Below are 144,179 nucleotides of genomic sequence, written 5' to 3' on the forward strand. Positions count from 1 at the left end.
CGACGCTGGTATACCTCATTTTACGAGGCATAACACCTTCTGTCGACAGAACTCTGTCGACAGAAGGTGTTATTGCCTGTAACACTGCGTCCAGACTACGGAGTTCTGTCGACAAAGCAGCTTGCTTTGTCGACAGAACTCAATGTGTCTGGAAGCTCTTTGTCAACAGAAGTTTTGTCGACAGTATCTGTCGACAAAACTTCCGTCGACAAAATGCGGTAGTCTAGACGTACCCTTAGATAGCGAGGGATTCCTTTCCAGCCCCATAGATGGACACACACTACTTCTTAAGCAGGCTATGGCGACTGGGAATTGTACTAATGCCATAGCTGCACACTCTGTTCACATTTTCAAGGCTATTTTTGTAAGGAAAAGGGCTAGAAATTTATCTTTATGTATGATCTGAGATTCTCAGCTCTGTTTTTAGATCTCCCAAATTAGGAGAGACAGAGGCCACATTCTCTGTGGACATCAGGCCATAGATGCACATCAACATTTACTGAGTGATACTCTGTGTTCTCCAAGCTAATTATAAATTTAAAAGAGAGGTTATCTCAACCTAAAAGAGAGGTTATCTCAACTTCTATGCTTATATGTTTGAACTCCCACCTGCTTTTCTATTGTAAGGGGATTCTGATCTCCTCCAGATGTGTAGACAATTGTATCAGGGTCTGATGAGGTGTCAGTCTTTGTCAACCCAGACATACGGTGGTTCTTGACACTGGGATTTTCTCACTGATTAAATTGTCATAGAATGTTCGCAGCCTAAATGCTGCCTTTTGGACACTGTTCTTTCCTTCTGTGGAAAGTGACCTTTGTGAATAATTGCATGCCCCAGATATGTCAAAATAAGGAGAAAGGAGCAATTCCAAGCAATAACACTTTAAGAACTATTTGTCTCTTATGTAGACTTCATGAAAATAAAAATGTCTGCAATATTTTTGCCAATTTATCCTTAAAATGAATTTAAGGAGCATTATTTCATAGGCACTTTGTATTCCGCCTCAGAATATTTTATTGGGTATCTTGAACTACTCCAGCTCATTGCAGGAATAAATAGAGATTGAGGTCCAGATTTTCAGTTAATCTACACTCCCACTTGCTACTGATAGAGAGTTGGTTTTCAGCTACTTTTGCACTCCTACCCCTGAGGTTGTCAGGGGTTAGATCATTTGCAGTAACTCAGAAGAGCCTTGGCACCATTCTGAAATTTACCAACTTGGAAAGGAACCCTAGAAGCAATTATAGTGGCTGGGGATTGCCATAGTGCATCATGCTCTGACTATAGCCTGTCACTCTGCACCCCTGATGTCTCCCTATGCTTGTGGGATATTAGAGGTGATGACATTAAACCAATTCTTCCTTAAGCTGATGGAATTTTCAGCTGCCTGCTTAGGGATTCTTTGTATTCCCTTTGCATTGTGGGAGAAACACAAAATTGTTGAAGCAACTATCTGCCAGTATCCAAAACTTCAATTGGTATTAAAATCTAAGTTTGGGTTTATACCTGTCTCAATGTACGTATATAGTATGTCACCATGTGGGACATATCTTGTGCTGTTAGTCTATAAAGAATTGTGTCAATGCATATAAAACATCTTCCCGTCCACACACACTTTAATCCTAGAGTAGAACTTGTCAAAAAATTTCTAATACATTAGTTTTTCCAGTTGTGAAACAAATTGAAACATTTCACAAGAATGTGCTGAACAGAACCAGGTAGGCAAGCATGGGCAGCAGGTGAAGCTTTCCCTGGGGATGGTTAGCTTCCTGTCCTGCCTCTTCCAACTAAAGCCAGGCTTCTCAGCCTCTCCTATGGCTTCTCAGCCACACTCCACCTGGCTGGGGGCCACAGCAGCAGAGCTCCAAATCCCTTCCCCATTCCTCTCCTTTCCCTGTGGCCCTGCCCCTATTCTGCCCACAGTCCCACCTCTTTCCCCAAAGTCTCTCCCATTCACTTTCTCTCTCCCCTCCCACCCCCCACCCTGAGACCAAAAATCTCTGTGTCTGCAGTGGGGAGCAAAAGTTCCTCCAGCTGAGCCTCCCCTGGCCTCTATTATATGCCATCCATATAGGCAGACAGACTGTCCTGCCAGCCAGCCTGCCTGATAGCTGTCAGTGACTGGAATGTGGGCAGTTGTTCCTAGTGTTTAGCATTGGGAGTCAGGCCTAATAATTGGAGCTGGAGTCAGAAGTCAGGAATCGGAGCTCAGGGTCAGGTTTGGGTAACCTGGAGTTAGATAAGGTAAGGTCAAGGCTGAGTCCAAAGCAGAAGCAGGGTTGTAAACAAGCAGCAGCTCTTACAGCCCTGGGCAAATATTTTGAGCGGCCCCCAAATGGCAGTTGCCGCAGCTGTGTTTAAGAGACGATCTTCTGATTTTTCTAGCCAATCAGCTGATCAACACAACGGGATAATCTACTAGAGCCCAGCTGCACTCATTAGAGTGCCCAGAAATTTATCATGCTGTTGCTCACCTAATTGGCTGCTGGGTTACCCAAACTTCCCGAGAACCCTAGCTTCCCCACAGCACACCAGGAGCTAAAGCTCCTGAGACTGGCTGATGCTTTGTTCTCGAGAGAATCTGCTCCACCGTCGGTTGGCAGCTTGCTCAGCTCCCCCTCTCACTGAACCAGCAGTCATTTTCCCCCCAAAAATGTCTGTTCTTCAGAAAAAAATATATCATCTCTGTTTTGTTCATGAGGAAAAAAGTATTGTGCAATGCAGGATTGTCCGCAGGTCAAAAATTCTGGTTCTCACACATTTTAAAAGATTCACATGCACCCTTCAAACATAAAAGCCTCACGTTAGCCACCATGACAATGCAGCCACCTTTGGGATGAAATGTATTACCTATTTGAAGTGCATATCATCCAATATTCTAATTTTTCCCTCCATATGCAAGAATACATTTTGTGATGTGCACTAAGGCATGTGTGGAAGTGCACCATGAGTAGAAATACACGCTGCCAACTGTAGGCACACTCCTAATCAGCTGGGAGGCATTTGAATCATTCCTGAGTGGCTGCCCAAGACCACAGCTTATGGGAAACACTGATACCAATGCTTCACAAAAGGGCAAGAGGAGAAGAAACAGCCCATGAAAGTGTAGAAGTTTTAATAAACAGACCACAGCTACTCACATGGGATTTTTGACCAGAACATTACATCTAATACCCTTATTAGTGGGGGGTAAAAGTGCTATGGGATCCCTAATAAGACACAAGTGCTCAAAGCATCCACTTTATGTGTCACCCAAAAGACACATCCAGAATTATTCAGCACCATGCCAGGACATTCATGAAGTAAATACTAAACGTTACAGACTAAATCTTATCCCCACTTCTTAGAGTCCCTCTATGTCCTTGAATGCATCATAGCCAAGAGATAGGTGAGATCTGACTTCTAGACTACCCAGACCAAAGTTGTATGACTGCAGGCTTGGTGATCATAGAATAATAGAAAACTAGAACTGGAAGGGACCGCAAGAGGTCTTCGAGTCCAGTCCCCTGCCCTCATGGTAGAACCCAGAACCATCTAGATCATCCCTGATAGATGTATATATAATCTGCTCTTAATTATCTCCAGATATGGATATTCTACAACTTCCCTAGGCAACTTATTCCAGTGTTTAACCACCCTGACAGTTAGGAAGTTTTTTCCTAATGTCCAACCTAAACCTCCCTTGCTGCAATTTAAGCCCATTGCTTCTTGACCTAAATGTATGTAGCAGCAGTTGTATATAGTTCTGGAACCTTCACTGTCCTGTCTTTTAGGGCAATGTCTGTTATTCAGGATGAAGTCACTGAGTAACATTAAGGTCTTTTCTTTTCTGAAGGACAAGTAGAATTTTAAGACTCCATCCCTGTATGTATTGATCAAGAAGAGTAAAGCCATTTCAACTTTTATATACAGCATTCTCACTCCTTAGATATATTGTTGCTCCTTTGCTGCTCAGTAGGAGATGTTCAGAGCCTTGCAGCTCGACTTTCAAGGAGGAGAAATCAGTGGCATGGTATCTGGGTGTATTCTTAGCATACATTATTTTATTTACACACATGAACTAGTCATGGGACAGAAATGGATAAACAACATTCCAAGCAATCCATTCTTCCAGACATCTCAGCCAAATATGAAAGCTCTCAGGGTATGTCTACACTACAGTGTTATTTCGAAATAGCTTATTTCAAAATAACGTGTCTACACGCAAAATGCATTTTAAAATAGCATTTTGCTATTTTGAAATAGCGCATCCATACTGAGTGGACTCTGAATCGCATTTAAGGCTGGCCGGAACCAGGTCCAGCAGGGCACCAGGTCAGGACTTACTGCGTGGGGCTGCTGTCTGAGGCTATCTGAGGTCTGTCCTTAAAGGGACCCCCCTGGACAGCCTGTTCTCAGGTTTCCCTGCTTGCATGTCTACCTCAACGAGGGACAGCAAAGCATTTTGTCTCGGCGTGTTCTGGTTGCCCTCACTTGGGACCCTACAGCACTCTGCAACATGGAGCCAGAGCTTCCCCTGGGCACTCTGGTGCTTCTTGTGGACATGTTGCTGCGAGCCTGGCTGCACTTTCTGCAGGCTGCCATCCAGGATGTCCATTGGGGGGCTGTCAGTATCCGGGAGGCCCTGCAGGAGAAATTCCACCCTGAGGAGCACTAAGAAACCTCCCAGGTCAGCGCCACTGGGGGCTTGTGCCTCATTCCTCCCTCACGTCCTTCCACTTACTCCACCCTAATCCCCCATCCTGATGTCAAACAAAATACACTTACTTTCATGAACACAAACTGTCTTTATTTAACAAAACTGGGGTAAGGGAATGAAACTCTGGTGAGACTGAGGAAAGGAGGCAGGAGAGGGGAGAAGAGAGGATGGGAGAGGGGAGGGGGAAACCTGGGAGGAGGGAGGTGGAAGGGGGAAGCAAGGGGAAGAAGAGGTAGGGGAAGCTCAGCTTGGTGGCCAGGCTGGCAGCTATTCTACCATAGACAACCACGTTCCTCCATCTAGTGCAGAGATCATAGATGTTGGGGGCATCCCCCCCAAACCTGAATAAGGTCCATGATCTCCACCCTGGACCAGGAAGGCACTCACCTTCTCTGGGCCCTGGCAGGCTCCTGGGAGCTGGCAGACTGCTACTGGTATAACAAACATAGTTGAGTGTGAAACTGTTTTTCTGTTTTGTGAGATTTTTAAGATTGACCCATCTCAAAAAAATTTTAAAAAGGGGAAAAAAAGGTTGAAATCTCACACATTTTCATGAGTCAATAATATCAAAAAATGTTTTGGTTAAAGTGATTCAAAATGTTTTATTTCAACCTTGACCTTTAATTAAATAAAATTACTAAACAAAAAGGAGTTTAAACTGGAAAATCAAACTTGTTATTTAAAAATGCTTTAAAATGGTCATTTTAACAGTGTCAAACATTCCCCCACCCCCCAAAAAAAAATCTAATTGGGAGATTTGTCAAATCAACTCATTTCCAACAATGATTTAAGAATTGACAAATCAGCATCTTCCTACCAAAAATAAAAATAATAATTTGATTTGTAATGTTATTGTCCATAGAAAACTGTTCATGCTATAAAAAATCCCACTTACGTATATTTAATGGAGAAGACAGACAAAATAAATCAAGTAGGAAACATGATTGCAAGCCCACTTGTTAGTCTGAATAGAGATATTTTTTTCATATTTTTGACATAGAACTTCATTCTGAAAAATTTCAAATAAACTAGCTAAAAAACCCTTAGTTTAGAAAGCATAATGAAAAATTGCTAAGCAGCATATTCTGCCTGAATTATTGGGAGATTTCTGAGAAGGTCAAGTTAAATCTAAACTATGAAAATCTTGGTAATCAAATTGCACTCCTTGCCCTGCATTGGGATTCAGGTTGCACATTGTTATTAAAGTATTATTAAATGAAATGGTAGTTTGCAGATTGCAGGGAAAAGCTGTGTAAATATTATTTTGTATTAGGTTTATGCTGCATGGATTTAATGCATGCTACATCTTCTTTGTCAATTGTACATTAGAGCTTAAAATACTGAAGTCAGCTAACATTTCCTCAGTAGTAAATGATGTTGGATGACTGAATTTTTAGCTCTAACTCCTCATTTATTACTTAGTGCTCACAGGAAATGTAAAATTATTAAATCCCATACTCCAAACCTCGGAAAATTAAATGCAACTTTCGTACCAGCCATTTGGTGCTAGAAGTCATTTATGGGAGTCTTAAAAGACTAAAAGCTTTTCTTACTGATTATCTATGTATGCTGCAAATAGAATATTTATACATGAAACAGTACTTCAAATACATTTGATGATGTTCTTGCAGAAAAAAATATTATATTGACATTCTGTTTCTGTGGAAGGCTCAAAAATCTTTGTCCTTCGTTAGTGCTGCTGTAGTTTGGCAGTTGCTGCAGCAGTAACGCTTTGAAAATTACATACAACTAATTCATTGCTTCCTCTTCCTGTGCACCAACTTTAATATATTTTGCAGGTTCTAATTCATCTTCATGCATAGTAATAAATATTTCACTAGAAGCCAGTCCTGCATTGGTAAGAGTGTAGTGTTACTTCATCTGCACACTGAGTACAGAGGAGCTGAACAGTTTTGATGAAATTCAGTTTGGGCGCTGGATGTGTGCTGTTTGAGAGCTGGGCATCAGACATTTCCTGCTTTACAGGGAGTCCATTTTATTTTTAATCACTGAAACATCTGCTTGTGTGCTAATCTCTCTTTATTTTAATGTTAACTCATCCCCCTGATTTCTGCAGTTAGAGACAACACATAGGCTTAAATCTAAGCAGAAATGGACTCTCAGAACATAAACTCCATGAGGCAAACTGTCTTCTTGCTTTTGTTTATAACATTCCTAGCACTACGGCATTCAAAGGCATAATAATAGTGATTATTATTGGGGATGCTGGAACAATTTGTCTAACAGAGATGCTGAGAGACACTAAATCAAACTGAAAACCTTGTATATGATGGAAACCAGTTCAATGAGCGGGAGCAGCAGCATCACCAGCACTCCTAGTTTCAGAACATAAGATGATGCTGATTATTTAAAGACATAGCTCCTTTCTTGTTAAGGAGATGCTCAATCTTCTGAAAGGAACAACCTGAAAAGGAAAGAAAGGAAGACGTAAGAATAGCCATAGTGGGTCAGATCAAAGAGTCATCTACCTCAGTATCCTGTCTTCTATCAGTGGCCAGTGTCAGATGCCCTAGAGGGAGTGAACAGGTAATTATCAAATGATTCCTCCCCTGTCATCCATTTCCAGACTTTGACAAATGGATACTAGGGACATCATTCCCAAGTCTTCATATGCACTTATCCTGGCTAATAGGTATTGATGGACCTAACTTCCATTAATTTATCTAGTTCTTTTTTGAACCCTGTTAAAGTCCTGATCTTCACAACATCCTCTGGCAAGGAGTTCCACAGGTTGACTGTGCGTTTATATAAACAATATTTTAAAAAGAGAGACTACATAGTACTGCTTTGGGGGAAACATCTTGAACTGAAGCTAAAATCCTTCCAGGGATTTGGTCTAACATAGACCAACATGGAAAAAATAAAGTATCCTTCCTAAAGGAAGGAAAGAATCTTGATTTGATCTAGGAACTACTCCTTTTCAGAGCTGATAGATGGAATTGCTAATGAAAAGGTCTCTGGTATTGTCTGGGAAGATTTCATGCTTTGCAGAGAGAGTGGCTTGTGAAGGAAGTCTAGATAGTAAAGTCATGTGGTTTTTGTTTTGTTTTTCCTCTTTATTTTAATGTTAACTCATCCCCCTGATTTCTGAAGGTATGAGACAACAGAGGACACCATCCCCCTTGAGCAGTGAAAATCTTTCAGATCACCCTAGGAATGAGAGAACCTTCTGAGATCAGGAAGACAGGTTGTGATTTGCTTGTAAGACTAACTTCAGGTGACAAGCTTAGTCACAACAAATGGTATAAGTCCTTTCCTTGTGTTACTTTTGAGTTTTCTTGCTTGTGGGGCTATACTATTCCCACTACAACAGGCAGCTTTTGTGACATGTGTTCCCTCTTCTTATCACCAGGCTGACAGTTATCATTGCTGAAAGTCATGTACTGCAGTATCTGGTTCTAAGAAAAAGCTGATAACACAGGAAACACTAAGGAAAAGAAAGTGTTTTCTCACTGTACAGGAAAAGCAGGAGTGTTTAGCTGAAATGACAGTTATAGTTTTCATCTAACGCAATACCTCAAGAGGCTCAACAAGGTACTAAAAAGTAGCACAACATTGTTTTGCATGTCCATGAAAAATAACTCTCTGCTTCCACGGTGTAATTGTTTAATAAAGTCATTTAATAAACTCAGGCAAATGTTTTAAAAAAGCCATAGGAGTAGATGGAGCAATTACTGACAAATGAGGATTTTCTAAAAATAAAAATTAGGACTGGCTGAGATGGAAAATGAGAATGCCATGCTGTGTTAACAGTTTTCAAAGGCAGAAAGGAAATCTGTAGTGGCTAAGCTATGAGCCCTCTGGCTTCTAACTGGGACTGTTAAAAGAGAAGAGGTGAACCTTCCGTTATCACTGTCAGGCATTGGCACAAAAGTAAGAATGGCTGATTTTAAGGCTCTGCTGGATGTTCAACAATTCGCACCACTGATAATATCCTAGAGGCAAGATCTTTGGAACAACTTAGTGCAACTCATAAAACATCAGTGCATGGCATATCTGGAAGGCATAGTCCTGTAAGCTGCAGTGCAGAGGGATATTTATTGATCCCTAATTTGTTTTACTCTTTGTAATTACTTTAGTTGTTCTATTATACCATTCAATCTTAAGAGACAAGTTCTAGGGCCTGATTCCCATTTACACTGAGCTCTCTTTGCACCACTCTGACTGCAGAAAGTGATCTCAGACAGGGAGCAAATGTTATTTAGTGTAAAGGAGAATCATGCCCTTAACATCTGAAACACAGAGCAACAGTGATATCATATTTCTGGAAGGACTAATACAGTGAGATATAATAGTGCAGGCTGTATTTGCTTGTTTCTCACAATAAGATGAGATGTCAGACTTCAGTGGACTGAGGTCTTGTGCGAATGATGTACTATTTGGAATGGCAATAGTGGCTTGGTAGATTGTGGCTTATCCCTATATAATTTATAACTTGTTTTATTCACAGTAAGCTATAATTTGTGAACAAAACACTTATACAAAGCTGGTTGATTGATATTCATGATATATACTGTAACAATGTAAAATATTCATAAGTGGCAAATAGCTCGCTTCTGCCATAACATGCATCAAAACTATGTAATTAACAGTGTTATACAATATTTAATAGAAGCATTATGTTTAAAGGATAGCTCATGAGAACAGAAAAACCATTAATCTTTCATTCTGACTCATCAAGGATGAAAGCTAATGTCTATTTTTATAGCACAAGATTAAAAAAAGCAATTAAAAGTAAAGTAAAGATCTCTTAGAAAGGTTTTGATTATCATACGTATTGGATTGCATAATTAACAGAATAACTTGAAACCATAAAATTGAAAAATGATCAATAAAGCATAATTTTTTTTTCCATTGGCCATCTCCCCTTAATTTTAAATTCAGTGTTGCCCTTGTGTTTGGGACATATTCAATTAATAACTGCACATTTTGAGCCTACTGTAAAACTATACCATATTAAAGAAAAGCTCTCTTTCTCTCTCTCTCTCTCTTGCCTGAGCACCTAAGATCTGACAATACAACTCAACTTTGTAATCTAAAAAATTGGAAAAGATATATATTCCAACATCAACATTTTAAAAGATAGTTTGAACTCAGCTGTTTACAGTTTTTCAGGTAAATTCTGATCAGATAAGTAGGATGAGTCTTCTTTGGTTTTACTAAGCTGTGCAAATATTTATAAACTGTTTGTGGCATTTAAATGACCTGTGGGTATCAAAAATTAAAATATAACCTGTAAATAACAGATAAAACATCAAAACACCCCAAATTCTTATGTTCTAGCCTAATGGCAGATAGTGCTAGGTAAGTTCACACAAATGAAGATAAGACAGAATGAAATGAATATAAATTAATTTTATGATGCTGAAAAGCTGCTTGATTACTAGAATTGTGAAACTCATTTTTGTCCAGAAGCTATGTAATGAAGATTAATAAAAGTGGCAGCCCTGACTCCTGCTTTTTGAAGTTTAAAACACAAGGCGACACTTGACAGCTGAACTGCAAAAAATTAATTTGGAGCAAGAAGAAATACAATTTAAATCTGCTGTTTCATATTCAAGATTTCAGAATAGAATCTGAGAAATTGCTGCTTATGCGACATTAAAGAATTATTTTATGCCTCTTTTTTTATCTGATGGGAACTACTGGCAAGAATCCTGGGCACATGACTTGTACGATGATCAGAACACTAAATCATCTCTGTGGACTGTGTGGTTTAGATTGAGAGATTGAGCATTCATAGTGCTGCGATTACACATGGCACCAAATCAAGTTCAGCAAAGGCTTGGGGGCAGATCAGATCAGTAAGACCATAATGCTGAAGGCATCTGATGGTATTTGCAGATGTTTCTTGAGTGACTTGATATGTCCTGATAATTTGAATGGAGGGTTTGTTGTCAATGGGGAAGTTTATAGTTGCCTATGGCTAAATGCTACAATGTGGCTTCTTTTTATGAAATTAAAGTGGTTGGTTTAAAATGTCAGGTCTTTTGCAGACTGGCAGGAAGAAAATCTCTATATTGTTGTAGCACCCCCTCTCCACCTGGTTACCTTCTTTAAGGCCAATCTGCTTTCAGGTTTTGACGGATAGGTTTGGGTTCTTCTGGATCCCGCCACCCACTCAACTTTATTTTTTTCCAATGGATTTATTTGGCAGTGCCTCCACCCCCCTCACTCCATCCTGGCAGGGTCACCAGGGCAGCATGGGAGGAAAATTCTAGCCCAGGGGAATCCCCACTTATTGCCAGATAGTTGGGAGACTCCCAGAAAATAACACAAACACATACACTATATTAAGCACAATTATATTAACCCGGAGACAAATATAACATAACAGGGTAAAACACTATTTTTAGGTTCACCGGTGCCCAGCAACTGTAAGATTAGTGTCCCGTTGGTACGCATACTTTGTTGGGGCCCTTGATGACTTATGACCACAGAATTCTTCTCTGCAGTGGTTTAGCAGTGGGGCTGACTGGGTCCAGTACAGTCCGAAGGACTCACAAGTGGGAGAAGGTGGTCTCTGCTAGCAGGGATCCTCTTCAGGCAGGAATCAGGCTGCTTGGGTCCCAGAATTTCCCCTCACCACAAAGGGGTGCAAGGTTCAAGGTGCAGGATACACAACTGCACTAAAATTCAAACTGTAATCTCCTACCCTTGCATTCAGACACACACACACAGCAGGCAGCAGCCCTGAACTAGCAGACAGAGTAGAGCTGACCATGTGGTGGCTGGTCTCACCCAGGGAGCCAAAGAGCCAACTCAGTCTGGCTGGGGAATTTCCCAGCAAACTCTACAAACTGGGAATCAACAGTGGAGACATAAAACCCAGCTGAGGGATCCTGCTTTCAGGTCCCTAGAGGCTAGTTCTAAGGGGGAACCCTGCATGCAGGCCTGGGGCTTACTAGCTCCCACACAGCCAGCCCTGCCCTTGCCCTGGCTGGCTCCAGACTCCTCAAACAATGGCTTCTCCTCCCCCTCCTGAACTCCCTAGGTGGGGCATCTCACTCCCTATGGGTTGCCAGGCAGACTCTGACCCTGGTAGGGAGGGGGAGCAAAGGCAAACTCAGTGTGCCTGTCCCTGAGCTGCCAGCAGATAGAGCCCTGGGAATCTAGGTAATCTCCTTGGGGGGTTACATTGTGATGCCTTTAACATATCAAGAGGATAAGATGAAAACAACCTAATGTGAGTTTTATAGAAACCAAGGAGAATACTTTTGGTCAATTTCTGCTTTCACTTGCATTGATGTAAATTTGGAGTGACTCTGTGGAAATTGATGATGATTAATAAAATCAGTGACAATGAAGACAGGATATGACCCTTCTTCATTAGCATTACAAAGCAAGTATTCGGCACAAGATTTTCTTATTCTCAGTTCTCTTATAAATAATGGATGTGGCCCAGAGCACCCTCTACGGTGGAAATACCTAGTAATCTGCACTGGGCTAATGCAAAGGAAGATGAGTCCCCCTTCTTTCCCCTTCTCCCATCTAACCATCACCCATCACTGTGATGTTCTGTCCCTCTGATTGGTTGGGCTCTGACACCTCACTTGCCTTTGTTCCTGTTTGTTGCCAAAACAATAAAGTTACCACAGGAGACAGCAGTGTTTTAAATCAACTCTCCTTGGGTCTCTTTTCTTCACTCTTGGGTCCAGATACAATATTGGTGACAAGAAGCATTTCTCCTATATGTGTCTGGTGCTCCCTTTGCCCTACGGAGAAGAAACAGTAAGCAAATTAAAATTAAAATAGAAAGGAAGTTCGCCAAGTTATAGGGGCAGTGTGGACCAGCTGACCAGAAGAGGGTAAAGTAGGCAAATATAAATAAAGCAAAGTAGAAGGCATCTGCAGTTGCTGCCAGAGCTGCTGCAAACAGAGCAATGGGAGGTTGGGGGAGGAGCAGCCATCTTGATCTAATATACCCAGGAACTGACAGCCTATAGTCAGCAGCAGGAGCCCAGGTACAGCCAAAGGATAAAGTCTGCAGCTTGCTGACGAAGATTAACCTCAGAAAGTGTGCAATGTAAAAAAAGGAGGAAGGAGCGTAATCTTCAGATAAAAGCTACGATAACCCACAGAAGAAAAAATAAATTTTCCAGGTGGAAGAGAGATGTCCAGGAACACATGAAGTTCAACAGGAGAGAAGTGACATAGCAACTTATGTGGTGATGTTGGAGAATTCACAACAAACCCATGAATCCTGGGAGGTGTACATGGAGCATTTTGAGCAATCTGTAACCTGCAACTCCCTTGCAGATGGACAATGTGTTTCAACCTTGCTGATTGCGCTAAAGGCATACAGACTGCTGCATAACTTGCTGCCTCCAATTGTGCCTGGAATTGTCATTTATGAAGTTAGCGCAGTACTGAAATTACATTTCTCTTCTACCCCATCAAAAATAGCAGAATGATATTGATTCCTTCAGCAATGCCATGCAAGTGGAGAGTCAGAAGCAGTTTGTTGCTGCTCTGAGAAAGTTGTCAATTCATTGTCACTTTGGACACATGTCGAGTGATGTCCTACATGATCCATTTGGCTCTGGGTTCCACAGTGACTAGATTTGAAAGAAGTCACAGGATGTATGAGCCCTCGTATTCAAGAACATAAGAACATAAGAATGGCCGTACTGGGTCAGACCAGAGGTCCATTTAGCCCAGTAGCCTGTCTGCCAACAGTGGCCAGCACCAGGTGCCCCAGAGAGGGTGGAGCAAAGACAATGATCAAGCGATTTGTCTCCTGCCATCCTTCTTCAGCCTCTGACAAACAGAGGCTAGGGACACCAAGAAGGCTTCTTGGAAACCACAGAGAAGGATTCACTTGAATTAGTGTGAACTGAGATGTTCACTTCTTAAATTGGCGACACTAAGAACCACAGGAACATAAAGAATTTCTGTGTGGCTATTCTGCACAAGCTGTGCACACTGAGGAGGATTACTGGGTATGCCAGAAAGTGCCAGAAGAAGGGATGCATTGACATGACTTACCACATATTTCAACAACCAGCAACACAAATTAACACATTTTTTTCTTAATCTCTAAGGTGCTGCAGGACTATTTTCTGGTTTTAAAGTTACAGACTAACATGGCTACTCCTCTGAAACACTTATAAAGACTGAACCTAAGAATGAATGGAAAACAGGAATTCATCATGTGGAAAAAGAATTTCAGTGATACTGATGAAGATCTAGTACTGAACATGTTATCAGAAGCTGGAGTAAGAGATAGAATCTGGGTAACCCCCTTGATTGAAGGAGTTCCTAGAAGAATTATATCTGATACTGAAGCTGCCATCTCACTGATTCCTGCATCTGTCTATAACCAGACTTTGTCACAAGTTCCTCTGGAAGAAAATTGTGTAATTTTGAAGACATATATATATATAAGAGGAGTAACATGTCAGTGAGGCTTCTTGTTAAGTCTAACAGCCAGCCAAAATATTGCAAACCAAGAATTTTGCCTCATGTTCTGGAAATTCTTGAGAAGTATACCGATGAAGACCATTTCCTGGACTCATGTCTGGTGGCTGGGAATTGACAATTCATAGGAACGCAAAGTGTTTTCCTAGTAGCTAGAAAATTCAGCATGATTCTGGACCAGCTCATCTACACCCTTAGGATACGTCTGTACAGCAGTGTTATTTTGCAATAATGCCTGTTATTCTGGTATAAGAATGCAAGCATCTACACAGCAAGTCTGTTATTTTGAAATAAATTTCGAAATAATGGACAGCTTATTCCGACTTCTGTAAACCTAATTCCACGAGGAATAATGCCAATTCCAAAATAGCTATTTTGAAATAGATGTACTGTGGATGCTCTACTGCTGCTATTTCAAAATAGTTCCCCCCCCCCAGGGCCATTCAAACTAATTATTCCCCAGTGCCTCCAGGTGCTCTAAGTTGAGGTAGCACATCCACATTAGGGAAGCCTGCCTTGGACTAATTTTGAGGCTTCCCAATAGTGTAGATGTGCTATTTTGAAATAAGCCATTTTGGAGTATTTTTCCCAGAATAGCTTATTTTGAAATAAGCATGCAGTGTAGATGTACCCTTAGTTGTAGCCTGAGATTCCTCAGACAGGGTATGTCTACACTACCACCCTAGTTCGAACTAGGGTGGTAATGTAGGCAACCGGAGTTGCAAATGAAGCCCGGGATTTGAATTTCCCGGGCTTCATTTGCATAAAGCCGGGCGCCGCCATTTTTAAATGTCCGCTAGTGCGGACTCCGTGCCACGCGGCTATACGCGGCACGGACTAGGTAGTTTGGACTAGGCTTCCTAGTCTGAACTACCGTTACTCCTCATGAACTACCTAGTCCATGTCGCGTGTAGCCGCGCGGCACGGAGTCCGCACTAGCAGACATTTAAAAATGGCGGCGCCCGGCTTTATGCAAATGAAGCCTGGGAAATTCAAATCCCGGGCTTCATTTGCAACTCCAGTTGCCTACATTACCACCCTAGTTCGAACGAGGGTGGTAGTGTAGACATACCCACAGCTATTTACATGGGCTTTACTGGACTATTACAAAGTAACAGAATGGTTTTTGTCAGAATCAGCATCCATTCAAAGTCAGTTGAAATTTTTACAATAACTTCTACAGAAGCTACCAAGGATATTTCACATCTTTATACCTTAATTAGCCAATTTGGTCTACCATTACAGTTGGAAAGAGACAATGGACTTCAATTCTATTCAGAAGAATTTTAGAGGTTCCTACCTGCAAATAGAATTCAGCATATATATTTTCTGCCTACCATTCCGCTACAAACAAAGCAGCAGAATGCATTGTACAGACACTTAAACATGGCTGAAGAACTAACAAGTCTATCTGGAGTCCTCAACAGAAATTTCATTCTTTTCTACAGGAAGTATTCACATGATACTTCCCAAGTCACCTGCAACTTTTGTTTGGAAGTGATCTTTGCATACCTCTCTGAACCTGCTGTGTCTTGATATTGCATCACATATAGCGAAATACCAAGCTACTTAAATCATAGCTTGGTATTTAGCTACATGTGAGGAAATATGTGAAATTGTGAGACTTGTCACCATCCTCTTTAAGTATGAGCCTTAATATGGACATGAAACTGTGGTTGTAAAGTGAAATGGATACCTGGAGAACTTGTGAAAAGCACAGGCTGTGTGTCATTCATGTTAAAACTATTTAATTTTACTTTATTGAATGACATATGGACCAGCTGTAATCACAACAAGTATCAGCATCTGGGAATGTTCCAGAATGGTTTTCGGTTCCTTCAGTCAAATTTCCTCCTTGTACAACTCCTAATCTTAAAGACTTGTTGGCAGTGCTTAGGATTTGTATCATATCCGCAGGAGTCCACAACAAATCCAGTTGATTTCTTAGTACTGACTGTTCCTGTTGTGCAGGATAATGCCACACCACCATCACCACATTATCCAAAGAGAATGAGAAAACAAGTGGGCTACGTCTACACTGGCCCCTTTTTCGAAAGGGGCATGCTAATTTTAAACTTTGGAATAGGGAAATCCGCGGGGGATTTAAATATCCCCCGCGGGATTTAAATAAAGATGTCCGCCGCTTTTTTCCAGCTTGGGGAAAAGCCGGAAAAAAGCGTCTAGACTGGCCCGATCCTCCGGAATAAAGCCCTATTCTGGAGGATCTCTTATTCCTACTGCAAAGTAGGAATAGGGCTTTATTCCGGAGGATCGGGCCAGTCTAGACGCTTTTTTCCGGCTTTTCCCCAAGCCGGAAAAAACGGCGGACATCTTTATTTAAATCCCACGGGGGATATTTAAATCCCCCGTGGATTTCCCTGTTCCGAAGTTTAAAATTAGCATGCCCCTTTCAAAAAAGGGGCCAGTGTAGACGTAGCCATGGTGTGCCTGAATTTATTAATTGTTCAGCTAGTGAGTTACTGGGGGAGACCACACACAAGTGAGAAGCAAAACGACACCTGACTCCTCAATTATTTGGCCACCAAGAAGAAAAAGAAAGCAAACCTTTCACATGTTTCCCCCAACTGAGAAACAGGGAAAATTGACATTCCCCTCAAGTTCCAATGCCATGGGGGCAGAGGAAGGTGACGAGGGTCAGGACTGACTCCCAGGGCCAGATTAACTCTTCTGGCCCAGGACTAGTAGATTTTGTTGCCTCCCCCCAGCTCTGGGATGGAGTTAAAAAATGAGGGATTCAGAATACAGCCAGGGACTTCCAGGAAGTGGGCCTGGGGTTAGGGGTACAGAGTCTGGGCAGGAGGCAGGGTACAGGAACAGGCTGGAAATGAGGCTGCAGCATGCAGAGCCAGTCCCTCCACCCTCCAGGCAGAGACCACACAACTTGCGTTGATTTGGCCAGCAAGGCTCAGGGCTCCACCTCCTCTCTCCCTCCCCCCCCTCAGTGGGGAGCAGGTATTGACACTCCAGGCATGGCATCCCCCACATGTTTGGAGTGCCATTGCTGGCTAATGCCCTGAGCCTTGTTGGCTGGATCAATGCCAGGCACAGGCTGGATTAACCCAAGCGTGGCCTGTAGTTCCCCACCCCTGCATGGTTGGGCATGCTGTACTCACAGCAGAGCCTCACTTCCATTTGTTCTTGATCGAGGCCAGAAATATACAGTAACAGATAAACACAGGACGAGGAGATTTATACACAGCTATCTCCTTCACTGCTGAGCCCAAATAACATGGCCACCCACACTTCAATCCTATGGATTGCTCTTTGTGAGCTCTTAAGAAGGGAATAATTGCTACTGGACAGTGCTGCAGTTAGCTGAAACACTCCCTGTCCCCAGGCTGGGTGTCTTTTCTCTGTGGATTTATAGAAAAGGCATGGTCTTACTGTTGTTTTTACCCTATTCATACAATTCTCAAAGAATACTAACCACTTTTCAGAATACATAAAAACCACAATCTCTTTCCCAAGCAGCATGCAATCTCATTTTAGATAGTATACAATAAGATGAAGAATAAAAAGTAATGTGAAAAACAGGGCATTGGGAAAAATTGGGAAAAGAGAGGTTACGCTAATAAGAGTACATAGTTAGTCAGAGCTCTATATGGAAGTCAGTTCAATAGTGGTTAAGCTAATTCTACTGGGTTAGTCAGGGTAGCTTCTAATATCTTATAATGAGATAATTTAAAAGATTCCTGCCTGGCCAAGAGATTGTGGATGCACATTAAGGGACACAAAAGGAGACTACAGCAGGATACCAATGAGAAATACAACTTGTCAGCACTATTAGATCACTTTAATTGCTGTATAAGACATGATACAGCTGCAATTTTAGCTGCATTGCATTAGGGTGATCTCTAATTTAAGAGACACAGCAAAATATCTGAAAAGGCTTTCCAAGTCAATACTATGCAATGAATAGAGTGACATTAAAGCTGAGTTGTTGGGGGTCAGTGGGAATTTTTATAGGTTGCACAGAGATGCTTCATATAATGGCCACTGTTGACTGGCAGAATTGCAGTGAGCATAATTTTTTGATAAAGAAAGAGAAATAGAACTATGCTTCAGATAGTTTACTTAGAAACTAATAAAGCTAACTAGGGCCAGTAAGTAAAAAGTTTTAATTAATATAAAGCACCATGTAAGTGCTGCTAAGAATTAATACAGTGCACTCCACACGAATGACATGTGCCAAGACCTTGATTTTTCAATCTGACTGAGGAGTGCTCTTCACAAGTCTCCAAGGCAAAGTCACCTTTGTGGCCAACTGATTCTGGGGCTATCTGGACATTGGTTTGGACTCCTGTTATTATAGCACCTTCAGGGCCAACAACATTCAAAAGGTGATATAGCAGTAGAGAGCAAAGAGGCCCTGACCATACCATCATTCTCCCATTCACTTCATCTACATAGACAGCCTGGAATGGACTAGGATGTCCATCATGGCTCTGTGCTATTGATGGATTCCTCTACACTTGAGACACTTAAGATTTGGAATTTTGTGAAGTTTCATTAATGTACCAGTGCATTAGACTCAGAACTGGGAAATCTTGTTATTAATTATGCCTATTTCAAACAACCTAGAATAGGAACAATTTCAGTCATCTTTAAAACAAAACAAAAAGTATTTTTTCAGGCATTCTCCTTCTCCTTTTCCTGTAAAGCTGAAAAAGAAAATGTTTTAGAATAGTTTTTTTTTAAAGGGCTCAAATAAAAAAATTCCCCTCACAATGTTTAGTCATCATAATGACGAGGGTGATAAACTATAGTTTTTTACTATTTAGGAAACATCCTGGATTTTTTGCAGAGCAGATGCTGCAGCTTAGAAAGGGCATGACGATACTAGGAAATTAGTTCAAAATAATTTATTTTGAAATAAGTGTAATTCCTCATGGAAAGCAGGACATACTATTTCAAAATAACCAACCCGTTATTTTGAAATAATGGGCTTGATGGTGTGGATGCTCTGCTTGTTGTTTTGAAATAAGGTGAGTTATTTCAAAATAAATTCCTGTGTAGACCAGGGCAAAGAGCCCTGATTGATCTGCTTCTTGGTTTGTCCTTCCTTTTCAATGGATTGATCCATTCCCTTGTCACCATTGCTACTGGATCCCACCTACAAAGTCTCTGGTTCCCAGCCTTGGAAAGAGGGTCCCACAGGGAGGTCACTGGGTCCTGGGCTTGTGCTAGCCATCTTATTACCATGACATTGCTTCCCACCTCCAGTGAATGACCTCACCTGTCCCCTCTCCAGTCCTTGTCCCCAGGGAGGCTGACAGACTTTCCAGGTCCCTGGGCAAGGTTGGGGAGGGAGGCTGACTATGTGGTCCTGGAAGGGGCAGGGCCTCAGGCGACATGGGCAGGACTGAAGGACAAATATGTGGGGCTAGCCTCTGAGGGGCTCTTATGGCATTTTAAAATGCCTGGGGCTCCAGCTGCCATCATTGCTGCAGTAGTAGCTGAGGTAGATGGAAATCTCTGGGCCATGGAGCAGTTCCCTCTTTTCCATATTGCCAGGCCTACCTGTCCTCCCTCTCCCAGTTTCTCAATGTTTTTGTCAGGGTCCTTTTTTAGAGAACCTGAAATTTGGTAACTCTTTCATTTGGATCTCATAAAGCGAATCCTCAGACTTGATTCAAACATGCCCCTCATTTGTGAACCGTTGTGTCTGAATTAGATGATGCATATGGAAATCTGAAGCTAAATCTAAATTAAAGTTGTAAAAACTTAATTTTCTGAAATCTCTGTGAACTTTAATTTGAGTTTTAGGTAGTACATAAATAGCTCTAACTAGCTGCACTTCAGCAGGATAACTACTTATTTATTTATCAGTCTTTCATTTCTGTTGAACTGTTTTTCTAGCATTGGATTTTAAACTACTGTCAACTAGAACAAACAATTATGCAAATGAAAAATTAGATCTTTCAACACTTCAGAAAAGCTGCCACACATTTAATTGATACGAGTAACCACAAAGAATCAGTTAATTCTGGAATAGTTCAGCATCTGCTAACAAATTTAGAGAAGATGTTGAATATATTGTAAATCTGTAAATACTCTAACTTGGCAGGTGGTATTTTTAAGGAGCAGAGAATAAAATATAAATTTTTCATGGGCATTGACATTGTTTTGCAATATGTATTGGAAATCTTATAACCTTCCTGGTTTTATATTTTTGCTTCAGGATTTATCATTTCCTTGGAGCTTATTCAGTTTGATGCTACACAAGGAATCATCCATGCTGCATTTTGTATCACTATGATTCAGAGATCGTATTTTCTGCATATTGTGGGAAACATCAGACAATTTATTTCCAAGGGATATTTTCAAGATGTCACAGCTTTAGAAGAGCCTTAGCAAGGGGGCAAAGTATCTTAGTCAAGATCACTGATCTCTGCAAAGTTCAGGTTGTGTTATAAGGAATAACATGTACAATCTTTGCTAGGAAGTATCTGTATTTGCACAGTTGTCACATGTGATGATGTTGCACAGTGGAAAGTATGCAAATGGTTCAGAGAAGTGACTGTAGAAAGGAATTTTCAGGATCAGCAGATAGCTACTGAGCCAATTTCTAAGAATTTATAAGGTTTAATTTACGGATTCCCAATTTGTGTTCATATTTGATGAAGGGTATTCTATTCTGAATAGGAACCACTATATCTTCCAGTTTCAGATCACATTTCAAAACCTTTGAATATTAATAAAAGTTCCACATTATTAGAATAGCTTTTGAAACAAATATAATCTACCGGATTTTCCAAAGCAATGAAATGTGTATAAACTTAAGCACTTGAATAAACGTATTGGAACTGTGGTGGAACATAATTGCTTTTCAAAATAATATTAATTCATTATGAAATTAGTAACCATAGATAGATGCTTAGCACAAACTCTATGATTAGCAAAAATCATTCAATTGTTATATCCTACAGTGCTGCAGGCACGGGTTGGATTCCCAAATTCAAACCTGTCTCCCTACTCCTCCTATTACTTACTTACTCCACAAGGATGCTCTGTCTTTCTACAGAAATAACTATAGGCTGGTTTCAGTGGGGAGCTGAAGAGATCTGAATAGAGTTAAAGCTATTCCTCCATATTCATATTCAGATTCGTCTATGGAAAGCTTTTAGAAGGAAAACATTTTGGATTTATTCAAGATCCCATAAAAAGTGTTAGCCAGAAAACATGAAGATGCACCTCACTGAAGACAGTCACATACTGGACACTAAACTATTAACTAGTTATCTTGTTACCTTAGTCAGTTCACAGCTTTGGTCTTCCCTTGGCTGTGGCACTTCTTGCATTCACTCCTCATAGCCACTATACTACAAAAAATTGCAAGCCTCTGGCTTTCTTTTGCTAATTAATGCTTTGAGTACATTCATAACTTATTAGATCTCTGCCTATTTAAACACCGATATCAGTGGAAAATGCAGGACTATGTAGCACTTTAAAGACTAACAAGATGGTTTTTTAGATGATGAGCTTTCGTGGGCCAGACCCACTTCCTCAGATCAATTATTTGATCTGAGGAAGTGGGTCTGGCCCACGAAAGCTCATCATCTAATAAACCATCTTGTTAGTCTTTAAAGTGCTACATAGTCCTGCATTTTGCTTCAGCTACACCAGACTAACACAGCTACATTTCTATTAGTAAAATGGAAAGTATCATTAAATAACAATTATTACTGGACAAAGCTCTGTGATTCAACACTTGCTGTACCTTTTCCACACCTCTGGATTCATTTATTATGATGTGTGTGTGTGTGTGTGTGTGCTGAATAATTAATTGTATTCAGTTTTGTCCCCTGTTGAATGTGACAGCATGTATCAAGTGATGGAGCTCAATTTGCATTAGGTATTGAGTGCTGAGGAAACTTCCTAAGAGCAATTGATAGTACTACATTCCATAAAATTATCCTGATGGAAAAGGTATTTGACACCTCTTCAAAGGACTATCCCTGAGAGCCATCTGAGCCTGTGGAAGCCATTTGAGTTAATGGCTACACTGCAATTTTATCAGTAAAATGGTTGTCCCTGGATGGTGTGAAAAAAAAACACCTCCTGACTGACTAAAGTTTTACTGATGAAAAGCACCCTTGAAAGAAACTCCCACTGACAAGGCTACCGCCCCATTGGGAATGGTTTTTGGGTTTTTTTTTTTTTGGTAGATCTCTCTCCCACAGAAAAAAAGCTTTGTCTATATCAGGGCTACTCAACATTGGAAGCCCTGGGGGCCACAATGATACAGCACATGCAGAGGGCTGCAACTTAAGTGTGGTTGCATATACATGCAAATATATATGCAAATATATGCAAAACGCTTCTTTCACACTGATTGGCATGAATACAAAGCACTTCCCACAATGCTCCTAGCACCTCCTCCCTGGGGAGTTGAAATGCCAATACCCTGTGTCCATCTGTTCCAGCCAGCCTGTCTGCTTTTGTCTTTCAGTGCTCACCCTGCTGGGTAGATGCCTCACTGTTGTGGAGCATATTCCCAGTGGAGGCCATGTTCAAAGGATCTCATCCATGGGCCCCACATAAACCCAAAGCTCACTTCAGGCCACAAACAAGCAGGCTGTGGGCTGCATGTGGCCCACAGACCGCGTGTTGAGTAGCCCTGGTCTTCATATTATGCAACTTTTAGTGACACTACTGTGCTGCTACAGCCATATTGCTAAAAGTTGACAAAATAGCCACTGTTTGTCAGCTCTTTAGCTTGAAAAATACTTCCATCCCCAAGGAGCAGGAATAACTTTATGGGCAGCAGGGAGCTCCTGCGGATAACAACCTGTTCACAGTGGCACTTGTCATGGCAAAACTGTTGTCTTTTGAGTGAGAGGGAGATGGCTAATGCCTCTGAAAGACACACTTTTGATCATTCAATTGCATACCTTATAGGGATATGAGAGGTTAACCTTAATGAGTGATGTTTATTTGTTCCAATTAACTGGTAGGGGTTGGAGCAGCTCCCTTACTGTTGTGGAGAAAGTGGTGTCCTCCCTCTACTCTTATCCATAGAACGCTCAGGTAGGACATCAAAGACGTGGGTTCAATCTTTACTCTGATTTAGAGCAGGGACTTGAGCTAAATTTTCATTTCACAGGAGTGTGCCTCAGTCACTTGACTGTAAGGTATTGTGGAATGTTATCAAAAACGCATTTTGAAGTTTTTCCATTTTTCATAAATATCTGAATATTCAGTGGGCTAGAGAAAATGACTGCAGTCTAGAGTCTCATGGTTAATGCAGTTACATGTAATGCAGGGCACCAAAGTTCAAATCCATGCCTGGGCTGAACCAAATAGAATGGGGACAAGAACCTGGGACTCCCATATCCCACCTGAGTGCTGTAGCCATTGATGAGAGAGGGTCTAAGTAAGGAGGCATGCCCTCTTGTAGTGGTTTTATTAATTAACTAAGATCCCTTGCGAATCTACTCTATTAAATCTTTTTATCCAAAACTTACAAGTTGAATTTGTAGCAATTGTTGTTGTTGACCTGATGTGACAGAACCCCTGGAACTGTGGGACCACTGTGACCCCTTATGTCTCTGTCCCAGAGTAGATCTCACAATGCTTTGCCAGTGACAAGGAGCAAACCCCTCCAGGTGGATTCTAACACCAGCATACATCGGAACACCCAGCTAAATTGTATATATACTCTACAAGTCACTTTTCAATCAAAATATACTGTATTGCACAGCTCACAACCTGCTCTTGAACAGTGCAAACTTAATTAATTCATAGAATCCAGTGCAAGAACCAGAATATGCACTCATGCATATGCACACACATACAGACCAGTGCAGTTAATGTTGGATTGGCTGGAGTTACCAATCCGTAACTCCAGTCAACCCAATGATCAGTTAGTTTGGGCATGAGTGGAGGAGCTGGGTACTGTCAGTCACAATCTGATGCTTGAAGACAGTGTAGGATGATTCCAGAGTCGCATGGAAGAGCAACCCATCTTTATAATAGTTCTTTCCCATTTGAGTCAATGGATTTTGCTTCGTTATGTTGTAATCAGTTACTCCTTAATGAGTATTTATCCTAAGATTGCTTACATCATCATCCTTCATTAGCACTTTAGACGTCTTGGGGTATTTCACAGGGAAATTACCCCTTTCTGGTTTTCTTTGGATCTGTCATTTTGTCTTTACAGATGCATGCCTCAGTCTGCTCTTTGTCAGGCAATGATACAATGGATGTATTTTGAAAACCTATCTTGAATCCTTAAGTCTCATATTCTTCCTTCGACTATCTGGGTCTAGCAATGACCATCGTGTGTCTGCTTGCATTCCTCAGACTACACTGCAAAATTCCTTAAAATCCCCATGACTATTTATGCTAAAAGACACATTATTATGCAATTACTAAAAGAACATAACCCAATGATTTGTAAAAGGAAAAAAAACCCACCAGAATATCCTAGAAAGTAATATAGAGTGGCCATAGTACATGGGTCGCCATTACATTTCAAAAGGGTTGCCAATTGTCTCCCCAGGTGGCTCTGTCCTCTCTCCTCCCCCCATTTTTGAATTGCCCTGGGTCACCAAGTATTCCTGAATTGTCAAAATGGGTCCTCATCTGGAAAAGGTTGGAAACCACTGCCATAGTAAGACACGAGGATTTTTCAGCTGTGTCTAGATTACATGCCTCTGTCGGCAGAGGCATGTAGATTAGACATATAGGCAAAGTCAAATGAAGCCGCGATTCAAATGATCGCAGCTTCATTTAAATTTACATGGTTGCCGCGCTGAGCCGACAAACAGCTGATCAGCTGTTTGTCGGCTCAGCACGCTAGTCTGGACGCTCCCCTGCCGACATCAAAGCCCTTTGTTGGCAGCCCTGTTATTCCTCGTGGGATGAGGTTTACCGGGGCTGCCGACAAAGGGCTTTGATGTTGGCAGGGGAGCGTCCAGACTAGCGCGCTGAGCAGACAAACAGCTGATCAGCTGTTTGTTGGCTCAGCGCGGCAGCCATGTAAATTTAAATGAAGCCGTGATCATTTAAATCGTGGCTTCATTTGACTTTGCCAAACAAACAAATCTACATGGCTCCATCGATGGAGCTATGTAGTTTAGACGTACCCTTCTAGTCTTTTCCTGCCTCAACAACAGGGGAAGCACCAACAACTTTTCTGTTGCATTGCACGAGGCCATTGTTCTCTGGTGATCTGAAAGGGTGGCTGGCAGGGTACAGCACAGCACACCATATTATCCTAAACATTTCTATATTATACCTATTATATTGTAATGCAATTATATTATGCAAATGCTATATTTTGGCTATCCTACCCTTACCCTTTGGGGAGCACAAGGGAGTCTGTGTAAATGACTGACAGATTCAAGTGTTCTCAGACACTGATTTGATGGGCCACGCAAAAGTGTCAGACAAGATATCTGAGTTTGGGAATGTACTTTCTAGACCCAGAACTAGAAGTAGTAACCAGACTATGTCAAGGCCCATATGACTTGGAAACATATGAGAATCAACACCTAGATCCATTTACCGCTAGTTACCATACAGCCTGGATTTTAAAACTGAGCTGCTAGCAATTGCTAATGTCGCTAATATAATACTAAGTATAGCCATGCATTTGTGTGTCAAATAAAATTACCTTAATAGAAAAACACAGAGAACAAAAGTAAGAATCCAACATTAAAATGGCCTTAAATTAATCAAAACACTTTTTAATGAGACACTTTTAAAATTAATAATGAAACCATAACCAGGGGGAAAAAAACATTTTCTAGGTCACTGCTCTTAATGCCACACTGTATAACAGGTTACAAGCAAAAGTCATATAAAGATATTGCTCTTTAGTAACCACAACTGAACATGTATACTAGGGTTCACTTCATAATGAAATAGATGTAGAGCTTATGCCCAGAGGTGCTGGGTCTATGAACTGCCAATCCTAGATGTGCTGGGGATCAGTCCCCACAAGCATCAGCACAAATTAAGCATTCATGCATACTAATGTTAGAATCTTCACAGAAAACAAAGCCTTTCAGTTCAGAGACGTGTGTTCTGTTGAAACAAAAGTGTGCTAATCATAGACATTTTAAATCCGCAAGCACGTTGGTCAACTCTGCAAATTTGAGTTGGCAAAATAAATGTTAGTTATAAACCAGCTTGGTTTGATATCAGTGGTAAAATTTTAATTGACATCAGTGAGAGCAGGTCAGAGCCCTGCTTGGAACTACATCTCAGATTCTTACATGAGCTTTCTTAGTCTCAAGGCCACAGGCCAAAATATGGATGTGGGCAACTAATGCCACTGTCTGAGGAAATATGGGTTGAAGTTCCCTGTTGAGAAAATAAATGTGGCTTGGGCAAAGCATCCTTGAGGCAAGTGGATGTAGCTGCTGCCCTTCATTTAAGATGGAGGTGAAAGAAAGTTCAACATCTGCCACCTAAACAAAAGCATATGTGAGTCCACTCAGAAATGTGAATCATGTTAGCAGAGTGTTTTATGGGCAATGTGCGTGTGTGTGACAGAGAGAGAGAGAGACAGAGAGAGAGAACGCATATGTAAGCAGGGTCTGAACCACTGCTTTGAATGCAGCCAGCTGAAAGGGGAAAGCAGTCTTGGGTGTGGTTATGCTCATTCAGTTGCTTAGCCAGCAAGATAATCAACGGTTGATGTGTAAATACACTTCATGCTGGAATGGGAAAGAGATCCTAGGTGTTGTTATATAAATCCAGTTCAGCCAGTGCTATTAACCTGATGGGCGGTCAATTGTTAGAATGGAATGTGGTGTATTGTAACTAATTTGGCTGTTGTGGGGTCACAAACCATGTTAATTCTAAATGTAGGAATTGTAAAATATGACCACCAGTGCTTGCAGGAGAGATACTGTCATTGTAAAGAGTCTTGGCTGGACAAGCCTCCCCCTTCCAGACTCAAGTGGACTGGATTGGTGTGGAGGGGCAAGCTTGAACCAGCAGGCTACATCCTCTCTAGGCAAGAGTTGTAAGACTGGTGTAACCTGTCTCCCTCCCCCTCCCTGTTCTAAGGATAGACCTAAAACAGACTCCATACGGAGTCTTTTTGTTATTTTGAAATATTCTAGTGGGAGCTGGAATCTTTTGGACAGTGTAGGTGGTGGGTCAAGAACTGAAATTACTGAGGGTATGTCTACACTACAGCGCTAATTTGAACTAACTTAGTTCGAATTAGTTAATTCGAACTAAGCTAATTCGAACTAATGGATCCAGACTAAAAAACTAGTTCAACTTAGCGTTTTCTAATGCGAACTGGCATGTCCACATTAAGTGGACCCTGAACCGGGGTTAAGGATGGCCGGAAGCAGTGCCAGCAGGGCATCAGATGAGGACTTAGAGCGTGGAGCTGCTTCCTCAGGCTAGCCGAGGGCTGAGCTTAAAGGGACCCGACCCCCACCCCCGACAGACAGTTCTCAGGGGTGCCCCGTTTGCAAAGCAGTCCTGGCTTGGAATGCCCTGAGTGCCCACACTGGGCACATCACAACACTTGGCCATAAGACCGGCTACACTTGCCGCAGGCTGCCATCTGGGGAGAGGGGGCAATTGGGGGGCTGCAGGACAGCTTCCACCCCCAGAAGCCTGCAGAGCCAGCCCAGTCCTCCCCATCGGGGGCTTGTACCCCATTCCTCCCTCACCTCCTTCCACTTACCCTTCCATAGCCCCCCTTCCTGATGTACAAAATAAAGAAAACGTGTGGTCAAAAATAGAATCTCTCTTTATTGAAAAAAACTCGGGGAGACTGGGAAAAGGAAGTGGGAGAGGGCAAGAGAGAGGGTGGGAGAGGGGAGGGCAACTAAAATGATCAGAGGTTTGGAAGAGGTCCCATATGAAGAGAGGCTAAAGAGACTGGGACTTTTCAGTTTAGAAAAGAGGAGAAAGAGGGGGGATAGGATAGAGGTCTATAAAAGCATGAGTGGGGTGGAAAAGGTGCATAAAGAAAAGTTCTTCATTAGTTCCCATAATAGAAGGACTAGAGGACACCAAAGGAAAGGAATGGGTAGCAGGCTTCAAACTAGTAAGAGAAAGTTCTTCTTCACAAAGCAAAGAGTCAACCTGTGGAACTCCTTGCTGCAGGAGGCTGTGAAGGCTACAACTAGAACAGAATTTAAAGAGAAGTGAGATAAAGTGATGGAGGTTGGGTCCATGGAGTGGTATTAGCCAGCGGGTAGGAGTGGTGTCCCTGCCCAAAGTTTGTGGAAGGCTGGAGAGGGATGGCACGAGACAAATGGCTTGGTGATTGTCTTCGGTCCATCCTCTCCAGGATCCCTAGGGTTGGCCGTTGTCGGCAGACAGGCTACTGAACTAGATGGACCTTTGGTCTGACCCAGTACGGCCATTGTAAGCTCAGGGCTCAGGGCCGGGGGTCTCACGGGACCACCTTGATTTTTATGCACACCTGCTCCTGGGAGGCCAGGCTGGCAGCTCTCCTGCCCTAGACGGCCACTTTCCTGTGCATAGTGAGGAGTTTGTGGACGAGGTCCACGATGTCCGCACTAGACCAGGCGGGTGCCTGCCTCTTGCGGTTCCGGGTAAGCTCCCGGGAGCCGCCAGCCTGGTCCCGGGAAGAGGGGGAGGGCTGGGGGGCATCGGGTGGCTGGCTCGAGCCGTGCCAGATGCAGGGTCTGCTAGCTGGGTGCTGGCAGGCTTGCACCTGGCACGAGTATCGTAGCCAGCCCGTGCCCCTTTAAGGGGTCCGGGGCCGGGAGGGGGCCAATAGAGTTTCCCTGGTGTTGGCCAGAGTGGCTATCAGGGAAAGCTGGGGAGGGCTAGCCTCCCATTAGTTCAAATTAAGGGGCTACACACCCCTTAATTCGAATTAGGACGTTTGAACTAGGCTTAGTCCTCTTAGAATGAGGCTTACCTAGTTCGAACTAAGTGCTCCGCTAGTTCGAATTAAGTTCGAACTAGCGGAGCGCTAGTGTAGCGCCTATCAAAGTTAATTCGAACTAACGTCCGTTAGTTCGAATTAACTTTGTAGTGTAGACATACCCTGAGAAACTGACAAGGAGCTGAAATCACTAGGTTTGGCCCAAAGCCAGACCCATCATGGAAGCAGCAGCTGGCAGGAGCAGGTGACCAGCAGGGCAGGTGGTGGGAGCAGCTGGCAGGTGGCCACTAAGAGCAGCAGCAGGTGGCCAGTGGGGAGGCTGGCATGAGCAGACAGCCAGTGGGGTGGCTGGCAGGAGCAATGGTGAGTGGCCAACAGAGTGGGTGAGTCACCTCAATTCTCTCCCTCCCACCACCCAAGGATGGGATGTGAGCTCTGAAAATCATCCCTGAGCTCTGATCTGCCCTGATCGAGGGCAGTAACTGTGAGTGGGGTAAGGAGAACGTTTAAGGATGTGAATGAGATACTTACATTGCTGGACTTGTGTGTCTGAGACATTACTCAATCCATTTGAGCTGAGATATTCAATCGTGGTTTTGTTAGGAACTCAGTTTGTGGTATTTTCCTAAATTAATGCCATGTTACTTTTCTCTCTCTTTCATTAAAAGTTTCTTTTCTATGCTCAGACTCTATGTTCGTGAGTGGGGAAGCATTGCCTCTCAAAGGTGCGCAAGGTTATATGGATTTCCTAAGCTACTGGGTGGGGGCTTGAGCCAGTTCTGTGTGAGATGAATGAAAAGGAACCCCTAGATATTGAACCCAGCTCTGGCTGATGCCTGCACTACTTGGCAGAAGGGGTACACATGTGCTCAAGGGGAAGCAAACAGTAATAGCTAAGTGCAGACAGTAGCAAAACAGACTGGGGCAGTGTGAGACCCAGAAGAAGCCAAGGGAGGGGGCTTCTATGTTTGGTGCTGGCAAAAAGGCTTGGGCTATGAGCAAAGAAACGATCTCCTGTTGTTTGGCCTCCTCCTGTGTTCAGGAAACATGATTTGTACATTCCTTGTAAATAAACAAGTTTAAGTCAAAGAAACATCATCAATTTCTCATCCTGACTGGAACAACCTACGACACCCTGAATTTTGTTAACCACTCAGGTCAAAAGGGGTACTATTAATTATTAGCTACGTGCGCCTCTTTTTGGCTGTGTGCCTGCTTCTAGGCAAGATTAATTTGGTGGCTATGCAGCACTGATCTCATTAATGCAGGATCAAGTTCCTTTTGCTACCTTTTCTGCTCATTCTCATTTTATTGCCTACTGCTTATACACACATAACACTCTGCAGCTGTACTATGCCGCATGTGAGAAAAGTTTGAACAAAAGAATTGTCATTTCAAGGCAAGATATAAATTCCCTACCAATGTTTGCTTTATTCCTTTCAGAGACATTTCTCCTCGGGAGCAAATAAACAAGGCAAAAAGTCAGTTTCCAATTCCATTTTTGAATATTTGGGGGGAAAAGCTCTAGTTTTTAAACCTAGTTTTTAAAATGAAGCACATGAACCCTTCAAGGTCAGTCAAGCAGAATGAGAGGAAGAAATGCACTCAGATTCATACATTGGGGTACATTGTCACAAGAAAGGTCTCCACATTGTAGATGCAACTTATTCCTGTAAAGCTTGTTTCTGAATTGTGCTTTCAACTGAAATGTACTTGCAGATCCAAATTGCATGAAAGTCAGACAGTTGGACAAATGGGCAGTCAGATTTGCTCTGCATTTCATTATGTGGTGGTGAAAATTTGGACACAAATTTTGCTCATGTAAATTGTGCTCTCCCCCCCCCCCCCCACTCAAAAAAGGGTTATCTGGCTTAAAATATATTCCCAAGATTGGAGTCGATTGTAAAAATATAGACATATACTTACATTAATTGGAAACTTAAAAAAAAAAAAGAATGACACACACTGGTCCAGATGTGTCGTTAGTATCAGAAATAAATAAAAGAACTTTCACCAGAAATAAATTCAGACCACTCAGTCTTGGGGAAAATGCTATTTTTCTGAAAGTTTTTTATAAATATTCACAGTACAGCACAATGTACTGAAAACATTGAAAAACACGGTTTCCCCATCCACAGTCATGGTGGGAAAATAAGATGGATAAAGAATTACCAGGATTTGGTGAATAGACTTTCCCCTGCCAGAAGGTTTAACTTTTAGAAATTATACTGAAAATAATTCAGGGAAAAAATAAAGAAATTGGAGTCAGACCAGCATAAGTAGAGAAAATGTTTTGTGTGTTTCTGCATGTGTATTATTGAGATCTATGCTGTTCTGTGCACAATAGTTTTACTGGCATAACTATTTTGGTTAGAAGTGTCATTTTTAAAAAATAGACTAGTTATAGCAGTAAGAGCTTAAGTGGGGATGCAGTTATATCAGAATATAGGGGTATTTAGGCAATATACAAGGAATGTTTTCCAAACTATAAAATTACAGACCCTTCAGACTGCATACAGTAGTCTTCAGAAGTTCAAGAGGTAGATTTGCCTGCTGAACAGTGCTCCATGTAAGCTGAGAGATTGGGTGGCTGTCCAAGAAAGATTTGAATGTCATCCAGCTGATAAGCAGAGCACCCACAAACTGTCACAGAAACCAGTATGTGTTTCTATTGGAAGTGGACATCTTAAAATGCCTTTGTGCACACAACAAAATTTATTCCTCACATGGGTAGAAAAAAATAGAGAGAACCTTATTGCTGAGGCTTTGAGATTTTGCCTTGCCAAGCAGGTGTGCAGGAGCACAGGGCTTCAACCATGCTGGGTGCACCTTCTGGAATTCTGGGCTTCTGCCCCGCAGTGGGATGGCGGGGCTAGTAGCTTCAGCCCTGAAGGGAGGAGGATGTGGGAAATCTCAGGGTTTCATCCCTATGGGAGCCATCTGCTAGGATGTGCCTGATGGGGCTGTGGGCTTTAGCCTCACTCCTGCTGAAGCCCTAAGAACCCCCTTCCTGCTGGGCAGAAACTCTGAGCTCCCACCCCTGAATCTGGTAGGGAGAGAATGGAGGGTGTTTGGGACTGGCTAAGTGGAGCCCTTTTAACTGTAAATGAGCCACAGTTTGGCCACCCATGAAGTCTAAGTGTAAGCAATGGAACAGGTTATGTAGGAAGGGCGTTGAAGGCCTATCATCACTGGATTTTTTTAAAGAAAATCTAAGAGCTCCCTTAGTTATGCTTAGTCCTGCCTCAGTGCAGGTGGTGGACTGGATGACCCTTTGACATCTCTTCCAGTTCTACAATTCGATGATAATACATGCCTTCTGTCAGTATTAGTATTCCCCTCATGCACAGTAACAGCTAGACCTTTTATACTGATATATCTGTTCACACTAGACAAGGCATAAGTCTGCTGGTATGATGAATCAAGGATGAAAAATTAAATGTACTCTTTTCTATCTCTTTGGTCATACATTCCTCTGAGAGTAAAAGTAAATCAGATTTAAAAGTTACAAAATATTGTGTTATCAGTGCAGTTTTTTTTTCTCCACAGAATTGGAAAGTCCTCCTTCCTGCCCCCCCCCCCCCCCCCCAGTAAGTAGCAGCAGCCATTAGCTAAAAGTAGGGGTCTCAAGTCCCATCTAATTTGCCCCTAAACCATATAAAACCATATATCATCAGGTTTTAAGAAAGCATTCCAACTCTAATGAAATATAAGTACCAAGAGTGAGCAGATGAACAGGTAGTTCTTAAGATCGGTAAATTTTTTTTTTCAAAATAGCATTCGCAAAAACCCTCATAAGCAGTTTTGATTGAGAATGCCTATATTTCCTTTGATTAGATTTGTCTACTCTTTAATTGCTTCTCTCAGCTTCACAAATGATTTCACAAAATTTAAATTAATTTACGCATGTTAAAGATGGTGGGCTAGAACTGGTATACCCTGCTATACCCTTTCAGAATACTGTAGTTTAAAATGAATGGTTAAGGCAGAAGGAGAAACCAAGAAGAATCAAATTTTACCTATATCTACTGAGATACAAGAATGAATTCTTTGGAACCTAACTCTGAGATACAGCCCAGAATCAAAACTGCTAGAAAAATAACCTACATGACCATTCCATGCAGAACCCAAAGATGGAGCCCCTAGATATTCCAGTTCTGACTTATTCCAGTGCCTTATTGGGAGTGGTGAGCACAGTATACTTAGTGAGTGTATTCTCTTAATTAATTGTTAATAGATACAAGATAAAGGTATTACTGTGTTAAAACACTTTCAGGGTGAAAAGATCCTGTAGACACATAGAGGAAGAGCCCTTACGCAGTGAGTCCTATGAGGGAGGGAAGATGGGGGAAGAAGCCTTAAAGCATGTAAGTAATGGAGAAACAGTTAACCGGCAAGTATTTAGTAGGCTGATAAAAGAAATTGGCTCAACCAAGACAGATTTGAGCGCATGCAATCTTAGATAAATTCTATGGATTATATACTGACAAAATCCGATGAAATATCTGTAATCCTGAAAGACTTTGAAACTATGATCTCATATCTGATTTTATTACTCACAAGATAAAATGTGCAACTCTGTGTGCTTACTGAATAAGCAAACATGGCCAAAAAAGTTCAAACCACACTGGACAGTTAAATTGTACTGCAGTTAATGGATTACATATTAATTGCTACCTTTAATTGACAGCTATTTATCTTATATACTTATTCATATGCACAAATATATAATATAACAAGAATCTGTACCCAAGAGAGAGTAATAAGCAGTCTGCAACCCAGAGTCAGCTCACCGCTTGCCCATTTCTTATCTATACAGTAGGATATGCACATTGGAATTTCTAGCCAATAATAGTCATTCACAAATAAACAGATAAATAAAAGTTTTTTGTGTTCGTGTGTGACAGTTGAAAAAAACAGCGTGAGAAAAGAGACAGTTTATTTTTCATAATGTGTATAATTAAACTTTTCCAATCAGGGTTCATTAATTTTATTTAAAATGATAGTGCGTTCTAAACTGGTACTGAGAGATTTGGAGTGACTTGTTTCTAAAATGTAAAAATTACAATCTTTTCCTTCTTTCAAGCTCCTATATGCACAGAAATAGGGTGCACCATGAAGATATGCAGATGGAGTTTTGCAAAGGATGGAGTCAGTGTATGAAACTTCTCATGAAGAATACTGAGAAGGATAGAACAGAAGATGAATTTACATTATAAAAGGGCTTGACTATTCCACTCTCTTTAGGCATACAATATTTTTTTTTGCATGTTTAAATGACCACTCGTGCTGTGATCATCTGGGAAGAGCTTAGAAGAAAAACTGATATGGCTGTGTCAAAAAGGGGGGTGGGAAGGTATAAAAGAGAGAGACCTACCCACACATGATTGTTTTAAGAGGCGGGGAGTGTAATACTGTTATATCAGGTTTTTCAGGAAAGGGCACAATTCTTATAAGAGCATAAACGTTCAACTTCTTCTGTGCTTGCTCAGGCTTCTGGCAACCTTTAGTTTGCACTGGCAAGATCAGAGACTTAAAATTGTTATAAGCATAATTACTCTCCTGCCAGTAACATAGAATCCTGGGGATGTAATAATGGAAGGAAGCTCAAGAGGTTAGCTAGTTCATCTTCAGGGGCTGAAGTAAGATCAAGTACATCTAGATCATCCCTGACACTTGTTTGTCCAAACTGTTCTTAAAAACCTTCAGTGATGGCTATTTTACAATCTCCCTTGGTAACCTGTTCCAATGATTAATTATCTATATAGGTAGAAAGCTTTTTTTAATATATAATCTAAATCTACCTTGCTGAATTTTAAGCTCCTTACTTCTTTTCTGCTTTTAGTGAACATGAAAAAAAACTGATTACCATTTTCCTTATTACAGCCCTTAATATATTTGAAGATTGTTCTGGTGTTCTCCCTCAATTTTCCTTTCTCAGTATCTTTACACATGCAATATCTTTTTGCATGTTTAAGTTTCTACTCATGCAATGATGATCTGTCCTATTGTTTGAACCTTTCTTTATAGTTCAGATTTTACCACAATTATCAACTTTCTATCAATTTTGTTGCTCTCCTCTGAATTCTCTCTAGTTTGTCCATATCTTTCTTGATGTGTGAAGCCCAAATGACACAATACTTCAGCCTCATGGGATCTCAGATGAGCAGAGTAGGTTTTGCCCATGAAAGTGCATGGTAGATATATAAGGGTATGTCTACACTAGCTCATTAACTCAAACTAGGTAGGCAAATCAGGCAACCGAAGTTGCAAATGAAACCTGGGATTTAAATATCCCGGGCTTTATTTGCATGTTCCCGTCCGGCCGCCATTTTTAAATCCCCTTAGTTCGAACAAACTGCCTGCGGCTGCACATGGCAGATTAAAGTTAATCTGAACTAAGTCCTTAGTTCGGATTAACTGTTATACCTCATTCCACGACTACTCATTGTTTTTAAAGTTTCATACTAATATGGCTATGCCTCTAAGATCTCAATAACTAAGGATATCTGTAGATTTTCCACTCTTAATGGCTTCAGAAATGTCAGGGCATTTTCCACATTGATTCCAGAGGCTCTGATACAGATCTTCCCATCATTGTAAGTTTGGGGTTATCAGAACCTTTGAAAACCCAACCATTGGCCTAGTGGAGAGAATACTGAACAGGGACTCAGGCAACTTGCAGTGTGTTTTCAGCTGTGCTTCTGGTCTACAGTGTGTCTATGGGCAAATCAACTGTCATTCTTTCCCATTCTGTAAAATTGGGGTGATGGGCTTTACCTCCTTTATAATGTGCTTTAAGGTCTATGGATGAAAAAGACTATGTAGACAAGCATGGGAAGTTAAGATTAAGTAATTCAGTAGGACATCTGCTCTTCACCAAGTGGGAGAGAAGACCAATGACCTAGGTTTTATGATTTTGATGCACTGTCTAAGCCTGAGAGACAGTAAATGGGTTCATAGGGGTCAAACTGGAAAGTGTAAAGCAAAATTATTTAACCCAAACTTCACTTAGAAAGAAATTTCCACACATTTGAGGTGCCAAAGTAAAACACCAAAATGAGATTGTGATGTTTAAAATTAGATTAGATAAAGTTTTCTGGTCATTGGTAGGTTTTTTGGTCTTCTTTCCCTCCTGGGTGAAAGGTAGATGTCCTACCTAACTACTTAGTCTTAACTGCCCATATATTTCCACTGGGCTATGCTAGACTCCTTTGGCTCAGCATCTTCTTGTTTGGGAGTGTGGAGAACAGGGAAGGAAGTAAGTGATAGTATTCTTCTAAGTGACACTCCCTCCTGACCCCAAAACAGAGTTAGCCACTTCCTAAACAATTCTAAAGTAATCTGTGTGGGAAATTAAGTGAAAATTAACAGATTTAGGAAAAGTCAGTGACCATTTATGTGAGATGTTTCTGTTCCATGTGTTTTTCATAGCAAAGAGTTTATATTATATCACCATATTCCCTTTTACTACATCCATTGCTTTTGTTATAGCATAGGCTGGTGGCTATTGCAGAGTCTCTTTATAATGCTTGACTACTCAAGAAAGTAATGGAGTCTGTTATGATAGCAGTTGGCCTCAGTACTTTAAAGTTTTCTGGCAGGTGTTTCACTACATGAATTTCCTTCATGAGGGAGAAGGACTTAGATGACACATTATCAATCTCAAGCAAATGCTTTGTTTTAGTTTTAGTGAATAGCTTGTCTCTTCAAAGAACTGATGTGGTTGATAGAGAATATGATTTCAAGGGAAATAATAATATGACATTCAGTTTTTAAGGATATATCAGCGCAGGTGGAGATTAAGAACCATCTTTTATAGGTCATACATTTTTTCAACTATGAATGAAACTTAAATGAAAATGCTATGGTCCAGATTATGGAAACTTCACTTTCAGCTGCACAGTTAAAGTTGAATAGTAAAAATAATGTGATTTTCCTCAAATATGTCTTAGAGAAGATTACGTTTTGCATGGTATGGCACAGGGGCGTAACATTCCATGAGGTGTAACAGTTAACTCGAACTAAGGACTTAGTTCAAGTTAACATTTGACTGCCGCGTGTAGCCGTGGGCAGTTAGTTCAAACTAAGGGGATTTAAAAATGGCGCCTGGATGGGAACATGCAAATAAAGCCCAGGGTAATTAAATCCCGGGCTTCATTTGCAACTTTGAATGCCTACATTAGCCTCCCTAGTTTGAACTAGGGGGCTAGTGTAGACATACCCTAAGGTGCTGCAGGACTATTCATTCATTCCACAAGGTGTAACAGTTAACTCAAACTAAGGACTTAGTTTGAGTTAATGTTTGACTGCCGTGTGTAGCCGCGGGCAGTTAGTTTGGACTAAGGGGATTTGAAAATGGTGCCCGGATGGGAAGAGCAAATAAAGCCTGGGATATTTAAATCCTGGGCTTCATTTGTAACTTCGAATGCCTATATTAGCCTCCCTAGCTCGAACTAGGGGACTAGTGTAGACATACCCTCGTGGAACGAGGAGTAACGGTAGTTCGGAATAGGAAGCCTAATCTGAACTACCTAGTCCGTGCCGCATGTAGCCGCGGGGCACGGAGTCCGCACTAGCGGACATTTAAAAATGGCGGCGCCCGGCAATATGCAAATGAAGCCTGGGAAATTCAAATCCCGGGCTTCATTTGCAACTCCGGTTGCCTACATTACCACCCTAGTTCGAACTAGGGTGGTAGTATAGACATACCCTCAGAGACTAACAAAAATGTAGACGGTAGCATGAGTTTTTGTGGAAACAACCCACTTCTTCAGTTGAAAGAGGTTTAAGGGGTCCGGGTTCCAAAAAAATAACAGAGAAAGAGGGGGGATGGGGAGGGAAAGAAAAGGAGAAAAAAATGGGAAAAGAATAGTCAATTAGAGTTTCCATGCTAAATGAAGCTGATAGAGAAGATTTTAAGTAACCATAAGTACCTGGTGTTTCGTTTTCTACTTCATTAGGCTATGGAATGTAGTGGGTAATCCAGTTGAGGTCTTTGTTTAAACCTCTGTTGTAGGCATCAAACTTGCAAATGAAATTAAGCTCTGCAGCTTCCCTTTCAAGCTGTTTTTTGATTAATGAGTGCCCAGGAAAGTTAAAATGTTCTCCAAGAGGTTTCTGTGTGCTACGTTTTCTAATATATAATTTGTGTCCATTAATCTTTTGCCATAGAAACCATCCAGTTTGGCCAATTTAAAAAACCAGCTTGAAAACCCTCTCTATCAGCTTCATTTTTTGTTAGTCTCTAACATGCTGCAGGACTATTCATTGCTTTTTAGATTTGTTTCTATTACAGACTTATACAGCTACCCCTCTGAAACTTTCAAAATGGACGAGAGTTTGATACTCTCTTACCTGTATTTTCAACAGATTTTGGAAGTATCTTCCAACATGTAAGCCCACTAGAGCCAGAAGCGATACTTATTACTATTTGTAATTAACTTTGTTTTAGTGTTGGCTTGCTGTACAGCACATTATAGAAGCCACCGGTTTTTCCTTCAGTCTGGGTGTGGTGCTAGTTTAGCTAAATAGGAAAAAAAAAAGAGATATGGAATCTTACTGGTGTCATAACCATGGAATATCATTCTTCCTGTTGGAAAAGTGTCATATCAGATTCATAATTCAATATTAATACAGCCAAATGCATATTTTTGAGAATGTGCTGGACATTAAGACAATTTATTGAATATTGCTTAGAATTATTAATGCCATACATTTGTATTGAAACATTACATTGAAATATCACATTTCCAATAGATCTTAGATGTGGTAAATGTTGAAATGTTCATCTTATTGCAAAGTAAAAAAAAAAAATCCCTTAAAATATGCCAGAATCTTTTTCATATTTAGCCTATCTACTCTTGAAAATGGCAGAAAAAATACCCCAGAATGATCCTTACAGCATCTAACTCTCATTAATATTTATAAAATAGATTAGTTCTCTTTTTAATAGAAACTCCAGTGTGTGAAACCTACTTTGTATAAAATCTACTTTTACATGTAATTCTTACAGCAGACTAACTTTCAGTTAATGTTGTGGAAACTAGTTTAATAAAAAAAGATTGCATTTGGCTCTTTTAATATTTTTGGTAGAAAATTGAATTAGGTCAAAAATACAAATAACTTCCATAAGTACGCAGTGTTGGAGGAACAAGTTTTCATTGTGTTCCAAAGTTGCATGTTACTTTTTCTATAAAAAAGACTAGAAGTAGTTATTGATCCAAACATCAGAAGCTAAACATGTCAAAAAATGCATGTCCATATACAATGCGAGATCTTCCCCAGTATTTTTTCTGGGTCCTTGATGTAAATCGTAAATGTTTTAAATCATATATATTTATATGTAATATCAAATATTTCCCCAAATCCTCACCTTGCTAGTGCAGGTTCTGCTTTGGTAGAACTGGTAGCAGTGAAGACAACTTCTGGGGCCACAGGAAAGTAACGGGGTTGCGGGAGGCAGAAATATCAACTAGGAGCAGCTAAGGCAGAGTTTTACATGCCCCCTCTTCCTTCCTTTCTCCTCTTGGGGGTAGGGGTGGGAGTGGCTGTTATTCCTCCCCTTTTTCTATTCTTTCTCATGCCAAGGACATGGGCATGGGAAAGGGGAGTCACATGCTACATCTAGGTTCAGGGCTCCAATGCCTCTCCCACCTTCTGATCCTGCCATTGGCCAGTGTAAGATGTACTAGGGTCAGGTGATGGCTCTCTTTGTGGATGGAGCACAAGGAGAAGGGATGGGGGTTAATATAAACTGTCTATAGCTGCTGATATGGCCTAGACTTTGTGGGATTCCTTGTTTCAACTCTACCCTTGAACTAGTTACTGGATATCTGGTCGTCCTGGGGACTTGACTCACCACTAGTTCTGGGGGTTGGAATGGATTTTTCTACATGGCAAATTTGGCTAACTGCAGTGTATGTGTGTGTATTTCACCTTCTACCCAGAATCCAACAATTCTGGATTGTGGGTTTAAATTACAATTGTTGCCACTTTGGTAGGTTGTGGTGCAGTTGATGCGTGAACCAGCTGGATGCTGGGGCGTAGGTTTTGGGAACAGTGTAGGACGATGAGGAGATATGCTTCTAAGTCTCATACAACTTGTGGTTCTCCTCATCTTAGTTCTCTCACCTCCAGTATGGAGGAAAGGAGCAAGGTAAGAATTTGGCTTTGAATCAGGGTCCCTGAACAGGCCTGTGGGGGGTAGAGGAGACAGGGTTTTCATATGCACCCTCAGGTTTATAATACATAAAGGCTCTTGGTGCCATCAAGAATTGCACTGTAACAACAATTCAGGGTAGTTTAGAGTAAGCAGTAGTTTACTACATATTTGAGAGAGTTTGTCTGTGTCTGTTCGCTCAAGAACTCTTCCTAAATGGTAAGAGCTAGGACAACCAAATTTGATATATAGCTTCTTCTTATCATAACTTAAAGCAAGCTCAGGGTTTGGTTGTGCCAGGAGAATGGGATGTGCTTGGAATGGGATTGCTTCTCATAAAACCACACAGAAAAGAGATAACATCACCAGATAGGTGAAAGTTTCCCCTCCCCCCCACTGCAATCTGGGACTGTTCCAACCCCAAATGTCCCACTCTCCAGATGCCTTTTATGGAGGGTGGGAGGCTGAAGCTCCCCAAACCTTATTCATAAGGGAACATTGCTGGCTGGTTCTCTTTGTTAGGGAGTGAGAGGAAAGTGCATAGTTTGCTGCAATCCTCACTCTGGATGGGGAGCACAGAGGGAAGAGGAATCTTGACCTACCTGAGCCGGGGGACATGCATCCCTCTTGTGGCTGTGCCCATGGGGGAGGTGCTTCTTACCTGGCACCAAGCAGCTGTGATGAGAGAGGGCTGGGATAACCTTTCTCCACTGGGCAGCCTGCATAATGAACCCCTCATCCGCAGTCCCATCCCTGAGCAATTATTTAAATGAATCATGTACATTTCATTTTATTTTCTAAAAAAAAAACAAAAAATTGCATTAAGGACCCAAACAATACTGGATAAATCTTCTTAGATTAGATAGATAGATAGATAGATAGATAGATAGATAGATAGATAGATAGATAGATAGATAGATAGATAGATAGATAAGTCAGAGTTTGGTTTTGCAAGGAAAATGGGATGGGCCTGGATTCTGATTGCTTTACATAACAGGGAAAGGGAGGGGTCTGATAGGAAGGACATTTATGTTCTGCAATGACCACAGGGGATCAGTGAGTACAGGGGACAGTTATACTGCTGAAAAAACACAGGGCGGAAGCCATGCCAAAAGATAATTGGCCCTCCTACCTGAAGCCCCTCCCCCTGGACATTGGTCACCAGGCCCAGCTAATGCTCCTGGGAGGAGCTGGTGGTTGGGGCCGGGCAGCACAGCCTGACACCACCCTCCCGGGAGGAGCAGTGCAACCTCACCTCTTTCCCACCATGGGAAGAGCTCCCCTGCCCTTTGCCACTGAAGGTTGCTTTATCTAGGGGAAAGTTCCCGAGTATATGAGCATTGACTTTGATATCTGGGTGAAAGGTCCCAGGCATGTTCATGCTAGCTTTACCTTAGCTCAGCATACAGACGTGGTCTATATATACCTTGTGTTACAGCCAAACTGCCAATATAAGCCTACTATCACTTATTATAATAAACATATAATCAATAAACATAAAGAAATAATAAATCAGTATATGTATAGGAAAGCAAGCAGGTTAGTTGTATAGGCTACAACCCCTTACCCCAAGCCCTGAGCCCCCCCTCCAACATCTCCAATCACTTACCCCTATCCCCCTTTCCTATACAATCATTTAAATACAGCATGTACTTTTTAAAAAAAAATTCCAAAAGAAAAACCTTAAACATGACTACAGTTAAAAACCCAAGCAACACTGGGTACATCTGCTAGTTCTAAATAAAACAGAAATCTCATGCTTTACAGAATCAGGGCTACAAAGAGTACCTTGTGTCTGCACTGGAGAACTATCTTGAGTTATCTATACTTAAGCTTAAGTGAGAGGAGCCAAACTGTCTACTGTGCTACACTCATTAGTGTGCATATCCGGTAGTTCTTTGTGCTGCTATTTTTTGTGTTTCCCCAGTAAACCATAGATGCATTGCTCCTCTGGGCCCCCTACCAAAATGTTGATTGCTGAATGGTGTGCCCCTTCACACCCTTCCTTATTTCTCTGGGTGGATCTCTCTGTATTCTCTCCCCTGAGACACCAATCACCTGTGCAGCAAATTATGGGGGGAACTTGTCTGTCCTTTCTAGGCACATGAGGGAAATTGTGGGAAGGCATCAGAAGATACATTAGCAGCTAATGAGTTGTGTTACCTCAAGTTTTAGCTTATATACCAGAGGCAAGACTTCTTGGCTACGTCTACACTGGCATGATTTTCCGAAAATGCTTTTAACAGAAAACTTTTCCGTTAAAAGCATTTTCGGAGACGCGCATCTAGATTGGCAGGATGCTTTTCTGCTTTTTTGCGGAAAAGCGTCCGTGGCCAATCTAGACGCACTTTTCCGCAAAAAAGCCCCAATCGCCATTTTCACGATCGGGGCTTTTTTGCGGAAAACAGTACTATGTTGTCTACACTGGCCCTTTTGCCTGAACGGGAGCAGCATAGTATTTCCAGAAAAGCACTGATGATTTTACATGAGATCATTAGTGCTTTTCCGGAAATTCAAGCGGCCAGTGTAGACAGCTGGCAAATTTTTCTGGAAGCTGCTGATTTTCCGGAAAAACTTCCCAGTCTAGACACAGCCCTTAAGTTAAAAGTACCACCACTCTGGAGTTAAGGATTTTGTACATGGAGAAGACTTCAATTAGGAGCAACAGCTGGGTTATAGCAATGGCAACTTATGTTATAACACCTGGGATATACAAGATCACCTCTGTAGGCCATTATCTGTACACTATATATTGAGTTAAGAACAAACAAGTGCCTAACATAATTGCTGACATCTAAGAGGTCTAAGAAGCCAGTGACTGAAGACACATATTGGTACAATGGGAGATTACACTGAATATGTTCTATTACTATGTTCTACTTCTATGGAAATGACTATGGCAGTCATTGAAGCTGGCTTGAATATCCCTGATTTTCACCTTTTATGTATGAAACTTTATCAGTAAGGCTGTGAGTCTATCATGCAGGTGACAGAAATTATGGATTGTGACTTTCCAGAACCTCCATGACTTCTGCAGGAGCTGGTGTGGCTCGCCTGGGGGATGCCTGAGCAGTCCAGGCAAGCCCTGAGGCAGCTGCACCAGCTGCTGAGGAGATAATCTGGGGCAATAAAACTCTCAGCAGCAAAAGGGGTTTGGGTACGGGTGGGGCTTGTGTCTAATGCAGGGGACAGGAGTGCAGGAGAGGGGTGGCTGTGAGCAGCCCTTACCTCAGGTAGGCTCCCCAGAATTGGCAGCATGTCCCTAGGCTTCTAGACAGAGGGCGGCTGGCCACGTGGCTCTGTTGCTGCTTCCAGGGAGGCATGTAGAGGCCGATTGGGAGCTTGCCAGCACTGCCAACATATTTTCCAGGTTGTCAGCTGACAGAAAGTAATAGAAGAAAGTATAAATTGTAAATTCTAATAGTTTTCTCTAGAAAGATGTTTGTTTAAGATAACATTGTATTGAACTATCATAAGCATCTTTCATTTGCATGTATCTATGCAAATTATGTGGGCAGAAGAAGAAAGTTTGCTTCAGTTGGTCATTTTTAATTGACCTATTTCTTATTCACTAATGGTTATGGGAATAATTGACACTGCCACTTTATATTACCAAAACAAGCCTATAGATCAGGGGTGAGCAAGATGCTGCCAGCAAACAAGATCCAGCCCGCCAAGTCACCAAATCCGGCCTGCTGATGCCTCGATAGGACCTTTAGGAAGAGAGCAGCTCACGCTTTAGACAGTGGGCTGTTCTCCAGTCTGGTTGGCTGGGTAGGGAGGAGGAAGGCTTTGCACACTGCTCCCGACCCCCAGCAAAATCTCTCAGCTCCCACTGGCCAGTTTTCAGCTAATAGGAGCTGAGAAATGTTGCTGGGGGCAGGGCCAGCATGTGAAATCTCCCTTTCCTCATATGCCCAGAGCAGACCCACTGGAACAGCCAGCTGACTGAGACTTCATCAGGGAGTTAGAAATCCTGATTCAGGTTCCTGAAGGGCTGCTGGCTGGGAATCTGTACCCCATTCACTCCTTCTCCCAAGTCACAATTCTCTCCCAGACCCTGCACCTCCTCCTAGAGCCTCTCCTCCAGGCCAGAATTCTCTCCTGCACTCTTGCCCCCTTCTGAATCCTGCACAAACTCCCTTTCAGATCCAACACCTCCTTCTGCACCACAGTCCCCTTCCCCAAGCTCCCTTCTATACCCAACTTCCATCCCAGACCCCACACCTCCTCCACAGATGTGCTGCCTTTGACCACATGCCAAAATATTGGAGTGGCCCCCCATTAAAAATTATTGCCCACTGCTGCTATAGATGATTCTATATTCTGTGGTGAAGCCTTGTTCTCATTTTCTCTTTGGCTCTTCATAGCTGCCATAGAAGTATCTAGGTAAGCAGTTTTATATACATACACAATATGGTATCTTTGGAAAATTTATAAGGTTTGAATATATTAATTTAGCTGGAAAACATTCTAAGTAAATAAATAAAGATGTGTCATATTTGGGACTTTTCAAAGCATGCTGTACACCTGCAGATTGTACAGATGAACTCACTTGGTACTTTAAAGGACATATTTAATTCAATAGACTTTATGCAGCACCAAATACAATGTCAACACATGTTTCATTGTCTTATTCAAATTAGTTTTCACAGTGTGGCACAGTAAGTTATAAGACCTAGAATATATCTGTGGTAAAATGTAGATAAGGCCTAGGTTTTCCTTGGCCCTATCTGCCCATCCCCATTTTCATAGGATAGTTCCTATTTTAATGGAATGTCTTTGTATCCTGCAGAACAATAAAATATTATAAAATATCTTTAGGCAGTGCTATGACATTAAAACCTAATGACATTTTAACACAGCATTCCTAATATGTGATCATTTTTTTCCTGGAGGGCAAACTTTCAACAGAAGCAATGTAAACTCACACTCTTTTTGAGTGCTTAGTATATTTGTAGCTCATCTTTCCCATAATTTCTGAAACTATTAGAGAAAATACTGTGTTAATTGAAAATATGTTTTGCTTCATTGGTTGTGTGATGCTATGTGGAAACTAACTATGTACAATTTATGAATTCTGTGAAGTGACCATTGGTGATGCAAGAAGAGATATTAATTTCTGCTACCTCTTGTGTCTTTACTTTTTCCATGAGAGACTTCTGTAAGTCTGTGAAGAGAAAAAGTTGTATTTGAGAAATGGAGGAGTATTTTTTTAGGGCATGACTACACTACAGAGAAGATTGCCCTCTGAAGGTCGATCTTTTAGTGCTCTAATGTAGACCCATAAATTGAATGCTGAGGACAACCATCGGCATCTAGTACTCCTCATTCTGCGAGGAGTAAGGGAAGTTGCTGGGAAAATGTACTGTTATCAGCCTCCTGCAGTATGGATGATGCAGCAGTTTGGCTTACAGTAAGCTGACTCCAGCTACACATTGTGCATAGCTGGAAGGTGTATGCTAAGCCAACGTGCCTGGTCTAGTATAGACTAAGCCTTAGTTAGGGCACAAGACTGGAATAAGGAAGCAAGTTCTTTTCATATGTCTGCTACTGTTGTTCCCTGTATGGTGGGGAAAGTCACCTGATCTTTCTCTGACTTGATTTCCTAAACTGTACAACTAGATAGTAGTACAACCAAAAACGTCTATTTATTTTAGTTTAATTTCGTAATTTAAAACATGACATGGAAAGAGATAGTCTAGTACCAAATTTTAGCCAATCCATACCTATGCATATTTGCTAGGTTAGAACAATTCCACTAGAAGAATAGAAGGGCAGCAGCAGCTTTTGGCTGCAACTGCTGTGCAGTGGATGGATCAGAAGTTCCCTGGAGAATTCTAGCCTCCCAAACCCCTTTTTAGTTCCAGCAGAAAGTTCATTCACTTGTGATTAACTGGCCATGTTCTGTCAACTATATCTTCCAAAGCCCAAATATTTGCCTCGCCTTTTCTACCCCTTTTTGGTTTCTTAGATAAATTGTGCACATTGATGCCTGTTATTCCAAGCCTTCTTGAACACTTTCCAAGTTAGTTGTTCTTTAAAATGTAATTGCAAAGTTAGAGTTGAAATTTCAGAGAGTATTAAAAATAAATAATAAAATCAGTGTGAGAAGAGTGACACAGTTTTAATTCTGTAAAGTACGCTAGGACTAAATATTAATTAAATAATGCAAAGTACCCACTAAGACTTACAGGACAATTGGATGTTGAAAAGAAACTTGGTTGAAGGTTATATTTAATTAAGTGTATCCAGATGGTGTTACTGAGGTGTTATTTTTATTCATCAAAAACTGTCTGACTAATGACTTAGTTTCACGTGTAACACAGTCTACTATAGTATTGTCAAATCACTTCTTATTAGTAGCATCAAACTAAGCAGGACTTGTTACCTACTGTGTCCAGGAGGGAAATGAATACATGAATACAATGAAGTTCTAGAAAACATTTCTTTGTGCACTCTGAAGTTGCTATAAATTGGACTATTGCTTGTAAATAGGTAGATAGTGTGTATTAAAAAAAAAAGAAACCTCTGAGCAAGTATTTTCTTTAGAGGAAATTAATCATCCTGAGAAATATTTAAATGGTAAAATTTCACCAAATATTAATATGGTATTTACTTTAGAAGGAAAATATCCAGCAAAAAAAAAAAAAAGCTTTGGCTATAGGTTTTCAAAATGGGTCCTGCAGTAGCAGTCCATAAGAGGCAATGCCTCCCACAACAAAGAACCTACTTTCTACATTCAAGAGGAAAAATACCATAAAAGTGACAGTTGGGCTGCTAAATATTACTCTAAAAATATATTTATAGCTCAATTAGAAGCTATGGACTTGATGAAAGTATCATTGGGTGAATGTCTAGGGCTCGTGTTATTCAGAAGGTCAGACCAGTGTATTATAACTGTTCTTTATGGTCTTGAAAACTTTGAATCTGAGAAATATCCATTAATACAACAATCCTGCACATGTATGTAATTTAAGTTTTTCCTGAACATTTTTCAAAAGAATACATATAACCTTGAGTTCCAGTGTTTTGCATAAAACTGAGTTCTATTCCATACAAAATCCCAATTAAAACAACTTTATTTAGATTGCAAACTCATACTTGGAATATAGAAAATACCAGATTTACTGAAACTCTCAACCTTAATTCTGCACTCTTGTGTAAAATACTGTGTTTTGAATGAGGCGAGATGAAAAAATAGCATGTGATAATAGAATTAAATGTTGTATCCTAATAAATACAGACAGGATGAATTGAGGTTGCATGAGTAACTGTTAATATGGCAGTTCATAACTCTTGCATGTTTGACTTTTGAACCTAAAAATTTCATTACAAGAATATTGTTTAAATACGATCTCCTTTTTATATAAAAAAGTAAAAGTAAAAATAAACTGTTTTATATGGGGCTGAAAGAACCCTTCTTCCCTGAATTCTCAGTAGGATTTACTTGATTTGAATAAGTCACTTCTTAAAAGATACTTGGGCTGTTTAGGCATTTATCCCTTCTCCTTACATATTATTTGACAAATGTTTCTAATTAACATTTGCTATTATTTTTTCCCTGTTAATGTAATTTCTGTATCCCATCTTGGAAATGCCACATACCCAGTACAGAGAATTATACTGATACAGGATGCTTTTTCTTATATAGGCACCTATTATTCCACATTCCTCCATCCCATTTTTTTCATATTTGCTGTCTGGTTTCCCTAACCAGGGATGAAGTACTGAAACTAACATAAATATTGTTTTTCTACTTGTTTAGTAACTAAGGCCATAAAGTTATGAATTATTACTATTTAAGAAATGCCCAGGCATTAAGACCTTTTAGAAGGGTTGTACAGAAGGGTTAGAGAATAAAAACATGAGGTCTAGTGGCTAGATTTCTTCAATAATCTGAGGAAAGTCAGAGTTGCTGCAGTCTCTCTTGAAAGAATACCCTGGGACAGCTAAAAATACTTCCTTTTTTTTTTCCTGTTTGTGACTAAGACAGCGGATTACACTTAAATTAATATAAACATTAAACTGTGATGTAATATGCCCAACAAAGTAGTAAAATATGGAGACTGATGGTACCTAATAATATGATTAAAATATGAATATGAAGGAAATCAACAATCAGTGATATAGCTTTGGGCAAAATAATGTAAACTTTAATGTCAGGTTTTACCTCATAGGCCAGAGTATGGAACCTCTGGCCCGCGGCTACACACGATTTGCCAGATACTTTGTTTACTTGAGTGTCAGCAGGCTGGTTGGTCTTAGCTCCAAGTTGGCATGGTATGTTGTTTCTGGCCAATGGGAAGTGCTGGAAGCATTAGCCCAACCCATGCTGCTTCCCTTAGCTTCCATTGGCTGAAAACGGCAAACCATGGCCACCAGGAGCTGTGAGTCTCTACCCGAGCATAAATAAAGTGTCTGACAGCTCACCAGAGGCTGGTACACCAGAGGTTCCTCAGCCCCATCATCATAAATCCTGTTAGGAATGAAGAGAGTTGTTCATATTGATACATCTCAGTTTAAGTGATAAAGCGAAGTAGCTAATTTTTGCTATCAAGCATGCTTATACTATCAGGTTAGTGGAATATACCCATGTTGAAAGAGGCAATAAATAAAAAGGAACTAAAACAAAATACTGTGTGTGTGTGTGGAGACTTGTCCACAGAGTGGTATAACCAGAACTGTAACTGTTTGATAAATACTGCATATAGTCAACTCAACTATACATACAAAGGTTCAACATGTGTTGTGAAAATAAGGAGAAAATTTATGCAGTTGTTCTGGACTCCTGAATAACCACTGGACAGTTCAGCAGCTAACAGAATACTGATAGAGAAATTGTAGTAAATGTGTCCATGGGATGCACTACATGGAAAGCAACTTGCAGAGGTTAGTTGATATCTAGAACAAACCAACTGGTGTTCAAAGTAAGTGCCATTGGTCCATGGCAGCTCCTCCAAGGAGAGCAACCAAATAGGATCTCCCAGCAGAATCAAGCAAATGACCTGTCTCCTTCAGCACATCCATTTCCCAAAGCCAAAAACATCTCGAAGGGAGAAGACTGAGGACCTGGGCTGGCTACGTTGTAGTCCTTACAGGAGTAATCAAATATCTATCTCAGGCTACGTGTAAACTGCAGTCTTCTTGTGCAAGAAACTTTTCTTGGAAGAGATCTTCTGAAAAAACTTCTTGCGCAAGAAAGCATCTACACTGCAAAATTACATCAAAAAAGCAATGAGCTTTTTTGAAAGATAGCATCCAGACTGCCTGGATGCTCTCTCACATGTAAGCAGTGGTTGCTATGGAAAGAATGGCCACCAGGGCACCTGTGCTTTTTCCTCTTCCCTCTTCTTCCAAAAAAACTCCCTCTTCCCCATCCACACACACCTTTCTGCTAAAGAGCTCTTTAGCAAAAATGCTTCTTCCTTGAGGATTACCAATTGTGCAAAAAGCCCTCTGTTCTTTCGATTTACCGTCAAAAGAATGTGCTTGCAGTGTGGACGTAACTCAGGTTGTCGGGAAAACGGCCATTTTTCCAACAAAACTCTGTAATCTAGACATAGCCTCAGACAGGCACCTTTAACTGTCTTTTTCTTTGTTTCAGCAATTTGAGTTACTACTAAGAAAAGGCTAAATTATGTCCTTCATTCTGTGCAATGTCAAGTCCTGCTGTGAACAGCAAGTGAGCTGAAAGCTGACATCTGAATGGAGGTCTGGTGATGAGGGACACGTATACTTTCTCTTGTGTGATGACTAAAATCAGTCAACCAACTCTTCCTGAAATTCGGTACCCAGTTAGTAAGGAAGTCTACATGTTTGTGTATATGATTCAAAGATCATCAGAGTTACAGTGTGTGACCTTGTTTTATAACAGGATCCTACCCAGACTGTGTAAAGTAGCTTTAAAACAGAACAATTAATTTATTGTTATTAACTAAGATTGTGGAACATTGTGGAGGTGTCTATGATAGTTAATTGTTTCATACTGCTTTTCAAGTTCTAAAATGAGGTCAAGTGTGCACGTACACAGTCTATAGAATCTGCCAGAAATGTATGTGAATGTTAAATAGGAATTTTAGATCCTGGGTTGGGAAATAGCTTAAAAGAGTTGACTACTATAAATCCCTTGGGCAGGAGACCTTGGTGAATTGACATGTTATGTAATTGACCAAATTGTCTTGCAGTCTAGTTTTGGATTGTTTTTCTTCTGCTGTATTGGCATCATTGCTGTGTTAGAAACACAATAACACCTGCTGATGCAAATAAGAGCCTATGTTGATGCACTCTTAGTCAAAACTTTAAACAAAGTTACCTTCCCAAGATAGAGATTGTATAAGTATTATTTTCTATTGTTTGGAATCTGTTTTTTGATTCTGAAAACCTGGTATTAACCAATTTTCTAATTTATGCGAACCAAGTCATAGTGCACTGCTGTTTGTTTTCTCCTAACCTATATTATTACTTTCTGCTGCTAAAGATAATTAACAAAACTCTATAAAACTAAATTAATATTTCAAATCTTTTTTCTTTAAATAAGCAACCAAAATTAAAAGAACCCTAAGACAATGGATATGGGCATGTCTAAAGTTTGTTTTATACCCTATCTTTCTTATGCTGTACAAACTGTTCTTAAAACTGGATCAAACTGAAGCATTTGATTATTATTGCCCAAGACTGACTGCTTTTTTTAGCTGACATATGGCTATCTTCCAGCTCTATTAATTTTCAGTGCTGGTGGGACACGGTCATTGAAGGTGAAATGTGGCATGTGTCACAATTACACTGCTGAGATCCAACAGATGTTCCAACAACAATCCTTCATATCTTTGGTGTTTTTCCCTTAATTCCTCAGTTGAGTCATAGAATAATAGAATTATAGGGTTAGAAAGGACCACAAAGGTGATCTAATCTAACCCCTTTCCAAGATGCAGGATTTGTTGGCTATCCAGCCTTTGGCTTAGACTGAAGTGTGTATACGGAAACCTGAGCCTCAAACTGCATCTGAAATTTACTGTAATTTAAGAAAATAGTTGAACTTTAAAAAATCAGAAATAATATATCTATTAAAACTGAGTAATTATTTCTGTTCTTTGTAAGAACTGAAGTTTCAAAAGTGATGAAAACTCACAAATGGAGACAGACTTTAAAAAAAGATTTCAGCTCCTATTAGGTATTTATGTAATTCTTTTAAGAATCCAGTCCCTTAGGTGCCTACATGAATTATAAGAACTATTGGGTCCTAAGATACTTTGAGAATCTGCCCCTAAAGATAGGGGAAATCACAGGTGGCATCCAAATCACAAAAGGGGTATAAGTGAAATATTTGCCCTACGAGTAGATATTTGATATGTAGTGGCCTAAAAATTGCTAGGTAAAACTCATAACCTCTCAAAACTTCCTTCCTATTGATATTTTAACACTAAAATGAAGAACTGTAAAATTTTTGGGGTAGTGATAAATGCTGTCAGTAAGAAAGAACCATCTGTGAATAAAATGCTCCAACTTGTTAACTGGCCATTCCATGTCACTCGCTGACTGATTGCAGGTGTTATATAATCACATCTTCTAAGAAAAGTGCTTTGCTAAAAGACATGATGACACAGCAGCTGAACAATGAGCACTATTGAAGTTGGACAGACTGAGTAGCACATGTAAAAAGTGAAATTTTTGGTACCTGGAGGCAAGGTCAAAACTACTATAATGTGGTTAACCAAAAGAAGCACTCAGCTTGCAGCCTCTGAGCAATGAATGCTTCTCTGAAAGATTTTCTTGTTGAACCCCACGGTTCCAGCTGAACTGCTTTGCCTGCAAGCAGCAAGACAACCTCTGGTTATTAGGTTATGCTGGTCTCAGATCACAAAATACTATATACTCCCCTATCTTTTCTGTAGGACTCACTCTGATTAAATCTATACTATTATGGCTCTTAATTCAAGGTCTGCCATCAATACTCTCAGATAATATATAGATATATAGATTGTAATGATGGCAAAGTCCAGGGTCCTTAAGACTCATCAGAAAGTGTCTGCTTAATCATCATTTTCACAGAAATAAAGCAAAGTGATTGTAGAAATTAGAGATGGAAAATGCATATTGGATTTTCTAGTGCAGTGGTTCCCAACTTTTTTATGCTGCGGACTAGCAAACCCATTCACAAACTTTTGGCGGACTGGTAACATTTCACTTGCATATTCATTATACTACTAATGAATATGAAAATAGGCAAATAAAATGTTACTTGTCCGCCAACCCACTCACCTTCTGATCCTGTCTTGTCACTGCACATCCCTTCCAACCCCGGAACCCCCCGACCCTATCCAGTTAACCCTGGTACTCTGTGTCTCTGTATTATTTTAAACTTGCCAAACCCATAACCCCTATTTCCCTCTAACTCCATTACCTCACAAGTCTGTCTTGCCAAGCCTGTCACCCCAATACCTACCATCTCCCACTTCCCAACACCTCCCTGCTGTGAAATTCCTTTAGTCAACCAACTCTGTCTTGACTGGAGCCTGTCCTGCATCCATTGTCACCTTGGCACGCTGCGTCCCAGTGACCCCAACTTAAATGGGCAACTTCCCATTTCCCTGGATCCTGCCCCACCACTTCCCTGATTATGCCCCATGACCTCCGGTGCCCTTTTCTCCACAAACTCCATGACTGCTTCTTGTGCCAAACCCTGATCCTGCCCCATTGACCCTGCAACTGCTTCTTTCATAAGCTCTGAGCCCCCCGCCCTAACCCAGCTCAGAAACCCTCAGATTTGCTGCCCCCTGAAGCAGAAGCACCTCAGAACCACTGAGCCACTGCAACCCACCCCTCCTGCCCTTTGACCTCTAACCCCTGCCCTGTCCTCCCTCAGCCCCAACCCAGTCCTTTGCTCCCCAGTGCCTAACACCCTTTGATCCCTACCCCTACACCTCATGTCCTTTGACCCTTTAAGCTGGAACCCCTACAACCCATGTCAACACCCTCTTGCCCCATGGCTCTACCATTCCCTCACCCAACATCCTTTTACCCTTTGACCTCACTCCACCCCCGCACTCCCCAGAGTGAGGCTGCCCCTCTAAGGAACGTGGCCATTGGTGCCACGTGGGCAGGGGTAGTGGCCATTGACAACGCACCCCCTTCCTCCTCAAGTGCATTTTGCACCCCCATGGGTAGAGGCGGAGTGGAGCATGGAGCCCTGGCTGGGCTGCAATCTTACCTGGGTGGGAAGGCCATGGAGGGAGGGAGGCACCTCCTACTCCACCTCCTCCTGCTATTACCTCAGTCTCAGTGCCACCACCGGGCAAAATCATCCGCCATGGCCCAGCAGCCAGCAGCCAGCAGTTCATGGCCTGGCACCTCTCCATGGACTGGTGGTTGAGAACTGTTTTTTTAGTCCAACTCTCTATGTACCCTGGGATGTAAATTGGGCTTAAGTGGTGGTTAGGCCTACTATTTTTTATCTATATACTGGTACATTTCAATCGTAATGAATCCTTGGTATTTTCACAATGCAAAAAGACAAATCCACACCCAGAAATATTTTATGAATGTACATTGGTTGAGTTTATTTAAATAGCAAAACTCCCACTGATTTCAGCGGAGCCAGGATTTCACCTGTAATCTTTTGGTCTAGTATGTTCTTGAGATTTCTAAGCTTTTAGTAAATGTTTCAAAGTCAACTGTTTTGGGACAGTTAAAATAATGAATACCCACTATATATGTTTCTATTTTTCCTTCTATTAAATGGAAATCCTTCTCTTACCTAATAAGACAATAGATTTTATATTTTTGTAAATAAGTGACAAATAGTTTAGGATAAAGCTACATGCAGATAAAGACAACAGTATATGCTCTTTTGTTTCGAGTGGTTTTAAAATACTCCATTTAAGCCATAGGGCCTGATCTGCAGCCAGTATAAACTTACTTATCCTCATTGCAGTAACTCCAGCTGACTTGATTAACACCAGCTGGGGATTTGTCCCACAAAGTCTTAAGAAGCAAGAATACGGTTGCCCTATTTTGACTGGCTGGTCAAAGTTAGGGGCACTGTGTATGGTCCAGTTGGCTGTAGAAATTGACGGTGTCCAGTATTTTCCATGATGCAGCCTTATTTATTTACATGGAATCATGTGCAAAAGACGTAAGAGACAAAGAAAAGGCACATTATTTTGAGAACACTGCCAGTGGAAGCGCCCAAGAATTTCAGATGCTACAGGTGCTTGGAACATACCTTTACCTGAGCTCTGCCCCAATGCCCCGCTCTTACCTGTCCTCTTCCTCTGTGGCATTGCCTGTACTGGGGGAAGGGGATGGAGAGGAGCAAGCAGTGGGTAGGGGGCCTCAGGGCAGGGGATGGAGAGGAGCAGGTGGGAGCACTTTGAAAGAAGGAGTGGAAAGAAGCAAGTATTGGGCAAGAGACCTTTGGGGAGAACTGGAGAAGAGCAGGTGGGAACAGGGCTCAAGGGGAGCAAGTGGTTGGTGGGAGAAAGCCTCAGGAGAAGATGTGGAAGGAGGAAATAAAGAAATGGAGTGGGACTGGGAACCAAGGGGAAGAAAGGCACAGGGACAGGGACTCATGGGATGAGGTAGAGCAGGAATGGGGCCTTGTGAGGGTGTTGGGGCAAGGCCATTGTCTGGTGTCCTTAGCCTCTGCTTGTTAAAAGCTAGGAACGAGTGACAGCGAATGGATCACTTGATGATTACCTGGTCTATTCATCCCCACTGGAGTACTTGGCATTGGACACCGTCAGAAGACAGGATACTGGGCTACATGGATCATTGGTTTGACCCAGTATGACCGTTCCTATGTTTTTATGGATGCCAAGGGCCCCTCCTACTTTTAGAGAGCTTCCAGAGCTTGGCCCTAAGTCCCTAAATGCAAAAGTCATGTAACACCTGTGCATGGTATGTCTGAAGTCTTTTGTCTCTGAATGCAAAAAGAACCAAGAATAAAGGAAACAGTTTTTTAACTTACAGTTCTTAAACCTCTTTAGTCGATACCAGATGTAAAACTCTCAGTACGTAATTGTGAATACTGGATGAATTAGATACTAGTCAGAGATGACCCATAAATAGTCATGAACAAGATTCCTAAAAGGGACTTTTTAATGTTCTACATTGCAGTGCATAACTCTGAAGCATCTTGCTACCCAATGGAATTCACAACTCCAAGTTAGGTGACCAGACTACTTATTGTGGGAAAGTTCCAGCTATTTCCTGTGAGTCTACTGGCAGATAATGTTAGTCCCAGAGATTCGCTGTGGCCTTCTATACAGCCTCTTTCTCTTTACTAGAGGCAGGAGCCACAGCCTACTGAGACATACTCATCAGAGGCTAGTTCATAAGTTTGGGGTAAAATCCCCTCTGGAGTCCAGATCTCCCTTCTCGATGCAGAGGTTGAGATGTTGTGGGGAGGTTGGGAGGAACCTGGACCCACCCACTACTCTGGATTCCAGCCCAGGCACCCTAAGGCAGTGGCAACAGGCAGGGTTACTGCCACTCTCACAATTTCCCCAAAGAATCCCTTCCTTCACCTTTCCTTTGGTACCTGCTTGTCAGTCCTCCGCTCACCCACACAGCTACTGCACACAGCACTTCCTCCTTCCAGTCCTTCAGTCTTTTCCTTCCCCCTTCCTTGCTTAGGGGGAGCCCTTTTAAAACCACTACAGGGCTTACTTGGCTGCAGGTGTCTAATCTGCCAGTAGCTTCTAGCAAACTCTATTTGACCTGAGGTGCCTGCCTTATTATGCTGCAGTTAGTTTTTAGGCTCAGAGAAAAGAAAGCGGCTCACCCAAGCCCCGATATGTCTTCCTTTCGTTAGTGTGCAGCAGCCAGATAGTCTGGGTCTGTCACATTATATAATACTTGAGCAGAGTTAGGAGCCTAAAAAGGGATTCACAGAAGCCTTCAAATTGAACAGAAATCCACCTAACCTAGCCAGGGAATGCTGGAAAGGACTGTGTCTTAAGTCCTGTGACTGATTGATGGGTCACAGAGAAACACCTGTCTTCACTTAGCATTCACAGCAGTGAACCCTCTTCTTGACTTAGAACAGACTGGTTTCAGGCATCTTTCTTATCAGTGCCATAACTAGCTAATTTTGCACCTGAGGCAAGAATATAAAATTGCACCCCCTCAGGTGTATATATTCATAGCAGTTATTTTGTAGAAAAGGGAAAATATATAAATAACAATACTAATATTAATAATTACACAATGTTTATTATAGTTATGAGATTTGCATAAACAACCAATTAATACATATATACAAATAAAAATATCACCATGTCAGGTACTATTAGGTATTTGTTTATAATTGTACTTTGTGAGCTTTTAATGAGGCAAACTGATCAATAATTTCTTTGAAATTAATATTATTCACTACCTCGTGTTCTATTGATAAGATGGACATATTTGATAAACTCTCCTGACCCGCGAATGCTCGAAGGTAGTTCTTAATTAATTTTAGTTTACTAAAACGTCTTTCGCAAGAAGCCACAGTCTTCAAAGCACTTGGCACAGGTGGCTCAGCAGCATGGGCTCCAGTTTTTGGAGAGGAAACCATGATTCCAACAGACTAAGGGACTGGACCCTGACCCATAGAACCCAGGGATTGTAGCTCCCGGACCCCCAGCTCATAAAAACATAAGAACGGCTGTACTGGGTCAGACCAAAGGTCCATCTAGCCCAGCATCCCATCTACCGACAGCGGCCAACACCAGGTGCCCCAGAGAGGGTGGACCGAAGACAATGATCAAGTGATTTGTCTCCTGCCATCCCTCTCCAGCCTCTGACAGACAGAGGCCAAGGACACCATTTTATCCCCTGGCTAATAGCCTTTTATGGACCTAACCTCCATGAAATTATCTAGCTTCTCTTTAAACTCTATTATAGTCCTAGCCTTCACAGCCTCCTCTAGCAAGGAGTTCCACAGGTTGACTACACGCTGTGTGAAGAAGAACTTTCTTTTATTAGTTTTAAACCTGCTCCCCATTAATTTCATTTGGTGTCCTCTAGTTCTTCTATTTAGGGAATTAATAACTAACTTTTCTTTATTGGCCCTCTCCACTCCACTCATGATTTTATAGACCTCTATCATATCCCCCCTCAGTCTCCTCTTTTCTAAACTGAGAAGTTCCAGTCTCTTTAACCACTCCTCACATGGGACCCGTTCCAGACCCCTAATCATTTTAGTTGCCCTTTTCTGAACCCTTTCCAAGGCCAAAATATCTTTTTTGAGGTGAGGAGACCACATCTGTACACAGTATTCAAGATGTGGGCGTACCATAATTTTATACAGGGGCAGTAAGATATTCTGGGTCCTATTTTCTATCCCTTTCCTAATAATGCTCTAAGCACATACCCCTAAGACTTAGGGTACGTCTACACTACAACGTTAATTTGAACTAACTTAGTGCGAATTAGTTAATTCGAACTAAGATAATTCGAACTAACGCGTCTAGAACTAAAAACTAGTTCGAATTAGTGTTTTGCTAATTCGAACTAGCAAGTCCACATTGAGTGGACCCTGAACAGGGCTTAAGGATGGCCGGAAGCAGTGCCGGCAGGGCATCAGAGGAGGACTTAGAGCTTGGAGATGCTGTCTCAGGCTAGCCGAGGGCTGCGCTTAAAGGGTCCCGACCCCCACCCCGGACAGACAGTTCTAAGGGGTGCCTTGCTTGCAAAGCAGTCCGGGCTTGGAGTGCCCTGAGAACCCACACTGGGCACATCACACCACTCGGCTATCAGCCCGGCTGCACTTGCCACAGGCTGCGATCTGGGGAGAGGGGGCAATCGGGAGGCTGCAGGAGAGCTTCCACCCCCAGAAGCCCGCAGATTCAGCCCAGTCCTCCCCATCGGGGGCTCGTACCCCATTCCTCCCTCACCTCCTTCCACTTACCCTTCCCTAGCCCCCCTTCTTATTGATGTACAAAATAAAGATAACATTTCTTCCAACATTGACTCTGTCTTTATTGAACAAAACTGGGGGAGACTGGGAAAAGGAGATGGGAGAGGGGAAGAGAAAGGCTGGGAGAGGGGAGGGCAACTAATATGATCAGGGGATGGGAACAGGTCCCAGATGAAGAGAGGCTACAGAGACTGGGACTGTTCAGCTTAGAAAAGAGGAGATGTAGCGGGGACAGGATAGAGGTCTCTAAAAGCAGGGGTTGGGTGGAGAGGGTGCATTCAGAAAAGTTCTTCATGAGTTCCCATAAAGAAGGACTAGAGGACACCAAAGGAAAGGAATGGGTAGCAGGCTTGAAACTAGTAAGAGAAAGTTGTTCTTCTTGACAAAGCAAATAGTCAACCTGTGGAACTCCTTGCTGCAGGAGGCTGTGAAGGCTACAACTAGAACAGAGTTTAAAGAGAAGTGAGATCAAGTCATGGAGGTTGGGTCCATAGAGTAGTCTTAGCCAGGGGGTAGGAGTGGTGTCCCTGCCCAAAGTTTGTGGAAGGCTGGAGAGGGATGGCACGAGACAAATGGCTTGGTCACCGTCTTCAGTCCATCCCCTCCAGGGTCCCTAGGGTTGGCCGCTGTCGGCAGACAGGCTACTGGGCTAGATGGACCTTTGGTCTGACCCAGGACGGCCATTGTATGCTCAGGGCTCAGGGTCGGAGGTCTCAGTGGACCACCTTGATTTTCATGCACACCTGCTCCTGGGTAGCCAGGCTGGCAGCTCTCCTGCCCTAGACGGTCACTTTCCTGTGCCTAGTGCAGAGATCATGGACGAGGTCCACGATGTCCGCACTAGCCCAGGAAGGTGCCCGCCTCTTGCGGTCCAGGGCAAGCTCCCGGGAGCCGCCAGCCTGGTCCCGGGAAGAGGGGGTGGGCTGGGGGACATCGGATGGGTGGCTCTGTGCCGTGCCAGGTGCAGGGTCTGCTGGCTGGGTGCTGGCAGGCTTGCACCTGGCACGGGCACCGTAGCCAGCCCGTGCCCCTTTAAGGGGTCCGGGGCCGGGAGGGGGGCATAGAGTTTCCCTGGTGTTGGCCAGAGTGGCCACCAGGGAAACCTGGGGAGGGCTAGCCTCCCACTAGTTCGAATTAAGGGGCTACACACCCCTTAATTCGAACTAGTAAGTTCGAACTAGGCTTAATCCTCGTAAAATGAGGTTTTGCTAGTTCGAACTAAGCGCTCCGCTAGTTCGATTCAAATTCGAACTAGCGGAGCGCTAGTGTAGCGCCTATGAATGTTAGTTCGAACTAACGTCCGTTAGTTCGAACTAACATTGTAGTGTAGACATACCCTTAGAGACACTCCACTGGCAGGGGTGAGATAAGATCCAGGAGACCTGGCTCCCAGCCTGACACTCCCATTTCACCCACCAAATCTCTGCTCCACTGCAGGGCAATCTGAGCCCCTCCTCCCCTGGCCCTGCACCCCTCATCTAGGAATTGCGTTAGGGCACCTTAAGGTGGCGCTTGGCGCGGCTGAGACAGTGCCCATCCTCCCACGCCACTTGGAAGCAGCTAATGTGCTGGGTGGCCACCAGGGATGGTGACTGTTGGATCGCGGAGCGGCAACATGCAGCCTTACATGTAAACTGTGGGCCGGCTGATGCTAATGGGTGGGGGAGGGAAGCGGCGCTATCTTAAAATAAGTAGCTGTCTTAAAATAATTCGTTTTCTACATTATTTTTCTGTGCCCTCTCAGCTATGCGTCTGAGGCAAGTGCCTCACTCTCTGCACTCTGGTTATGGCCCTGTTTCTTATAAGTAAATGCAGAAGTGTTGGTGTTGCCCATTTGCACCTAATAGCCCTGTGGTAAGTGTACTCACCTGCGATATAGTTAACGAAGTTTGGAATGCCCGGCTTTGGAATAGGGAACCTCTCCTCCCAAGTGGAGTACCCTAATCACTGAGCTACAGAGTTATTTACATTCTGTCTACCCAATACATATTAAGTATTTTATATCCAATAAGCTACTTCTTAGGGCACACACACACACACACACACACACACACACTTTCTTAGGAAAATTTGTTCCTCTTGGTTTCTGAGGACAGGACAAGGAGTAATGGGCTTAAAGTGCAGCAGGGGAGGTTTAGATTGGACATTAGGAAAAAATTCCTAACTGTCAGGGTGGTCAAATATTGGAATAAATTGCCAAGGGAGGTGGTGGAATCTCCCTCTCTGGAGATATTTAAGAACAGGTTAGATAGACATCTGTCAGGGATGGTGTAGGTGGAGCTTGGTCCTGCCTTGAGGGCAGGGGGCTGGACTCGATGACCTCTCGAGGTCCCTTCCAGTCCTATTATTCTATGATTCTATGATTCTAGGAGATGGAATTCAAGCTGCTGCTCCAAATCTGGCAGAGTGGGTACTCCAACCAAAGTCTGCCCACATCCCAGCTGAGTGTTCTAACTACTGGCCTCTTGAATATAAGGATGCCACTACCTCTCTGTTGCCTGTCTTGTGTGGGCTTAGATCTTTGTGTGAGGCAAAGTTGTGAGGTAGCTACTGAATGATTTTATGTTGCCACCAGTGGAAACTTAGGGTATTTCACAAGTGGGAATTTAGGTATGTAAAGTTAGGCAGCAGCTAAGCAGATGTTTTGTGAATATCAGTGGTACCTATATGTTGGACTTAAGTGCATAAAGGGGCAGCTAAGTACTGAAGTCCACCTTGTGAATCTAGTTCAAGTTCATTAAGTAAATAATATGCTGGGAGTTATTATCTCAACTGGGGATGTTAAAATAGTTAACTGATTAAACATAAGTGCTTAACTGGTTAACCATTTAAATTTACAGACCGCTTCCCTGCCCTGCTGAGGCCATGGCCATGGGGTCTGGCCACAGCTGTGAGGTCCCACTGTGACTGTGCTGTCCTGCTGTCTGGCCTCCCAGCTCCTATGCAACTGGGTCTGCTCTGGCCCACTGTAGCCAACCACTGCCAGAGTTCACCAGCGAGGGTCAGTTAACCGATTAACCAGTAAGCATACCAGTAAGCAGCATGCTTACCAGTATACTTACTGGTTAACCATTTAACTTCCCTAATCTCCGCATTACCATGCTAAGAGTCTTAAATGCCAACTTCAGCTTATACAAGGACCAGGTTCAGGCAGGAGTAAGCGATGATTTTCAATTTTAATAGCTTTATGAGCATGGCATGACGTATAGTTGCTACCTAAATTTTTGATTTGACAATGTTCCAATGTCACTTTCCCAAATGGGTTTTGGGGCTAGAAAATGAGAGAGAGTTATGGATCTTCCTTTCTAAATAGGGAAACCAAAAGGAATCTCAAAATACAGAAATCATGTCTGGAAGTTTTATCATGAGACATATTATATCCCAGAGGGTGACATAATGATAATCTACATTACTATTACTCCTGAAACATATTTTATTCAGAGTAGTTAATTGACGGTAATTACAGGCAGGCAAATTAAACCTCAATATGAGACATAGCAGTAAAGTAGGGGTCAGATTTTCAAAGAGTCTTTGTATGTCTGAATGTGTACAAATCACTTGTATGTGCAAAGGAAGCAGACTGTCACATACACAAATATTTAAAATAGAAAGTTGTATTGATGGCCTTTTTATTTTCTATTCAGAACAATGGCTTGATTCTGAACTAACCCAGAATGCATAGGAACATCCTGAATGACAGTGTCAGCCGATGGTCAGGGCAGTGTGTGTGTGGGTGACACCCAAGTCTTTAACTGCTGAGACACAAGGTCCCGTCGCAGCAGGCAGCCAAGGAGGCTGAAGGGCACCCCGAAAGTTTAATGTCCGTGTCTTTACCGCTAGGACCGGGGTCCCGTCGCGGAAGGCAGTCAACAGGCTGACAGACGCCCCAGAATTTATAGGAAGAGCTTATTACATCTCAGATTTCAACTGCTAGGATACAGGATCCCTTCGCAGTGGGCAGCCAGAGAGGCTGAGAGATGCCCCAACGGATCTGTCCTCTGGAAGAGACACGATCCAACGCTAAAGCTCCCCCTATACCTGTCCCTTATGACCGGCTGAAGTTCTTTTAAATTGTGCTTGGTTCTGTTACAGCAACTGAAGGAGTCAGGTTAAAGCTTAAACAGTTACAGGTTTATTAAAGAAACTTATAAATCATATGGTTACAATGGCTATTGCTCTATTTCTTAACTGCTAGCAAATACAGATCTTAAATGGTTACAAAGGAAAAATAAAGATAGAAAATAGAAATAATGGTCCAAGTGACAGCTTAATCTTTAAAGAGCTCTAAGTCTATATGTACATTTAAGACAAAGGACCACATCCAGGTACAATTTTTACCCCCTTCTGTGCCTCTGGACTCCTGCGGGTCAAGCCAGGGCCGGTCCCTCAATTCCTAGGAAAGACGACTACGAGGTGGGCGTCCCCATGGAACCTAGGCAGGTCAAACACTTAACCCGACCAGCAGATTGATGGTAGATTGACACTCAGAGTAAGTGTGCTGCTGGACCCATCTTTATACCCATAGGGCCCGTATCCTCTTTCTTATCTAAGAGGCCAAATTGTACTGGTCCGTTTTTGTGGCGCCAGTTCTTACAAGCAAGTTTCAAGTTAATTTATACTTGCAAGAGAGAGAACTAAATTGTGAGTACTGGACATTTTTTTACTGGGCGAGAGATTCCTCCCCCCGCAGATGGCTCTGTGTTCGTATCAATATGGGTTTCAGTCAAGGGCACTCCTCGTCAGCCTTTTGGTCAGCAATTGGTATTTCTCTGTTTACAGCCATTCAGGGTCACACAGCAGCCAGCATATCCAGGCCTTCTGTTCAAGGCTTGCTGCTCTGTGTGCCCTGTATGCTCCAGGCAAGCAAAAATGGATGTTACAGGGGGGTTCCTTTCTGGCTACAGACAGTTTAAACTAGATTTGTACTACTTTATGAACAAGTAACAATTAAGTTTGATGCTGCTAAAGTTGTTTAAGGAAGGGTTGACACGGTCCCTGGCATAATAAATAACCCACGTTGAGACCTTCTACCAACTCTCCCCCAGAATTGTTGTAGAGGTGGCTGTCATGGTCATACTGCCCCCAGCCCCATCCCTCTCGTGCTCTATTCTGTACTTGTGGCTGTTTTACCAAATATTTGTGCCTCAGGAATTCTCCCTAAACTGTATTTGGGATTTCCTTGGCTGGTGCTGTGCAAGCCACAGCAGCAGAGAGAATCTCTCGAAACCTGTGTGAAAAGTATATGTGCAAAATTTCATGCTACTTTTGAAAACTTGGCCTTTACAGTTTAAATCCCAGTTTAGGCATAAGTTGTTCACCCGTCTGTGGAAATCAAGAATGTAATGTTGTGGCCACAATTTCTACTGCTTTGACTGATAAACCAGAGTTAGCACCATTCTTCATTACAATTAGTAGCCCTAGTCAGTGCTTGCTGAATAACAGAAACTTTTAAAACATGACTTCCAGAAATAGGAAATAGTATCTGCTTTGTAATAGTGCAAGTCAACATTTGTTGCATAAAAAATGATTTAATATTGGTGATAGAGAGGCCTTAAGCCTTTTCCAAAAGATCTCCTAGGGTATGTCTACACTACAGCGCTAGTTCGAACTAACTTAGTTCGAATTAGTTAATTCGAACTAAGCTAGTTCGAACTAACGCATCTAGAACTAAAAACTAGTTCGAACTAGCGTTTTGCTAGTTCGAACTAGCAAGTCCACATTGAGTGGACTCTGAACAGGGCTTAAGGATGGCCGGAAGCAGTGCCGGCAGGGCATAAAAGGAGGACTTAGAGCATGGAGATGCTGTCTCAGGCTAGCCGAGGGCTGCGCTTAAAGGGTCCCGACCCCCACCCCGGACACACAGTTCTAAGGGGTGCCCCGCTTGCAAAGAAGTTCTGGCTTGGAGTGCCCTGAGTGCCCACACTGGGCACATCACACCACTCGGCCATCAGCCCGGCTGCACTTGCCGCAGGCTGCCATCTGGGGAGAAGGAGTAATTGGGGGGCTGCAGGAGAGCTTCCACCCCCAGAAGCCCGCAGAGCCAGCCCAGTCCTCCCCATCGGGGGCTCGTACCCCATTCCTCCCTCACCTCCTTCCACTTACCCTTCCTTAGCCCCCCTTCTTATTGATGTACAAAATAAAGATAACGTTTCTTCCAACATTGACTCTGTCTTTATTGAAAAAAAACTGGGGGAGACTGGGAAAAGGAGGTGGGAGAGGGGAAGAGAAAGGCTGGGAGAGGGGAGGGCAACTAACATGATCAGGGGTTGGGAACAGGTCCCAGATGAAGAAAGGCTACAGAGACTGGGACTGTTCAGCTTAGAAAAGAGGAGACGGAGGGGGGACAGGATAGAGGTCTCTAAAAGCAGGGGTTGGGTGGAGAGGGTGCATTCAGAAAAGTTCTTCCTGAGTTCCCATAAAGAAGGACTAGAGGACACCAAAGGAAAGGAATGGGTAGCAGGCTTGAAACTAGTAAGAGAAAGTTGTTGTTGTTGTTGACAAAGCAAATAGTTAACCTGTGGAACTCCTTGCTGCAGGAGGCTGTGAAGGCTAGAACTAGAACAGAGTTGAAAGGGAAGTGAGATCAAGTCATGGAGGTTGGGTCCATGGAGTCCTATTAGCCAGAGGGTAGGAGTGGTGTCCCTGCCCAAAGTTTGTGGAAGGCTGGAGAGGGATGGCACGAGACAAATGGCTTGGTCATTGTCTTCGGTCCATCCCCTCCAGGGTCCCTAGGGTTGGCCGCTGTTGGCAGACAGGCTACTGGGCTAGATGGACCTTTGGTCTGACCCAGTACGGCCATTGTAAGCTCAGGGCTCAGGGTCGGGGGTCTCAGTGGACCCCCTTGATTTTCATGCACACCTGGTCCTGGGTGGCCAGGCTGGCAGCTCTCCTGCCCTAGACGGCCACTTTCCTGTGCCTAGTGCGGAGATCGTGGACGAGGTCCACGATGTCCGCACTAGCCCAGGAAGGTGCCCGCCTCTTGCGGTCCAGGGCAAGCTCCCGGGAGCCGCCAGCCTGGTCCCGGCAAGAGGGGGTGGGCTGGGGGGCATCGGGTGGGTGGCTCTGTGCCGTGCCAGGTGCAGGGTCTGCTAGCTGGGTGCTGGCAGGCTTGCACCTGGCACGGGCACCGTAGCCAGCCCGTGCCCCTTTAAGGGGTCCGGGGCCGGGAGGGGGGCATAGAGTTTCCCTGGTGTTGGCCAGAGTGGCCACCAGGGAAACCTGGGGAGGGCTAGCCTCCCACTAGTTCGAACTAAAGGGCTACACAGCCCTTAGTTCGAACTAGCTAGTTCGAACTAGGCGTTAGTCCTCGTAAAATGAGGTTTACCTAGTTCGAACTAAGCTCTCCGCTAGTTCGATTCAAATTCGAACTAGCGGAGCGCTAGTGTAGCACCTATTAAAGTTAGTTCGAACTAACGTCCGTTAGTTCGAACTAACTTTGTAGTGTAGACATACCCTTATTCCTTATTTTAAGAGGAATAAGGGATCTTTCGGAAAAGGCTTTATTTTCCGAAAGATCCATGTCTACACTGGCGCTTTTCTCCGGCAAAGCTCCGAGCCGGAAAAAAGCGGCAGCCATGTTTATGCAAATTAAACAGGGGGGATTTAAATCCCCACTTCATTTGCAATTGCGATGTGTCTAATTTGCATCCCTTTTACAGAAAAGGGATGCAGTCTAGACACAGCCTGGCAGTTTTTCGGAAGAGGAAATACAAATGGATCGTTCATTTGCAAATCTTGTGCTCTCATTTTTATATTCTCTTCTGATCCTTTTGTGGAAGAGGTTTTTGTGATAAAAAGCCCTGTGTAGACAGGGCCATTTGTTGGAAAAACCTCATTTTGTGCAAGATCCCTTTTTCCTCAAAAAATGAGGTTTGCAGGACCTTACCTACCAGCAATCTGCCTTCCTGAAATCCATTGTCTCTATTTTGCTATTCACCCTTCTACCATTCCCTAGAATCATGAACTTTATGATTTCATGATCACTTTCACCCAAGCTGCCTTCCACTTTCAAATTCTCCTCCCTATTTGTTAAAATCAAATCTAGAACAGCTTCCCCCAGTAGCTTTTTCAACCTTCTGAAATAAAAAAGAATGTATTGGATAGTCTGTGCCCTGCTGTGTTAGTTTCCCAACATATGTCTGGATAGTTGAAGATCCTTATCACCACCCAGGGCCGGACTGAGGCATGGGCGAGCCGGGCAGTTGCCTGGGCACCAACCGATGCGGGGTGCCTGATGGCAGCTGTAAGGGGTGCATGGCGTCCCTTATAGCTGCTATCAGGCATTGCGCACCCAGCTCCCACAGTGCCGGCCCCGCGGCACTGGCCAGCAGCGCCCTTCCCCCAATGGTCACGGGGCCCTGCACAGCCCGGTACGCACACCAGCAACGCTGGCTGGGCTGGGCTGTGCAGCGCATGTGCCGTGCGCCCTGGGGGGCGGGCCCCAGGCCGTGTGCCCTGTGGGGAGGGTCCAGGCCCGAGGTGCCAAAAGGGCTTGGGCCATCCCTGTCACCACCAAATCCTGTGTTTTGGATGATTTTGTTAGTCTGTTAAAAAATGCCTCATCCACCTCTTCTGCCTGGGTAGGTGGCCTATAGTAGACCCCTAGTATGATGTCACCCTTATTTTTTACCCCTTTTAACCTAACCCAGAGACTCTCAATACATCTGTCTCCTATGTCCACCTCCACCTCAGTCTAAGTGCAAATATTTATAATATATAAGGTAACACCTCCTCCCTTTTTTCCCTGCCTATCCTTCCTGAATAAGCTATACTCTTCTATACCAATATTCCAATCACGTGTATTATTTCACCAAGCCTCTGTGATACCAACAATGTCATAGTTGTGTTTATTTACTAGCACTTCAAGTTCTTCCTGCTTATTACCCATAATTCTTGCATTTGTATATAGGCTTCTAAGATACTGATTTGATCTTGCCTCCCAGTTCTGCCTTGTCTTTCCTTTTACTCTGCTATTATAGCCCACTCTCCCTCCCATATCTGACCCATCTTCCAGGTCTCCATGTTCTTCACTTACCTGTGGGTTTTGGTCACCTGCCTCCATCGAACCTAGTTTAAAGCCCTATAGTTTAGCCAGTTTGCATCCAAATATGGTCTTGGGACCCCATCCCTACTTAGCAGTCCTTCTTGGAATAGCATCCTGTGGTCGAGGAAGCCAAAGCCCTCCTGGCGACACCATCTTCGCAGTCAAACATTCACCTCCAGGATGCACCTGTCTCTGCCTGGGCCCCTACCTTTGACAGGAAGGACTGAAGGACTGCACTCCAACCTCCCAGAGCCTTGTAGTCACTCTTGGTCTGCTCAGTGGCACACCTTCCAGTATCATTAGTGCCCACATGGATGCGTAGCATAGGGTAGTTGTCAGAGGGCTGGATAATCCTTGTGTACATTGGCAAGATAATCTTCAACAATACCTCCATAATGTCTCAGATATGAGCCCCTGGCAGGCAACATACCTCCCAAGATGATATGTCATATGCAATTTACATATTGAAACCATGTTACAAACATTAAGGACCAGACTCTGATACCCTATCATGGCTTAATAACATGGTGTTGCATGAGCCGTTCCATTCCTTCAATTCTTTCTGTGTCACTGTAATATGTGTGCATCTTACACTGGTGCATTAATCAGTGTAACTCCGTGGTCCCCAACACGGTGCCCGCGGGTGCCATGGTGCCCGCGGGGGCATTTCAATGCACCCGCCAGGTGCTCGGGGCTGGCCTGGCCCTGGGCACATGGCGCACGGGCGCTTGCGGGGGGAGTGCGCTTGGCGGGGGGAGCGCCGGGCGCGCGGCACTCGGTGGGAGGGGGCGGGGGGAGCGTCGGCCCCGGGCACACGCGGCGGGGGGGGAGCGCGGACCCCGGGCGCGTGGCGGGGGGAGCGCTGGCCCTGGGCGCGCGGTGCTCAGCGGGGGGGGAGCGCCAGCCCTGGGTGCGCGGCGCTCGGCGGGGGGGGAGCGCCAGCCCTGGGTGCGCGGCGCTCGGCGGGGGGGAGCGCCGGACCCGGGCGCGCAGCGGGGGGGAGCGACGGCCCCGGGCGCACGGCATTCGGCGGGGGGGGAGCGCCGGCCCCAGGCGCGCGGCCCTTGAAGGGGGCCCCGCCCCCGGGCGCGTGGCTAGGTGGGGCCCCACCCCCGGGCGCGCAGCTGGGGTGGGCCTGCCCCCGGGCGCGCAAGTGTCCCCGCCCCCTGGCGCCCGGCGGGCAACGGCCACGCCCCCTGGTGCCCGACAACCTCAAAAGGTTGGGGACCACTGGTGTAACTAATAGCTCTACTGTTCATTGAGTAAGGTGTTACTCAGTGGCTACGTCTACACTGGCCACAATTTCCAGAAAAGGGATGCAAATCAGGTAAGTCAGGATAGGGAAATCCGCGGGGGATTTAAATATCCCCCGCGGATTTAAATAAACATGTCCACCGCTTTTTTTCCGGCTTGGGGAAAAGCCGGAAAAAAAGCGTCTAGACTGGCGCGATCCTCCAGAATAAAGCCCTTTTCTGGAGGATCTCTTATTCCTACCTCAGGGCTTTATTGCGGAGGATTGCGCCAGTCTAGACGCTTTTTTTCCGGTTTTTCCCCAAGCCGGAAAAAAAGCGGCGGACATGTTTATTTAAATCCGCGGGGGATATTTAAATCCCCCGCGGATTTCCCTATCCTGACTTACCTGATTTGCATCCCTTTTCCGGAAATTGTGGCCAGTGTAGACGTAGCCAGTGAGAATAAAGGTATCAGAACTAGGCCTGACTAATTAATCATTAGAACACCTAGGTGAGGTAGCTTAGGTGGGTAGAGGTACGGGTTTGTGAATGGGCTTTCATGCAATCTTATGTATACATGTGACAAATTATATTCTTAAAATTCAAAGTTGGGTCTCTTCAACAATCCCAATGTAATCCCTAAGGACAGGGTGTGGTTCGAGCACTGCAATATACTAATTAGAGCAGTAATGATGATCTGTGCGTGATGATCAAATCATGAAACATTGGAACACAATGTACTGTAAAATAATTTTTGTTTCTTGTGTTTCATTTGTAACTTGTCACACAGTGCATGGCATCAGAATTTAGACATCAACATGATATGCCAACACATATGGCCTGATGCTTGAAGTCAATGAGAATTTCGCCAGGGACTTCAATAGGAACAGGGCATCATTTACTTCTCTATCTATTGAAAAAAAGATTTCCTTAAAATGTCCATTACTTCTTCAGACTCTTAGAACAATTCAAAGAAAGCCTACATATGCTGTCCAAGAAAGCATTTAATCTGAATGAAACACCAGTGCCTAGTCACCTTGGTATTTACTTTAATAAGTGTATTACCCAACGGTGCTGCTGCTGACAGTAGAATTCTCCTCTTCATACTCTTGCAACTTTATATTTTGCCTTTGAGCCTTTACTGCCATGTGCCATGAACAAATAAATGCTTTTTGTTTGTGGCAAGTCTTAATTGAATTACAATATTTCCTCATGTTTTATTAATTACTAAACTTTGGTTTATTCTGTGACTTGCATTTTAAATTCTTCACATCAAAAATCATTACTGTCTGTCCTTGCATAACTTTCTTAGTTTAGTTCTAGGGAATGCATTCAGTTTTATTTATTGAATGCTTGCATACATGCAGCACTAAATTACATATTAATCTTGATCCTACAGCACACAGATCATAGTGCAACACAATCCATTGCACAATGCTGAGTGCACAAATTAGAGCTTGCCGCAGTATGCTTGGTATGCATCTGTGTGGTACACAGTGGGCAGAACACTTCCATATTCCTTGTCCAACGTTGTCTGCTAAACTCCTAAGGCCTCAGTTTAGCAAAGCATTTCAGCACAATCTTCTATCCATTCTTGTTCATCGAAACACTAAAATCCTTGTGATGTCTATGGACCTAAATGTATGATTAAAGTTAATCACCCATTTAAATGCTTTGATGAATATGGATAGATTGCTGAATAGAAGCCCATATCTGTTGCAGACTAGATTTCATATATGCAATTCCCAGTTGTACTTTGGATTTGAGGGGTTTTATACTATCAAAGTCATTGAACAGATCTCACATTCTGATTTGTTATGTCAATTACAACTTCTCTAATGAAGACCTAATTCAAGCTGAAAAAGGATTACAAACTCATGTTTGAGTAGTTTAATGGAAACTGAGTTTCTGGTGGGATGGTATAAGGAATCCCAAGAGGAAACATAATTTATTAAAGTATCTAGAAAACTTGCATCATCTGATAGCATAGAGGTTTTATGTTGGTACAAAAGAAAACCTGGTTTCTACCTCTAATGGTGAAAAGGACATATCTTGTTTCTGGAAAATGAGCTGATATGCTGTAGAATTTTCCTATCGCTGAGGAAGGATAATGCTCTGTGTGTCATTGCAAACGTGGGATGCTAGGATGTCAAGATTAAAAACAGGAGAGTTAGGAGTTTATACAAGAATATATTACTGTTTTGCTACTGTCTTTTATTTATTATTGTATGTCCTTAATTTATCCTATCATTATGAAAATGTCAGAGACAGTATTGAACAAAGGTTAGTGGATTTCAAAACACCAAATTGTCCATTAAGAATATGAATATTATAAGAGATCACATTGGTTCATATGGCTTGTATGCTATGTCATAGCTCATGAAATCATAGTTCTAAGGAGTGATAGAAATGTAGCCGGTTAGTCTGGTGTAGCTGAAACAAAACACAGGACTATGTAGCACTTTAAAGACTAACAAGATGGTTTATTAGGTGATGAGCTTTCGTGGGCCAGACCCACTTCCTCAGATCAAAAAAAAAAAACTTAGGATTGGGCCCATAGAATATATACTATCCGATGCTGATATTAATAGCTTCTGGAAACCATTACCTCATATATACACCACTTATCACAAAACTAACATCCTTGAGACATTAAAATATCTAAGTGTTGTCAAATTGTTTGTAGACTTAAAGATGATAAATGTTTCCACTGATTGAAATACTCAATCTTTCTCAGCTGTCAAAACTGAAAAGCAGTGGAATAATGTATCTATATTTTCCCTGATGACTTCACTCTGTGAAGAGAGTAATTTCAGAGTGTACTTAGCACAGGGGAGCTTCCTTGAAGATATAGGAACTAATTTCCTGTGTTCTCACACCTAACAACTAAATTGAGTCCTTAGATGAGCATGTGAGTAGCTCATATTGCAGTCAAGGGACCATGCACAATTATTATTATTTAATTATTTATAAGTACCTGAAGGGAACAATATGTAAGTATTACATTCCCATAGTATATTGCTGTGGTAGCCAGAGACCCCAATCAAAACTGAAGTCACGTCCCAGTTGGTGCTTTGAAAACACATGGGCAGACATGAGCCACATTCTGAAGATACTAAGCATTTATCCATTCACTTTTGTCAGTTGTTCTAAGAGGAAAGAAAATCTTGGGAACAGTAGCAGTTAGCAGAGAAAGGTGTAACCCAGGTCAATGACTGGAGGTCAATTTAACAAGAGATTTGTTAATACTTAGAAACAATTCATAAGACAGTTTTCATCACAGCAAATTTTAAAATCAGTATTTGATGTCTTTCTAACAGATATGCTCTCAGAAATTACAGTATGTTGTTCCATGCGTCAGAGATGATGATTGCAATGGTCCTTTTTGGCCTTGGACTCTATGAAAATTGGCTTAACGGGGCCTGTTGTCCTAGGCATTTAATTTCTCATAAACTGTTTCACTTCATTTGTGAGTGTATTCCTCCTCCCTTTTTCTTGTGTGTCCATGTGGAATTCATCCCCATTTTGTTGTGATCCCCTTATTTCCTTGTTTCCTCATCATTCTTGCAGCTACAAATCAGTTCCTTATATCCTATATCTCCAAAAATTGAAGTCACAGACCTCAGTGCCCCCATTGCCCAAAATCCCAGCTCCTGAGTCAATGCTCAGTTCAAAACCCTCAAGCAAAATTTCAACCCTTCATCTCATGAAAGACCAAACCCCTGACTACTCAGTAGAAGTAAAGAAGAGGAATTTCAGGGAAGTGAGCAGCTGCTGGTGAAAAGAACAGCCCAGAGATCCCAGGGGAAGCAGATATGAAAATGAAGTATGTGGGAAGTAGAAGAGGAGCACAACTCTTTTCTCTGAAATTCATTTGCCTCACTTCCTGCTAGCCAATAGTTTTACTATGCTGGAAGATGATAATTGCTGACATCAAATGGGTTTCTGATCTAAAGATATTCAAAGCCCAAGTCAATGGGCAGGCTAAGTACCTTTCTTAGGGAACAAAAGAAGCAAGCAAATGACTCTTTATATAGTGATGGTTAGAAATAATAAGATACTATTGCCCAAGGTACTGGGACACATGGCAATATTAAGCAGATATAAGCTTGAGTGGCTTTCCTGGGTCTGAATGAAAATACCGGAGACTGATTGATTACAGCTGCGTGAGAGAGAAAGTGGCAGAAAGTGAGAAAAGCAGAGAACTGAGGGGTTTCTTATATCTTCAAAAGCTTTGGTGACAGAAGTACTGTTGACATGCAAAAGTTGCCAAAAGGAAAGTTGCCAAATCACATTTACACTTTCACTCTCTGTTGGCATATCATGGCCACATTGTTAGCTCCCCTGTCGACAGAAAGAGCAAAGCAATGTAGGTATGAATCCTCCAGTCACATTCAGTTGTGGGAATGTGCAATGTAGTGCAAGGCATTTTGGGAATGTAAAAAACATTCCATCATCCAACTCTTCACTTCCCAGCCCTCCCAGGGCTTGCGGCTTACTTTCACATTATTTGAAACTGATAGTCCTGGCTGAGCACTGCAGCATCTGCTGTGAGAAATCATGGATCCCAGACTTCTCTCTAGTGTTGTGTTCAATGTGCTTAGGACATCACACATTGCAGCAGCGTGCTGAGCTTGCTTTGTGAAAGCTGGTAACTCCCAGTTGCTACAATTCAGTTACAAGTCAGTTTGTAGTAGGGATGTCTACCACTGGGTTTGCACGTCTGCAAGTGTACAGGTCAATAAATTGCATTTTACTGCATGGAACTCTGGGAAATGTGGATGACTTTGCAGAAATGGGCTGTCCAGGTTGTGGTGCAGCAACTGATGGCACATATATTCCAATTACAGCACTACCCCCACCTGGCTACAAAGTACATCAATTTGGAAGGGGTACTTCTCTATGGTGCTTCAGGTGCTTGTGGATCACCATGGGCATTTCACAGACATAAATGTGGGCTGGTCTGGAGAGGTGCACAATGCATGCATCTTCAGGAACAGTGGTCTGTGCAGAAAGCTGCAGACTGGGACTTCCCTTTTATATCTCAAAATTACAGCAGGGATGTGGAAATGTCCATAGTGAGCCTAGGTGACCCAGCTTACCCCTTACAGCCCTGGTTTATGAAGTCTTACACAAGGCACCTGGACTACAGTAAGGCGTGGTTCAACAGCAGGCTAAGCCAATGCTGCATGGTTGTTGAATGTGCAGTAAGATTGAAAGGGAGATGGAGGTGTCTCTATGGCACGATGGACCTTATGGAGAATCATATCACCATAGTTGAGGTCATATGCTATTGCTTACATAATTTGTGTGAGAATAGAGGTGAAGCATTTGCCCAGTGATGGAGTACTGAGGCACAGCACCTGGCAGCACAGTTTGAACAACCAGATACTTGAACTATCAGAGGAACACATAGGTTGGCCACCAACATCAGGAAAGCTCTGAGGAACCAATTTGACAATGAGGGGTACTGATATATTTGTTTTTTGGGGTTGCTCTCTGCCTCTTTCCACTCCTAATCCTGAGCAAGGTATTCCCATGAACCCAAGAGAAGTCATATGCTTTCACAGGGGTTAGAGTGATTGTATGGGTTGGGCAGACAATATAAACTCCTTAAAACCTTTATTAGTTTTGTCTATATTGATCCCTTTCAATCTCAGTCATACACATAGGCTTCGTCTTCACAATGAGTTCTTCTGACAGAAAATATGCTAATGAGGGACTCATTAGCATAAGTCTCAATCTCATTAGCATATTTTCTGACATTTCTTTTGCAAAAAGAAGCAATGTGGATTGAGGTTTCTTGCACAAGACCCCTGTTTTGTGCAAGATCCTTATGCCTGTCCCAGAAAAATTTAGAAAGCATCCTAAGGTTTAATAAATTCACACTGCAAACTGCATGAGCATCTGCAATACAGGGAGGAGAAGAGACAAAAGTCCCTTGTGGAGGTAGAAGTTTTTTGTCACTGAAAATGGGCATTTTGTGGGTTTTTTCACATTGCAATGTGAACTCTCTCTGGGTTTTGTCACCAAAAAGGGGGTTTTGGTGACAAAACTTGCCAATGTATATAAGCCCTTAGAGACTGGGAGGATGGTACAATAATGAACTGGAAAGGCAGGTTTAGATTTCTGAGCAAGGAAACAGCCTGTTTTTTCCTACTGTGCTCAGAGAAACAGGACTTGTGTACATTTTAATAAATAAACACCAAATATCTTATTCATATAATCAGTTCTACCTAGCAGAAATAATCCAGAAAGTCATCAAATACTGGCTAACTACATGGGCCAAACAGGCCCAAATATTTCCAAGTCTACATGCTGCTCCTCCTTTCTTCCATGCCTATTCTACATGACAATTGCTATTTGGTTTTGATGGGTTTTGTCTTGGAAATGTTAGAGGAACTAGCAGATATTGAATCTCTCTCCCCAAAGGACATTATTACATAGAGGGGATAGTGTGGAGTGAAAGATTTGTATGAGCTATTCAAAGTTTAACAATGGTTTCTGTGAGGAAGAACTTCATGGAGCTCACTTTGAAAGTCTTGATTTTCAAATGTTGGGCATGTTCCTGAAGAAACCTGACTGTTGACCTTTCAGGCCTTCAACCATCAAGTACACTAATAAACAGTGAATAAAAATTTTTATTGAAATTTATAGACTTCTGTGTTAGCTGTCAGAATTAAAAATAAGTGGAAAAGGGTTGTGTCTCAGAGTCTTTTAAACAGGAAAATGTGGACAGACAATTCAGAAAATATTATGCCAGATTTAACTTGCAGAGTTATTTGCAGACTCTTTGTGTGCTCCATTTATGATAGTATCAGGATCCACCATTTATAGCTTGTCACTTCCCATTTTCTCATGTCATCTTGATGTACAGCAAAATGTAATGTGAAGTTGGACTTGTCATAATGTAAGTGATATGACACAAAGCTACAGGAAGTACAGATCTAGTGTACATGCACACAGGGTGTTTTTAAAATTTATTCTTACTATTATTTATTTATTTTGGCACCAAAGTGTGTGTTGGACATTTTCCAGAACAGAGAGACCTGGATCCTGAATCTGATTGGGTTGTTTTGTGTTCACTGTTAGTACAGTCTAAATACCCATAGGAGAATCACCCCAGTGTAAAGGGACCCTCCAGAGAAATATAAATGATGTATGGATTACTATATTACACCTCCCAGTGACCTTCATGGGAAAATCAGATGTGGTTGGGGAATCCTTCTTCCCTGCTGTTATGATTGCCATGAAAGCCCACTGGAGAGCATTTGCAGTTAAACCGTCATGTTACTCTAATTTTTGACAGCAGACTGGACCTATGCCCAACCGTCCTAGGATAGAGAGAGCACAAACATGGCTTGAAGTAATCTTTATACACTTCATGTACTTGTGCTTTGTTCCTTGCCAGCAGGCAAAGGATAAAGAAAATGATCCTTGCTCAGAGGGGTTTCCAACTAAATTTGACACGATAAGATAAAGGGTTTCTTAGCCCTTCCTCCAGTACACCAATTAAACTGATTATAGAACTGAATATGGCTTAGGAGTTATGGCAATAGTGTGTCTAAAAGAGAGACCTGAATGAAGAGTGGGTGTAAACTTTGTATATCTCCTCAGAGAGGGAATTCCAGGTGTAGAAGGCAGCATGGCAGAAAGCACATGGTGAGTATGGGAGAAGTAGATCAAGGATTTCAGTGTCACTGGTGAGAGGCAGGCACCATAGTTAATTGATTTATATTTATTTTTAAATCTTGAGCACAGCTCTTCATGTGATATCACATTCTGCAAATCTGGTAATGTAGCTGGCTCTCATGTTATCTCTTCCCTGCACAGCCAAATAATGGAAGTTAAACAATAAGCAGTAGACCCTATCATCCGCATCCCAGCAGGGATCTGAATAAACACACAAACACATGATTGCAGGGGACTGACATTTCTTAAGTTGCACTGCAATAATGCATATTGAAAAGGTAAGGAAATGGTTCCTCTCCATGATTCACATACTTAGCAGGTTTTTATTGCTGTAGTAGCAATCAAGCAAAAAAGGGGCTGATCTTACATGAGCAGATGCTGAAAAGCCACTCATCTATGATGGACATTAATACTAATTACATTTTAACTGACCTGCTATAGTCCCTTAACTGTCTTTTTGGACAACGTTTTGACATATCCCATCCTCCCAATTAAATGTGATGGTCATCTGCATGAATGTACATTTCAGGAAGTAGGGGAAAATGCTCTCCATTGCGTTTTAAATCATTATGGTAACTACATAGTGCTTTAGTCACAAAATACATTGTGGAGTGCATATTTATAATTTAGCCTCAGCTTGGCCTCTTAAATTATGAGCAATAACCACATAAAGATTAGTGAGGTACTAATTTTAGCACTAAGAAAAACAGTATATGGGTGATAAGCCTCGCTGTATTTGAAAAAAAGTCAAATGAAGGAAATTAATTTTGTATTTTTAAAATGTAAGTGAAATATTTTGAGTTCTGGTTGTGCTGGAGATGTGGTTTTCATGGTCTGTTCATCCATAATTGGCAGGTTAGTTATTTCCCAGTACACGTGCGAAGGCTGGACTAGGATCTGTGTTAACTGTTGAGTTCATGCTGGCAAGAAGTTCAACATTATTTGGTGCCAACAATTTGATGCCAACTGAAGATGTTGAAAGTGATGAACAGCACAGGGAGGAGTTCTTCTCTGTGTTACAGGCACTAAGCGGTAATACAGCTGGAATAAAGGGGCCATAAAGAGTCACAGTTTGCTTGCACATTCATTGGACAGATCCACCACCTGCAAAAACTGCCAATGGAAGGAGAGAAAGAGAGAGCGTGACTGGAGTATTTCTATCTATCTCCATCTTTGGCAGGCAATTTAGGAAAGCATATTGCTTCCTTCTTGACCCCTGAATGGAGGTCATCACTTGCACAGTTGTGAATTATGACCTAAGACTGAATTTCCCCAACCTTGAACTTTGTGCTGTCATTTCCTTTTGTAAAATATGAGTATGAGGTGAGTGTAAAATGGTTCCCAATCCAAATGTCAAGATATCACACACACTTATTTTGTAGGTGTAAATTACTATGACTAGTTTGTGCCATCCTCAGGTAGCATCTGTCTCCACTGGTAGCCACATTTGAAATCAATGGAACTACTTGCAGTGTCAACTACAGTCCAGTATGAGGAAAAGTCCCATAATTAGAGATTTGATTAGTTTGGAGACTGTGTGAGTACTATGTCATACCTTAAGGGCCAAGTAGCAGACTTCGCTATGTGGCTGTATGTGCTTGTATATGGGAATAAGATCCTTTCTCCCCTATGTACACCCTCCCTTCACAGCCTTCCTACATATCCACTGTGTGGGGAAGGTTAGCAGAGGTCTTCCTCTCATCATCCTTCCTTTGCACAGGTGTTAGTGACTATTCAAAATATAAGGCAGTGAAGATTCAGTCTCAGACAGTCTAAGCAATCACACACTTCTATCATGCAGCCTCTCTACCATTTGTCTCAGTCTGTTTGTTGTTCATAGAATCATAGAATAATAGGACTGGAAGGGACCTCGAGAGGTCATCGAGTCCAGCCCCCCACCCTCAAGGCAGGACCAAGCTCCGTCTACACCATCCCTGACAGATGTCTATCTAACCTGTTCTTAAATAGCTCCAGAGAGGGAGATTCCACCACCTCCCTTGGCAATTTATTCCAATATTTGACCACCCTGACAGTTAGGAATTTTTTCCTAATGTCCAATCTAAACCTCCTGCTGTACTTTAAGCCCATTACTCCTTGTCCTGTCCTCAGTAACCAAGAGGAACAAATTTTCGCCTTCCTCCTTGTGACACCCTTTTAGATATTTGAAAACCACTATCATGTCCCCCCTTAATCTTCTTTTTTCCAAACTAAACAAGCCCAGTTCATGAAGCCTGGCTTCATAGGTCATGTTCTCTAAACCTTTAATCATTCTTGTCGCTCTTCTCTGTACCCTTTCCAATTTCTCCACATCTTTCTTGAAATGTGGTGCCCAGAACTGGACACAGTACTCCAGCTGAGGCCTAACTAGTGCAGAGTAGAGCGGCAGAATGACTTCACGAGTTTTGCTTACAACACACCTGTTGTTTCCTGCAAAGACATGCAGGGGTAATAGTGATCTGGTCCTTTAGATCCATTAGTGTTTTAATTATTTCTTCATTTTTGGCACAACCCTCTGTTTGCAAATTAAGTAAAAAGCTGCACTCTGCCACCTTTCCTGATGCTGAATGGGATCTAGCCAAGTATTTACCCATGTGTAGGAGAAAAAATAAAAACGTTCTGAACTGTATTCTACTTTCTCTCCCAAATTCGGCATGTCCTGAGAACAGTTCATCAGTGACTTCTCCAAAAACTAATAACTACCTTCAGATTAGATAATAAATGCTTTAGTGCTGCGACTGTCTCTTAATTGGTATCTATATTGTGACTAGTACAACCCTACACATGGCCTCTGGGTGCCACTTAGATATAAATAGGGGTGGAAAACCTCCAGCACACTAGCTGCACATGAAAAAAACAACAAATGGTCTTGTAGCACTTTATAGACTAACAAAACATGTAGATGGTTAGCCCACTTCTTCAGATGACCGGAGTTATGAGTTTAGGACATGTAGACCCAAAATAAATAGGAGAGGGGAAGAGGAAGGGAAAAGGAAAAAAAGGAGGAGTGTGGGAGACAGGGAGCTAGAGGGAATCAGTATGTATCTGAAGATTAGGTAGTTAAAACAAAGCAGGTAAGAATCAAAGTCAATTGATAGTATCCTTCCTGACATGGGAGTCTACACAAAGAGTTGTTTGTACCTTCAATGGCTGTTAAGTTGGTAGTTCCCCAACCGACTTTCATCACAATTGAATCCATTAGCATGTTTGTCAGGGGTAGCTTCTGATGAGTTGCCAGATGGTTTGTTTACACCTGCAGGGATGGAGCCTCGCAGCTCCCAGAGGATGTATGTGGCTCACTATTACTGGCCTATGGGAGGTGAGGGAAGTGGTGGCCTGGCTTACTGCCTACAGCTCCCATTGTCTGGGAATGGTAAACCACAGCCACTGGGAGCTACAGGGCCTGTGCCCGTGGACGCAGGGGCAGATATAGGCCAGGGCGAACGGGGCCGTCCCGGGCACCGCGCTTCAGAAAGTCCTGCACATGCGCTGTGGTGCTGCTGCGCATGCGCATGCGCATGGCATCACTGCTCATGCGCCGTGGCAAGGGGGGGGTCCTGCGGAATTATGCTGCCCGGGGACCCGCAAAACGGTCATCTGCCCCTGCGTGTATGCTCAGCCAAACCAACTATTTGGTGGCCCATCCATGGCTAACCTTAATGAACTGCATCTGGCCCACAGGATGGAGGATTCCCACTCCTGATATAAATCATTAATTTTCACAAACTTCCTAATTACCCTGAAATTAAACTAATTGAATAGGTTACAATAGAGTTAATAGTCAGTCCATAGACACACTTTTTTATTTGTATTTTTTATTTTTTTAAATACATGCAGCTTTTCTCTTTTAATTTCTTTCAAAATAACATCTTGAAACTTTTTCCCACCAGACAGAAAGCCAACAAAAACCAGGAAGAAGATATGGTATTTTCCTATGGATTATAGCCTTTATTTTCTCAAGTATGGCTCCTTATGTTATGAAATCAGTTTTTCTGACTCTTCAAGTTTTCCCTGTTATGTGTGAGTAGTACAGATAACACAGCTATGAGTCAGCTCAAGAATATGTGCTGAATTAAGTGGAATTATTTTTTTGACCTTCATCTCTCCTGCAATGAAGCACACATGTGCTACTATCTCTATACCTATCCCATTGAGCTGGAAAGGACCTTAAAAGGTCATTGAATTGAGTCCCCTACCTTCATAATAGGGCCAAATACCATTGCTGATAAATGTACCCTGATCTTCAAATGGCCCCACTCAAGAATTGAACTCATAACCCTTAGTTTAGGGGGCCAATGCACATACCACTGAGTTATCCCTTCCCCCTCTGTCCATGGAAGTACTTTTTGCAGGCAAATAACAAAGGGCTTTCTGTGATTATTACTCAGGAAAATATGACTGGAAAAGCTAAAGATTTCAGAAGAAACCATTTTTTTCCTCAAACTAATTTAATTGCACTTAGTGAAATTGCAGATGTATATTTTCTCCAAATATCTCTCCTTTTTCAGTTGGACTATGAAAGTAAAATTATGTAATTCAACTTTAAAAATGGCAGTTTTGTCTAAACTGTATTCAAGTCCCATTTATTTGGCTATTTACAAGTAACTATTATCCTGGATGCTTTTAAAAATTGGGTCCATTAATTTGCAAAGCATGACTCAGACTGTTTGCTCAAAATGTCCCAAAAAACAAATGTTAAAAAAACTAGAATTGTTTATTTATGTCCCCGCTGGGGACTCTTGTGCATTTCAAAGCAGGCATGCCTCATGCAGCCGAGAATCAGTGAGACGTCCCGTAGACCCTGGGCTGTGCATGGAGTTCCTCATTCCTTCTTTGAAATGTACAAGAACCCTCACAGGAGCTCTTGTACATTTCAAAGGAGGAATGTGGAAGTGCCTATTGACTAGTTGAGTAGTCAATGGGAATTACATAGACTAGTTGAGTAGTCATTTAACCTCATTTTAACATCCTTAGTACAGAATGCTTTTCTGTATTCCCACAAAATTACAAACATTAGTAACTATATTTCAACTATTCCTACATTTAATACAAACACAAATTAGATTGATTACAATGAGCAAAATACCACTCGGTCTGCTGAATAGCTAACGACTCTAAGCAAAAGAGGAGCAAATTGTATTTACATAGACACACCAGGTTTTCTCCCTCCGTACAGGATGCATGCCTTCAGATCCTGCTTACAGCTCTGATCTGAATTTATTTCCAGTTCAGGAAAGTTAATACTTCCTAGGGGAAATCATACAAATGTAGTGTGAAGCATTTGAGAGACTATATTGTTTGCCACCACAAGATTGGAAGTTGGAGGGAGTCATCAGAACATTTTTGTAATGACTTAACATTATTATTCATATCGTAGTAGCCCATTGGATCCCTGGTCAGAAAATACTAAAGAAATACCACACGGCATATAGATTAAAATAGGGGAACTACCAAAAATGAGGAATCTATGAAATAAAAGGAACAATCACATGAGTGAATAGATTGCAAGCTGCCTGAAATCTTTTTAAAATAATAGAGGCTCAAAGTAGAGGTGTACCCCCAAATTTAAAAAAGTAAGAGAACCCCAAAAATGTCATTATGACTAAACAACAAAGTAAAAGAGACATTAGAGACAAGAGATGCATCATTTGAAAATTGGAAGTCAAATCCCACCGAGGAAAATAGACAAAAGATTTTGAAGAGCATCTATCGACAGGGAAAACTCAATGGTAACCCCCCCTCCCCCGCCCCGAAGAATTATGTACATCAGCAGCAGGAAGAGAGACAAACAATACTGAGGTCATTGGGTGATCAAGGTGCTAAAGGAGCCTGCAAGAAGATAAGGCCATTGTGGAGAAGCTCACTGAATTCTTTCCATCAGTCTTCCATGCAAAAGATGTGAGGGAGACCTGAGCCACCCTTTTGCGGTGTCAAAGCTGAGGAACTGTCTCAGACCGAGATGTCAATGAAGCAGGTGTTGGAATAAATTGATACCGCAATCACTAAAAACACCAGGCCAAATAGTATTCACCAGTGGGTTCAGAAGGAAGTCATATATGAAATTGATGAACTTTTTCAACTGTGGTATATAACTTACCACTTATATCAGCCTTAGTGCAGATGACAGGAGAATAATTTATTTGATGCTGATTACTCAGAGGCTATTCGGGACAATTACAGGCCAGTAGGCCTATCTTCAGTACCAAGAAAATTTCTTGAAAATAAAGAACAGAATTATTACACACAGAGACAAACATTCTATGTTGCAAAAAAGTTAACACTGCTTTTGCAAACTGAATAATGCCTCACCGGTCATTGAGAATTTTTTCAGGTGACAGTGACCATGTGGACAAGCAGAGCTGGCTTTCCACTTAAGCACAGTAGGTATCTACCCACAGATGCTGGTAAAGGCCCCTAAAAGTTAAAAATGGATTAGAAGTTAAAAAAACACATACAATTCCTCCTCTGATGCCTGAGCTCCTAGAGCAAGTTGGTGGCCACCACACATGAGGGTCTGGGGCAGGGTAAGCATCTGAGTCAGCCCACCTGGGGGTTCTTTGGGCTGCGGCTAGGCAGTGTGGTTGCTGAAGAGGTTGGGACCATCTTAGATTCTTCCCAGTCTTAGTCACCCCTCTGCCTCCACTCTGTGCCATGTATTAGTATGGATTAGCACCCTATTCACGTACACAGTTAAAGTCCGAGTGCAGCTTCTATATTGTGCTGAAGGAGGGACAGAATACACCTGAGGACTACTTGTCATGGAGAGAGGTATAGTCTTTTCCTTATGCCTGGGGTGGATAGGCAGGCTGTGTTCATATTTCTTTTCATTTTTTAGGGAAAAGTCAAAGATCAGCCATAGCTGGAGGAGTGCTGAAGTTGATGTGCCTAGCAGTGTGGAAGGCATATCTGGACTTTCAGAAAGCCTTTGACCAGGTCACTTGTTACAGGCTGTTAAATAAAGTAAGGAGGCATGGGATAAGAGAGAAGCTCCTCTCAGGAATTGGTAACTGGTTAAAACATAGGAAACAAGGGGTAGGGATAAATGGTTCATTTTCAGAATGGAGAGGAGTAAACAGTGGTGTTCCTCATGGATCTGAACTGGGATCAGTGATCTTCAACATATTAATAAATGATCAGGGAAAAGAGGTAATCTGTGAGGAGGCAAATTTTGTATATGACACAAAATTATTCAAGATCGTTAAGTCCAAGGCTAGATGCAAAGTTTTACAAAACTACATGACTGGGCAACAAATTGAGAGATGAAATTCAGAGGTAATAAATAGAACAGTGTTATAGATACCATCATGTTGCATGTATCTGGGATTATGTTTTCCATTGTGTATTACATTGCATTCATCAACATAGGAATGCAACCCCATAATCTGGATGTTCCTAAACTTCTGGTTGCCAAAAGCTGGGACATAAGTCACTCAATATATTGCCCTGTTCTATTAGTTGCTCTTGAACTATTGGCTCTGTCCACTCTCAGAAGACAGGATACTAGTCTATATGAACTATTGATCTGACCCAATGCGAACTTTCCTATAAGCAACAAAAGGCTTAGATCACCTGTGGGATGCTTGGTCTGTATCTGTAATCTTAAAAGCCACACTTTGGGAGTTCACAGGTGAGGCATCTCTCAAAAGCCTTTTCCCAGACAAGAGCTTATTTTAGTACAAGCATTCCTAAAAGGGTTTTTTGCGATGGGATTTTCTCTAGAAGAGGTCTTATCCCATAGGCTGAAGTTAGAGGACTGACAAGAAAGAAATATAGACTTGACCTTGCGATTGACTAGAAAGCAATTGAGCTGTAGAAGTGAGGGTTATGGGAATTGAATCAATCTGTGTAAGACTAAGTCTACACTATCGCCGTTTTTCAGAAAAAGCTATGCAAATTGCACTCCACAATGTATGTAGGTTTTTCGATTGCTTTTCCAGAAGAGGCTTTTCTGCCATTTGGCCCTGTATAGATGGGGCCAAAGAACAGAAAAACCTCCTCTTTCGGAGGAGCCCTTATTCCTCATAGAATGAGGTGTATAGAGTTATCAAAAGAGTGCGTGTGCTCTTCCACAAAATAAGTGAAGGAGCAAACGCGTTCCCTGGATGCAGCGGAGTTTTTCCAGGATACTTCCTGCGTGCTGTCATTTAGTTTAGTTTTTGGTTTACACTTTCTAGCTATGTCTTGATAAGCAGCAAGTGTGTTTTCTTCACTCATGCTATGATAACTGAGTTAGCGTAATACAACTGAAAAGTCCCATCCAGATGCATGCTAATATTTTTGATGTTGTGGTAACTGGTTGTAATGTATAAAATTGAATAAGGAATACAATTCTGAAAGTGTTCACTTCTAATGTCCTTATTGTAGAAGTGTGAGTGAAAAGCAGTGAAGAATCAGGCCCAATGTGACTGGAGAAAAACCTACATCCACAGTTACTATAATCTAAGAAATAGCTAACATTATTCACACTCTATGTTTCTCCTAGATTTATAAACCTAGTAGATTTACTCCTGTTTCAGTCTAAACAGATTACTAAAAATAAAACTACTACTACCATGGGCACATAATATCTAAGGAAAATATATATTTTAAACACAAATAAAATGGTGCTAAGAAATGAGAATACAAATAACAAAGAAAAAGATGAGGAAGAATGGCTCTTGTGCAAGAGGCGGTTTTTGTTAAAAAAGGAGCCGTCTACACAGCTCCTTTTTGCGCAAAAGCCTCTTGTGCAAAAGTGTCTGCTCATTAATTAGGCAAATGAAGGACAGTGATGTTCCACACTGAGCTTCATTTGCACAGGCTTTTCCACAAGAAAGCTACAGTGTAGACATAGCCTGAATTTATGACAAAATGTAACAGATGGATGAAAAAGATAAGTTGGAGAATGAGCTGGCAGTAAAACAGACCATGCGTTTGCACAATGAGCAACAGACTTAATTCATCCCCCGTCTAGCCATGGTCAAATGTTTAAGTTCTGCTGGCAGAATGACAAATATGAGTCCAAAAGAGGGCAAGTAGTGGGTTTCCAGATTTTGAGAGGGAATTTTTCCCACGCACAGGGGGCAAGCTGCAAGTAGGTGTGAAGCAGAAGTAGTAGACCAAGTACACATTGCTGGCAGAGTGAAAGGACAATAGAGAAGGGGAGTCCAATGAAGGAAGCAGAGAAGGGATGATACAATCAGAATGCAGCAGTACTTGAATACAATTGAGAAAGAAGAGTTCCCCACACAGACTACCCACAGCCTACAGTGCCTAAAGTCCCACAGTCTAGGTGCCTTGAGACAGTTGGGGCCAGATTCAGAAAGATGCTCAGGCACCATGTGACTTCATCATGTTTGAAAATGATTCAGGTTCTAAGTCATTTAGGCCTTGCAATGCAGAGTGGAGCAACACTCAAATAGCTTTTAAATTGTGACCTTTGCCTCTTAAGTATCTATAAATATAAATGGCAGGGCCCTTCCTTCACTTGTTTTTCTGTGTCTTGTATGGGCAAGATTTTCAAAAATAAGAAATCCCCATCAGATGCCTAAATAAGAACTTACCTGAATTTTTAAAATGTACCAAGCATCTAACAGCTTCTATTAATTCTTTTAGCTTCAAGCTGTTTTGAAAATAGCATTTTGTGGCCAGAAATGACCTGGTCAGGCAAAATCCCTCATCTGTAATCTTTGAAATCCCATCACTCCAAAAAATAGTAAGAATTGAAAATATTGCTACTAATTTCTCATTGATCTCTGTGTCCCCTCCCCTCCCATGTTTCTTTTTTAATTTCCAGAATCTACTTTATCATTCATCCTTTCCCTCTTTCTTTTTTCCCTGCCATTTTAAATCACGTCTATGGAGGTTTTTTTCTTTCTATTTCTCTCACAGACTCTGGTAAGTTTTACTTTACTATATATATCCACTATTGCTAGGGTTAACTACCAATTCAGATAAACTCCCTAGAACATTGTAGGTTTTGATATAAGATGATGGGTTAGCAGTACTTGCACAAATATTTCCATTATAAGTGTTTTCCTCTAGAGATACAAGTGTTTTGCAAAGATGATTATAGTTATCTCTATTTTGTAGATGGTCAAACACAGACTTGGAAAAGCATAGTGACTTACCTAATACCATATGGTGAACCTCAGGAGAGGAGGTTTTTGTTTGTTTGTTTGTTTGTTTGTCAAATGCAGCCTATTCCTCCAGTGGTAGAACTGATGTTATTGAAAGTTGTCACATGGAAACAGCCATATCTTACTGTGAGAGAAAAGGAAATGCAAGTAAGCAGATGCCTTCTAGATGAGGATGAGAAAGGACAACTGAGAGACTGTGGCTGATCACATATAGGCATCCTTAAGACATGGCTGCGTCTAAAAACATATATATCTTTTGTTGGCTTCCCTGAAACTGCATCCTGGTTCTCCAGTTAAATGGAATCAAATGAAACAGAAATCCATATCCAAGGAAATGACCTCATTCTCGTACATACTATTTTATATTTGGTGATAGGATAAAATGGATGTCTTCTTTTGTAAAAAATGTAAAATTATTCACCAAATCTGTGATCCTTTTTCCTGAAACTGCTTGGATATAGAGAGAATTGGATTAAACTGATAGATATTTTTTCAAGAGATCATGTTAATTCTGCCTCAGTATTCACATTATAGTTATAGAATGCAGCTGAATACGATGTTAACTCATGTTTGATTTCAATCTTTTATTTGTACAATTCAATTTTAAAAGTTCAGGGTTCAGCCTTTGACATATATATAGGTTTTCCACTGCTTTGTTGTCTAATGCTGACTCTGTTGGTTTATCTCATGTGCTTTAATCTGGAAGGAAAATAAAAGACTTAAATATCTTCCTTGCTCTAAGTACAGGCACTATTTATAAATATAGGCATTGAACGGGGGTTATTTGTGAATTAAATTAGGAACAAAATTGAATGTTTATTGAAAGAAAATGTTGTACAATATATATTGGTATGTTTACTGTGCATAATTTAAAAAAAATGAAACTAGATTCTATTTGCTTGTATTTAAACTGTAGTTTCACTGTAGAGCGAGAAACTCAGACACTATAGCTTTGCATTACTGTATGAAAACCAGAGTCTTATCGAATGCTCAACATTTTTGAAAACCAGGGTTGAAATCCTGGTCCTCCTGAAGTCAGTGGGACCCCTGGCCCTATTGAAGTCAATGGCAAGATCTGACTATGGACAACTTATTTAAGAACCTAAGTGTAGATTTATGAGCTTAACTTTCAGCTTCTAAATCCAAACTCAGCCTACTATTTTTAAAAATCTTGCCTATAACTTTAATATTGGCCTTTCTTCTAAAAGCACCTAAAATAGAATTATAGAAATGTAGGAATGGAAGGAAATCCAAGTAGTCATCTTATCTTCCCAAACATATGGAGACAGGACAAAGTACACCTAGGTGATCCCCAACAGGTGTTTGTTTCACTTCTTAAAATGCTCCAGTGACAGATTCCATAGCCTCCAAAGGTAACATGTTCTAGTGTGTAATTATCCTTATAACTAAAAAATGTTTATTAATATCCAACCTAAATCTCTCTTACTGTAAACTAAGCTCCTAAATTCTTGTCTCAGCCTTGGTGGAATTGGACAGCAGTTGATCACAGTCCCATTTATCTTTTTACAATCTTTTACGTATTTGAAGACCGTTATTAACTATGCCCAATTCTTTCAACCTTTCCTCTTAGGTAATGATTTCTAAATCTCTTAGCATTGTTGGTGTGGAAAAGGCTGTTTTCCACACTGTCTCCAAACCTCTCTTAAGTTGTAGTGCCTAAACCTAAATAATCTTTATATTTCTTAAACCTAAATAAAGCCTTGACATGCTACATGCGGAGACCTCACTAGTGCCCAGCAGATTGGAATAATTACCTCACTTTTCTAACACTCCCCATTTCTTACAACACTCTTGTTAATATACTCTAGAATGACATTTGACATTTTTACAAAAGCATCAAACTGACATATTTAATTTGCGGTCTGCTCTAACCTCCAGATTGTGTTCTGCAGTACTGCTACCTAGCCAGTTCTGTTGTTCTGAATTTGATTTTTCCTTCATAAGTACAGTACTTTGCCCTGAATTCCATTTTATTGATTTAAGACCAATTCTCCATTTTATAAAGATCATTTTGAATTATATGCTGTTTCCAGAGTGTTAGCAGCCCCATCCATCTCTTTGTCAGCCTCAAACTTGCACACATATTCTCCATTACATTATCAAAGTCATTAATGAAAAACAATTAATGGCAGTAAAAAGCCCTGCAGGACACAACTAGTTAGCTCCCAGTTAGATAGCAAAACCATTGACAACTACTCTTTGAAAACAGTCTTTCAACCACTTATGTACCCACCTTTAAGTAATTTAATCCAGATTCTTCAGGCGGTAGCTGAGTTAGTCTGTACAGGATAAACTTAAAAAACAACATATAGTCTGGTAGCGCTATAAAGACTAACAAAACATGTAGATGGTATCATGATACCCACGAAAGCTCATGATACCATCTGCATTTTCTGTTACTCTTTAAAGTGCTACCAAACTATCTGATGTTTTTTAAAGTTAATCTAGATGGTATTTCATTAGTATTTTATGAGAATATCATGTGAGAATGTGTCAAAGGCCTTATTAATGCCCAGAAATATCACATCTATTCCCCCAGCCACTAGTCCAGTTATGCTGTCAAAGAAGGAAATTAAATGGGTTTGATGTGATTTGTTCTCAACAAATCTATATTGGCTATTACTTGTCACTTTACTCTCTTCTAGGTTTGAACAAATTGATTCTTTAATAACTTGTTCCTGTATCCTTCCAGATATTGAATTTAGGCTCACTGGTCCTAATTCCTTGGGTCCTCCTTCCTCAATTTGTAGGAGATACTATGTTTGTCCTTCTCTGATCCTGAAAAAAAAGTATGCTTAACTTTGTGCATATGAATAGTCTCAATGAACTCTGGCTGTACTCATATACTTAAAGCTAAGCTCTTGTGTAAGTCTTTGCAGGACTCAGACATTAAGGCTACGTCTAGACAGGCATGATTTTCCGCAAATGCTTTTAACGGAAAAGTTTTTCCGTTAAAAGCATTTGCAGAAAAGAGTGTCTAGATTGGCACTGACGCTTTTCCGCAAAAGCACTTTTTGCAGAAAAACTTCCGTGCCAATCTAGATGCAGTTTTGCGCAAGAAAGCCCCGATCGCCATTTTCGTGATCAGGGCTTTTTTGCGCAAAACAATAACGCGTTGTCTACACTGGCCCTTTTGCGCCAAAGCATTTGTGCAAGAGGGCTTTTGCCCGAACGGAAGCAGCATAGCATTTCCGCAAGAACACTGACAATCTTACATGAGATCGTCAGTGTTCTTGCGGAAATTCAAGCGGCCAGTGTAGACAGCTGGCAAATTTTTCTGCAGTCTAGACGCAGCTTAAATGTTTACCATGTGATATATAATCTTAATTTCTTTGTCTTCAGTGCCTATAATAATAGTTCCCACAGGATGATTGAGACCTGTGCAGATGAGATTGCAGGTTGATGGCTGTGCCTCCAGTGACTTGACTCAATATTTAGGGTCTCCAACCATGCCTCATTTGGGTGGCTTGAGAAAATAATTTAAGATTTTGTTTGCTGATATAAAGGCATAAAAAAAAGAAAACTGAAATGGCATGTGTCTATTTAGATATATCACACTGGTTAAGTAGACTACCGTAACTTTAGTGTACACAGTTTATGCATTTTTATTATATTTAGCAATAACCCTATAAATAATGGAATAATTCCATGACATTTATAGCAAGATGTCTATTCAGTAAATATTTATAATGTAACTGCTGTTATAACTAATTAAATTAAAGGGAGAAACAAATATCCAAGATAAAGAAAAGAAGAGATGTAGTATATTGCCTCTTGACACAGGAGAGCAAGACTTTCCATTTAGATAAAATGTAAATTAACTCATAATAAGCAGCAATAAAAGAACTAGGTTTATTTCTCTTCTGATTTTAAGGTGTTGGAAAAGTATTAGCATTTTAAATTAAAGCTTATGGGAAAAATGTATTTAAGCAATTAATTGCTTTAACTACCACTCCTATATCCTTCAGGGTGTCAGACATTTGAATCTCCTATAAGCCATTCATTCCATTTAAGAGTCAGTCTGCACAGAATCTCTTGTAGGGTTGGGGCCTCGTGAGAGCCAAAGAAACTAAAAAATTCCAAAACCGAAACTAAAAACACACAATGATAAAATGGGCAAAGGAAGGCCAGAAATACCAGACTGTCTTTGAGTTCTGCACTATTATTGCTCTTACTTATAAAATAATAATTGATTTTAAAAACTGCATGCTTTATTAGTGCATTATTAAACTAGCACACTGTTTAAGTGAATAGATTCTATTATTCGTAATAGTGTAATAAAATTGTAATTGGATAGGTAGTTATATGATTAAATGAATGTTGTTTCAGTGGTGCGTATCAGTTTATAGAAAGCTAATGCCAGCTAAGGTAAAATGTTTTGGTTCGGTGATTTAGGCTATCAGCATCCTGAAAGCCATCTCACGTGGATGCTCTCATTTCTGGCAACTTTTAATATACCATTTCTTAATAGAATATTTAGATAAATACTTATTAATTTCTACTGAACAATTCATGTAATTGTTTTTCTCTATTGTTTGCTATGTTTCCATATTACTGAAACACACAACTCTGTATTAATTTTAGAGAGATTATTAATCCACACAGAGCAGGACTAAAACCTAGAGTTTATTTTAAAAAAATATTTAAAAGAGTGTTACCCACTCTTGGCACTTGAAATACAGAAGATGGAGGTTTACAAGACACCTTAAAAAAATCTTGTCAGTAAAGGCTTCTGTGAAAGAACTCCCCAAGGTTGCAGACTCCCTGACCTTTGATTGTGTGCTGCCACCACCCAAATATAAAACCCCTTTGAAGCCAGGAAGAAGCATTTGGGAACTTCTCCCTGTGGGATAACCCAAACTCTTTTGAAAAAGAGCAGCTAGATAGCATTAAGCGGATTGAAAAAGCAAAAAAGTCTGGACGCTCTTTCGAAAAAAAAAAGGCACCCAAAACTGCTTCTGCTAGGACATGGGGGCAACATTTACTTCCTGGTGCTTCTGCGTGCCCTTTGCAGAGACGCGTGCTTAAAGGAACCTCTCTGAACAGCCATTGCTCTGATGCTGCAGCTGGCTTGCCTACCTCTTAGAGGGACAGCAAAGTTTCTGTAGTGTTTGCTTTGAGTGCTCTGCTTTCTGGGACACCACAGCAGTTACTTTCCTGATTGGTTTTTGTGCGTTTAATGGGGGGGTTTTTTGCCATGGAGCCGGAGCTGCCCTTGGGTAGGCAATGGCCCCACATTGTGGTGCTTGAAATTCTGCTGTATCTTCATGAGACCATCATGATGTTCATGCCAGATCTGGATTCAGAATCCAGCTTTGAGCCCCTCACTTGGGCTGCAGCCCCACTGCCCTTGCCCCCAAACTTATTCCTGGAGAGGCGAGTTTGGAGGCTGGACACCAGTTCACACTGGTGGGACCGTCTTGTTAGGGAGCAGTGGGACGACCAGGCTTGGCTCTGAAATTTCTGTATGGAAAGTCCACTTTCCAGGAACTGTGTGCCTGGCTTGCCCCACCCTACGACGCCAGAACACCCACTTGCAGCCCGCCATCCTGGACATGGGGGAACGCAACGTCCCCAAGGTGGTTGGTGCCTGTTGTGTGCTGCACAACCTGGTGGAGAGAAAAGGGGAGGCCTTCCTCCCTGGGTGGGGCACATGGGCTGATGTGCAGGGGAGCAGCCCCAGATAGCTTCCATCCATCAAGCCCACCAGTCAGGATTGCGAATTCGGGAGGCCCGTGGGAGATAGTCTCCCATGGAGCCCGATGACTTTCCAAAGGGCCTTCCAAATGTGGGTTTGCTTCATGCCCCCAGTGCCTTCCCCCCTAAACCCATCCCTGCCCCACTTTGTACACATACACAGAGAAGAGAGACAGATGTGGTTCACAAAATGCTTTCAGTTTATTGCACACGTGTGTGTTACAAACAGTATAACTTTTTTGTAAAGAAAAATAAACTTTTCATTAACAAACTAAAGTGCTTCTCTCACTCACTCTCACTGGTGGGAATGGGGATGTAAACCTGGAAGGGTGGAGGGAGGCTCAGGGCTGAGGGTGCCGCCTAGATGAATAGGTCCTGCCACCTCGGGTATGGGGGACTGCTCGGAGATGGCTGTGTATGTAGCCTGGAACAGTAGGAGGCTGGGCAGGAGGTGGGGCTGCACCGGGGTTTGGGATGGCAGAGGGGGGCAGGGAGTGAGGGGGAGGCAGGCTGAGCAGGAGGAGCAGGAACAGGGACAGGACCATTACCTCCTGTATAGCAGCGCAAATTGCAGTGCGCTGCTGGACGAACTCATCCAGCAAGCAACTGCACCCCTGTGCCTCTGCCTGCGTCCTCTGGGAAAATGTGTCATGCATCCCTTGCTGGACTGAGATGTGCTGGCGTGTCAGGTCCAGGTATGTGCGCCAGTGCCGGAGGGTTCCATGAATCCATCTGGGTGGTGGGACAGGTATGGCGCGCCCCTCCTGGACAGCTGGTCTGGCTGTGGAGGACAAGAGGGAAAAGTCGTCAGTCATGCATGCTCACACTTTCCCTGAGAGGGCATGCCCTTCTTCTCAGCAGTCCAGACTAACTGCCCATGTCTACACGCAGCAGGGACCCAGTAGTTCGAAATAAAGCCCTAGTTCGAACTTCCTTTTAAACCTCATTCCAGGAGGACGGCAGTTAGACGCGGGCAGTTAGTCCGGACTTGTAAATTTGAAAAATGGCAACCATCCAGGAAGATGCGAATCAAGCGCAGGATATTTAAATCCTGGGATTGATTTGCAACTTCGTATGCCTACATTAGCCTCCATAATTCAAAGTAGAAGGCCAGTATAGACATACCCTATGACATTAAAAATTTGTATTTAAAATATTGGGTTCAATTTACAAAAAGAAAAAAATCACTCAAGGGACAAATGAAGAATGAGAGGTGTTATATGACCCTCTTTAGAAAACCACACTTCATATTAAGAGAGATATGTTTTCTTTTTTTTAAAATCACCAATTATTTTAATTTACTTACAGTTTCAATCATGTTGTGCACTATGTTCCCTGAATATGATGAAAGAAAAAAGTGAAGTAGAGGGGGAAAAAGGTCCAGATGAAGAAAAGAGAGATACAGTATAGGAGCTCGACTCTTGCATATCTTGTTTTACTTTAATACTATGAAAAATCAGCCATTGCAGAATGTTCTCAGCCTCACTGAAAAGATGCATGAGAATACTGCAGTGCTAGTGATCCAATACTGGCGATGCCAGGAGTGGGGAACATCCAACGTGCTGGCTGCATTCAGTTCATCAGGATTGGCCACTGGCAAGTCGCCAGACACTTTGTTTATTGGAGTGCTTCAGGCACAACACTCAGAATTCCCATTTGCCACCATTTGAAATTCCAGGCCAAAGGGAGCTGCAGGAAGAAGTGACCCAGGGCATACAACATCCCACAGCTCCCATTACCCAAGTATGGTAAACCACAGTCACTGGGAGCTTCCTGGCTCTGTGCCTGCAGGTGTTCAAGTAAACAAAATATCTGGCAGCTAACCCTGATGAATCACATGTAGCCAGTGCACCTGAGGTTCCCCACCCCTGATTTATGTACTAAGTCTTTGACCATACAAATACTGAAGCAAATCCAAAACTATATGCACAGACTTCAAATTGCTCCCAACCACATTATTTTATAATTATATTTCAGAACTATCTTTTTCTTCTGTTAAAACAAACGAATTGATGTGTAACAATTTTGTATCTTCTTGTCTATTGCTAGTTCTATTCCTTTGCTATTTTAATAATTACATATGCCCTGTATTTTTATCATAGTACTTAGCTCTTTGATTTTCTTTGCCTTAAATTATAGCAGTTGCTGTAAAGGACTGATTTTTGCCAAAATGTTGACAGTGAATCTGGCTTTTCTCCAGAACTACTTCTGTTTTTCAGCATTGCCCTCATTCATTTCTAGTGCTCTGATTGAAAACAATTCTTACATAAATTTTTATTCCCCGCTGTTGTGACAGTTCAGCACAGTTGCTGACCACAAGATGCTATAAGTACTGTTTTCAATCAAAGCGGTTGAAAATTGCTTTTTGGAATAAAATAGTATGAGATCAGTTTGGAACTTTTAAACCTTTCTTGCTATATGTAGGCAGGTTCTAATTTGAAAGCCTATGGAAAAACTCATGCTGATTTATCATGCTGTCATTAGCAGGGATTATTATAGGTCTTCAGTGAAGAGATATCAGAAATCATGGAAATTAAACATTTATTAAATTAGACCAGAGGACTTTTGCAGTTTGAGCAATTGACACTACATTTGAACAATGACTTGATTCTCAAAATAAGGAACTGATATGGTATATTAGTAACTAAAATAAATATTAACTAATCCTTAAGAGATGGATGGGGAAACACTGGCACGCCAACTACACATGGTACAGCAGGGTTAGCTGCTGGCCGGACTCTTTGATTAACTGACTATCTGCAAGCACAGAGCACCCCAGCTCCTATTGACTAGCAATGGTGAATCACAGCCACTGGGAAAAGTGGGGCTCTGTGCCTGAGGATGCTCAAGTAAACAAAGCATCTGGCGGCCCACCAGTAGATATCCCTGACAAACCGCATGTGGCAGGCACGCTGGAGGTTCCCCACCCTTGCACTAAGGATTCTATCCCAGATGCTAAATTTCAAATGAAAAAATACATCCCTAGATTCTAATGCAAGTTCATATATGGACTCAAAGAATATTCTGGTTTGTACAAATCATATGTGTTTCATATGTGTTCATTTTTTTAATTGTATCCTTTGGTATATATGGTTGTGACAATTTTCTTCCACTATTTGATCTGAGAAAGTGGGTCTGGCCCACGAAAGCTCATCACCAAATAAACCATCTTGTTAGTCTTTAAAGTGCTACATAGTCCTGTTTTTTGTTTCATTCCATTATAGCGAGGCATAACATTTTATGATGCTAAGGGCAATATCAAATAGTTCCTCATTTTAAAAAAAGTAACGTTAAGTATGGACATTCAGCACACACCCACAAATCAATTTGACTGCTGTTGTCATGCACTTAGAGCTTTCTATTTATTAATTAATCATGTAAATTTCATATGTTTGAAATGTAAAGCTTCATTTCATCCTGATTGACCTGAATATGGCACCTGGCATTTTGAACAAACTATATTCATGCTTAATACACATCAATTGATGCACAGTACTTCTTTTTATTTGAGACCTGAACGGACACTCTCTTTAAAATCCTGGAGAAAAACCTAGAGTTTTTGAGGAATTTACTCACAACTATTTTGTGCATTCATATAAATTATAAATTCACCTACATGAACTTGCACTAAAAGAAAAAGGCAAGCAGATGTTGAGTTGAATTACACATCTGTTGGCTTGAGAAGACATTATATGTATGCCAAATTATATTTGACCTTTATTTTTCTCTGGAGTCTAGATTTCATAAGTGAAAAAGGTGCAACATAACAATTAAAATAATTGTTTTAAAGTAGTCAGCTCCACTGCATTCACCTATTGTGATTATATTAGATTTCTGAAATCATTTTATTATATGTTAAAAACTTTTAACTTAAAAATAGAAGAAAACTGGTTTTCAAGCTGCCATATGGGATTTACCTATAAAAATCACCATTGCAACTGTATATTAACAATCAGCATAAAAATATTGTGAGATTAAATTATGTTATCAAGTGACTATGTTTATTGTTATTAGTAAGCAAGATAATGTTTAGAATCAATTTATATTTACATATTTGCATATTTTATATTGATATAAATAGCTGCATTAATATCTTGACACCAAGGTTTGTATAAACAGCCATGATTTATGACCAACAGAGAGTAGGCTGAGCAAAATAGAATATATAAACAATAAACAATGCTTCATGCATTTAAATGTGGCAAAAAAAAAGATGTTGTTACACAGTGGTTAATACATATGTAAATATACATAACAATGCAATATCTTATCTTTTTATATCACTTATCACCCGAAAAGAGGTGTATAGAAATGCATGATCAGGGAAAAAGAGACACCGAATAAAATTAAAAGGCAACAAATTGGAAGCTGATAAAATGAAGAAAAAAAAACATTTGTATAAAATGCATAATTAACTTCTAGAATTAATTGCCCTAAGATATCATTGAGACAAAAGCTTAGTTAGTTAATGCCTATTACGCCCACTGGCATGTAGGGCAGCAATAAAAGCTCTCCATTTTTGTTTGTCTTTGGCTATTTTCTCCAGTGTGTCCCAGTTACATGAGAACATAAGAAAGGCCGTACTGGGTCAGACCAAAGGTCTACCGACAGTGGCCAGCACCAGGTGCCCCAGAGAGGGTGGACGGAAAACAATGATCAAGAGATTTGTCTCCTGCCATCCTTCTCCAGCCTCTGACAAACAGAAGCCAGGGACACCATTTCTATCCCCTGGCTAATAGCCTTATATGGACCTAACCTCCATGAAATTATCTAGCTTCTCTTTAAACTCTGTTATAGTCCTAGCCTTCACAGACTCCTCTGGCAAGGAGTTCCACAGGTTGACTGCACGCTGAGTGAAGAAGAACTTTCTTTTATTAGTTTTAAACCTTCTACCCATTAATTTCATTTGGTGTCCTCTAGTTCTTCTACTATGGGAACTAATAAATAACTTTTCTTTATCCACCCTCTCCACACCACTCATGATTTTATATACCTCTATCATATCCCCCCTCAGTCTCCTCTTTTCTAAACTGTGTGGAAGTTTTCAGAGAACTATCCATGATAACTCCAAGATCTCTTTCCTGATTTGTCATAGACAAATTACCCCCCATTATACTGTACCTATAGTTGGGGTTATTTTTCCCGATGTGCATTATTTTACACTTATCCACATTAAATTTCATTTGCCATTTTGTTGCCCAATCAGTCAGTTTGGTGAGATCTTTTTGGAGTCCATCACATCTGCAAACTTTACCACCTCTCTGCTTACCCCATTCTCCAGATCATTTATGAATAACCCTTGGGGGACACCACTAGTTACCCCTCTCCATTCTGAAAATTTACCATTTATTTATACCCTTTGTTTCCTGTCTTTTAACCAGTTCTCAATCCAAGAAAGGACCTTCCCTCTTATCCCATGGCCATGTAATTTACACAAGAGCCTTTGGTGAGCAACCTTGTCAAAGGCTTTCTGAAAATCTAAGTATACTATATCTACTGGATCCCCCTTGTCTGCATGTTTGTTAACCCCTTCAAAGAACTCTAATAGATTAGTAAGACATGATTTCCCTTTACAGAAACCATGTTGACTTTTGTCCAACAAATTATGTTCTTCTACATGCCTCGCAATTTTATTCTTTACTATTGTTTTGACTAATTTGCCCGGTTCTGAAGTTAGGCTTACTGGTCTGTAATTGCCAGGAACGTCTCTAGAGCCCTTTTTAAATATTGGTGTCACGTTGGCTACCTTCTAGTCATTAGGTACGGAAACCGAATTAAAGGATAGGTTACAAACCACAGATAATAGTTCAGCAATTTCCCATTTGACTTCTTTTAGAACCCTTGGATGAATGCCATCCAGTCCTGGAGATTTGTTAACATTAAGTTTTTCTATTTGTTCCAAAACCTCTGTAGTTCATTCTCTTCATATCTGCCTCAACCGTACTCTGCAATGTTGTCTTGGGCCTCCCATGTTTCCGTCGTCCTTCAGGCGTCCAGTGAAGTGCTATCTTTTCAATGGCGTCTACTTCCCTGCTCATCACATGCCCTATCCATCTCCAGCATCTTCTCATAATGATAGTGGTCATGTCCTCCTGGAGGCATCACAGGAGCAGGTGGTGGTTGGAGATTGTTTTCGGCCAAAAGTTGCGAAGAATTTTATGAAGGCCAGTAGTGTGAAAGGATGAGAGCTTGGCATGGTTGCACTCTGTCATCTGCCAGCACTCTGAGCCATATTGTGTTGATATGACACATCTCTGGTACAGCTTAAGCTTGATGTGGATACTGTACTGTGTAGATCTCCATACATTGTTCATACTCCTGAGGACATTTCTGGCCTTACTTAGTCTGCTCTGGATGTCGTTCTTGATGCCTTCATCATGGTGGATGATGCTGCATAAAGTACATAAAGCTGTCTGTCCTGGGAAAGTCTGCATCATGTATCTTGATTGGTGCTGGTGAATCTATATTGAGAATCATAATCTCTGTTTTCCTCCGGCTAACTCTTAGTCCAGCCTGATGTCCAAAGATGCATAGGCGTTGTGTCTTTTCCTGCATGTGTTGATGAGTATGGGAAAGTAACACAAGGTCGTCCATAAAGTCAAGGTCTTCCAATGTGGAAAAAAGTGTCCATCTGATACCCCTTGATGCATCTGCTGTTGTTCTCCACATCACATAGTTGAACACCATGTTGAAGAGTAGTACAGACAGTCTGACCCCAGTCTTGACTTAGAAAGACAGATCGCAGTATCCCACACTACATGTGAAGTTGGTGTAAAAACTCTTCATGAGTTGGACTAGTTGTAGAGGGATTCTGTAGGCTCTCAGAATGCACCAAAGGCTTTCTCTGTGTATGCTGTCAAAAATCTTCTCAAAGTCTATAAAGTTAATGTACAACTGTATGTACCACTCTGTGCACTGCTCTATGATGTTTCTCAGGATGAAAATCTGGTATATACATCCTCTTTCCTTGCGAAATCTGGCTTGTTCTTTCCTCAGAGACTTGTTGACAGCATCTGAGATCTGCTGGATGATGACCTTGGCTAGGATCTTGCTGGGTATGAATAGAAGGGTACAAAAAGCTTAGTAGGTGTAAAAAAAGGAGTAGACATTTATAAAAATAATTAAAATGTACACAGTTACATTACACAGGGAACATTACAAAAGGCTTCAAACCCTCAGGCTTCAATTACTAGCTGTCAGGATTGGGCAAAAACTTCTACTTTCTAATTGTCCACTAGGTGTAATTGTCTTACACCTTACTATGAAATGTATTGGTACAGGCCATTGTCAGAAACAGGATACAGTCTAAGATGGATCCTGGTCTGATCTGCTATTGTTATGTTTATGTATGTTGGATAGATCTGTACATATTTCTCTGTCTACCAATGGAATTTTAAAAATGTTATTAGTGGAACATCAAGGTTGCCCGGCTAATATAAAAAAATAATGAAACATATAAGTAATTGTTGCATGAGCATCTACATTTTTAGATGCAATTAATAGTACAGGAATATTGGAATTAAAAAAATATATGTTTGTACAACACAGACATGTTATTCTTAAATTTTGATTCTCCAATGTTTTGCATCTTACAGAATCACTTCCACCTTTGTAAAATGGCCGGCAGTAACTTCCGAAACCTCATATCCCTTCTGTTTTGCTTGACCTTCTTCTTCTGTTGAATAGCTCATTTGTGGCTATTAAAAAGCTCTGATTCTGCCCTTCATTGGAACCAATTGTTTTCTATTGAAGAACTGATAATTCAAACAGAGAGGGCTGCCCTGTCAGCGCCGGTAGTCCTGCTTTTCACAAAGAATAAGGGACCTCCTGCTGTGTTGAGGGTGTGAAAACATGATTTAAGATACTTTGACTCTAGCTATATAATTAACGTTGCTGGAGTTATGTATCTTAAGTCAACCTTCCGCTTTGGTATAGACCAGGCTCTAGTGAGAAAACAGTTATTTAATAATAATTAATGAAAATGTACTAAAATTATTGTGACACATAGCAACGGCCTCATTCTTCAGTCATTACAAGAGTAAGTTACTCATCTCACTGACCATGTAGGAGCCTAAGTGAAACTTTCAGGTACCATTGGCATTCACAAAATTGCTATTCATCTGCTGCCTAGTTTTGTAAGTGATCAACAGATTCATCCTTACCCATACAGAGAATATGCATCCATACACCTGAAAATTTGGAGCACCACAAGGCATTAATGCCCACCATCTGCCTCTGTTCTTTGGCTCTGTTTTCTCCAGAGAGGATCTAATTTACTTAAAGTGAAAAGTCTTCCAGATCTATTCACAGAACATCAAACCTGTGAAAGAGCCCTTCAAGTGGTAATGAAGACATTAAACAGGTAGTATCCAGACACAGATAGGGTATGTCTACACTACAAAGTTAATTCGAACTAACGGACGTTAGTTCGAATTAACTTTGAGAGGCGCTACACTAGCGCTCCGCTAGTTCGAACTTAATTCGAATTAGAGGAGCGCTTAGTTCGAACTAGATAAACCTCATTCTACGAGGACTAAGCCTAGTTCGAACTTACTAGTTCGAATTAAGGGGTGTGTAGCCCCTTAATTTGAACTAGTGGGAGGCTAGCCCTCCCCAGCTTTCCCTGGTGGCCACTCTGGCCAACACCAGGGAAACTCGTCTGCCCCCCTCCCGGCCCCGGATCCCTTAAAGGGGCACGGGCTGGCTACGGTGCCCGTGCCAGGTGCAAGCCTGCCAACACCCAGCCAGCAGACCCTGCACCTGGCACGGCTCGAGCCAGCCACCCGATGCCCCCCCAGCCCTCCCCCTCTTCCCGGGAACAGGCTGGCAGCTCCTGGGAGCTTACACGGGACCTCAAGAGGCGGGCACCCACCTGGTCTAGTGCGGACATCGTGACCTCATCCACGACCTCTGCACTAGGCATAGGAAAGTGGCCATCTAGGGCAGGAGAGCTGCCAGCCTGGCCACCCAGGAGCAGGTGTGCATGAAAATCAAGGTGATCCACTGAGACCCCCGACCCTGAGCCTTGAGCTTACAATGGCCGTACTGGGTCAGACCAAAGGTCCATCTAGCCCAGTAGCCTGTCTTCCAACAGCGGCCAACCCTAGGGACCCTGGAGGGGATGGACCGAAGACAGCGACCAAGCCATTTGTCTCGTGCCATCCCTCTCCAGCCTTCCACAAACTTTGGGCAGGGACACCACTCCTACCCCCTGGCTAATACCACTCCATGGACCCAACCTCCATGACTTGATCTCACTTCTCTTTAAACTCTGTTCTAGTTGTAGCCTTCACAGCCTCCTGCAGCAAGGAGTTCCACAGGTTGACTCTTTGCTTTGTGAAGAACAACTTTCTGTTACTAGTTTGAAGCCTGCTACCCATTCCTTTCCTTTGGTGTCCTCTAGTCCTTCTATTATGGGAACTAATGAAGAACTTTTCTTGATACACCCTCTCCACCCCAATCATGCTTTTATAGACCTCTATCCTATCCCCCCACAGTCTCCTCTTTTCTAAATGGAAAAGTCCCAGTCTCTTTAGCCTCTCTTCATATGGGACCTGTTCCAAACCACTGATCATTTTAGTTGCCGTCCCCTCTCCCACCCTCTCTCTTCCCCTCTCCCATCTCCTTTTCCCAGTCTCCCCGAGTTTTGTTCAATAAAGAGAGAGTCTATTTTTGGCCACACGTTTTCTTTATTTTGTACATCAGGAAGGGGTGCTAGGGAGGAGTAAGTGGAAGGAGGTGAAGGAGGAATGGGGTACGAGCCCCCGATGGGGAGGACTGGGCTGGCTCTGCAGGCTTCTGGGGGTGGAAGCTCTCCTGCAGCTCCCCAATTGCCCCCCTCCCCAGATGGCAGCCTGCGGCAAGTACAGCCGGGCTGATGGCCGAGTGCTGTGATGTTCCCAGTGTGGGCACTCAGGGCACTGCAAGCCAGGACTGCTTTGCAAGCGGGGCACCCCTGAGAACTGTCTGTCCAGGGTGGGGGTCGGGTTCCTTTAAGCACAGCCCTCGGCTAGCCTGAGGCAGCAGCTCCACGCTCTAAGTCCTCATCTGATGCCCTGCCGGCACTGCTTCCAGCCATTCTTAACCCCGGTTCAGGGTCCACTCTGTGTGGACATGCTAGTTCGAAGTAGCAAAACGCTAATTCGAACTAGTTTTTTAGTCTGGATGCGTTAGTTCGAATTAGCTAAGTTCAAATTAACTAATTCGAACTAAATTAGTTCGAATTAGCGCTGTAGTGTAGACATACTGAAATATACTGGCAGAGAGGCCCCATAAATCCTAAGGTTGGCTATGGTGATCAAGTTGCCATGGCATCTGAGCTTCTGTTAATGAGCATGCACAAAACTGCCTAAATCTTGACACCACCAAATATCTTAGGGCCTACCTCACACCTAAATGTTGGAAGAAATAACAAAAGAAGCTATCCCCTGTCTACCTGCCTGCAGACCCAATTTGGTAGATATGTTCAGAGCAAAAGATACCTTCACATTCCTCTACCTGAACAGTAATCAACTTCTTTGGAGGGGTGGGGCCTAAGCCCTTCTCATCCATAGATCTCACAGACAGCTTAGATAGCTCCCCATCCAACTTGGTGACATTTGTGAATCCCCTTTTTTAGCATCTTAACTCTTTCCATTCCGTGTGGAGGGAGCCAGGGCACCTAACTCTGGGCTGTGAATTTCACTAGAGTGCAAACCTGAAAGTAAGCACTGTGAAACTCAACATGGAAATGCTTAAGTCCTTTCTTAAATCCAGCCATTGGTGCTGATGGACCACATTGAGCCGGAGCACTGCCAGATGTGAACATTAAGAATTTGGGACTGGTCTGGAAGCATGATAATTTCCAGTAACTGGGAAGAATCCTTGAAAAGCATAGTTTGCTATCTGCTAATAGAAACTACCCTATTTAGCTGAATAAAGTGAATCTGTATAGCAATACAAGTCAGTGTAGAATGCCACAAAATATTAGGGTGAAGGCAGAGGAATTTCTGGTGCTATTTGCTGGTGGTAGCTAAGCAGCTAAATTCAATACTAGAATGAGTGCTTTCCTTTGCTCACCTTTGAGACACTAAATCTAATTGCACTGCAATTTGTTTCGTACCAATCTCTCTCATGCCATCAGTACCTCTAAATTCAATAAAAACATGTGATTCACTCAAGCCTTTGTTAATCTCTTATAACTTAATTAGGCTTCAGGGCCCAGTAGCCATGAAGGGATGGTTCTGACTGTAGATACAGGCCAACATATAATAGAATTATGGTTTGGAAGCACTTCGAGTTTTCTGTGCTGGACTCCCAGATGTGCATTATTTCCCCTTTCTGTTAATCAATTTCCTCAAACTATGACCACAGTTTTAACAGCAATAGATTCACACAGATTTTTTGTCTGTCAGTAAATAAATACCAGATATTATTACAATCCCCTCCCCTCACCGTATAACATTAATTTCCCTTGCTACCATCTCCATTAAATGAATTCTAGAGTTTCTCCATCTCAGAGTAGTGTCTTATCAGAGTATCTCCTGATGAAACTGCAAATACTCATGGAAAAAGCAGTGTTCCTCACATATGCAGGTACCCATTGGTTTCCAGAAGTAAGGCAGCTGATTGAAGATGACTTGATTGATGGTACCCAGAAAACAGTAAAATACTAGCACGTCTTCTCAATAGCTGTCTTTCTTCTTTGAGAGTCTTCATGATTTACAGCCATTGCTTACTCTTCTGGCTATTTCAGTTGTTCTGACACATAAATACATGTATATGAGAAAGAAGTGGCTTTATTCTTATGATAGAGGGAAACTACATTCTCTTCTTCTCAGCTTTTATGCTTTTCTTGTAACACATTGGTGCTAATCTCCCTCCTCCACTCCTTCCTATTATAGAACAATTCAGTGCATTTTAGAAAACAAGAATTCATTAATATATAGTTCAACATGCCTATATCCCTAATTAATGTAAAATATGGGAGGGAGAAACAGCTGACAAGTTTCAAATTAATCGCATAAGTATTGGAAGTTGAGGTAAATTCTAATTATATGCATTTTAATTTTCAGCAGCTTGGGGAAAAAATTGAATGTATTCCAGAATGAATCAGTAATTCTACAATAGTAATATGGTTGCTTGTATTCTCCCAGCAAAAGAAAAGAAAATGTGTTGCCTGCATTATTAAACTCTACTAGGAAAGAATTCTATGTAATTAAAGGACCAGTTGTTTCAGACCCTTTAGCAGAGGGCTGAAGAGCAAGATGTGAGAAGCCTTTCTCACTTGATTTGCCCAATGTACAGAGGCTAGCAGGGTTGAATGGCAGCACATTTTGTCCCCTTCTAAGGGCTTGTACAATAGATGCATTTCTGATAAACACTGGAGAGTGAAACAATCGTTAGAGCAGGTACAGATGGGATGGCACAATCTATATGAGTGCAACATTCCTGAGAAGGCTAATAATGTAAAGGGAGTCCACATTTCTGAATGTTACTCTGCATAGATCTCCACACATAGGTGATAACTTATGGGATCAGGGCCCAAAGGTCTACTTTAACTCCCACAGAAGCCTACAGCAAAACTCCCATTAACAACTTCAGTTCAGTCTGTGTCTCTGGCCATGTCTACGCGGACAGATGTAAAGCACTGGTAGTTGCAGCGCTGCTCATTGAGTGCAGCAGTGAAAACACTATTGAGTGTCTACACTGTCCACCTCCAGTAGAGTAACTATACTTGCTGCACGTTTTGCAGCAGTGCATTCTGGGCAGCTATCCCACAGAGCTTCTCTTCCTCTTCTGTAAAGGTATGTCTACACTTGCCCCCTACTTCCAAGTAGGGAGGCAAATGAAGCATACCGAAGTTGCAAATCAGGCCCGGGATTTAAATATCCCGCTCTTGATTTGCATGTTCCCGGCCAGTTGCCACTTTAGAAATAGACTAGCCCGGAGTCACTGCCCGCGTCTACATGCAGCAGTGAAACGGGAGTCCGATTTAAAGCCCCTAATTCGAATTAGCTGGTAAACCTACACTGCACTTAGTGCCACAGGGACCATAGCTTTGCTAGGGTATGTTTGCTTGCTTGCTTTCATGTAATGTAGAATACAGATTGCTTTGAAACACATGAATTTCATTTACTAAACAGTAAATGTAGAACACACATCAAGCAAGAAACCTGTGAGACAGGGAAAAAGGAGAGGACAAGAGGTGAGGCATGCCCTGAGAATTTCACAGGTTTGTATACGTTCATGTTTCATATGTATCCCCGCCATCTGAAGTGCTGTGCAAGGGGGGCTGCAGTTCGGAGAGAAGCAGGTGGTGCCCAGAGATAGGATAGTGCCCAAATTGCATTAATGGTGATGAGGGGGTATGTGGAAACCAGTTTTGGGACACTAGCTGCTGGGGGAAAGCAATGCAGGGAGGGTACACAGAAAGTCAGTAATGACTACTCATTGCCACAACCTGTGTTCATCCTAGAAGACATGTAGCTGCTTAGGGTAAGCAGGGAAACAAAGGAAGGTCTTTAACTCAACTGTGGGTTCTGTCTGGGACCATACACTGCTTGTCTTTGCACAGCGATGGTTCCCCCTCCCCTCCACTGACGGCACAGTGGTGAGGAAATGTCAGATGTCAGGGGTCAAATACCATGTTTGCTTTGCCTGCTAATTTGCGGAGAAGGGTGGAACAGCAGTGACATCTGACTGACCTTGTGCTGGTAGCAGCATTACACAGAACCAAAAATCCTCCTTTCTGATACCCTCCCACTCCTGGCAAGTTGCTTGAGTGCTTTCAGAGACCCAACCCGCTTACCAGGTACATCATCCACAGCCTCATCGAGGATAAGTAACAGCTCTTGACGCAAGCCTCTGAGGGTACCAATTCCTCCTTTGGCTCTGGTTCCCATTTCCTCTGAGCACACACAGCCACAACTTCCTCCTCCTCTCTCAGTCCAGTGTCAGATGGCCCCTAGTCCCCAAAAGTATCCACAGAGTTCTTGGAGTGAAGGTGGGGTTTCCTACAAGTACATTGTTCAGTTTTCTGTTGAACCTGTAGGTTGTGGGTGCAGCACTGGAGTGGCAGTTTTCTTCCCGTGCCTTGTGGTAGGTGTTTTGCAGCTCCTTCACTCTGATCCTGCACTGCGGTGTGTCCTTTTCATGACTCCTTTTGGTCGTGCACCTAGAGATCACCCGTAGGTATCATAATTCCCATGGCTAGAGGTCAGGTGGAACTGCACAGTCTCCTCTCCCTGAATGCTGGTGAGGTCCAGCACCTCAGCATGGCTCCAAGCAGGGTAACTCCTGGTGCATGGAGTAGGCATGGCATGCTGGAAAGATGCACTGAGGACACACTACATGTCTCTGAGCTAACAGGGAGGGAACTTTCAAATTTCAGAAAGAACACAAAGGGCTGATCTGAGGGCTGGTCTCCTGAGAGCAGGGCAAGAGAGTTCAAATAGATGACAAAGATGCAAGAGCGGGCATTGTGGGAAGGGTGCCAGAGCCAGTCATGACTCAGTACTACACCATTGTGTCCACGCTGGCATCCCAGCACTGAATTCAGTGCACAGCAAGCTCTGTGCTTCTCACTGACATGTTTTACCTATAGTGCACTAACCCCAGAGCTAATGCACACTAAGGGTACGTCTAGACTACAGGCTTCTGTCGACAGAAGTTTTGTCGACAGATACTGTCGACAAAACTTCTGTCGACAAAGAGCGTCTAGACTACATTGAGTTCTGTTGACAAAGCAAGCTGCTTTGTTGACATGGTAGTGTGGACGCAAAGGACAGTTTACATGCAATAACACCTTCTGTTGACAGAATTCTGTCGACAGAAGGCGTTATGCCTCGTAAAATGAGGTTTACCAGCGTCGACAAAACTGCTGAGTTCTGTCAACGTTATGTCGACAGAACTCAGTGGTAGTGTGGACGCAGGTATAGTTTTGTCGACAAAAGTCCACTTTTGTCGACAAAACTCTGAAATCTAGACACACCCTAAGTACCTTGCCAGTGTAAACACTTCGAAAATTACAGTGCCGGGGGCTCCATTTACCATGCAGTAACTTGCCAGTGTAGACCTGGCATCAGATATACTTTTGAGTTCCAAGGGAGATTCTGAATCCTCACACTGGAGGAACAAGCTGAAATATATAAGCTTCCTGCTTTTCCTTTTCCTCTTCCTCTTGGCTGACATAACTCTTAGTGATCAGGCTGTAGGCCATGACTGCTGAGGTGGCTGGATGAACTTTCTGTCAGGCAGTCATGGTGCGGCAGTCCCTGTGAGAACCTAACTCGATAGATTTTCCCAACTGAGGATTGGGAAAATTGTAAAGAGTCAATCTGTGAAGTAAACTGGATGTTTCCTTGCTCTCTGGCTTGCATCGTTGCCCCCACTGCCTCCCCCTTCTCTTTCAACAGACACTGCAGAGGGAGGTCTACCTCCTCTCTCAGGCTTCTGGTCACTGAAATAAAGCCCATATGAGCTCCTCTCTGTTGAGATATATGGGGCTGCTGCTTTAGTTCCCTCCGTCTAGCCTCCTCTCTACTTAAGGGAGGGTTGATGGGCAATGGAGCAGCAATGTTTCCAGGATACAGTCTGTGGCCATTACTGGACCTGGGTAAGTTTGACAGCCTTCTTCATGGTAAGGGGGTCAGGAGGTTATAAAATTTGATTTCTCATTATGTGAAAAAGTTTACAAAACTGATAAGGATAATGCATTAAAAGCCATTCACATGCATATAGATGAGTACATCTCATATAGTAAACATGTGCTCTGATACTAACATGGTGAGCTCTATAAAATATATAGGAATAAAAAAAATCAAACACAGCTCTTCATAAAATTGTCTCCCAAACCCAGCAATGCGGTGGAAATTTGACTGTTTGCCAAATATTAGAGATCTACTGTCTGTCTAATTGAGAGCCAAAATGTATCCCTCTAGGAAATCTCTTTTTTAAAGAAAAGTCAATTTAATCCACATCTGTGGGAGGATTCCTTGAAGACTATTAGGTACAAATCAAAACACATGGGCTACGTCTAGACTACATCCCTTTTTCGTAAAAGGGATGTAAATTAGATGTATCGCAATTGCTAATGAGCGGGGATTTAAATCTATGAAATAAGGGATAAGGGATCTTCCAGAAAAGGCGTTATTTTCTGCAAGATCAGTGTCTAGACTGGCGCTTTTTTCCGACAAAGCTCCATGCGGAAAAAAAGTGGCAGCCATTTTTATGCTAATGAAGTGGGGGAGATTTAAATCCCCGCTTCATTAGCAATTGCGATACGTCTAATTTACATCCCTTTTACGAAAAAGGGATGTAGTCTAGACGTAGCCATGGTGTTCTGAACCCCAGACTACTGAGGAAGCTGAAGGAGTTTAAATATGTTGTAAATGATTATAATGAAGTCTTTTAAAATATGTACATCTCAGTGGCACCTTTCAAGAACACTGCACAAGACATCTATAAGAGCTGTGTTTTGGGGCTCAATAACTTGAAGCTGTACTTTTAAATATGGAGGAAAAATTATCTATGATTAAATGAGACCCTTGACTTTCAATGTGACACAAGAACAGAACATCAATATACAAGTACAGTACAGCTGACGCTTGATTGTAATTATCACCAGCAGTGCTACTAGTAGCAGACAGGGACTGTTCTCAGCTTCCTTCATTGTCACAGGCCATCTGTATCCTATCAATTGGCACACAAAGCTGAGGTGATTTTCATCAGGCTCCTTCATCTTGCACACTTCAGCAATAACACAAAACAATCTAACTTATTTTTCATTAGATTAATTTAACATAATGTCATTACAATTAAATCAAAGTCAACATTAAAGAGATAATTTCTAAATGCATCTTATTAACTCCAAGTCTATCACTTGGCATTGTGGCATCTATGGTGTGAGGTGAATACAAAAAATGGAAGGCTTTACTTCCATGTGCTGATAAATGATATGAAAGCAATAATGGAATATTGCTGCAGTGTATGGAGGCCATCAGAGCATTCTCCACAGGATAAAATACAGGGGAAAATATGACAGGGTATAAACAAAACTGGGCAGTTATTTGTCTTTAAAGTATGTTGGTCAGGGTGACTGAACAGTGTGTCCTCCAGACACCTGCTAATTTTTCTATTAGAAAGCTAAAAATGGTTTTCTATAGGGAAAGGGCACAGAAAATACTGTAGTGATCCTACACTGGAATATGAGGGTATATTCTCTGCAAACATCTGAGAACGAGCTAGGAAGAGAAATAGATTGATAACAGGCCATTATGAGCATGAGGGGAACCCAGATCAACATCTGTTCCAAAGAGACCACTGTGTTACCAAGATTTTGGTAACAGGGCTTGGTTCTTTAAAGGATTTGAAACCACAGACAGAGGAATACTTCTTTTTAGGGTTAAACAAAGATTTTTTTATTTTTTCTATTTACTTTATAGTTAATTTTCCATTTAAATCAATTCACTATTTTTGATTTTTACAGACGATATTATATACAAAGAAAAAATAGAAAAACAGTACAATTAAAAAAAACAAGAAATAATAACTTCTCTTAGAGATATACCCTCCTGATTTAACTTTAAACAATTTATGGAGTTAACAAATATATAATACTCATGTTAAGTAAAATAGAAGCATTGCTTAGATTAAGGAGATATTCTTTTCTTTATGTCTTTCTTTTTCTTTGGATTTTTTCATTGCAACTTATGACCGGTGTTGTTCCCCTTTCGGAGCTTATTTGTTCCCCTTTCGGAGTTTATGTACGGCAGCGAGATTCAGCGCTGGGGAGGGAGCTCTGATTGATCAGACCTAGCTTTTTGGATTCGCAACCCATCCACTCTTGGTCTGTTCCATTCAACTTTATATACTTTGTTTCAGTATTTTGGTACTCCTCCACTCGCCTGACAATTGCTGATGTTAGATTTTTGTTGTCTTATTTTGCCCTTACAAAAACTTTTGTCTGCTCCATTTGGGGTAATCAGCACTTTGTTGCATATTGCTGTCTGAGGGTATGTCTACACTACCACCCTAGTTCGAACTAGGGTTGTTAATGTAGGCAACCGAAGTTGCAAATGAAGTCCGGGATATTTAAATCCCGGGCTTCATTTGCAACTTCGGTTGCCTACATTAACCACCCTAGTTCAAACTAGGGTGGTAGTGTAGACATACCCTGAGTTACTTACTTCCCTAAAAGCGGGGTTATTGTTGGTCATTCAATCAAATTTTGTTTTAATTTTACATCTCCTGTATCTCACAATGCTGCCTTTCCTTTACACTTACAATTAAACTGGTGCTCATTTGACATATTCTGGGTAGGCCTCAATACCTTCCTTTCACACAATAGTGAGAGCAGAAAGGAATGGAATTAACAGACAAGGCATGTTAGTAGCAGGTAGGAGGTAACAATCTGGGAGGTAAGTATAGGTAGAAATATGTGCAATAAGTAGAAGAAATGGACCTGGGATAAAAAGCCTCTGTAGGGCTGGAGGATGGAAAAATGGGGGGCCTTGAAGAGGTCTGAGAAAAAGAACTGCTCCACAGAAAAGGAACTATGTGGCCAAATTGGGATTGTCTACAATGCAATTAGACACCTGCAGCAGACTCAAGGTCATTGGGTAAGGCTGTGGGGCTGTTTCATTGCTGTGTAGACTCTGGGTTCAAGCTGGGCTCTTGAGATCCTCTGATCTTGAAGCCTTGTTGGGAGAGCTTGTGCAGGAGGACTACAGCAGCACTTCAGACAAGAGCTGTCATCTCATGTGAAATGTTTTAAAGCAAAAAAAGAAATATTTCTTAAGTTTAATTTTATATTTCCTGCTTGGGTGTTCAAGAGGAACTTTACATCACATGATTTCTTTTCTTCAATTTGTCCAAATCATTTTAAACATAATTTATAAGATTGCCTCCATTTGTTGCTGGTGAACAAATCTAATGCTAAAATAGAAATGCTAAAAATGAGGGGAAAATGGATTTTAATATGCAACCAAAATTATCAGGAAGATGAAAACTTGCAGAACCATAAAACTCCCCTATGGAATGAAGTTGTCATACTAACGACAAGCCTTCTCCACTCCACAGTATTAGGCACAAGAGGAAACGAATATTCTGGCCGCAGGTGTGCCCCTATGTTCAAAGCTGCCAGCATTTAAGTTTATAAAATTTTAAAAGTTGTGTCATAGTCAACTCTGGGTTAGCAGGAAAACTAAGCACTGTGTGATTTTGCAATATCTAGCTATACGTTGGAAACACCCAGTGCTGCTTTGCTCTAGACACCTCAGATCTCATCCCATAGCACCAACATGCAGAAAGAGCACAGGCTCAGGCATGCTCAGCGACCCACTTCTTGGTCCTACCCTCTTCTCCCCAGGTGTTACTTGTGTGTCTGGCATCAACTAGGCCAACTTCCCTACCTTTGTGACTGTGAATTCAATTCTACCATTGATTCAGCTTTCCTCCTTTAGCTCCTGATGTTGGCACTTACCATTCACTTCTACTGGTCTGCTCAATACCTTCTGCTTCTCCTTCCCCTTCACTCTGACTTGTATAGTGGTCACCATCCTTTCCAATTGTCAACTCACTGCAACTGTACCTCATATTACTCAAACAACTCTAGTCTTAGCTGTTGCCCTTGTCAAATGGAAAGGAAATCTGACACATTTATGTGCCTCCAAAGTATTTTTACTTAGCCCAGATTACTAGGCAATTTCCTAGTGAAAAAATCATTATGCTTTAAGAAAGCCACCATTAATTATACATCTTGGAAATAATATGAATTATATGAATGTTAAATATTGTATTGTTTTTCATAAATGCAAATATTATAGCATAGAAAAGGTAATGAGAAATACATTACAAATCATATGCTTCTATACAACACTTCATATACATTGTACCTAGGTTCCACAGAGACAGTGCTATAAAAATAGCACCTAGTACAGACAGATAAAAATACATGATTTGAATAAAACATCAAAACAGTGATGGCAGGATGAATCTGTCATTTTATGTAGTTAATGCAAGTGTTTTTTATAAAATAGGAAATAGCTAAAATGATCATTTTGAACTCTTTCCCCACATGAGAGCTTCATTGGCATATTAGGAGTACTGTGCAATAGTGTAATATCTCTGAGCTTGAAGACTTCTTCCTCTTGAGGGGTAAGGCGCGGGACAGTTGCATGGGATGTCACCATTTTTAAAGTCGTGCAAATTTCAGCAGGATCAGATTGCCAGGGCTCATGCAAGCCTTTCTTTCCATGTTGATTCGTGTTGTTTCTCACCCTTTGAGTTTCTCTTTGAGTCAAACCTGTCAAGTATCACTTCATTTTGCGTTTGTGAGGCTGACAACCTACTATATCTGCCATAATTAAACCTATGGAAACTTTTACCAGAAAGTTAAAAATTACCAGATAAATTTTCATTTTCAAAACCAGCTAGGGAATGCATAAATAAATACATCATGACTATATTAAAGAAGAAAGACAGGGTTATTTTTGTCTTATCCAGACTTTTTTTGTTTGTTCCATTTGGTATCACTTATAAAATACTTATGCTTGTAGACTTCAATAGGACTGCATTGAAGTGTTTTCATATTATCATTATTTACCCATGGTTAATTTTTTTTCTGATATTTAGAAACTTGCCTCCATTTTTATGAACACAGTTTTGTATTTGCAACTTTCTGACCCTAATTGCCTGTGACAACAAATGCCAGAACTTAGATGCCTGAGCTCACTTGCAGGTGCAACTATGTAGTCATGTTTGCACACAGTTCTGCCACTGTTCTAGTGTGTTGTTTTTAGCAAGTCTCTTTAACACAAGAAAGGGATTTTTTTTAAACTGTTCTAATAATGTGTAATGACTGGTAACACCCAAGACAGAAGTATATGAATGCATCTGACTGCAAGGAAAAACATCGGAGGAGTTTAAATTGCCAAAAACAAAATCACTTTCCTTAATCATCTTAACAAAGTTGGTGTCAGTATCTTGATGCTTTGATTTGTATAAAACTGTAATTAGTTTTAGAATGAAGGCTTTAGTTAAGTTATAATTAAAGATAGTTTGTAGTTAAAAAACCAACATGGCAGCCATTATTATTTTCCAATAGAAATTCTCAAAATGGAGGACCCAAACTAAAGTTCCTCATTGCATGTAAAAAACAAAGGCTGAACAAAGTTCAGGAAGTATATAGCCAACTCACTCCAGAAAACAGGTAGGGAGGAGGCAGGAAAAAGAAATGGTTGCAAGGGGAGTTGCCATTCAAGTGGGAATCTCACAAGTCAACCAATCAGATGAGGTTTCTTTGGATTTATATGAAATGCTATTTTATACACATGCATAGAGTATTTGTATGTTAGACTGTAATAAAACTAATGTTATTGTACTAGAGGCCCTGTGCATATATATGAAAAAGACACATGTTTACCAAGACCACAACATTGTATTTTTATAGTCTGTAATTTCCTGAACAATTTAAATATATTATCTTTAAGAGTAATGCAGTTGTGCCTTATTACCTATTATAATTGTGTTTCCCCCTTTCCTTTCTTGCTTTACTGACTATACTGTAATTACCTAATTTTCTCTCAACAAATAATAATTTGTTTTCAAAGAACTACTGCTTGTATGACAATCCTTTTAGTGGAGGGCTGCATCCATGTCCTTCCAAGGGTTAGCAGGATTAACCTACTTGTAGGGATTGTTTTGATGGTCAGAGGCACTCCCTCCTCACCCCTCATCCCCCGGATAAAAAACAGACAATTTCTTTATGGTTAGGGTTACCATCTTTTTCCCATTTGGACAGAATAAATTAACCATCAATTTTTAACTATAACAAGACCAGTATTGGGGTGTCTTGGGTCAACATTTGGGTAACAACTTAACCTCTTGGTATCCCTGTTTCCATTTGTAAAATGGAATTAAAAATACTGTCTTGCTTCACAAAATTCTCTGAGATCTATGGAAGAATCATGCTATATGAAAGGACATCATCATCATGATTTGAATCAGCAAACAAGTGTGGGTCCGTCTCATTATCTACAAACAAAGGGAAATCCAAATAAAATTAAAGGTCAGTGCATTTAAAATCTGCAGGAAAAAGTGCTCTTTTTATAATTGAAGCTATGGCTCTCACTACCACACTATTAAAGGGTAAAAAATCTAGTCATAATCAAGAATTAGATATATATATGATTAAAAAGACTATTATCCAAAGTCACCCTTGTAAGTATAAAATTGTAAAAGGAACATCACTACTCAGGCTTGATGATTCAAACATTAACTGACAAGGTGTCATGATCAAGAGGGTTAGCCAGAATCCTGGGGACTAAGGGATTAACTATACCTAACTCAGGTAGAGTTAACCAATAGGAATGTAGGTAGGAATCTCAAACTAGGACAAAGGAATTTTGGGGTTTCCCTCCTTTGTCTCTGAGTAGTTTCTCTCCAGCTATTGAAGGGGACAGGATGTCTCCCTCTAAGAAAACACTCTTCACAGTCTGTAAATAGGATAAAGTTTTGATAAATCCATTAGGTTTTATTGTTTTATGGTTTGGGAAATGGGAACTGGTCTGTGCATTTAAAAATGGGTTTTGCTCTCCTTTGTAACTAAGTTCCTGGCCTATGGTAAATTTCTCCTCCATGACTATATTATTTTGTTACTGTTCCATCTAGTCATTATGCTTGAAACAGGAATATTGTGATGATAATAAAAGTTCTTTCTCTTTTCTTTTTATTAACCTGGTATTGGTTAATTTTTGTGTCCTGGTTTGTAGTTTAGGGGTGAGATTTCCCAAGTACTCTCTCCCTGGTTGCTTTATTAATATTTAGGTGGTGGCAGCGGCGTCTTATTCCCAAAATCTAGGTTATTAAGATTTTGGGGGGAAGTTTTATACCAAAGCCTGGTAGATAAGGTTTTGGGGTACTTTTGCTGGCCCCCACTTCGGCATTTATCATGCCAGAGTAAGGAAGGAGCCATGACACAAGGGTAGGGCATTTCCATCTAATGTTCATTACAGGAATTTTACACTTTCCTCTGAAACATTTTATATAGTGCCTGCTGTCAGAGATAGCATACTGGACTAAATGATCTCTTTTCCTATTATTTTGTTAGAATTGTTCAGAATAAAAATGTAAATATATTTGGACAAATAAAGTGGATTAGTTTTGGGTAAATTATGTATGGTGAAAAAAATATCCTCAAAGCTATTGGCTGTTTTTCTGTTTGCTAATGATCCCTAAAGAAACAATTTTAGCATAGTACAGGAGGCACTATTTAAAATTATTCAATAAATGGTTCCAATGTACAGATTTCAACCTGTTACTTGTGGACTCATCACTGTAAGTACTGCTTGGTGAATTCCCTATGAAATTTATCCATAGTTCAGTGGGACAGTGCAAACCTTGCACAGGGAAATGGCACTTCCTTTTCAGACACAGAAATGGTCTTTGGACTAGTGTTGCACCCTGGGAAGCTGGTGTAAAAGGCTGCAATGGAGGCAGCATAAGAGAAGGATCATAGCATATGTATGGATGACTACTTAACTGTTGTGTCCGAGTTATAGTTGTTTCTCCAGTTTTCAGGCTTGAGATACTGCCTGCTTATGCCAGGGCTGCCCTATTAAAGGTGAACAAAGTTCATAGTGTCTGATTCTACTTCCATTGCATGACAATGTTGGCACTGATTTCAGCTTTGCAGGAACAGGTCCTAAATTCTTCTCCTAAGCAAGAGAAGACCCCAGCAGTCCTGCCTTCATGTACGGAGGGCAGAGGAATGAGATATATTCTATCATGAGATGATTCTTCACTGGGAGGATAAGTGGATGACAGAAGAAAGACCTATAATTATATGTACTGGCATCTAAAAGTGAGTAAATATGATAGCAGAGGGCTCTTTAATCTGTCAAAGGTATAATAAGATCCAAAGATTAGAAGCTGATGTCAGTGAAAACAATGTTAATCATTGGAAAAGATTACCAAGGAATGTAGTAAATTTCCTATCACTTGGAGGCTTTAAATGAAGATGCATGTTTAAAAAAAATGCTGTAGGTAAGTGTTACTGAGGTAGATGCAGGACTATAGAATGTGTTATGCAGGCAGACAGACTATGTGATCATAATAATTTCTTCTAGCCATGGAATCAATATACGAATCTTGCAGAAGAAAAAAGTCAGTCTATTGAAACCTGTATCCCTTGGAGAAATTCTAGTTGCTATGAACTGGGATTGTATGAGTACGTTTCCCTTGCCTTGAGGGGACCTTTTGCAATTCTCAACAATGAGAAATATTTTATTTCACTAACCATTAAAATGTCCTTTTTATTTTCTGATGGATGGTAAGGTCTAGATGACAATTTCCCTTACAAGTCTAGCAGCATATCAGTCTGAAAGTTCCTTAAGGTTATCCAGGACACATCTTCAGCTGGTGTAAAAGGACATAACTGAGGGTCTGAATCTACCGCTTTAATATTTCTTTTAAATGTTAACATTTCACACAGTTTAATCTGAGAATTAGATTTTAATTTATTTAGATTTCTGAGATGCTGAATGAAACATGTCTGGAATGAAAAGACAGCAAACTACACTTTGTCTCAACAAGAATGCTATTGTATTTACAGCAGACCTAATCCAGCCACTCTGAGTTTCCAGTGCCTTACAATGAAATTGTTTTTCTTGCACATTACTATGTCTGGAAGTAAAACCTTTTGTTACCTTTTCAAACACAATCAGAAAGGCTGTCCATCCATCTGCATCTTAATTTCCGTGGCTTGGAAAGATGCTGGGAAAGAGTGCCTGTGAAGTCTAGCCTCTGGAGACAGTGTAAAACTGAAATTGAACAAAGGCTAACTCCTGACATTCAAAGAACTAGTTGATCAATCTACATTTAGTATTTTGTTTGGATGCATGACACACCTTGAATAAAGATTAGTAAACGTAACTATTTAAATTAAAAATGCCACCAGAAATGAATTGAAGCCAATATAAAATATCCTGTACTACAGCTTGGCTGTCACCCCAACTGATCCTTGTGTAGGTGAGTTGTCTTATCCACAAGCTGTGCAATCAAATGTTGATTGGACATTTGCTGTCCAGATAAATTACTTGAACAGAAATTGCTAAATCTGTTGCAGATTGAAAAGAGAACAATGAGAGAAACTTATGGCAATACTTCATTAACTCAGAAGAGTATTGCTAGGAGGTTTGCAAGGTGCTCAGATGCTACAGTGACTAAGGCTATATAAGCATCTAAGTAATCCCCTCCTGTGTTTTCATTTATCATGCAAGAATAATAGTCCTGTCCTCTCTAAATAGCTCTGCCTTTGCCCCACATCAGGATCTCTAGGCTTAGGGTTCTTTGTGCTGATTGATGGCAGGTCTCAGCCTGGAGTGATGTTGGATAATTAATTTGTGGTGTCCTCATCTAATGTCTGGGTGCATAAATGAATATATAGTTCCTATCGCTAGAGCTGGTAGCAAATTCTCTGAGGGCATATCTACACAGCAGCTTTATTTCGGAATAATAATATATTGCACGTCTACACAGCAAGCCCATTATGTTGAAATAAATTCAAAATAACAGGCTTCTTACTCCGAGTTCTGTAAACCTCATTGTCTGAGGAGTAAGGGAAGTCAGAGGAAGAGTGCTCTATTTAGAAATAAGTGCTTTGTAGACATGCCCAAATTCGAAATAAACAATTTCAACTTAAGCTACGCAATTAGCGTAGCTCAAGTTGCGTAGCTTATTTTGAGTTTAGCCCTGCTATGTAGACATGTCCTGAGAGAATGGCTTTCCATCTGAGAAGGCAGATTCACTGAAATCAAATGGTTTTGCTGAGATGGTTTGATTTTGACAATAATCTGATAGAACTAATTTCCAACTAATTTTCTTGCCTAGCTTCTGGAATCATTGACAATGTTGGCTGAGTCAGGAACCTCAGAGTTTGAGAGCTGCAGCCTCCCACCTGCCCCACTTCCCCATCAGCTAGACTGATGAAATTCAAACAATTCAATTTTTCAGAATGATTTTTTCCCCCCAGAATCTGTTTTCTGGAGTATTTCTAAACCTTTGGGGGGGAGGGGAGGGAGGGAAGGGTTCTGAATTAGAATGAAACCAAATTTCAAGTTTCAGGAAACGTCTGAGAAACAGCTCTGAAAAGCTGTACCTATCTGTATTTTATACTTCAAGAACCAAGCTTCTGTAAGAAGAGAGAAACTTTTCACTGCAGAAATTATTTTTTTTAAATAAAAGAAAGAAAAGAGAAAAATCCATGGGAATCAAATTAACAATAATAACAAAAAACTAACTTAACCCCATGCTAAATATTGAGACACTATCTCCCTCAACCACATCTCTTTTAGTACTGAAATATTACTAAAATCCCACAGAGTACACAATAAAGTAAAATAGGTACAACAGAGTCTGCCAGAAGATGTTGGATGATCTGTGCACACTGTCCTTTGTCATGGAGTTCTTAAGGGCTGTGAAAAGAACAATAAATAATCAAATGAATAATCAGTCAGTGATATAATAATTTGTCAATGAATAATCAAGTAAATCTTACTAGTCTGACTATCACTTGGTTGTGTGGTGATGCTGACATATGCCTGTAACTTTTAGTGAGTCTTTCTCATTCCACATTCTTTGCCTACCTGCCTTTAGGCTTGTCTATATTAAAAGATCTTATAGTGCAAAATGTGTCTTAGCATGTCAGACAAGGACCCTCCTATGGACCTTAAGGTTAACCAAGAAAAGAGAAGTAAAAATTAAGTATTTAATATGTTAATTAACTCATAATAATGGACACATTAGAACATATTATATAATTTTCCACCATAGATAAGCCCCACATATGTTATCTAGCATTCACTGTTAGATTTCATCTCTTTGTGAGCCAGACAGGTAGAGTTGTGGTGTAAGTGAGGTCTTATGGATAATTCTAGAAGATAGTCTTTTGTCCTGGACAGTGAAAAGACAGGCTCTTTCTCTCTTCTCACTTTGCACAGACCTGGATAGTCTAGTTCTACTCTCATCCTATTTATTTTGCCTTGCAGCTAGCAATTGCTTGAATAGGGAAAGTAGCATATTAAATGCTTTATGTGGCTGAGTTCTTTTGGGGACAGCTAGATGAGGGTAAATCCCACTGGGAAGCTGAGTTTCTGTGGTCAGCAGGGTCAGCAGGCTTAGAAGCAAAGTGAAGTTCTCTTTCTCATCCGGTTGAAAGTACTTAAGAACTTCATCTCTTTCTGCTCCTGGAAGCCAACTGCTTTACCTATCTTGAAACAATATGTTTATTTGTGTGGATGCACACGGAAGAGCAATCTCAGTGATGTGTGAGCTTCCCTGGTTTGGGGCTGATTATCAAGGTACGTTGCCTAGATTTGTGGTGCAGTTCCCACACTTTCTCTTTTCTGCCCCAGTGTAGCTCTCTTGATCTCAAGTACACATATTTATTTTCACTTTTCCAGTTACTGCTTCTATAGTGTCTGCATTAGGAGCTGCTTCTCTCAAGCACCCAACATATCAGTGGATCCACATGTGTCACAATGCATAGAGAGATTATATGGTATTTTGCTCATCTCTAAGGACTTTTCCCATCTTAGAATAGCCTACATCCAGAAGATAGAATAAAACAGGTACTTAACATCAATTAACTGTAGGATACAAACGTGGGTACAAACTGGGCATACTTGTGCATCATTTTTATTTATTTATTTTGCCTGCTCTAAACTAAACTTTATTTCAGGGATGGTTCCCTATAGTTGTTGCAGAGAGCAGGCCATTAATCCTCTCTTATAGGCTTAGTGATTGAGTTGCTCTCTTCACTTTTAACTCCCAGTTACAGTTCAGACACTTGTTATATTGTTAAAAGAAGCAATCGAATCACACAAGCACTGTAAAGTGTAATTGTACTCTGAAAATTTAGTCTACAAAAATAGCATCAGAGGGCTCCTTGTTTATTGCCTGTCAATAATTCCAGATAAAATACACTCAGTTCACAAGTAAAAAGAAATCTAACTTAAAACTCAAACTGGAATCTGAGAGTCAAGCCAGGTTACATTTCTTCATGAACAGCATCTCCAGTAAGAAAAATTCTTGAGACCAACTTACTCCATGTAGTCAGCCCCTTATCTCCCCCTTCTCAGGAGGCTTGAGAGTGCTGAGTTTCTACCTCTCTCTCCTCCTGCAGAGGGATGCTCCAAACTCCTCTCCCCTCCCCTCTGACTCTTAATCATAGAATCATAGGGCTGGAAGAGACCTCAGGAGGGCATTAAGTCCAGCCCCCTGCCCAAAGCAGGACCAATCCCAACTAAATCACCCAACCATGGCTATGTCAAGCTGATACTTAAAAACCTCTAGGTATGCAGATTCCACCACCTCCCTAGGTAACCCATTCCAGTACTTTACCACCGTCCTAGTGAAATAGTTTTTCCTAATATCCAACCTAGACCTCTTCCACTGTAACTTGAAACCATTACTCCTTATTCTGCTATCCATCACTACTGAGAACAGCCTCTCTCCATCCTCTTTGTACCTCCCTTCAGAAAGTTGAAGGCTGCTATCAAATCTCCCCTCATTCTTCTCTTCTGCAGACTAAATAAGCCCAAATCCTTCAGCCTCTCCATGTAAGTGATGTGCTCCAGCCCCCTAATCATTTTGGTTGCCCTCCGCTGACCCCTCTCCAATGCATCCACATCCTTTCAGTAGTGGGGGGGTCCAGAACTGGATGCAATACTCCAGACATGCCCTCACCAGAGCTGAATAAAGGGAAATAATCACTTCTCTAGATCCGCTGGCATTGCTCCTCCTAATGCAACCTAATATTCCATTTGCTTTCTTGGCTACAAGGATTTGTATATGTCTAACTTTTCTAAACAGTTCTTAACCTGTTCTTTCTCCACCGAGGGCTGCCCACCTCCTTCCCATACTGTGTTGCCTAGTGCAGCAGTCTGGAAGCTGAACTTGCCTGTGAAGATAGAGGCAAAGAAAGCATTGAGTACTTCAGCTTTTACCACATCATCTGTCACTAGGTTACCTCCCTCATCCAATAAGGGCCCCACACCCTCCCTGATTACCTTCTTATTGCTAACAAGCCTGTAGAAACCTTTCTTGTTATCCTTCACATCCCTTGCTAGCTGCAATTCCAGTTGTGCTTTCGCCTTCCTGATAACTCCCCTGCATTCTCGAGCAGTATATTTATACTCCTCCCTAGTCATCTGTCCAAGTTTCCACTTTTTGTAAGCTTCCTTTTTGTGTTTAAGCTCACCAAGGATTTCCCTGGTAAGCCAATCTGGTGGCCTACTATATTTGCTTTCCTTACAGCCAATTTATTAATTACGCATACACTCCCTCTTTCCCTCCATCCCCCCTCCACTAATTGTCTCCTTATCTCCCTTTTTACTAGCTCCATTTAGCTGCTTACTCAGTGAGATGCCTCTCCCCGGCAAATCAGCTGAGCCCCCTGCCTGCAGGCAACCTTTGAACTTCTGAGCTGAGCTCAGAAAACTGCTGCATGAGTGCTCAGGTGCACAGCTTACAGGGAACATTGGTATCTACAGCCACCTCCGCATCCTTACATAACATCTTTTACTTTTTATAAATAATAATAACCAATTAAGAGAAACAAAAGTGATTAAAGGTCTAGAAAACATGACCTATGAGGGAAGATTGAAAGAACTGGGTTTGTTTAGTCTGCAAAAGAGAAGATTAAGAGAGGACATAAGAGCTTTCAAGTATTTAAAAGGTTTTTAGGAGGAGGGAGGAAAATTATTCTCTTTAACCTCTGAGGATAGGACAAGAAGCAATGGGCTTAAATGGAAGCAAGGGAGGTTTAGGTCGGACATTAGGAAAAACTTCCTGTCAGGGTGGTTACCCAGTGGAATAAATTGACTAGAGAGATTGTAGAATCTACATCCCTGTAGGTATTTAAGAACACCTGTCAGGGATAGTCTAGATCAGTGGTTTCCAACCTGTGATTCACGGACCCCTGATGGTCCGCAATGGTACTGCTAGGGGTCCATGGAAAATTTAAAAATAAGGATTGTGCCCACCATAGCAGACCTGATCCTTTCTTTTTCGCTTTTTCTTTCTTTCTTTTCTCTCTCTTTTCTTTTTTCTCTTTTTTCTTTCTCTTATTTTCCCCTCTTTTCTCTCTCTCTCTTTCTTTCTTCTCTCTCCTTTCTTTTTTCTATTTTTCTTTTTTCTGTCTCGCTTTTTCTCTCTTTTTTCTTTTTCCCTATCTCTTTTTCTTTTCTCTCTCTTTTTCGTATTTTCTTTCTCATTTCTCTTTTTTCTTTCTCTTTTCTCTCTATTTTTCCCTCTGTCTTTTTTCTATCTCTCTTTTTTCTTTTTTCCAGTTTCTCTTTTTCTTTCTCTTTTCTCTTTCTCATTTTTCTCTCCTTTTTCTTTTTTCTGTCTCTCTCTCTCTCTCTCTCTCTCTCTCTTTCTCTTTTATTCTTTCTTTTTTTGCTCTCTCTCTCTCTTTTTCTCTTTGGCTATGTCTAGACTGCAGGCTTCCTTCAGAAGAAGCTTTTCTGGAAGAGATCTTGCTAAAAACTTATTTTGAAAGAGAGCATCTTCACAACAAGAGTACAATGAAAAAGCAATCTGCTTTTTCGAAAGATAGCATCCACATTGATTGGATGCTATCTCACATTTAAGGCTACTCAGAACCAGTTCAGGGCATTAGGTCAGCAGTTGCTTCCTAGTACTGTTGCTTAAGACTAGCTGAGACAGGTGCTTAAAGGGATCCCCCTGGGACAACCATTTCTCAGCTTCTGCTGCATGCTTGCCTACCTCTCTGAGGGACAGTAAAGCTTTGGTAGTATGTGCTCTGGTTGCCCAGCTTTTGGACACACAGCACACTTCTTGCCATGGAGTAAGAGCTGCCTCTGTTATGTGATGGCCCTACACTAACATGCTGCAGCTTCTGCAGCACTGCATGCAGACTGTCTTGATGATCCTGCCCCAGCTTGACTGCGAGCTCATCAGCAAGTCTCTCTGCCTGTGTGTGGGAGCAATGCCCTTGCAACTACACCCCACGGTAAAGAGGCGCTCCTAGAGGCTGGGCACCAGTTCTGACTGGTGGGATCGCTGGTGATGGAGCGGTGGGACAACCAGCAGTGACTCCAAAACTTTCACATGCAGAAAGCCACATTTATGGAGCTGTGTGCCTGGCTTGCCCCTGCCCTCCAAAAACAGGACACCCATCTGCTGCCTGCCACCCCCTTGGACAAGCGGGTCGCCATTGCCGTCTGGAAGCTTGCCACCCTAGACAGTTACTGATCAGTGGGCAACCAGTTCGGCATTGGAAAGTCCACCATTGGAGCCCTCCTCAGGAAGGTAAGTCACTCTCAAACTGCAGTCCCTGTGGGGGGGGGGGGGGCGGGGGAGGGAGTGCTAGAAAGGGGAACTCTCAGGAAAGGATGGCGGGATGTGTGCGGGGGGCGAGGGGAAGCCCCAGCCCTGGAGGGTTCTGCCATCCCACCCTCACACAACCTTGTAGGGGTGGTGGCCACATAGGGGGGTGGCTCCTGGGTGTTTTTTTGGGAGGGAGCAGGCACTTCCCAAGGGCTGAGGCACTCCCTCTCTCATTCTGTTTTGGTGTTTCTTTGTCTCCTTCTGCAGGCAGTGAGGGCCATCAACTCCATCCTTCTCTGCCTGGGACACCTGGATCCTAACGTTGCAGGATTTGCCACCCTGGGGTTCCCCAACTAAGGGGGGGAAAGATGGAACCCATATTCCAATCCGTGCACCACATCATCGAGCTGCCCAATACATAAACTGCAGGGGCTATTTCTCCATGGTGCTGCAGACCCTGGTTGACTACTGTGGTCAGTTTATGGACATTTTCTTTGGATGGTTGGGCAGGATGCACGACACCTGCATTTTCTGAAACTCCAGCCTCTACCAGAAACTGGAGACTGGCACATTCTTCCCCTAGTGTGACTTTTGGGTTGGGGACATGCAGATGCCACTGTGCATCATGGGGGATATGGCCTACCCCCTAACGCTGTGGCTCATGAAACCTTACACTGGCCACCTAGATCCCAGCAGGGACCAATTCAATGCCCACTTCAGCTGAGCCCAGATGCAGGTGGGATGGTCATTTGGGCACCAGAAGGCAAGGTTCAGGTGCCTCCTTATATGCCTCGATGTGGTCTCAGTGTGTTATGTTCTCCACAACATTATGGAGAGGTAGGGGGAGGCCTTCCTACCAGGGTAGGGAGGGCAGAGGTCAGTTGGGAAGGAAAGGCCTTCGAGCAGTGGTGAACAGCTGCCATCCACTAGGCCCATCAATTGGGGGTGATCATCCAGGAGGCCCCGAGGGACAGTTTCTCTCAAGGATACCAGTAACTCTCCCTAGGGCCTCCCCACCAGAGGCCTGTGCCTTGCCCCCCTATGTATTTCCCACCACAACACCTCCCTTGCCCCCCGTACTCTCAATAAGTGGAACGAGGTGTAACAGTAGTTCGAATTAGAAAGCCTAATTCAAACTACCTACTCCGTGCCGCGTATAGCCGCAGGCATGGAGTCCGAACTACCGGGGATTTAAAAATGGCGGCACCCGGCAAGATGCAAATGAAGCCCGGGATATTTAAATCCCGGGCTTCATTTGCAACTTCGAATGACTACATTAACCACCCTAGCTTGAACAAGGGAGGTAGTGTAGACTTACCCTCATTTATTTGCAATCCTTCTGACAAACAAGTATGAATAATCCAGCCATATTAACAGGATTTTTACAACAAGATTAATATGTTAGGGCACCCCCTAGCTTACTTCCAGGGTATTTTCATCACCAGCACAAATGCTTTACTCTTCTCTTGGGAGGCCTGAGGGTTGTTTTGTCTAAAATGAAAATGTTGCAAGCACCAAAACATTTAGTGCTTCTATCATTAATAAATTTGGGGCCAAACCAAGGCCTGACATGGGTGGATACAGTTCGACCACAGGCATTATAGTTACAGCAGGTATGAATTTGGCACAGAGTGAGTAAACTGCTTTACATTAGAAGAGAAAAAACAAAGAGTAATTTTCTCACTGTTTGTATCACTATTCATTATGTTGCTTATTATTATATATTATTATTTATATTTTGCATGGGTATAGCAAACGCTTATTTACATTTTGATGTTTATAACTACAGCAAAAAGAATATCTTTCAGGAAGAGAAACAGATACAATTTCTCAATGGCTTAAATGACTGCTTCTTAGAGCAGCTGGTGCAGGAAACTACAGGAGGAGAGGCAATTCTCGATTTAGTCCTGAGTGGAGCACAGGATCAGGTCCAGGAGATAACCGTTACAGGACTGCTTGGGAATAGTGACCATAATATAATAACATTTAACATTCCTGTGGTGGGAAGAACACCTCAGCAGTCCAGCACTCTGGCATTTAATTTCAAAAAGGGGAATTACACAAAAATGAGGAGATTAGTTAAACAGAAATTAAAAGTCACAATGACTAGAGCCAAATCCCTGCAAGCTGCATGGAAACTTTTTAAAGACACCATAATAGAGGCCCAACTTAAATGTATATCCCAAATTAAAAAACATAGCAAGAGACCTAACAAAGAGTCACCGTGGCTAAACCACCATGTAAAAGAAGCAGTGAGGGACAAAAAGGTGTCTTTTAAGAAGTGGAAGTCCAATCCTAGTGAGATAAATAGAAAGGAACATGAACACTGTCAAATCAAGTGTAAAAATGTAATAAGAAAAGCAAAAAAAGATTTTAAGGAACAGCTAGCCAAAAACTCAAAAAGAAATAACAAAATATTTTTTTAAGTATGTTAGAAGCAGGAAGCCTGCTAAAAAGCCTGTGGGTCCCCTAGACAATCGAGATATAAAAAGAGCAATCAAGGACGATAAAGCCATTGCAGAGAAACTAAATGATTTCTTTGCTTCAGTCTTCACGGCTGAGGACATTGGGTTGATTCCCAAATCTGCACTGTCCTTTGTGGATGATGAATCTGAGGAACTGTCCTGGATTGAAGTGTCATTAGAGGAGGTTTTGGAACAAATAGAAAAACTTAATGTTAACAAATCTCCGGGACCGGATGACATTCATCCAAGGGTTCTAAAAGAACTCAAATGGGAAATTGCTGAACTATTATCTGTGGTTTGTAACATATCCTTTAAATCGGCTTCCGTACCTAATGACTGGAAGGTAGCCAACGTGACACCAATATTTAAAAAAGGGCTCTAGAGACGTTCCTGGCAATTACAGACTGGTAAGCCTAACTTCAGTACCGGGCAAATTAGTTGAAACAATAGTAAAGAATAAAATTGTGAGGCATGTAGAAGAACATAATTTGTTGGACAAAAGTCAACATGGTTTCTGTAAAGGGAAATCATGTCTTACTAATCTATTAGAGTTCTTTGAAAGCGTTAACAAACTTGCAGACAAGGGGGATCCAGTAGATATAGTACACTTAGATTTTCAGAAAGCCTTTTACAAGATCCTTCACCAAAGACTCTTGTGTAAATTACATTGTCATGGGATAAGAGGGAAGGTCCTTTCTTGGATTGAGAACTGGTTAAATGACGGGAAACTAAGGGTAGGAATAAATGGTAAATTTTCAGAATGGAGAGGGGTAACTAGTGGTGTCCCCCAAGGGTCAGTCCTGGGACCAATCTTTTTCAACTTATTCATAAATGATCTGGAGAAAGGGGTAAGCAGTGAGGTGGTAAAGTTTGCAGATGATACCAAACTGTTTAGGATACTCAAGACAGAAGCAGACTGTGAGGGACTCCAAAAAGATCTCACCAAACTGAGTGATTGGGCAACAAAATGGCAACTGAAATTTAATGTGGATAAGTGTAAAGTAATGCACATCGGGAAAAATAACCCCAACTATAGGTACAGTATGATGGGGGCTATTTTGGCTATGACAAATCAGGAAAGAGATCTTGGAGTTATCGTGGATAGTTGTCTGAAAACTTCCACACAGTGTGCAGCGGCAGTCAAAAAGGCAAATAGGATGCTAGGAATTATTAAGAAAGGGATAGAAAATAAGACACAGAATATCTTACTGCCTCTGTATAAAACTATGGTATGCCCACATCTTGAATACTGTGTACAGATGTGGTCTCCTCACCTCAAAAAAGATATTTTGGCCTTGGAAAGGGTTCAGAAAAGGGCAACTAAAATGATAAGGGATTTGGAACGGGTCCCATATGGGGAGAGGTTAAAGCGACAGGGACTCTTCAGTTTAGAAAAGAGGAGACTGAGGGGGGATATGATAGAAGTATATAAAATCATGAGTGGTGTGGAGAGGGCGGATAAGGAAAAGGTATTTATTAGTTCCCATAATAGAAGAACTAGAGGACACCAAATGAAATTAATGGGGAGCAGGTTTAAAACTAATAAAAGAAAGTTCTTTTTCACACAGCGTGTAGTCAACCTGTGTAACTCCTTGCCAGAGGAGTCTGTGAAGGCTAGGACTATAACAGAGTTTAAAGAGAAGCTAGATAATTTCATGGAGGTTAGGTCCATAAAAGGCTATTAGCCAGGGGACAGAATTGGTGTCCTTGGCCTCTGTTTGTCAGAGGCTGGAGAAGGATGGCAGGAGACAAATCTCTTGATCATTGTCTTTGGTCCACCCTCTCTGGGGCACCTGGTGCTGGTCACTGTCGGCAGACAGGATACTGGGCTAGATGGACCTTTGGTCTGACCCAGTATGGCCGTTCTTATGTTCTTATGTTCTCATAGAGGCCGTCCTGCAAACACTTATTTGCGTTCTTAACGTTAGTACTGTGAATAGTCTTTTTGAAGGGGACTAATCATGATATCAAAGTTTACCAAGCAAATAATTATTTGCAAGTTTGGAGGCTAAAACTCTGTTTGTTCTAACTCTGCAGAGCCTGGCACCCTATTGAGGTAACCTTTGAAACTTGGTACAGGTAATTTAGTATGAACGCAGCTTGTGCTGCAAGATAGAGGTTCAAATACAAAGAGTATTAAATCTCTTTTTGTTCTTGTGTGCAAGTCTGGATCAGTCTCCCATCACACCTTTGATAGAAATTTATTCTCCAGACTGTTTTGCTGGCCACCACCCCAGACAAATATTGCAGCAGAGGTTGAAGCAGAGCCTTTAACTCTCCTTCACTTAATGCAGTAGAACTTGTGGGAATAGAAATAGGAGTCATTGTGGTCAATTTTCTTTTTTTGTGACTTCTCCATTTTCATTATGTTTTGAGATTCCTGTTGACCTTTCTATTTTATGTGAGTTTAATTTCATATGGTTGTGAGCTTGAAAATGCAATTTCAATTGGATACAGAGCACTCACAAATGTATTGATGAAATATGTTGACACAGTAGTACGTTTTTCCTTTCAAAGGTGCTCTGACAAGGAAAAGTCAAAACAGATTACAATGGAGATATGCTCTGAAGGTTTGTACTAACAGTGGTGGAGCATTTAGCACATAAATAAGCTGAAAATAATATTTTCAAAATTCTGAATATCTTCTACAATTCTGCTGTTAAATCTTGATTTGCTATGGACACCCTTTTATTTTTCTGTAACTTCAGATACCCGAGAATTCAGTGATAACACTAATATGGTTTAAAGGGGCTCAGATGAGTAATAATCCTTTCTCTGTAGGACATTTCTTCTCCTCCTGTCCCCTAGCACCCTTCCTCTACATCATTATATGGATCCATGGAAAGGAGCCTTTGAAGAATTCCACCGGCATTTCGTCAATTTCCACCCCACTATCAACCTCAGCCTGGAACAATCCACACAAGAGATCCACTTCCTGGATATTACAGTGCAAATTAATGATGGTCACATAAACACTACCCTATACCGTATACTATACTGACACCTATTCTTAACTACATGCTTCTAACTTCTAATCAGGACACATCACATGATTGATTGTCTACAGACAAGCCCTAAAACACAGGCATCTGCTCCAGTCCCTCAGACAGAGAAAAAAACCTGCAAGATCTTCACCAATAATTATTATACCTTGAATATGCATCTGAGGAAGTGAAGAAACAGATTGACAGAGCCAGAAGAGTCCCCAGAAGTCACCTACTTCAGGACAGCCCTAACAAGGAATAGTAATAGAGATGTAGCCGTGTTAGTCTGGTCTTGCTGAAACAAAAGACAGGACTATGCAGTACTTTAAAACTAACAAGATGGTTTATTAGGTGATGAGCTTTCGTGGGCCAGACCCACTTCCTCAGATCAAATTGTGGAAGAAAATTGGCATGACCATGACTAACAAGGAATGTAACAGAACACCCTAGTTATCACCGACAACCACCAGCTAAAACCCCTCCAGGACATCGTTGACATCCTGGAAAACAATCCCAACCCTCACAGACCTTGGGAAACAGTCCAGTCCTCTCCTACGGACAGCCCTCCAACCTGAAACAAACACTCACCAGCAGCCACACATCACTTCCCTAGGAACTTATCCCTGTAACAAACCCCATTGCCAACTCTGTCCACATATCTGAACAAGTGACACCATCACAGGAACTAACTTGCACATCCACTAATGTGGTATATACCATCAAGTGCCAGCAATGCCCCTCTGCCATATATATTGGCCAAATCAGACAGTCTCTGTGGCAAAGGATAAATGGACACAAATCTGACATCAGGAATGGTAACACCCATAAACCTGTAGGGGAACACTTTTACCTCCCTGGACAATCAGTAGTGGTTGTCACTCTTCTACAAGGATGGTTGAAAGTTGTCACCCTTCTACAAAAACATTTCAAAAGCCAATTACAAATGGAGACAGCAGAACTAGAGTTAATTTGCAAATTCAATACAATCAATTTAGGTCTGAATGAAGATCTCAACTGGTTAACGTGCCTCAAAGGCAATTTCATCTCTTTTGATATTCACATCTGCATACCAAATGCTATACATGAGCCACTTCCACCCTGATATGATTAGCCTCATTAATACAATATATATACTCCTGCCCCTGTAACTTCCACTCCAATTCACATGATGAAGCAGGTTTTACTTATGAAAACTTATGCCCTAATAAATCTGTTACCCTTTAAGGCTACCTCCAGACTACATCCCTCTGTCGGCAGAGGGATGCAAATCAATCACTTTGAAAGTGCAAATGAGCCTGGGATTTAAATATCCCGGGCTTCATGTGCATGCTCACGTTCAGGCGCTGTGCCAATCACGCAGCCTTTTGAAAGTGAAAGTAAAGTCTAGTTGTGGCTCTGCCGACAGCGGGGAGCTTTTTCGGCAGAGGAGTACAGGATCTGCTGAAAAAGCTCCCCGCTTTTGGCAGAGCCATGGCTAGACTTTACTTTCACTTTCAAAAGGGCGCGTGATTGGCACAGCGCCCGAACGTGAGTATGCAAATGAAGCCCAGGATATTTAAATCCCGGGATCATTTGCACTTTCAAAGTGCCTAATCTACATCCCTCTGTCTGCAGAGAAGTGTAGTTTAGACACACCCTAAGGTGCCAAAGGACTCCTCATTGTATTTATGGATACAGACTAACACAGCTAGCCCTCTGAGCCTTAGTCTGAAGTTAGTCTTTCTTTCTTTCTTTCTTTCTTTCTTTCTTTCTTTCTTTCTTTCTTTCTTTCTTTCTTTCTTTCTTTCTTTCTTTCTTTCTTTCTTTCACATGCAGTCGAAATAACAGGTGTGCTATTCCAACGTTCAGGTAAACCTCATTCCACGAGGATTAAGGGACTTGTTGGAATAGTGGTCTCTTTCAAAATAAGCTCAAAATAAGCTGTGCAATGTGTGTTGCTCAAATTGCGTAGCTTATTTCGAGCTAATGCTGCTGTGTAGATTCACCCTTACTATCCTAAAGAAAGGATAGCCAACATTGAAAATAATCCCAATTAATCTTGATAAATTAAATGGATGTTATTTAATTGCAGGTGGGGGTGGAAACTGTGCTTTCATGGTATCCTCTTTCCATATCTTCATATCTCAGACAGAAACATAGCTGCAATTGAGAGAAAGAGAGGGAGAGAGAGAGATGGGCAATCCTGTGACTACAGAGTTTTTAGCATGCAATAAGCTAGTCTATGAATTTAAAGCACACTGGTTATTCCACACTAAGTTTCTGTGTGGATATTCATACTGTGCACTGAAAGTGCCCTCAGGCACCATAGCTGAGTACACTTCCAAAGTGCATTAAGTTAATGTGCACACAGGCTCTCTTAGTGTGCATCAGCTCCCATGGGTTTTTTCTAACTGCAAACAAGCCCATTTGTAACTGTCATTTCCTTTTTACATTCCAGTTTTTCCTGATTACTATCTCTTTCTTTCTAAAGTTTTCCCCATATAACCACATTTTTGGGCAAGTCGACTACTATACTCCTGACCACCAGTTGTGCCTCATTGATTGCAGGATGTCAAAAGCTGAAAAACTCAAAATGTTCAGCTTGCACTACTGTACTGCACTGCCGCAATAGGGTACCATCTACTTTTCTCCATTGAATTCATTTTAACTAATATATTGTATAACAGAACAATTCTATCTTATTCTTGGATAACTTATTCTCTTTCCCTTCACCATTTTCTAACTGCTCTTTTTTCTCTGCTATTATGTGCACAAGACTGAGAACTCTACAGAGCTGCAGGTGATTTTTAACAGGAGTGAGAAATGGATACAATGGATAATTTTAAGGAAGATAGTCCTCAGAATAAAGGAAAAGTAGCCTGCAGAGCAAATGTATCCAAGTTCTAATGATGCTTTTTTATTTTAGTTCTTTGTCCTGTTCTGTTTTGAGGGATGCAGTTATTATCCTGTGCTTAATTTAATTTACCATTTCTGAACTGGCTGCCAGGTTTCCAGATTCCCCCAAATTATGCTCTTAACATCTGCCTTTCCCTTCCGTTATCTCATTGCAGATAAGATTAAATTCTTTATCTGGTGCAGAACCTTGTTTTCCACTCTTCCTCAAACAGCTTGGTAAGCAGCTTCACACCATTCTGTTTCCCATTTGCATTGGATGCCAAATCCCTTTCTCCTGATTATCTCAGCTGGAATGCCAGAGTGCTCAGGGGGAAGGGAAAAACTTACTATTTGCTTCTGAAAAAAAAAAGATCTTTTACTCAAAAACACTATGTGGTATTCACTACATAGCAGTATATGCAGAACTACACCTGTTTGCTTCCCTGCTGACACTGAAAACACAAAAAGGGAGGGGGATAACGAGAGTTGTGCTGGAGAGTTCTGCATATATATTGATAATAAAGTTTGTGGCTGATTTAAGGAAAGATATATTTTGGTTCTGATTTTTTAAATAATGTTCCTTAACTGTTTTGTTCCCTCAGTCACAATCTATAGAAGTTCTGAGCACGAGAGGTACTGGAATAGATAGTCTAGAATCCCAAAAACCTGACTAAAACATTTGATGTGGATAATTTTCACAAAGTTTTATCCAAATATTGAAAACTCATACAAAATGCGCAAGCCTCCAGAAATTAGTGTTAGTGACTCAGGCAGAAATAATTACAGGTAGATCTGGGTAGGAGTCCTTTTGCTTTTCCACCAGTACCCAGATGCGGCTTCACAGCTACTAGTCAAGGGTATGTCTACACTACAAAGTTGTTCGAATTAACTTTGATAAGCGTTACACAAGCGCTCCGCTTGTTCGAACTTAATTCGAACTAGCGGAGCACTTAGTTCGAACTAGGTAAACCTCATTCTACGAGGATTAAGCCTAGTTCGAACTTACTAGTTCGAATTAAGATGTGTAGCCCCTTAATTCGAACTAGTGGGAGGCTAGCCCTCCCCAGCTTTCCCTGGTGGCCACTCTGGCCAACATCAGGGAAACTCGTATGCCCTCCTCCCGGGCCCAGGCCCCTTAAAGAGGCACGGGCTGGCTACGGTGCCCGTACCAGGTGCAAGCCTGCCAGCACCCAGCTAGCAGACCTTGCACCTGGCACGGCTCGAGCCAGCCACCCGATGACCCCCAGCCCTCCCCCTCTTCCCGGGACCAGGATGGCGGCTCCCGGGAGCTTGCCCGGGACCGCAAGAGGTGGGCACCCGCCTAGTCTAGTGCGGACATCGTGGACCTCGTCCACGACCTCTGCACTAGGCACAGGAAAGTGGCCATCTAGGGCACGAGAGCTGCCAGCCTGGCCACCCAGGAGCAGGTGTGCATGAAAATCAAGGTGGTCCACTGAGACCCCCGACCCTGAGCCCTGAGCTTACAATGGCCATACTGGGTCAGACCAAAGGTCCATCTAGCTCAGTAGCCTGTCTGCCGACAGCGGCCAACCCTAGGGACCCTGGAGGGGATGGACCGAAGACAGTGACCAAACCATTTGTCTCATGCCATCCCTCTCCAGCCTTCCACAAACAGAGGCTAGGGACACCATTTCTACCCCCTGGCTAATAGCACTCCATGGACCCAACCTCCATCACTTTATCTCACTTCTCTTTAAACTCTGTTCTAGTTCTAGCTTTCACAGCCTCCTGCAGCAAGGAGTTCCACAGGTTGACTATTTGCTTTGTGAAGAACAACTTTCTGTTACTAGTTTGAAGCCTGCTTCCCATTCCTTTCCTTTGGTGTCCTCTAGTCCTTCTATTATGGGAACTAATGAAGAACTTTTCTGTATGCACCCTCTCCACCCCACTCATGCTTTTATAGACCTCTATCATATCCCCCCTCAGTCTCCTCTTTTCTAAGCTGAAAAGTCCCAGTCTCTTTAGCCTCTCTTCATATGGGACCTGTTCCAAACCCCTCATCATTGTAGTTACCCTCCCCTCTCCCACCCTCTCTCTTCCCCTCTCCCACCTCCTTTTCCCAGTCTCCCCCAGTTTTGTTCAATAAAGAGAGATTCTATTTTTGTACACACGTGTCCTTTATTTTGTACATCAGGAAGGGGGACTAGGGAAGGGTAAGTGGAAGGAGGTGAGGGAGGAATGGGGTACGAGCCCCCGATGGGGAGGACTGGGCTGGCTCTGCGGGCTTCTGGGGGTGGAACCTTTCCTACAGCCCCCTAATTGCCCCCTCTCCCCAAATGGCAGGCTGCGGCAAGTGCAGCCAGTCTGATGGCCGAGTGCTGTGATGTGCCCAGTGTGGGTACTCCGGGCAATCCAAGCCAGGACTGCTTTGCAAGTGGGGCACCCCTGAGAAATGTCTGTCCGGGGTGGGGGTCAGGTCCCTTTAAGCGCAGCCCTCAGCTAGCCTGAGACAGCACTGCTTAACCCCGGCTATCCTTAACCCCGGTTCAGGGTCCACTTAATGTAGACATGCTAGTTCGAATTAGCAAAACGCTAATTCGAACTAGTTTTTTAGTCTGGATGCGTTAGTTCGAATTAGCTTAGTTCGAATTAACTAATTCGAACTAAGTTAGTTCGAATTAGCGCTGTAGTGTAGACATACCCCTATTTACTGCCTGAGTGGGAGCTAACAAATCTCCAAGCACTCACTAGAAAGATTTGAACTGTTACATCTATGGTATGTAGGGTGGGAGTTGCACTAAGCCCTTCAACAGAAAAGATCTGTAATGACTGTTGCACCAGTCCTCAGGTGCATTACAAATAATTTGTGCTCACATAGCCATCCATAGGACAATTACCTATTCCATTCCAAACCATGATTCTGATTCATGCCTAAATAATAGTGAACGGCGTAAGAGCCAGCTAGTTTTTGATGCCACTGCTCCATTGAAAAGGGAGTAGAGCCAGCGACAAAATCTGGACCACTGTGGTTTTGTGATCAGATCAAAAGAAGAAGCCAAAAACTGCCATTCCATCTTTTCATCGTCAGAAATAATTAAAATGATGTTCCCGTCTCTAAGTATCAAAAGTCCTTTTATTGGCTGTCCCTGTAGTGGCACTGATGTTGTGAATTGACCGGCTAATATGAAAGAGGAAAATCTGGCAGAAGAACTGTGCTAACATTTTGAGTAGGTTTCAGGACTGCACTCTGGAAAAGATAGATGGTTGAAATTAATACATGTTTAAATATTTAAAGGTATGAATGTAGGATAACCACAAAGGGCTAAGACGCATGTTTCAAGTGGTGACTCTGGAATTTTACATCCATTCCTAGATTTGTAGCTATTGAACAAATTGTTTTACATAGGACTAACAGGGCCAGGAGGAAAGTTTGTGTAACCAACCAGCTGTGAGAGATACAATACAGCATGGAAGCCTCATATTTAAACTGTGTTTTGTATCATCCCAGTTTCCACCTACTTTTGAAGCCAATAGCATTCAGTGTTGTGATGACAGCTCAGAACTTATAATTTCATATCAGATGTAAACAGGATGGGAAGGAATTTGTCAACAAAAACATACTGCTACTATTTTCAAAGGGGCTGGAGGGAGTTCATTACTTAACTCCCAGTGAGAGTGAAGGAAATGCCCAATTCACGTTGGCTTCTCTAAACTACTAATCTACAACTATACACTGCAGAGGTTTTTTTTTAAAAAACAGCCATTTTTCCAAAAAACCTACACTTACATCCACACTGCATTTGCGTTCTTTTGACAAAAAGTCGAAAGAACAGAAGGGTTTTTCCGACAGCGGTAAACCTCTTTTTACGAGGAAGAAACCTTTCTCTGAAAGAGCTCTTTCAGAAAAATGAGTGCGTGGACAAGGAAAAGAGTTAGTTTTTTTTCCAAAGAAGAGGCCTCCAGGAAATAACACAGATGCCCTGGTGGCCACTCCATCCAAAATAATCCAGAAAACTATAGTTCCTGTCTCCTGGCACCTCTTAAAGCTGCAGGCACCCTGGGCAAGCCTTGTGGTAGGAAACGGGCCCTGGAGCAGTAACAACAGGTGTCTCAAGGTTGGAGTCGACCACCACGGGTGGGGAAAGTGACTGTCCCTGCTACCCACACTTGGAGCTATGGCCAAGCCACAAGCCCTCCGAGATCTCCCTGGTCCTCGCAGGGAGCAGAACCAGGGCTCCCAGGACTCACCAAGGAGTACCAAGAGGTGGGCACCTCCTGTCCAGAGTGGAGATCCTGCCACACCTCGATATGTAGAGAGAGACCCTCCAGGATCGCCGTTCCTGGTGCCGAAATACTGAAAACTATGGACGCATGACCAAGGCCCTGGCGGAGCGGAGAACCTGCCCCCCCCCTCGGACCTTGGAACAAGTCCACAGTAAGGTAAAGGAGCTCTGCCGGGGCTATGCCAGTGCCAGGGAGTGCAGCTCATGTTCTGGGTCAGAACCCCACCCCAGCCCCTATTACCAGGAGCTACACCAGATCCTGAGGTGTGGGGAAGCCCTTTCCCCACCAGCAGTGGTCAACTCTAGCCTTGAGACACCTGTCGTCGCCTGGCGGAGGAGCGGGAGGAGGAGGAGGAGGGGCATCAGGAGGATGAGGACACGGGCAGAACAGTGATGCTGAGCCTGGAGCCAGTACCCCAGGCCAGGACATGTTGCAGGCATCCTCTGGTGGCAGCCTCAGAGGGGATGGGGCGCGATCGTCGCTTGGCCTGCTCGCCCTGGACATCGTGCAGCATCAATGTGCACCATGCAGCCTTGGAAGGTAGCCATTGAGCACCCCTGTGGTCCTGCTCACAGGCTCAGGGGAGACCACATATCTGGCCCCAGGGGGAGGACGCCCCCCCACCACAAGCCACCGCTGGAAGCAGGCTGGGCACAATTGCGCATGCACAGCCCCACACAGATCGAGGAGTGCCACACACAGCACATGGGCATACCTGCCCGTGAGAAGCACCCCTCTCCTGCCCATGGGACCACTGTGGCTGGACACTTCCCTTGCCTGTTTGTCCCTGAGGGACGGGAACAAGAAGGTGGGCAGCATGGTTCCCTGGGCATCTCCTGGCCCCTCTGAGGCAGGGCCTCCTGTGCAGCCCACACATGGCCTTGCTCCTGGGACATTCCAATCCTCTGGTCCCAGGACTGTTGCTCACTACTCACAGAGGAGGGCACAGACTCAGGGACAGTGCCTGCATGGGTGACTGACTGCCTCTCCCTCTTCGTTTTCCACAGCCAAACTAGTCGGGACTGAGGGGTGATCCACGCCATGCGAGGCAGCTGCCCAACCCTGGGGGACCCAAAAGCACTCCAGGATCCACAAAGACCTGATAAGGCAGCATGCATGCATCCTGAGTGACATGCAGCAGACCCTGGCGTAGAAGGTCCAGGAGGATGCTGAGTGGTGTATCCGCATGTGGGCCCAGATTGTGCGACAGGGTGACAACATGTGTTCCATCATGCATGAAATGATGGCACACCCAGCTGCTGTCCTTGCTCCTTCCTCCAACCATCCTGCCCCCCACTATGCCCATTACCCTTCCTCCTGCCCCCCAAGAAATGCCTCTGTTCACTTCCCCTGCTATGCCTCTGCCCCCTCTCCAAGTGATGCCTCTGCCCCCTCTCCCTGCTCCCCCTGCCACCCTGATCCCACTCCAGCACCCTCTCCTGCCCACCTCCCTGTGGTCCTAGGACCCACCCAACCCCAAGTTCACCGAGGCCCTGACACCTGAGGTGGCACTTCCAGTCATCCCCCATGCCACTCCCAGCCCTGAGCCTCCTACTACCCTCCCCCCTCCAAGTTCTCAGCCCCCCTCCTCAGCAGGCTTTTTTTATTGAAATAAAAATACAAAGTTAGTTTTGTTGAAATTAAAACAGGAGTGTTTATTGACTGTACAGGGAAGGGGGAAAGGGAGTGGTTGTGGTGGGAAAGGGATATTGGAGCAAGGCCCAGTCCCTGGACAGAGTTACTGGGGTCCTTGAAAGAAACTGTCCCTCAGGGCCTCCCAGATATGCACCCCCAACTGATGGGCCTGGTGAATGGTAGTTGTCTGCGGCTGCTTGAAGGATCTCCCTTTGTGGCTGGCCTCTGCCTCCCACCCCAACAGGAAGGCCTCCCTCTTCCTCTCCACAATGTTGTAGAGGACACAGCTTGCCAACACCACCTCAGGAATGTTGTGCTCTCCCACATCCATGTGGGTCAGGAGGCACCTGAACCATGCCTTTAGGCGGCCAAAGGCGCACTCCACCTGCATCCTCGCCCGGCTGAGATGGGAATTAAATTGGTTCCTTCTGGGGTCCAGGTGGCCAGTGTACGGAGTAAGGGTTATTTCAAAAGAAGGGTTTTCTTTCTAAGTAACCGCATCTACACTGCATTTCTTTTTTCGAAGTAGGGTATTTTGAAAAAGTGCCCAGATGCGATTATGCAAATGAAGCGCAGGAAATTCAAATATGCACTTTATTTGCTATTTTGTTCATCTGCATTTGCATTCCTCTCTCGAAAGAGGAATGCAGTGTAGACATAATCCTTGGGGGAAGAATGTGCCCTCCTCCAGCTTCTTGTAGAGGCTGGAGTTTCGAAATACATGGGCTTCATATGCTCTGCCTAACCACTTGACAAATATGTCTGTGAACTGTCCATGGTGGTCCACCAGGGCCTCCAGCACCATCAAGAAGTAGCCCTTCCATTTGATATACTGGGCCGCTCAATGAGTTGGTGTGCAAATTGGAATATCGGTTCCATTGATGGCTCCACCACAGTTCGACAACCCCAGGGTGGCAAATCTTGCAACGACCGGGTCCAGGTCTCACAGGCAGATGACCCTGCACAGAAGGATGGAGTTGATGGCCCTCACAACCTGCCGAAGGAGACAAAGAAACACACAAAACTCTGCCTTCCCCCCAAACATCCCAGGAGCCACCCCATATGAGGCTGCCCCCCCCCCCCCGCAGCAGGGCTGAGTGAGGGCAGGATGGCACAACCCCCCAGGGTACTGATTATTCTGTGAGTTTGATGTACACATTTCTCAGCAACATCAATAGAAGTCATGCAAGCCCAAGTGATGGAAATATCAGGGGCCACTGAGTTCAGGTTTCTTCCTTTTTGTTGCAAATCATTCCTAGCTTACTTAGTGGTAGAGAACATGTTTATGGGTCACTGACACACAGAAAAATCAGTCAGGGTCCACAAACAAGTGAGAAGCAAATCAATCAATCAATCAATCCTCACTGACGTGGCTCCCGACTGAAAAGGATAAAGACTCTCTGCATTTCTCTCGTACACCATAGCCTAGGGGGGCCCAGGTTAGTACATTTTGTGTGCTTCAATCCCCATGGAGGACTGGAGGGAGGCTGGAGCACCAGTGCAGGCTCCCCAGTGCTGAGAGGGGCTGCCTGAGCCTTGAGGGGGAGCAGATCCAGGCAAGCTTGGGGCTGCATCCAGCCCCCAGATCTTAGGTTGCCCATCCTTGCCCCACAGCTGTTCTACAGGGTTGTCATTTGTCCTGCTGCTCCATGTGTTTAGTGCAAGGAATTGTGAGAGCATGCATTCTCAGCTGGGGTGGCAATAGAAATTGATTATGATGTATTGTGGAAGAACTTTTTTGTCTTTTCTCGGACTCCTGGCAGGGAGTGGTTAAATTGCCACATTTAGTGGAGTCATTTTTTGTTTTGCATTTCTGTTTCTTAAGCCAGAGGAAATGACATTGATCCTTTGGATGAGCTGCTCCTATGTACATGCAAACTGTTCATGCAACAAAGCAGACATTTGGCAAGACTGTTTTTGCAGTATGTAATTGGCCAACTAAAGTACATGGTATTGCATTTGGTGCCTGCTGGCATTTGGAGAGCATTTTTTGAAATGCAGAAGGTAGTGGGACTTGGAGGTCACTTCATAGACTGGGCAGACATGATGAATGCTCCAATTGCAAAGGAATGAAAGAGAGCTTTAAAGTCAGTGGAAAAGCATTGGGGTGGGGAATATAGAAGGTCAGGGTCAACCATCTGCAGCAAAAACTTTTGAGCTAAGAACAAAAAGAAATCTGCACATTTTGAGAGGAGTTGAAGCTTAAAGGATGGGATTCACAAAGGGGCCTATGTTCCTCACCACTACGTTAGGCATCTAAATCCCAGAATTGGGCACCACTGGGATTCATATTGGCCCAATGAAGCTGCCGCCAAATCCCGTAGGAACATAAAGTCACCTAAAGCACTTAGGGTATGTCTACACTAGCCCCCTAGTTCGAACTAGGGAGGCTAATGTAGACATTTGAAGTTGTAAACCAAGCCCAGGATTTAAATATCCTGTGCTTGATTTGCATCTTCCCGGTCAGTCGCCATTTTTGAAATTTACAAGTCCGAACTAACTGCCCGCGTCTACACGTGGCAGGGACCCAGTAGTTTGAATTAAAGCCCTAGTTCGAACTACCTGTTATTCCTCCTGGAATGAGGTTTAATGTCAAAATACTGTCCAGCCAGAGAACTTCTTACTCTGACTCCTATAACCATCATTTTACAAGGAGGAAGAGTGCCCTAGCTTATACTTCCTGCTGTGTAGATGTAACCATCACCAAGGAGGATTTGAACCAGGGACCTCGGGAGCTGACTCTAGGAGCCTCTACCCTCGGAGCTAAAAGCCAACTGGCTCCCAGCCCATGCTGTAGAGGTCTCTTGATCGTAACTGTTGCAGTGGTCTAGGTGCCACTTGCAATACTCAGTAACCACACTAGGTGTGTGGGTTACATAGACAGTTCCAAAAGCTGAAATAAGCAGTTTCGACTTAAGCTACGCAATTGACGTAGCTCAAGTTTTGTAGCTTATTTCAGCTTTAGCCCTGCTGTGTAGATGAGCCCTTAGTGGTTACAGGTACACTCACACATGAATTCCCATTGCAATGGATTAGTTCAGTTAATGGCAGGACTTTCTATTATCCCCTAGGCCAGTCAAAGACACTCCCCCTAAGACTGTTTTATACACCAATACAAACAAGTAACATATTACCCTTCTGATGTATCATGTGTCATCCTCTGACATATCTTAATGTCCTCATTACTTTGTACCTGTTGAGTCAGCCAGAACATCGCTATACATCATGCCATGAGCCTCACCTTATCTTTAGGGTGGTCAGTGTGCTCCTATTATCATTGTACTTGATATGGGGTGTTTTGACACCATCTTTCTGGAATGTATTTGTGTGCGCGTTCTCTGCTTCCACTTCTTAGGAATGTATGTTTCAGGCCTGCTCTTGCCAGATTCTGTAAAATTGTAGGCAGGCAGAGCCTGGTTTCTGTTCACTTTGCTTGCCTGCTTCATGTGAGCAAAGCTTGACCACTACTTTAGTTCAGCATTCAGGCCTCATACCAGATCTCTGATACAAGGATACAGTCAGAGAAGGGCCAGCGCTGACCTTCTACTGAGGCCTCGCCCTCCTGGGGTGCCAAGCTGCTTCCCGCCCCAGCACAGGGAGGGTGTGCATGTGTCCCCAGCCTCTTCTGCCCCAGAACACAGGGAGAGCAAAGGGCACCTGTCTCCAGCCTCCCCGACCCTGGAGCATGGGGAGGGAGGGTAGTGCACGGCTGTGGCCTCCCCTGACCTAGAACACAGGGAGGGCGGGCACTCATGGGCAGCAACACTCCACACCCAAATTGCCTACAGTAGGAGTTCTGTGGGCAGAGTGTGGGCAAAGACAGGCTATCAATGTGGAAAGGCAATGCCTTTCATAGCATGCCAGCCACCCATGGGACTTAATGTTTCAGGCCCTCTTCCTATTACACTTACCAAACAATCCTGGTGAAATTCCTTCAGCTTCCTGTGCACTTCCATCAGCTGCCATGTTTCTGAGGCAGACAGTAATGTTTGAAGAAAAGTAGTATTGCACAATATCCTTTTAGTTGTATCCTCTTAATCCCCTAGATGTTTGACAAATGAGAAAATGACCCACTGGCTTTGCTGATTCTTTCTTTATTTAGCAAACTTAAAAGAAGTTTTCAACTCTTTTGCACTTTTCTCTATAAATCACAGATCAGCCAGTGTTGGCAGCATTCTGACTATGATCTGGGATATATTAAAGCCCCCTTTCTTGTACACCTCCTCAGCTTCCTTTGCTTTGTTGGCCTTTCATTCTCTCTTATTTTTTTCTGGCTGATCACACGTCTTATGTCTGTGTCTATTTATTGCAGAATTTCATACCGCAGTCTCATTGTTGTTGAATTTTTTCTTAATTCTTTCCTTTCTTCAAGAAGCTTCCATGTATTTGGTGGGAGCCTTTCTTCCTTATTAGATCTTGTCACCTCCCACTGTACTCCTGACTGTATCCTCACTTGTTTCTTTGAAGAAAAAACAAAACAAAAAACCTGCTTCTGTTCTTCTGTGTGAGAAAGCAGTGTCTAACCTTTCAAATGTATTATTAAGAGAAGCAGAAATATGCATTCACTGCTTTATTTACTAACTCTCTAGTATCATATTTGGAATAGGCAAAGCAACCTAACCCTCCCCCCTACTTTGCACAAACATGACTGGCTGTGGGGAGTGCAACACCTATTTTCTCCTGTGCCTACTAATGATAATACAGTCAAGCTGTTTCTAAGCAAAGACATGATTTGGCCTCCATGTCAATGTATGTCTCTCCTTGTGTGGAAACAGGGTTCCCCTCATGAAACAATCAAATATGAGAGACCCTCCTCTTCAAGTATCCCCTGCATTTGAACAATGATGCTCAGCTCTCAGTAGACAGGGCTAAGCTCTGAACTGTAGGATATGCTAATGTGAGTAGACTCTCAGTCTTCCATTCTAAATCTATACCACTGTAAAGGAATCTTGTAAAATGTCATGGCATGTAGGGGTGGAAGCGAGAGAGAATGGCTCTTTATAACATAATGGTTACAGTATATACCTGTGAAGTTGAAGACCCATAATTAGAAAATTGTGACCTCAAATCAAACTCCAAGTATATTTAATGCATTTTATTTGTTTTATTTGTAAGAATTACTTCTTAATGAAAGTCCCAGAAGGGTAGTTCCAAAGTGCTAATTGCCCAGCTTAAGTCAAAATAGCATATTTCGAATTTGGGAATGTCTACATAGCACTTATTTCAAAATAGAGCACTCTTCCTCTGACTTCCATTACTCCTTGTGCAATAAAGATTGCAGGAGTCAGAGTAAGCAGTCCTCCAGCAGGATGTTATTTTGACATCATGTTGAAATAACTGCTTGTGAGTATATGCGGACTATACTATTTATGAATAATGTCCATTATTCCAAAATAACACTGCTGTGTAGACATAGCCCTAGAGACTAACAAAAAATATAGATAGAGTTGAGAGCTTTTGTGGGCACAACCTACTTCTTCAGATGACAGATGAAGTAGATTGTGCCCATGAGAACTCACGAAACCATCTATATTTTTTGTTAGTCTCTAAGGTGCTACAGGGCAACTCGTTGTTTTGTAAGTATTTTTCTTAATGAAAGTAATTACTGAGAATGTATATAGTTACTAGAGATTTACCTGACATTGCTCGGGTCCTTAACTCACTTTTTTTTTGTTTCCTGGAAAATAAAATGAAAATATACATGCTTCATTTAGATCATTGCTATGGGATAGGGGTTGGGTATGAGTGGTTCACTATGTAGCTTCCCTGGGGAAAGAGGACTACGCTAGCCCTCTCGCACTGCAGCAGCTGTAGGCCAGGTGAGAAATGCACCTCTATGGCTGCTTCAGCTCCAGTGGTCACAACTAGGGGAGGGGCACATGTCCTTTAGCTGGAGCAGGCCCAGGTTTGTCCGTTCCCCCCACTCCCCAGGCAGACTGAGGAATGCAGCAAACTCTGCACTTTCCCGTTGCTCCCTGATGAAGGGGAAGAGCCAGCAATGTCTTTGTATGGGGGGTGGGCTTCAGTCCTCCCCCACCCTCTCTAAAGGGTATCTTGGCAGTAGGAGGCTTGTAGCTGGGGCAGTCTTAGATGGTGAGGCACCTCTCCCCCTCCCTCCTCCCCCCCCTCTGCCATCTGCCCCTTTAACCTGCTGTGTGATTCTCTCTTTTATATATGGTTTTCTGAGAAGCAATCTCATTCCAGGCACGTTCCATTTTTCTGGCACCACCAAACTCTTATTTTGCTTCAAGTTATGATAGGAGCTGTATACCAAATTTGATGGTCCTAGCTCTTACCGTTTAGGAGGAGTTCTTGAACAAACACAAACAGACAGATGGACGGACAGACAGACAAACTCTCTCAAATATATAGTAGACAGAAACTGACAAATATGTACTGTAGACAATATTATCTGATATTTATGACATGCAAGTTTCCTACATACATAGAGAGCTGCTCAATTACTTTAGCATAGTTAGTCAAAACTCAAAAACAGTTTACAAGCGAATCACAATTAAAAATAATGTTTAAAATTGGCTCACTTCCTCTTTAAGGAATCCATCCCATTGTGTCTTGGCATTATAGACATTGTAGTTCAAAGTGACAGGAGAAAAAACAAAAACTGCAACACTATATACTTCCCTGTGTGAAATACAAAAAAAGTCCAAGAAAAATACCTATTCAAATTATCTGAAATAAGTACAATATTTCAAAATAAAAATAGCAGAAAACCTCATAAATTTGAGAGAAAAGGAAGAGACCTCAGAACAGCCACACACT

The sequence above is a fragment of the Pelodiscus sinensis genome, chromosome 1 (genome assembly GCF_049634645.1).
Source record: "Pelodiscus sinensis isolate JC-2024 chromosome 1, ASM4963464v1, whole genome shotgun sequence".
NCBI lineage: Eukaryota > Metazoa > Chordata > Testudines > Trionychidae > Pelodiscus > Pelodiscus sinensis.